The 139207-nt window shown below is 56.2% G+C and overlaps 4 protein-coding genes across 10 annotated transcripts; 2 read left to right on the forward strand and 2 right to left on the reverse strand.

Annotated features, from left to right (window-relative positions):
- The first annotated feature begins 4324 nt into the window (after window positions 1-4324).
- SYNPO (synaptopodin) lies at window positions 4325-56091 on the forward strand. Of its 3 annotated transcripts, XM_047779071.1 has the most exons (5): window positions 4325-4378; window positions 16241-16387; window positions 21178-21832; window positions 46096-48449; window positions 53464-56091. In XM_047779071.1, exons 3-5 carry the CDS (start codon window positions 21436-21438, stop codon window positions 54082-54084), a joined length of 3372 nt encoding a protein of 1123 aa, XP_047635027.1. In that variant the 5' UTR covers window positions 4325-4378; window positions 16241-16387; window positions 21178-21435; the 3' UTR covers window positions 54085-56091. The 3 variants fall into 3 exon arrangements, 2 of the variants coding, with proteins under 2 accessions (XP_047635027.1, XP_047635028.1); XM_047779072.1 differs by lacking the exons at window positions 4325-4378; window positions 16241-16387; window positions 21178-21832 and adding an exon at window positions 40488-40605; XR_007134665.1 differs by lacking the exons at window positions 4325-4378; window positions 16241-16387; window positions 21178-21832; window positions 53464-56091 and adding an exon at window positions 26921-27059 and having other exon boundaries at window positions 46096-46230.
- Window positions 56092-57893: 1802 nt separating this feature from the next.
- MYOZ3 (myozenin 3) lies at window positions 57894-72893 on the forward strand. Of its 3 annotated transcripts, none has more exons than XM_047779073.1 (7): window positions 57894-58133; window positions 59719-59780; window positions 67669-67823; window positions 68701-68754; window positions 68857-68992; window positions 69355-69517; window positions 72278-72893. In XM_047779073.1, exons 2-7 carry the CDS (start codon window positions 59720-59722, stop codon window positions 72444-72446), a joined length of 738 nt encoding a protein of 245 aa, XP_047635029.1. In that variant the 5' UTR covers window positions 57894-58133; window position 59719; the 3' UTR covers window positions 72447-72893. The 3 variants fall into 3 exon arrangements, with proteins under 3 accessions (XP_047635029.1, XP_047635030.1, XP_047635031.1); XM_047779074.1 differs by lacking the exon at window positions 57894-58133 and adding an exon at window positions 58279-58462; XM_047779075.1 differs by lacking the exon at window positions 57894-58133 and adding an exon at window positions 59115-59176.
- A 12755-nt stretch (window positions 72894-85648) lies between these two features.
- RBM22 (RNA binding motif protein 22) lies at window positions 85649-94712 on the reverse strand. Of its 3 annotated transcripts, XM_047779078.1 has the most exons (11): window positions 94556-94712; window positions 94080-94133; window positions 93215-93244; window positions 92280-92412; window positions 91187-91287; window positions 90911-91083; window positions 90306-90506; window positions 89022-89186; window positions 88112-88200; window positions 87791-87922; window positions 85649-86777 (listed from the first exon to the last, which is right to left on the reverse strand). In XM_047779078.1, the coding sequence occupies exons 1-11, from the start codon at window positions 94607-94609 to the stop codon at window positions 86647-86649; spliced, it is 1263 nt and encodes a 420-aa protein (XP_047635034.1). In that variant the 5' UTR covers window positions 94610-94712; the 3' UTR covers window positions 85649-86646. The 3 variants fall into 3 exon arrangements, with proteins under 3 accessions (XP_047635034.1, XP_047635032.1, XP_047635035.1); XM_047779076.1 differs by having other exon boundaries at window positions 86558-87922; XM_047779079.1 differs by lacking the exon at window positions 94080-94133 and having other exon boundaries at window positions 86558-87922.
- A 9128-nt stretch (window positions 94713-103840) lies between these two features.
- On the reverse strand, window positions 103841-137578 carry DCTN4 (dynactin subunit 4). Its single transcript, XM_047779080.1, has 13 exons — window positions 137411-137578; window positions 134533-134603; window positions 131214-131392; window positions 124982-125025; window positions 122405-122512; window positions 120513-120586; window positions 119329-119441; window positions 118928-119037; window positions 115745-115818; window positions 112895-112949; window positions 111898-112005; window positions 109236-109333; window positions 103841-106296 (listed from the first exon to the last, which is right to left on the reverse strand). Exons 1-13 carry the CDS (start codon window positions 137543-137545, stop codon window positions 106083-106085), a joined length of 1383 nt encoding a protein of 460 aa, XP_047635036.1. The 5' UTR covers window positions 137546-137578; the 3' UTR covers window positions 103841-106082.
- Between the last annotated feature and the right edge of the window lie 1629 nt (window positions 137579-139207).

Genomic DNA, 139207 nt, shown 5'->3' on the forward strand with positions numbered 1-139207 from the left:
CCTCTCATTCTCTCCAAGTTCTCATGCCCCCCCGCCCCGCCCCCACCCGCTCGGCTGGCTGGTCCCTTCCTGCCTTCCAGTAAGTGGCCTGCAGGAGCCAGGAAGCTGCGCGGCCCAGGGGAGGTCAAAGGAGAGAAGCGTGAGGGGCCCCCTGGGAAAAGGAGCCCGGGCCGCAGGCTCGCCCGCAACTCGCGGGTCGGGGGCGGCCTGCCTGGAGCTTCCCCCTCCAAGCTGAGCAGATGGAGCACAGACCTCTCTGTGGCTGTGGCTTAAGCTGGAGGTGATTAGAGCAGGTCCCCTAACCCCGAGGCCCCTTCTGACCTCCTAATTCAGGGGCGGGTGGCGATTTCTGGGGAAGGGGCTACCCTGCCTGCTTCCCCCCCAAAGCCCCAGACTGAAGACATCTGGGCCCCCCAGTCACGGCCTGACCAGCCCCTTCTGCTCTCAAGCTGTCCCGGCCTCAGCTCCCATCTGCCCCTGCAGGGAGCTGAATGCTGACATCCTGGCCTTACTTCTGGCTTTTTCAGAAGACACTGTTTGAGCCCAGGCCTCCCGGACACTGGCAAGTTGGCGGCCTGGCCCCCGTGGATCGGTACCCGCCCCTGCTCTGCTCAGGAAGCCACCCCACCCTCCACATCTGGATGGAATTTACCCCCCAAAGCAGCTCAATTACCGGTGATGTGCTCGGGACCGCTCATGTGTCAGAGGGGGCCCTGGTGAAGGCCACTCTGCCAGAGACGAGGGTTCCCGGGCCTGTGGGCCACCCCCCTCTCGGCTCTGGGGAGACGGGCCTGCTGAGCAGTGTCCTCCTGGGCAGGGGCTCAGATGGCTGGCCCCTTCCTGCTCGGTTCCAGGCCCCCATTCGTTCACGCCCCCAATCAGCGCAGAGAGGCTGGGGGCTGAAGGAGGGTGGCCCATGATCCCTGCACCATCGGGTCTGGTCAAGGGCCCACTAGGGGCACCTGTGAGGTGGCGACACCTCGTGGTTCCTCTTCGCAGTCTGACCACTAGTGGGGCGGCCGGAGGTAAAGGCTGGCGCCCACTTAGGGGCTATGACAGTGAGGGTTCGTGATCCGCAATCTGTGGTGTGCCCTCCTGGGGCAATCAGGCTCACCCCTGCCGTCTTCTCGTGGTTTCTGCTGCGCTCGTGAATGGGGGACCGGGGGATCGTGGCTTCATGTGCACCCACCACTCAAGAACTGTCTTCCTAGACCAGAGGCTCCCCACCCTCCCCACCCACGCACACAGGAGGGTCATGGAGCCCTCCTGGGCTCCAGGCTGCACCCATCCGTACAGTGACCTCCCGGGAGCAGGGGCCGCCAGGATACACCGAAGGAGAGGTAAACTGGCTGGGACTGAACACACTGCGGGTCAAATCCCTCCTGCTCCTGAGCAGGGGGTCACGTGAGCATCCACCGCTCTCCAGGGGACACACCACCATCACGGCGCTGCCGGGCAGGGCTTGCCAGGCGGGAGGAGCCGTGCACCTGCGCGTACAGGCCGACCACCTCCCTCCATCAAAGAAGGGCACCAGGATCGGGCCAGGGTCCACGCAGCCAAATGCACTGAGCGCGGCTCCACGGTGGGGACGATGGGGTCTGAGGCTGAACCCAGTCCTCCAGGGGCTCCCACCTCAGTGGGATGAAAACCGTGACCTAAAAGCCAGGAGGAGCCCGTGCCAGTGCCACCATGTGGGGGGGGCCGTCCCTCCCTCCCGGCCTCTTGGGCTCCTCAGGTGATCAGGAGCCAGCAGACAATGCATTTGAAGCGCTAGCACAGTGCCTGGCTCAGAGCACGTGGTCCGACAATGGCTGTTTAATTATCATCTGAAATAACGGGCATCAGAGAATCATTTTTCCCTCGCCTGCCTTGCAGAACTCAGCCAAGAACTCATGAGAAGCCCCTCTGAAAAGGCCCCTGAGCCACGTCACCAGCAAAGAGTGGCAAGTTTGCGCCCTGAGGCTCGCGGAGCTTCCTCTCAAGAAGCTGATGATGGAAGTGGGAACGACGGGCGGGTGAGGGTGGTGTTGGATCAGCTCACTCGGAGGCAGGGAGGCCCCAGGAGGCCACGGCAGGAAGGAGCGGCTTCAGGTGGGGCCAGGTTCCCAGGGGCTTAACTGCCCCTCTAACTCGCCGGCTGCCATGGGGCGGTGGGAGCTGCCGTGGGGTCGCTGTGGAGGGGGACAGGCGCAGGGGCTTCTTCGCGAAGCTGACTCTGGGGGCTGATGCGGTTAGAGCGAGGGGCACAGGCTGGCAAGGAGGCCAGTCAGGGCCTGTTGGGGCCTAGACAGGACTTAATGCCAGGATGCATCTGCAAGGGGAAGTTCCAGACAGAGAAATGACCACGTCCATGGCCGAGCTCCCCGCACATCCCTCTCGTGCACGACCTGCGTCCTTAGCGGAACGGTTATCTCCAGGTGACAGGGGAGAAGAGCTGTGTCCTTGGCACAGGGACCCCACACAGCTGTTAGAGGCAGGGCGAGGCCAGGGACCCAGGTCTCCAGCTCCTGCAGCAGTGCCTTCTCTTCGTGGAGGGTTTAGGGGGCTCTCTGCCTGCTCTTATTAAGAAGCGAGACATTCAAGGGAGTTCCCACTGTGGCTCAGCAGGTTAAAAACCCCACACAGTGCCCATGAGGATGTGGGTTCCATCTCTGGCTCCGCTCAGTGGGTTAAGGATCCGGCGCTGCCGTGAGCTGTGGGGTGGGTCGCAGACGCGGCTCGGGTCTGGCCTGGCCGTGGCTCTGGTGCCGGCCGGCAGCTGCAGCTCCGCTTCGACCCCTGGCCTGGGCCCCTCCATATGCCGCAGGTGCGGCCCTAAAAAGCAAAAAGCAAAAAAACAGAGACATTCTGGAGGAACATGGTGCTGGGCAGTCCTGGGACCCGGGCGGGTGGGCGCCCAGGGCGGAGTGCCCCCTCGAGGGATACAAGCGAAACTCCATGTGGGAAATCCTGGCCGGAGCCCCGCCCCAGCACCCAGCCCCGAGAAGCCCCGAACCTCTCAGAGCCTCCGTTTCCCGCCGCTGGGAGATGCCCACAGAGCAGGCTCTGTCTCTCCCTCGAGCCCTGGGGAGAGGGTGCGGGCACCTCCGGCACCTGGTGCGGGGCTTGGTACAGGGGAGAAGCTCGGTCAACGTCATGAGAGTACACCGTTCACGTTCACGAGGGCGCCTACCCTGTGCCAGCGCTGTGCTGATTACTCAACCAAACCGACAGCTAGAAAGTGGTGAGAAGGGACCAGGCTCTGACATTAGCGGGGGACCCACAGACCAGGAAGAAGGGGCTTGGCCCGGAGGGGCTGGGAACAGCTCACCAGCAAAGCCCGCCCGCACACCCGGGGTCTGAAGACGTGGGTTCAGTCTTCCACTCTGCCATCACCTTGCTGTGTGACTTTGGCCAAGGCCTGGCCCTCTCTGGGCCCGTGTTTCTCCTCACAGGGGAGAGCTGGGAGGCCAGGGAGGGAGGCTCCCTCCTCCGAGGCCTCCAGGCCTGTTGGGATCTGCCAGCCGAAGGGGATTTCCTGGGGCCGGCGCTTCCAGCCCTGCTGATGCTTTTCCCTGGACGGGCGCCCGGAGCAGCTACGGAAAGGCGGGCGGGCCTCCCCAGCCCTGCCTCAGCCCTCCCCCGGGCCCGGGGTCTCCCCAACCCCGTGACGGGGCGGGGGAGGGGGGAAGGCGCGGGATCCCTCCTGTCAAGAGAAGAAGGCACTGCCCCTTGGCACAAGCTCCTGATTTGCTGTGTGACCTCAGGCAAGTCCCTGCCCCTTTCTGGGCCTTGGACCCCTGTGTCTGAAAGGGGCAAAGATTTCCAAGCTCTTCGGGCGACTCCGACAGGCTGGGGCCCCGCTGGGGTTTGGGGGGCCTGGGAAAGAGGACTGGGGTGGGAGCTGGACTCCAGGGCCTCCCTCCTCCTGCTGGGGAGTGGGGCCGGCGGGCGGCGGGGGGGGGGGGTGCAGCAGAGAAAGGAGCCCCGAGGCCTCCACGCCAGCCGCAGTTTTAGAAACATATTTATTTGAAAGCATCCGGTGTCACTGGGGGCGTTCTCTCCGAGTTTTGAAACGCTCCAGAAGTCAGCATGTGCACGTCTGCCGAGCAGAAGACGGCTGGATTTATTCCTCCTTTAGCCCGAGCCCTTGAAAACATAGACGGCTAATGTCTTCAGTATGGATGAAATATCCCATATGCTCGGAAACAAAGGGGCTCTGTTATGAGGGTTCCGTCTCCGCACGCCCCCTCCCTCCCCCGCCCGCCCCGACACCCTGCCCTCCTCGCGGCCGCCCCGCAGCTCCAGACAGAGGCGCGCGCAGGCAGGGCGGGCAGCCGAGCTGGAGGCCCGGGCACGGCGGCCCCGCACTCACCCGTGGGTGCGAGTCTGGCTCCAGGTGAGGGGGAGAGCGCGGAGGGCGAGAGCGGGGTCGTGCAGGGCCGGGGCCCCGGGGCGCCGGCCGGGCCAGCGGAGGGGGGGGGGCCGCCGTGGCCCTTCTTGCGGGCGCCTGTGGGGCCGGGGCCCTGGCAGGGCCCGGCTGTCTGGGACGGAAATGCCCGCTCCACTGCTAACTGAAACCACATGTGTGTCCCAGGCGGCGGGACAGAGACAGCGCCAGGTCTGGGGGCTCAGGGGCGGGGGGGGGGTGAGGACGCAGGCTCGCCCCCACCGTGTGCTCAGGGCCGCTGGGGGCAGCGAGGGTCCATGTGCACATGGAAGGGGGGGGGGTCGGTGCGCGAGGTCTGTGTGCGCGATGCTGCACGGGTGGGTGTGCACGCGTGTGAGCGTGTCTGCAGGTCCATGGGGTGTCCCTGCTCACGGCGTCGAGTGGGCCGCCCCGGGCCTCCTGCAGCCGGAGTGCAGGGCTGCCTCCTGGGGGGATCCCGTGGGGTGAGGAGACCTGTGCGGATATGGTGGCAGCGTCCGCCTGTGCGGGACTGCCCTGTGGCCAGTGTCCTCTCCCGCGTGGCCTCACCCATTTCCCAGATGGAAAGGCCAAGGCCCAGAGCAGGGGCGGTTGAGAGCACGCTCTCCTCCCACGCGCTGCCCGTGTTTCAGAGCCCTTGCCTCCAGGAGCCCGGCTTCCTCACCGCAGCCCGGAAGGGAGCCGGGGCTCGGGGATTCCTGGGACAAGCGCTCCTTGGTAAAGGCCGCACTCAGATTCCGCAGCCAACATGGGCTCTGTCCTCCTGAGCGGCCCTGGGACCTGAGTCCTGGGTCTTCTCTCCTACTGAGCAGCCTTGCCGGAAGCGGGCTCCGGGTTCTGGGGCGGCTCTGGACGTTGCCCGGGTCTCCTGACTCCAGGCCTCAGCTTCCCCATCCCCACAGCGGCAAGTCTAGGCCAGGAGAGTGGTTTCCAAAGGGGGTGCCCACAGTGCGGGCAGTGCGGGCAGTGCGGCCTCGGCTCATCTTAACGTGGGCTGCGTTGGAGCTCCCTCGTGGGGCATCGGGTTAAGGATCTGTTGTCGGCATTGCAGCGGCTCAGGTCGCTGGTGTGGTGTGGGTTCGATCCCTGGCCTGGGAACGTCTGCGTGCTGCCGGTGCAGCCAAATAACAAGGGTTGCGTGTTCTTTTCATGGCTGCGTGGGGGGATGCATAAAAGTACACCAAACCAGAGAGTAGATTTAAATAAAAATATGAACCGTCCAAATGAATGGGACTGGGGACAGCTGGGGGTCCCTAGGGTCCAGCCTAGTCTGTCCACAGGCTCTCTTTATGCTGCTCCCATTTTAAACCCACAGGGGAGAGCTGGCTCTGCCTATCAGGACCCAAGCTGGCTCTGCCATGTAGATCACTTTGTGGCCTCCATGAATTAGCCATCCTTTGACAGGGCAAACAGTCCAATCGTCACGTTGGAGGGACAGTGTGTGTGAGAGGGTGTGAGTGTGAGAGAGAGAGAGGGTGTGTGTGCGCGAGTAGGGACCGGCGGCGGCGGCGGCGGAATGGGCAGAGCTGGGTAAAGGTCAGCCCCCCACCCCTGGTGGCGGCCGAGTGCCCAAGGTCAGAGGCGGAGCCGGGGAAAGAGATTGTTCCCTGACTGACATTTTCAAGGGCTGTGTCCGGCCTCCGCCTTGTCCTGGATCGCGGGCTGGGTGGGGAGGCGGGGGCCCGCCCCAGCTTCAGCTTTTCCTGCCGTTCAGCTCTGGCTCCCTGGCCCCTTGGCTGCATTTTCTGCGTCAAGCCAGGTGGCCCAGGAAAGGCGCCCTGGGAGGACCAAGGGGTGTGGGAGCCGCTTGGCGGAGCGGCGCCCCCTCCCCCGCAGGCCGGGCTCGCGGAGGAGGAGGACGGAGGAGGACAAGCTCCGTGGTGGCTCCGCCCCCGCCCCACGCGCGCTCCCGGCCGCCGTCACTCAGGACGATGCTCTTTTCCTGGGGAAGCGCTGGGGAGCCGTCGCATCACCGGCTCTCCGGGCAAGCACGGCCCTGCCCTGAGCAGGAAATGCACCTCCCAGACCGTCTGTCTGGTCTCCTCCGGGAGTGGAGGGGCATCCAGAGGGCTGGAGGATGTGGCCGGCATCCTTGGCGGGGACGCAGGCACGGCCCCTTCCTGGGGAGGCAGCAGGTGCCGGGCAAGGGGCCCAGGGCAGCCTCCTTGGCCTTTTGGGGTCTCAGTGTCTCTACCGGCCCCAGGAGACCTGGTCCTGGGTGAGGCTGAGGTGGTTTTCTGGCTTTGCCCTAGGACGGCGCGACATCTGTTTGCCTCTAGAGGGCTCTTACTCCTCTAGAGGAGGGCGGCTTCCCGGGAAGGGGTGCCAACCTTGTGAGTTTGGGGCTGGGCTCACCTGGAGCAAGGATGGGCCAGATGGAGTCACCCACCCTCCCTTGGGGGCAAGACTGGCTGTTTCAAACTCTGGGGAGGCAGCTGGCCAGGGTCAAGGCCAAAGTCCCTGCTTGCAGGACGTATCCCATTCCAACTGGCTTTCGGTGGCCTTGTGGGGCTTGCGGACCTATCAGCAGCTCCACCCAAGGCCAAGGGCACACAGAGACGTGGGCAACTTTATGGGCATCGATACAGAGAGATGAGCCTGGCCAGGGAGCGGGGAGCGGCCCCGCTTGCTGGGAGGGCGTGGGCTTCACCAGACCCTCTGCCCTGAGAAACGCTGGCGGTTGGAACCTGTTCAAACGACCCTGGTCTCTGCCTCATTACGCCCCCCTTGGGGGCTCAGCCACGGCTCAGAGGGATAAAGAGGATTCTGGTTACCTCAGCTTTTCTGCCCCAGGGAGGCTGGGGCTCTGCTTCCTCAGATGTCCCCTCGATGCCTTTGGCCTGGGCTGCTGCCGGCTCAGGGTGGACTGGCCACAAGGCCGTTCCCTTAGAGCCGCACCCAGAGCTCCCGCCGCCCCGGGCACAGGCAGAGGAGAGCTGAGGCTTGCTCTTGGGTTCGGAAAAGAGAAAAGGCAAGGAGCCCACGCCTGCGCTCGGCTCGTCTGGGACCGCAGGTCTCTGCCTCTCTCCCAGCGCGACTTTCCTGACCTGTCAAGTGGGTGAGTCGGGAGAGGAGGATGGTACAGAAGGCCTGGCAGACGCCGCGCTGCCACTCCGACCGGGGAGGAGACAAGGAGCTCGGGGCCCTGAGGGGAGGGAGGAGCCCGGCACCTCCCAGGCCTGGGGCCCTGGTTCTGTCCCTTCAGGCAGGTGCCTTCGCCTCTGTCTGCTTCCTCAGCTGCTGGGCCCGGGCACCACCACAGACCCCGCTGCGCCAACCTAGAACTCCCGGCACTTAGTAGGTGCTCAGGGAACACGACTCTAGCTGAGGGGCAGCCTGGGGGCCCCAGGCCTGGCCCTGGGCTGAGCTCGGGGGCCCCCAAAGCGCTCGCTTCAAACGGTCCCACTCGTCGCCAGTCGGGCCGCGTCTGCAGAGCCAGTGGCTCCTCCGTCTCAGGGCAGTTCTCGCGCTGGTGGCTGCTGGGGGCTGCCTTCGGGTCTGGCCTCAAACACAACCGAACACACCTCCTAGAGGGGTGCTCTGCCCCGGCCCAGCCCTGTCCCCATCCTGTCCGTGTCCTGGTCCCCGGGCAGGAACAGGGCTCCCCACGACCACTGCTCCCAGGGGTGGGACGGCTTCCTCCCCGAAGGTGGTTTTGAGAGAAAGGAGGGAACCGGGACGAGGCTGGGGGAGGGGAGGGGCCCGCGTGGGGTCCACGCGGGGGTGCGGCGAGAGGGGAAGCTGGCGGGGAGAGGGGAGGGGGGCCCAGGGCCTCTTCCAGCTCCGCTCCCTGGAAGCGGGAGCCGGCTGAGGGGACCGGAAGGGAGAGAAAGAAAGAGCCGACAGTCAGAGGGAGGCCTGGAGCTCGGCGCGCCGGGCTTGTTGGGTCTGGCAGGGCCGCCTCCCGGCCGCTCCCAGCAGCTCTGCAGACAGACGCCAGCAGCCCCCGTGACGTGGGGGCCTGTGCACACGCACACACAGAGTCACACTCGCAGCCACACACAGACCCTCACAGACACACACACACGCACACGCACACGCACACACACGCACGCACATGGTGCAGATGCTTCGATCTGGAGGGCGGGTGCTGGGAGGGTTTCTGTAGCTCCTCCGGCTTAACCAGCGTGCTCCCCTCGCCCCCCCACAACCCACAGCGGCTCAGCCCCTCGCGGCGAGGACAGTAACACCCGCCACACCCTAACTGCTGAGCTCTGAGCTCTTCTGTCGGCTGAACGTGCTGAAGCCTCACAACAACCCCACGAAGCGGACATGGTAATTAGCCCGGTTTGCAGATGCGCGAGCAGGCTCAGCAGCGCGCGGCCCGGCCCCCCGCTGTCAGGGAGGGCACCAGGCCCTATGCCAAAGCCTGGGGTCCGCACGTTCACCCCCACTGTCCACGCCACATGACCAGCAACACAGCCGGCCCTTTTCTCAGGCCAGGGAGGCAAGTCCCAGAGAGTGGAGGCGGCGGGGCCGGCCTCTCTGCACGGGCTGAGCCAAGGCTTCAGTGCAGAGGAGAGGCCGCGCGGGGGTCGGATAAAGGCTGGCAACACACTGAGGCGCGGCGCCCTCGCCCTGCTCGTCTGGCCTCTCTGCCCCAGCACCCTTCCGCCACCTGCGGCCCCTCAGACCCACCTCTATCCCCCAGACCTCAGGGCCCAGCACCTCCCACCCTCACACTAGTTTAGCGATGGCCTCCGCAAGTGTGTCCTGAGCCGCCTCCGCAGTGTATTTGGATACTGTTGACAGGACGCGTTTCCCTCCCGTTATTTCATTTCATCTGTCTGTGTGCGTCAGGGTGGGAGTGCGTATTATTTTACTTTGGCTCCACCATCACGAGCAGCCTTTCCAGTCATGGGCTGAGTGGACTCACACACATCAGAGTCCTCCGCTCGGCTCGAAATGCCAGCCATACGGTACAGGGTGTGGGAGGTGTGGCAGAAAAGTAGCAGTGGTGTCGTGATGTCTTTTGAAATATAAAGACAACATAAAGACAATATAGGAGCGATGTAGTGGTTGAAAGGGGTGAAAAGCTAATCTGATATTAGGTTGCATTAATAAAGACAGAGTGCCCAGAATGAGGGAGGTGATGGTTTTGCCCTGGTCTGTGCTGGTTTGATTTTCCTGGATTATGGTGTGGGTTCCGAGAGTCTGACAGACTGGGCTGACAAGGGGGGAAGCGGTCAGAAAGGCCTCCCCTGCATGGAATAGCTGAAGGGCTGAGGCTTACCTGGAGGGACAGAACAGACAGACACGACTCAGAGGGTGGGACTAAGGTCAGTGGGGCAGAGTGGGGGAGCTTTTGCCTCTCCAGAAAAGATATGCTAAAGGTGGGATGAATGAGTGGCTTCCGGGGAGTGGAAGGCTCCTGGCAGCACAGATGGACGAGCTCAGGTCGGAGCTTTTGTCCCCGCCAGGCTCCGCACTGGGCCTCTCTGAGTCCGACTTGCCCTGCAGGCGGTGCTGAGCTGAGGGAGAGGCCTGGGCAGCCCTCTGGCCAGCTGCGTGGCCTCCACTCCCGCCCGCACCCCATGGCCCGCCAGGACCAAGACAGCGCCTTGGGCAGGGCGACCCAAGCCTTCCTTGGGAACACTGTGTCTCACCCTGCACGCGACCGGGGGGTGAACCGAGGCCAGAGAGGAGAAAGGCATGGCCCGGTGTCAGGGAACACGATGGTAGGTCAACTCCAGCCTGAACCCAGCTCTTCAAGCCCGGGCGGCTGCTCCCCTGGTTGCCAGGCCATTCATTGGTGCTGACTCTCTGGACCCCCAATCAGGGAAGGCTGCCCAGCTGAATCGGCCCCCCTCTTTCCACACCCCATAGAGCTTCCCCCTGGGGACCCGCTCAGCACACGGCATGGAGACCCACGGGTCCCAGCCTCACACCAGCTCTCACGGTTGTGACGGCGGCCAACCTGGGGTCGGGCCCACTGCCCTCCAGTCACCTTCAGAGCAGGGCTCATTTTTGAAATTACCCGGTTCACTCATTCGTCTAACGACTTTCTGTCTGCCTGCTCTGCCCCCTCTCCACATACCCAAGTCCGCACTGTGCTCCCAGCTCCCGAGCAGCCCGGGCTCACAGGATGTGTTTCCAAACTGCTTTTCGCCCAGCCAATGACCGGTAAGCGGAGTGACGCAACGCTGGCGCTGGGGCAGCCGGAGCAGGGGCCAGGGCGTGTGCCAAACCCAGCCGCGCCCATGCCATCCTCCAGCAGGGCTGTCGTCGGCCCCCTTGCACGGGTGGGGAGTGAGGCCCAGAGAGGCTGTGCAGCTCCTTATGGCCCATGTCACCTCCCACCCCGTACTGCAGGGGTTCAAGCCCCTGTCTCAGGCCCCAGAGCCCAGGCTGGTCTCACCTCCTTTCCCTCTGCCCTGCCCAGTGTCCTGCGCGGCGCCCGGGAGCGTTTATCCCACTCAGCGGGGCTGCACGAAGCTTGGGAAAGGAACGGAGGCCACGGCGAGGAGGAGGTGAGCAGGACAGACGGGCGCAGAGCCAGATTCAAGACCATTTCACCCAGGGCCTCCCGCACCCACTTCAGCTCTGGGACTCCCTCGAGCGCAGCCTGCTGGGGAGATTCCCAGACTCTGCTTGTTCACCGCCAGCGACAGGGAGCTCACTACCTACGGAGGCACAGGAGGGTCCGAGGATCTCACTTAGCCCAGGGCCAGGGGGTTCCCTGACAGCTGATGGTCCCCGAGTGCGTCCTCTCCGCCAGGCACATGAAAGCCACATGCGTAGGTACCATTACTGCCCTAGTTGACAGATGAGGAAACCGAGGCACGGGGAGGAAAGCAACCTGCCCAAGGTCTCAGGCTGGCACATGGCACAATACAGGACACAAGCCGAAGCCCGGGAGAGTGGCCCTCGAGAGCTGCCCTCCCGACCGCCACGCCGGCGCCACCACTGAAATAAACGCAAACACGTGTGTAATCCTACACCTTCTAAGAGTCACACTACACAAGTAAAAGAAACAGGTGGAAAAAAGGAACTTGAGAAACTTGTTTTAATAACACATTCATCTAAATCCAAAATGGAAGCATTTATCGTGGACCAAATCTTACACCTTTATGGTCTTTGGGGTCTAAGTCTTGGGAATCTGGCGTGTAGTCCAGCGCATCTCAGTCTGAACTCAGCAGCTCTCAGATGCTGGGGGCTGGTGGCCCCCGTGCCGGACGGGGCCGTTCTGTACCGGTCGGCCTCCCGGGGTGCTTGCTGAGCGCTGTGTCCTCGTGCGTCGGAAGAATCCAGCAAACGTCAGGCGCCGTTGGGACGATTTTCATCACCCGTTACTGCTGGTGGTGGTCCAGGGAGAAGCTGGCATGAGCACCGATGTTTCTACTCTTGATCTGATTCCTCCAAGCCAGCGGCTCGATGTCTCCCCATCCGAGTCAAGCTTGGGGAGCCCTGGGCCTGTGGGTCTGCAAGAGCCAGCCTAACTCTCTCTGGGAGGGGAGGCGAGACCAGGCTGCGGCTCCACCGCCCCACCGGCCAGCTGAGGACCGCAGGAACTGAGGCCTCCTTGGGGTTCACAAGCGCATCTGCTCTGGCGCGAGGGTGGCCGGGCGCACATCTGGCAGGGAGGGGGCAAAGGCCCGCCTTCCGTGGTGCTTGCACGCAGCACCTCCTGCTTTCGGCCCCTACACAGAACAAAGACACGAAGCCCCACCACTTTTAAAAATATTCATGTATTTTTCACAAAACCCCGAGAGTTAAATGGAGCAGGACGGGGGCTGGCGTGGGTTACCCCCCCTGCCCCCCGCTGTTCCTGGACAGCCGCTGGCTACGCTCTGAAATGCTTCGTGGCTGGCTCTTGGGGGTCGGGGGAGGGGAGCCCTGATCGGCAGCATTTGCCCGAATCTGTGGTGTGGCAGCTCCCATCGTGGCTGACCTCAAGCTACCAAAGTGAGGTACCACGCCGAGCTGGGAAGCGGCTCCCACGGCGGCTGTTGGGTCAGCGCCTGGGGCTCCAGCACGTGGCTGGGCCGCCCTGCACGAGGAAGAGGGTGAGGAAGAGGGGGTCCTGCCGAGTGGGAAGCAGATGTGGCTGGTAATTTGCGACCTTTTAGCCACAGGGCACTTTCTGAAACAAAAAAGGTGAAAGACCCGGTATTTCTGACAGATACAAAGCAGGATGTTGTCACCAGAGGTTTATTTTGTAACCTAAATTGTAATAGCTGGCTTTGTGAAAAGGGACAGGCCTCCAGGCAGGGGGCTTGCCTCAGTGGGTGGAGGGGTGGAGGGCAACCTCTACTTAGAAGCGGGAGCCTGCTGGTCCAGGCTCACCTCTGGCCTCACGGCCTGCGTGGCCTTGGGCAAGTCCCTGCCCCTCCGAGCCCAGGAGGCGATGCGACGGCTTGCAGGCCCAAGGGGCATGGTCGTCCAGGCTGACACTGGCCCTGCGGCACCCGCTGCCCAACCCCAGCCTTGGCCCTGTATTTATAGCCATGACTTCAGTCTCTCCAGTTCTGCTGAAGCTAGTTCCCTGTCCACATATTTATAAACCCAGCAGGGCAGAAATAGATGTGACGTGCGGGGAACTTGGCGGGTTTTGTGAGCAGGCTGGATGCGCTGTGTCCACCTAGAACGGGCTTGAGCCCCCAGCATCCTGGGTGCTGGGATCATGGGCAACCCGGAGCTGGAAGAGGGCTTGGAGACCCCAAGCCCAGCCCTATGTTTGTGTGGCTGGGGGTCGCGACGGCCCGGGAGCGGAGGGATGTGTCCAGGGTTGCAGAGGGGAGGCCAGATCGAGGCCCAGAAGGGTTTTTGGTGCTGTGCAAAACAGCTCCCCCCACCCCCGGACCGTTGGAGAACCCCCCAGGGACAGGGCAGGCATCCGTCAGGTCCCCGCCTGCTCTGGAACCGTGGGCAGAGTCCGCCCTCCCTCGGCCTCTGTCCCCTCTCTGTCAAATGGGAACAGCAGTGGGCACGTGTCTTGTACGAGAGTCAGCAAGATCCCAGAGTCGCCCTCGTGCCCCAGGATGGAGCCCAGTGCGGTCGGCAATCGCCGCTGGTGGAGTCTGTTCTGGCCACATCCGCAGTCGCCCCTTCACAAGAATAAGCGGTGGAAAGACACCAGCCACATCCCCTCGGCACTGAGGCAATTCCGAGCGAGCACGTTGCCTCATTCAACCCTCCCCTGACCGAGGACGGCGTCGTTACTCTCCGCAGACTCTTTGGACAGTGCGTGTGTTATATCAGGGAGACTCCCTATCCAGTGCACTTGGGAAAGAATGTTCTTATTTTTATACGCTGGGCCAGAAAAAATACTCGATCCTAAATGGAAGACGGGTTCACAGTGGACCATGAAGCTTCTCAGACGGTGAATGGTCGACTCGCCAGAATGTCCACATACGACGTCTCCCAGGGGCTGCCAGGGCTTCCTGAGTTTGCCACCTAACATTGATTTTATGTAGTTTTAATTGCCTCTGAGAAGTTAACATGGTAATGAACTTGAAACACACACACCGTACAAAGCAAAAGAGCATCCTATTAACACCACCGGTTGTTTTGGGGGTTTGGTTTTTTTTTGTCTTTTGTCTTTTTTTAGGGCCGCCCCCACACCCGTGGCATATGGAGGTTCCCAGGCTAGGGGTCTGACTGGAGCTGCAGCGGCTGGCCTACACCACAGCCACAGCCACGCTGGATCCTTAACCCACTGAGCGAGGCCAGGCATCGAACCCGTGTTCTCGTGGATGCCAGTCAGGTTTGTTAACCGTTGACCCACGATGGGAACTCCAGCACTGGTTTTTTCCTGTCTTTACGATACACGCAGTCTCCGGTCCCCTTTCCTGCTGAATGATTTTTCCACCCCACTTACAATATCTGACATAGTTTCTTATTTATCCATCATCCATCCATGCCAGCTGACACGTGAGCTTTACGTGGGCAGGACCTCTCTGTCTTTTGCTCGCCGTGTGCTGCCAGGGCTTAAAATAGCCAACGGCACAGGGCAGGCATTCGGTGGGTGTGTCAAGTGAACGAATGCTAAGCGGAAGCGCGTGTCCACCCCACCACAGAGGCGCTCGGACACGAGCGGCTGGTCCAAGGGCACCGGCTATCGTGAGGCTGAAGCGAGACCCGGCTGATGCTCAGGCCTCCCGAGCCCGCGGGTGCAGCGGGTCCAGCTCAGGGGTTCTTCCCAGCTCCTCACGGCCACCCCTGGACAAGGCACGGTTTGCGGACGCTGCCAGAGCCCTCGCAGCGTCACGCGATGCCCACCCAAGGCCGGCCCTGTCCCGGGGGAGGAGAACGGAGGGAAAGGAGGGACGTGCCGAGGGAGGAACGGCAGTCGGGCTGGGGGGCCACAACAGTCAGTCTTCCCGCACGTCTGAAGGGAGGCCACGATCGCGCATCCCTCAGGGACGGCCTCTGCCCACTGGACAATGCCAGGATGGGGCGAGAGGCCAGGGAGGGATCAGGGATACCTGCCCGGCGCTGCTTCCACGCCCCCAGCTGCCCTGCCCGAGGCCCCTGTCAGCCGGGGAAGCTGAGGCCCCCTGCAAAGAAGTGACTCCCCCGGAACACAGAGCAAGACAACCCCAAACGCGGGGCTTCCGCCTCCTCACCAGTCCTGGAAGGTGCAGGGCTTGAGATCTCCGTTTGGAGCCAGAGGGGCGAGACCCCCACGCTGGCCCCCATCCTGCCCCTGAGAGAAAAGCGCTCAGGCAGGAACATTCTCTCGGCGCAGGTTAAGGAGGATAACGACATCTCTCTTCCAAGGGGCAGGGGGACCTCAGCTCTGGGTGGTCCAGGCACCACCTCCCACCCCCTCCTGATGCCGAGGCGCCGCCAGGCAAGGTGCCCCTGAGCCACCTGGAGCGGCTCTGCATCCCTGCTCTCCCCAGGGCGCCTCTGTCTCTGCCCCGCAGCTACGTACAGAGTCAGGGCCTCCGTCCTCCCACGTTCTTTTTCCACGCGAAAAACACTTCTCAAGTGACAACCAGGCGCCGGGCAGCGCGCGCGGCTCTGAGGGTCGTCTCCCCGTCTCGCGTGCCCCTCCCCATCTTCGCTGCTTTCTCCCCTCGCTCCGTGGCCGCCGAAACCACGGAGGCAGAAGAGCCTTACGGAGGAGAGCGATGTTCAGAGCCAGACGGTCAGGATGTGACCCCGGCCTCAGCCACTCCTCGCTGTGTGAACTTGGCAAGTCGCACGAGCTCAAAGGCCTTATCTGTAAACTGGGATATAACAACAGCATCTTCCTTCTAGGACCGCGAGGAGGATCGGATGAGCTAGTGCCCCCTAAGGGTCTGGAACAACACCTGCCGTTGTGATGCTTCTTGACTGCAGCTAGTGTCACGGTCACTGTCAGGACGGCGCCTGGCACCGGGCCGGGTGCTGAGGAAGTGACTCCAACACGCTCCTCGCCCAGGCGGCCTGCGCGCCAGCCGCCTCCAGCCTCCACCCTCCGCTCCGGACTTTCTGCCTCCAGCTCCGGCCCCAGAGCCGGGCCTTGCAGGGGCTCCCCTGTCCTGCAGGCCTAGCGTCTATATCAGCTCTGGAGCCAGCAGGTGGGAGGCGGCCAGGCAACTGAAGCCTGTCCCCACGTGGTCACCTTGCCTCCCTCTGTCCTGCCACACGCGCCCAGAGCCTGTCCAGGCCCTTGTGGCCCTGCAGAGTCACCCCTAAATGGTCCTGCCTCTGGGCCTCCCGTGGGCCTTGATGGATGGGGTACCCGCCCTTGGGCAGAATGCCAAGCTCTTCCTGCCCAAGTCCTTCAAACCCAATGGAAACATCATCCACCATCCCAGGAAGCCCTCCCCTCAACCAAGAATCGGGAGATGCCTTTGAATCTGCATTTCCCTTTGTTTGAAACTTTTTTTTTAATTCCAGGAGCGGCGGGGAGCCATGGAGTGTTCCTGAGCAAGTGAGTGCCACTCAAGAGCTGCTTGAGAACTTTAGAAGAATGGACCAGATCTTATAGAGGATGCAGCCAGGGGAGCTGGCCAGGAAGGAGCCAGATTTGGAGTCCTTCGGAGGGTAAGGGTTTAATCTTCCCGAGTGGCTACCCCCCCTGTGCCTGCTCCCCCTCCCCAGCCCTCCCCCCAAAATCAGATCCTGCAATTTTCCCAGCGCCGACTCCGTAAGGCAGGGATCCTGCCTGAGCCCGCAGTGCATCTACTTAAGCGCTGAGCCTCAGCGGCCCTCAGTCCCTTTCCGCCCGCTGCAGTCACCGCAGGTGACGAGGAGGCAGGGGAGGCCAGACTGTGTTTTACATTCACCCCCAGAGCCCCCCAGGCCAGCCGTGCACAGCCCTGCTCCCTCAGGCCCTGCTGAGGGGGGATAAGCCTGTGTTTCTCAACGAATCCTCCCAACAGCCACATGAGGTTAACTGGTCCCGTTCTGCCCGTTGTATAAACAAGGAAACCCAGCTCCCAAAGATGGAGGCTGGCCCAGAGTCAGGCAGTCGCTGACGGGGGGAGTCAGGACGGGAACCCACGTCTGAGTCCAGAGCCAGCGCCCTTCCCCCACCACCTAGGGGGCAGCAGAAGGGCCACCAGCTCCCAAGGCCACGTCCCCTGGGCCCACGCCCAGCAGCAGCCGGCCAGGGAAGGAGTCCTCGGAGCTGCTCAGACAGGGACTGCGGACCGTCGGACGCTCAGCTTGGCCTCCGGTCCTGGGGCCCTGCTTGGGCTCACAGAGGTCCAGGGAGGGAAGAGGGGAGGCTGGCCGCTCAGGAGGGCGCAGGGAGTGTGTGAGGGGCTGGAGGTGGGTGTCTCCGCCCGGGCTCAGCGCCAGGCCTGCCTCTCACTTTCCGTACAACCTGGGTGAGCCCTTCCCCGCTCTGGGCTCAGAGCTCCCCTCTCTGAGATGCTCGCGCTTGGCTGCATTCAGTCAGCCCTGTGTCTGCGGAGGCTGGATGTCCTGGAACCTTTGGCCTGTGTCCAGAGGAGGGCTGTGAGTGTGCGGGGCTGCTGGCATGAGCGGCGCCCTCTCCCGTGTCTGCTGAGGCTGTGGCAGGCCCTCTCCTGCGCACGGGGGAGCCGTGCCCACGCGGATGGGTGCGCCCGTCTGGGCTGTGTGGGGTCCCGGAGTCAGGTCTGCAGCCGCTGACTCGGCGTGCAGACGTGGCCGCTGCGGGCCTCAGTTTCCTCGCGTGCAGACAGCGCTCACGTGGCTGCCCCACCGCACCGTTTGCTCAAAGCCGAGGCCGAGCACTCGCGGGGGCTCCGTGAGCAGCAGCCACCACTGCGGTTCCAGTCCTGACACCCCCGCCCCTGCCCCGGGCTCCTGCACGGGTGGGTGTCCCAGAGCTTGGGTGCAGGGCCTGCCCGGACCCCCCAGTGGGTGGGGAGGCTTCCTCCTTGGGAGGGAGCCTTGACTTCGAATGCTCCTGCCAACGCCTCCCTCCCCGCTTGGCAGCGTGAAGACAACGCCGGCCAAAAATATTTGTGTGGGTGGCGGAAAGTTAACTTTTCCGCCTCTCTCTTCTTTCCTGGAAACCGTGGCCACCGTCAAATACAGCAAAACAGAAGCAGGCACAGAGCAAGGCGCGGCCCCGCGGGGCCTCGGAGGCAGCCCCGCACCCCACGCCCACTCCTGCCTCCCGCCACCCGGCTCCGGGGTGGGCCGAGGGCCGGCGGCTGTGGGAAGCTCCCGACGCTGAGCATCGCGGCCTCCGCAGTGCCAAGGGCTGGGGGGGACCCCCGCACCCCCCGGCTCAAGCCCGCCTCAGCGCACACGGACTGCAGAGCGCGGCTGGCAAGGGCCAAGGTCGCGCCGCCCCGCCGGGCCTCCTGTCTATCTTGCCGGCCCTTCAGGAGGGTCTGGGAGTCTCTGAAGCGCTAATGGCAGGAGTCTGGCAGCAGCCGACGGGCGGGGAGGGCTTAGGAGAGGAAAGAGGCCCCGGCGCCCCTCTTCTACGTCTCTCTGTCCACCGCCACGGTCAAGGTGCCCCAGCTGGGCTCGGAGCCCGGCCCCAGGCCCCCTCCTGTGTGACTTAGGCGACAAGTCACCTGGCCTCTCTGACCCTCGACCTCCGCGCCTCTGAAATGGGTCATCGCAGCGGCGCCTTTCTGGAGTCTTTCCGAGGGTTTCTGTCCCTCACCTGACTGAATAACCCAGCGTGGAGGTCTTCCATACCGTGAGCGCCCAGCCTCCTCGGAGCCAAAGGCTGGCTCTTTGGCACAGGGGTCCCTGTCACTGGGACTGCTGTGACAGGTGTCTGTTATCTTCCCTTCTCCGGGCTTGTTTGCCATCGCCTGCCTGGCACGGACTGGCCCGGGGCCTGGTAACAGCTTATCTTGCCTCTGGCCTCCCAGACTCTCCTGGCACCACTCCCGCCAGAAGCCAGGGCCTTGACCCAGCCTGCTGGGGCTGGGATGGGGGGCTGACCCTGCCTGGGGCAGAGGTGTGGCCTCCAGGTCAGATGCCACCAGAGCAGCAGGGGTCGGGCCGGGCCCCAAGGCTGCTGACGTCACAGCCTTTCACAAGTCTCAGGATTCTCTCTGTCTGAGGGGGGGGGGGCGGGGGGCCGGGGTTCTTCTCTCCCCGTTTTGCAACCAGATAAGCGAGATTCAGAGTTCAGAAGCTCCAGAGTTCACACAGCCAAGATCTGCTAACCAGCCAGCAACTCTAAGCGCCAAGGATTCCTCCCAAGTGCAAATGGCCACTGGCGGGTTTTCAAGCCGAGCCCGCCCACCGAGGGCACGGGGCCCACCCCCGCGGGGACCGCCGCCAGGCATTTTCAGATCTTCGTCCCCAAGCCGGACGCCTCTCCCTGCACTTCAGGCCTCCGTGTGGAGCGGACTGTGCTCCTCTCCCCCGGAAAACCCACATCCAGCTCATCTCCTGCTCCCCCGACACCTGCTCCTCCCCGTTTCTTCCTGAACTCTATTAATGAAACCACGCTGTCACCGGAGTGACAGGCTGGCCGCGGCCCAGCCTCCTCCCGCTTCCTCCCCACCCACCCGCCATCTGCCGCCCAGCCCAGCCAGTTCTCCCGCCCAGGTTTCCCGCCACCCATGCCACCTCCCGTCCCTGGAAGGAGCCGCGGCCCTCGCGCCTGGAGGATCACCACTTCCAAGGTCTCTCAATGCCCCCGCGGCCATCGCGCGTCCCCCCCGCTGTCATCCACAGCTCCCCCCACCAGAGGGGAAGCCTTCCCGGGCCGGAGTCACCACCTTCCTCGAACCCACGGCGGCCCCAGGACTTTTGAGGGAATCTGAAAGAAAATAGGAGCTGAAACGTGTGGTTCGTGGAAGGAAAGCGTAGGCAACATGTATGAAGTCATGTCACAGAAACGGTCCTGAATCCTGTATCACTTTCTCACGGGAGCCTCACTGCAGCCCCAGGACGGAAACGCTACGGCTCCCGTTTTACCATAGAAGGGGGAAGCTAAAGGTGGAAAGGTCATGTGACTTGCCGCCCAGCACACAGGCGGTGGCGGTGAGGTTCGAGCTCACGCCCGGGGGAGGGGGGGGGCGCCGGGGGAGGCCCCCCCCCACCTCCTCGGCGCCCGGCCTCCTCAGGGGTCCTGGCCCCGGTCTCGCGCACTCCGCACCACCACTCCTCTCGCCGTTGCGGCACACGTAGCTTCGGTGACACCCGAGAACATTTTTTTCTAGGAGGGTCCCAGCTAAGTATTTTTATTTTTTTAAATTGTTTTAATGATTTTTATTTTTTCCATTATACGTGGTTTACAGTGTTCTGTCCATTTCTACTGCACAGCGAGGTGACCCCGTCTCACACACACACACACAGTGTTTCTCACGTTGTCCTCCGTCGCGTTCCAGCACAAGGGACTAGATACAGGTCCCTGGGCCACGCAGCAGAACGTCGTGGCCCGTGCACTGCAGACGCAGCAGTCTGCACCTCTGAACCCCAGACTCCCCGTCCCTCGCCCTTGGCAACCACACGTCTGTTCTCCAAGTCCATGAGTTTCTTTTCTGTGGGAAGGTTCGTCTGGGCCGTGTATTCGAGTCCAGACAGAAGGGAGATCATATGGTGTTTGTCTTTCTCCTTCTGACCCACTTCACTCAGCACGAGAGTCTCTCGTTCCATTCATGCTGCTGCAAATGGCATCATTTTGTTCTTTTTTATGGCTGAGTAGTATTCCATTTGGATATGTACCACATCCTCTTAATCCATTCATCTGTCGGTGGACATTTAGGTTGTTTCCATGCCTTGACTATGGTGAATAGTGCCAGACAGTATTTTTAAATAACTAGATATGGAGTTTCCATTGTGGCTTAGCAGGTTAAGAACCTGAGTAGTGCCCCCATGAGGACGCAGGTTCGATCCCTGGCCTCACTCAGTGGGTTAAGGATCCGGGGCTGCCGCGAGCTGTGGTATAGGTCGTAGAGGAGGCTTGGATCTGGCATTGCTGTGGCTGTGACGTAGGCCAGCAATGCAGCTCTGATTGACCCCTAGCCTGGGAACTTCTACGTGCTGCAGGTGCGGCCCTTAAAAGAATAAAGAAAGAAAAAACTAGATGTTTATTTAATGTGTATTGGGGGGTAAATGACTTAAGCGCAACATACTTGTGGTTTTTCTGCAATTATTGCTTAAGATAGTCTAAAGTAAGAGGAGAAAGTTATTTAAAGTGGCTTTATGGGACGATACTAAGCAAATAAAGCGGCAGGTGGCATAAGGACATGACAAGAACTGGGGATGTTGAATGACTGAAGCTTGGGACTTTCCTGTGGACACATGAGACCAGTACCCCAAACTCCAGTCAGTTCTCGGGGTTCCCCTAAAGCAGTCCCAGAAATTCAGCCTAGAACACCCAGTGAGCTGGCTCATGCGCTGTCTCTTTTCTCCTTCTGCAGATAGACCATCTCGAAAGAGAGGCCTGACAGACGAGAGACGGGGTGAGGAAGAGGGCTTGGGGGTCCCCCACCCTGCCCAGCCCAGGAAGTCTTGGCCTTAGGAGCCGCCCCAGCTCTGTGAGCTGGCTGAGGAAGGCAGGGCTGCAGAGAGCCAAAGACGGCCCCGAGCAGAGCAGAGACCAGGGCGCACTCGGGCAGCTCCAGCCCCGCCCCAGCCCCGGCACCAGCTTCTCTGCGTCCCTGAGCAGCGGCAGCACCATGCTGGGCCCCCACCTCCCCTCTCCACCCCTGGGGCCCAGCGAAGGCACGTCTACCCCCTGCGCCTTCGCGATCCCTGATGGGAGCTACAGGTGCCTGGCCTTGGAGACCGAGGAGAGCGGTGGCGAGGAGGGCCTGCAGGGAGAGGCGGGGCTCACGGACCTGGAGGAAGATGGGGTGGCCAGCAGGAGTGGGGACAACGCTGGCAGAGCCACCCAAGGGGCACCACAGCTTCCCAGAGCCCTGGGCATTCAGCCTCCCAGCTGCTCCAGGGAGGCACGAGGGGGCTCCCAGCATGACGACAGAGCCAGCCAGGACTGGGACACGGCGAAAGCCCGGAAGGGGAGGACGGCCAGCCTCAGCCCCAGCCCTGGGCCCAGGGCTGCCTGGAAACCAGGTAAGTTCATGGCCCTTTTCGCCCGGACTGCCGGAGCCGCAGGGGACCCCACAAACCCTTAACACGGGGGCTCCTGACCTTATGTTCCCATGACACACGGCGGTCCACCAGAGTCCCTGGGCTGTGCCCAGACTGGTGGCTGTGGGGACAGGAGCGAGGTTGAGCCACGCATGTGGTTCCAGCTGTACCACATCTGAGGGCACTCCTTCCTCTGCCAATGCGGGCACGTGAGGAGGCAGCAAGGGAAACCACGTCCCCGTTCGTGCCAGGTTAGAAAACCTCCCCCTCACTCTGATCCGCCCTTTAATCATCATGGTGACAAAAGAGACCTTGGAGCCGAGCAACTGATGAGGCGGGCCACCTCGCGGAAGGCCCTGGGAGCCAGCGGCTCAGGGCACCGGGGAAGCGGCACCGGGGAGGCGGGTGCGGCCCCTGCCCTCGCGGCGCTGTTCAGGCGGAGACGGAGGCTTCGGTCCAATCCGACCTGCGAGGTCTACAGGTGGAAAAGCTGAGGCCCGGGGTGAGAAGGAGACGCCTCAGGCCACTCGGCCACTCGGGGGCTGAGCTGAGCCGTTCCCAACCCAGGCCCGGTTTCCCATCTGCTAGAGGTGACAGAGGCAGGACCCAGGTCACCTGGGCCACGGGGAGGACCGGTGACAGCGCGGAGGGGAAAGCGGGCGCTTCTGCGCTGAAGGAAGGGAGGGCCCAGCGGAGCAAGGGGGCAGGGAGGGCCCCCCAGAATCACCTCCAGCCCTGGGCCCATGGAAACGTTGAGGTGGGGCCGGGGGAGGACATGAGCGGGCGGGAGCTGCTGCCAGCAGATCCAGGGGCGCAGGGTGGGTGGTGGGCACGGGCCTGGGAGTGCTTGTACGTCCGGACGCTAAGGAGCCCTTCGTTCCTGTGCCACGTCGCTGTCGCCCCGCCCCCCTCACCAGCCCCCTGCCCCCCACCCCCACGCGCTTCTCTGGCTGTCGCTCTCCAGGCTCTGACCAGCCCCCACGCCCAGCCAGGCCTAGGTCACACAGGGGGCCGGGTGGGAGCCAGGAGGGACCTTCAGGGCCTCTGCGGCCGGCAGGAGCCGGCAGGAGAAGGATCCCAGGAAGGTCCAGCAGCCTTGAACCTGGAGACAGGCCTTCACCCAGAGTCCAGCCCAGATCCCCGGAGCGCGAAGCCTCACAGCCATGGTGAGGCTGCAGAGGACTCGAGACAAGCATTAGGGATTTGATGCCCAGCCACCGTCAGCAGCTCAACGACGGCTCTTGTTGGTTAGGCTCTTGGTGCCAAGTCCCTGTGTCGCTTCATTTAATCTCCTAACAGTCCCCGTAAGGGACAAACTTATTATCTCCACCACACGGGTGAGGACTCCGAGGCTCAGAGAATATAATCGACGTGTCCCGGACCCAAGGCCAGCAAGCGGCAAAGTCATGGTTCAATCACAGTTTGGCAGGCAGGGCTCTGCTCCTGGCCGCCGCTGGGTTCCGGATTGATATGGGACCCCTGGCCAGGCAGAGACTCAGTGTGGAGAGGCGGGAGAAGGGACCTACCACGAGCGACGCCTGTTGGCTTCCCGCAGGGGGCTGGCCCATTTCATGTGTCTCATCTTTGCGGATCTTGCTCTGGCCTTCAAGGCAGGAATCATGCTGCCCACTGCACAGCTGAGGCAGCTGAGGCCCCGAGACCCACGCTCCCTGCCCCAGGTCACAGTCAGCCTCGCAGCTGCCACGCGGTCTGGTTCTTCTTGCCTCCCGGTCTGCTTCATTCCCCCCTTTAGCATCCAGCAGGTGGTTACCGCGTTCTGTCCGGAACACCCGTAGGGCCAGAGGAGGCAGGAGCGACCTCGGGAGGACGATGGGCAGGGAACGCCTCTCAGAGGTGGAGGCAGGAGGGACTCTGGGCTTGCAGGAGAGGAGGAATCCGGCTGGTGTGGGGCCAGAGCCCACCCTGGCCTTTCTGCTCGCTTGGGAAAGGGAGTGGCCAGAGTCCCTTGTCTGCACCCGCCCGGAGACCTGGAGGGAAGAGGCCTCGGAGCTGCAGGTTCTAAGTGCATTAGGGCTTCCTTTCAAAGCTTCCTCCCATGACCGCCAGAGGATAGAAGCATCTTCAGACAATTACAGCCACCCAACTACAGAGGCAATTATACCCGCCTCTCCCGAGTGTTCCCAGGCAGTTTTAAGGATGGGTCACAGCAGTTTCCGCAGGGGGCATCCACCACCTGGCGCAGGTGAGCCCTGAGTACAAGCTGAGCAGGACAGTACGGGGTCCTTGACAGGCTGGAGGGTCTGGGGAGGTGAGGTGGCAATGGCCTGCTGCTGGACTTCCCTGTCGCCAGCTGCTGCCAAGTTGAGGGAAGACCCGTCAGAAGCCGAGTGTCACGTGGGCTCCTCCTCGGCGCTTTTGTCCAGAGAGGCCTTGCCACCAAGTCTCAGCTGGTCCTACTGGCAGGGCTTATTGAGATTATCTGCAGATAATCTTGTGGCAGCCTAAAGGCCAGAGATGGCAAGTGACTCACCCAGGGTCACAGAGTAAGTTGGGGGCAAAGCTGGAGCTGGAAGCCAGGGTTTCTGCCTCCTAGTGCAGCGGCCAGGCCCTGTGCTAAATGCTTTGTAGGAGTTATTTCGCTTCATCCTCCAGACGGCCCCCTGTGAAGGTCACACTTTTCCCACCTCTGTTTCACAGATGAGGAAACTGAGGCACAACAAGTTTAAATGACTTGTCAGTCTCAGGCCTGTGGGTGGAGGAGCTGAGGTTTGAACCCTGGGAGGTCTGGCCCTCGCTTTCTGCTACCCTCCGTGCTGCCTTGTCTCCATGGAGACCAGGCGGCAGGCTGTGTTCTTCCACCCACCTGGGGCTGGGGAGAGGCCGCTCGGGCTCTGAGGGACGGCGGAGGCCTCTGCCAAGCCATTTCCCCTCCCCCTTGGAGATGCTGGCAGAGACCTGGCATCTGGGGCCCATCCAGCCCCTCCCCCGCCCGTGGCTTTGCCCTTGGCTGCCCGCGGTGTTCTGGATTTATGCGGGAGAGTGCCCTCTGCTACAACAGGGCATTTGTTTGGGGGGTCCTGGGGTCTGGAAGATAGGAAACCTTTCTAACTCTAGCGGACACTGCTCTGAGCCTCTGGGATGGGGACAGGGCGTGGGTATGGATTGTCAGAGGAGCCCTGCCCTTGACTGTGGCTACCTCGTTGATGCAGAGGAATCAGGACCTGTGAGAAGAGCCGACTGTGGTCACTGGGCCAAGAACAAGTCCCCTGCTTTCCACGTCCGTAGAAAACCAGGCAGACAGAGAAGCTGCGCCCTCTTCCCTCCCCTCCCGGCCCCCCAGTGACTTTAATAGTAGGTGATGGCCCAGGAGCAGGTCTCACAGGTTCACGGACACCTCACAGGACACCCACATGTACACGCTCACCACCCACAAACACGTGTACATGCACACATGAGTCTACACGCCACGTCTCTATGCCCTCATGTGCATATTGCCACACATGCACACGTGTGCACACATGCATGCTCTCAGACACGGTGCACCCATGCATGGAGCACAATTGGGCACACACCCTCCCACAGACCCCCCCCCAGAATGCACGCCTAACTTTCCCGTGTGGACACAAGTATCAGAGCAGCACACAGAGCAGTCCCAGCGGAAAACGCACCAACGCCCCTCCCTCCCTCAGATTCAGGTTAGAAGCATGTTCTTTTCTCCATTTTCTTTCGCTCACACACCCACACTGTGCAGTCTCTCTTGCACGCACACTCGCTCTCCCGCAGGCATATGCACGCTGCACACCCACTGTCACGCGCCCACGTGCAGACCCAACCCCTTTCTGTCCTTGTCCCTCCCCCATCTCTTTCACTTTCACACCTGCCCACACTGTGAGCCCAGCCTCTCCTCTCTCTCTGTCTCCCACACGCTGTGCTTCCTGGCTTCTCACACGCTGGGCTGCGGCACATGCGCTCGCAAAGCAGCCAAGACCCTGCCGAAGGCCAGGGCCCAGGCCCCCTTCGTGCCTGCCCCCCACTGTCCCCCCGGGCAGCCTTGGCGCAAGATCAGCTGCCAGGTCAGAGGCATTCTCCACTGCCATTCTCCATTGCCATGAAGCCAAGCAGGGGGGCAGGAGCAGCCAGGGAGGGTCTGTCCCCTCTGTCACCTGACCCACGCGTGGGGACCTCTCAAACCAGGCAGCTCGCGTTTCACAGAACCCGTGTTCCATCAGCCCGTTTCCAACTTGCTTTAGCAGAAACCCAGACACAGAACCTTGACATAAATGGCCCAAAAGTGGAAGCACTCTGCTTAAAGGGGTGGGGGACTCGGTGCCCAGGGAAAGTTCGGTGAAAACCCAGGATTGCCTTCCAAGTGCGGTTTTGTTTCAGAATTGTTGGGAGTGGGAAGGGTGCTTGCTGTCAGCCCAGTTTCCAAGCCCACCGCCAGCCCCTCCACAGGGAGGGGGCCCCTGATTGTGGCGATGTCGCCTTTTCACAGCATCCCCATATGACCCCGACGCACAGCTGCCATGGGGCTCTGAGCTCTCGGCCCTCGCTGCTGCTGCTGGCCCCCCCAGTTAAGTCAGGGGGTGGGCCCAGCCTGCCAGGGCGGTGAGCCCCTTTTTCAGTTCCACTTGCCTAAGTCCCACCAAGGCAGACAGCTCTTCCAGTTACTGGGGCTGAGGTGGGAGGAGGACCTCGAGGTGGGGGGAGGCCCGTGAGGAGGGGGGAGGAGGGGCCGAGGGGAAACAGGCTGGGAGAAGGGGAAGGGGTGTCGGTGATGGGGCCAGAGCCACAGTGACAGATTTAAAACGGCGTTGGAGGGAAGGACAGAGACGAGGGGGGTGCGAGCTAGATGCGGAGACACACAAGAAACTGCGTGAAACAGAACGCGGGGTTTAGGTTCACACCTAGAGAGGCAGAAACTGAGGAGGAAGCAGAGACACTGGGGCAGCGGCGAGGGAGCCAGAGGGGCCCGGGGAAGAGGGCGGCGGGCGCACCTCCGAGGGCGGGGCGGCCAGCCGGGCGGCGCTAGGGCCCCGGGGAGCCGAGCGGGCGGCAGGAGCGCGGCCCGCCCGCCCCGCCCTCGCGCTCGGTCCCGAGCGGCCCGCTGGGCGGTGGAGGGGCCGCGGCGGCGGCGGCGGCGGCGCCGAGGGGGCGGCCAGCGCGGGCGGGGGTGGCGGGGGTCTCGGGGCGCGGCACGCGGACGGCCGGGGCCGGGGGCGCGAGGTGGACCGCGCGGAGGCTTGAGGTGAGTCGGGAGCTCCGGGCGGGCAGGGGTGCGGGCCTCGCCCCTTCCCACCTGTGCGGGTCCCGGCGCCACCCGGGGGAGGTGGCACATCTGGGCTCCGGGCCCCGCACGCAGGGTGACCTCGGCCCAGTCGCTGCTACACTCTGGGCCTCAGTTTCCCCGTCTGCGCAGTCGGGGGGAGGCGGCGGCGGCGGCGGGGGGACCGCGGAGCCCCGCGGCAGCTCCGCGGCGGGTCCCCGGGGGCGCGGAGGTGCCCGGACCCCCACCGCCCGCGGCTCGCGGCCGGAAAGAGCCGGCGTCCGCGCCCCCGGCCCGCTCCGGGGAGGCGGGCATGGCTGGCGCTGCCCGGGGTGAGCAGCCTGGGCGCCTGCGGGCCGCGGGCACGGCGTGCGCTGGGCCGGCGGGCGGGGCGCGCGGGGCGCGGAACCTTTGGGCCGCAGGGAACACGGACGCGGGCCCCATCGGGGAAGTCGAGGCCTTTCCTGATCGCTTAGGGGGAGACGGGGAACCGTCCTAAGCGCTCGGCGTGAAATTCTCACCACCTGCCCCTTATGCCAGGGCGAGCGCCGAGGCCCCGGGGGTGAAGGGAGCGGAGACTGGGGCTCCTTTCCAACCACCACCCCGTGGAATCTGGGGGCTCCCTCCACCGCCCTGACAAGACCTCTCTGAGGACTCAGGAGAAAAGGTCTCCCTTCCTCCCCACCCCCACCCCTGTTACGGGCTAATTCTGGATGAGGACGGGGTTCTCCGTGTCTGTGTCTGGGTTGTTCACAAGGGACAGGAGCCAGTGGAGCCGCTGCTGCTCCCGGGCTCCCCCTACTCCCCACCCTACTCGAGCGGCAGGTGACCCTGGAATAGGCCAACTTGCTCTGTGACCTCAGGGAAAACCTCCTTCCTCTCTGGTTCTGGGGGGAAGCTGCAGGGAGGCCCCCGAGAGGCTAGCTGCATTGGGGACGCCGGCACCGGTGGCGGCTGTAGGGACAGTGGAAGGTGCACCTTGCCCCTGGCATGTTGCAAGACAGTGTAGGACGAGATAGGATGCTGATCAGAGGAACTGGGGGACCCTGGAGCGAGGGGCCAGAAGCCTTGCTGGTGCCAGCCTGCCTGTCACCAGCCCCAGGCCTGGCCCCCCTTCTGGCCCCCCGCCTGTCACCGGGCCCCCCCAGGCCTGGCTGCGGGTGGGGCAACGCCGCAAGCAAACTATGACCTCTTCCTCCCCCCTGTACTTGCAATGGGATGGGACCCTCAAGCTAGGTAAAAGCGCCTAGTTTGCCTGGGCAGGGGGTGGGTCCCCGTCTCTGGTCCTCAGTTTCCGTGTCTGTACAAAGGAACCGCCTGGGATCGCTCTGGTGCGACATCCAGACAACTTCCCAAAAGTGAATTGTTTGCTACTGTGCCGCCCGGCTCCACTGGCCACTCTGCAGGCCCTGGGCCAGCTCCCCCCCCACCCCCCGCCTCAGAATCAGCATTTACACGGTTAAAATAAGGCCTTTAACTCTTTCCCTCCCTTGTTAGTTGTTACCTTTCCCCTAAGTTGAAAGCAAGAAAGAAGGAAGAGCAACACAGTAAAACAAAACAAAACCCCTCTGTAGCCTGCACGTGCCTGGCTCCCAGCAGATCCCTAGCCTGTGAGGTCAGCCTTTTATCTAATCTCCCCATTTCAGAGCTGGGAGGACTGAGGCCCCCGGGGTGGGGGCAGAGGAAGAGATTTGCCCAGCGTGTGATTCTGTGAGAAGGCAGCAGAGCCCTTTCCCTGGGAGAGGGCAGCTCCTCGACAAGTGGGAGGGGGCGGCATGGCAGAGGGGCATCTGGAGCGATGGGCGAGGCCCAGGACCAGCCTCCTCGCTGTCTCCTCTCTGCCCCTCATTGTGTCCCATCTCCCTGGGGAACGTGTGTGTCCCCGAGCCCACGGCACAGCCCTGGGGGCTGGGCTGGGCAGGGGTCCGCACGCTCTTTCCACCTGCCCGGCTGCCAGCCCACAGGCTGAACACACCCCCAGGCCCAGGGACCCAGCCTGAGAGGTGCCTTTTCCTTCAGGGCAGCTCCCAGGCTTCCAGACATGAGCTCATCCAGCTGCTCGTGCCAGAAAGGGAGGGACTGAGGGGGAGGCAGGCCAGGCGGCCCAGACTGGGCACCAAAGGCCCCTGGGGCAGTGGAGGGGCACTGCTGCTGAGGACTTGGGTGGGACAGGCCAGCGGAGGGTCAGCTAGGGTGGGGTGGAGACGGGCCCCGTGCCCTGGGCCCTGGTGCAGAGTCGCAGGTGCTGGGCCAACCTCGGTCACTTGCCTGCTGGGTGACTTTGGGCAAATCCCTTGCCCTGGACGGCCTTCAGGTCCCTGACTAGCAGTGGGTGCCTGGGTCCTCGGCACTGACAGGACCCTGAATAAGATAGACATTCCCCACCCCGAGTGAGACTGGTTTATTTATGTGTTTCTTGGCCATGCCCGCGGCATGTGGAAGTTCCCTGGCCGGGGATCAGACCCGAGCCGCAGGAGCAGCCCAAGCCGCTGCAGTGACAATACCAGATCTTTAACCCACGGCGCCATGAGAGAACTCCAGAGAGATGGTGGTTTTAATTGGGGAGCTAGACATGAAAAAGGGAAGCAAAGAAATCAGCGAGACCATTTCGCGTAGATAAGTAAGAGGAGCATGAAAACCCAAGGAAAGCCCTGCTGCGACGATGAAGGCGCCTGGAGGGACTGCCTGGTGTTGGTGGTTAGGGAAGGCCTCTCTTAGGAGGGGACACTGGAACCAAGACCCAAATGGCATTTACAGGCGTGGCTTGGTGGAACTGACAAGTCTAGAACTTGGGTCTAGAGGAACGGGCGGGACTGGGTTGGGGAGAAGCGCGTTTCAGGGGATGGTACACGGTCTGAACTAGGAGCCGGGGGCAGGCGCGGGGGGCATCGGCTCTGGGTTATGAACATGCCTTCATCTCTGTCCACCCAGAGCAACCCAGGACCTGCGTCTGTCTGGTCACGGGGCAGCCAGGCTCTGCCGCGTCAGGGCCATGCGTGGGTGAGCTCAGAGTCTTTTGCGAACCGTCCCTGGACACGGTGGCTCCGTCCCGACCCGGTGCGGCCAGACGAGGCGTCCATGTGGGGAGGCCTCCTGGCCCTGGGATTCCAGAGGCTGCCCAAAGCCCTCGCTCTCGGAGCGAGATCTTTCCCACGGGCCGCTGCCTGAAATTCCACCTTCCTGGCTTCCTCTTCTCCGCTCGGGGCAGGGCTGCGCCGGCCCTGCCTGGCCTCCCAGGGCTGCAGTCGGCTGCCGTGCTGGCCGGAGCCCTGCGTGGCTAACACACGGATCCTGCGGCTGGAGCCCTGGCTTCTCTTCCCGGCTCGCCGGGATCCTGAGCGTGTTATATAACCTCTCCCCGCTTTTGCTTCCCCACCTTTGAAAATCGAAACAATACCAGACCCTATCTTATTACACTTGTTCTGAAATTTAAATGAGATGATAAAAAATAACTACTACGTGCTAAATAATACGATCATGTGTGGATCCCTGTTCAAACAGCGAAGCCCTGCAGAAAACTCAGGCCTCCGATCTCCGTTCGTTGCTGCGGGGTGTTTCGGGTAGGAGGGGGGCCCGCGCTTCAGGCACGGACACTTCCACCGCCACGCTTAGCTACCGGGCCGGTGGTCTTGGACAGGTCATTGGCTTCCTCCTGGGCTGGGGCTGCGTCCTGAGCTGCTGGGAAATGGACCTGGGAGGATATGAGGCGATCGTGGTGTGAGAGAGCTCCAAGGACCCCAAACCACGGGGCTGGCCCGAGGGGCGGCCACCAGGGTGGGGCAGGAAGGGCGGGCCGCGTGAGGCCCGGACAGGCGAGCGGGCGGGCCTGAGACTCTGGAGTGTAACCCTCTGGGGTAAAGTCTCCTGGAGACTGAAGGATTTGAGAGATGAGAGCCAGCGTTCTGAAAAAATAGCCAGTCTTCACGGTTACTTGTGATGAGCCAGCAGGTTCTTTAATTTCTCACCCCTCTCCGAAGTCAGCCCTGGTATTAGCACCATTTTACCGGTGGGGCCAGAGAGGCACGGAGAGGTTCAGTGAGCTTCCCAAGGTCACACAGCTGGTAACTGGCCAGGTTCCAATCCAGGCCGTCGGGCCCGAAGCCCGTGTGCTTCACTCTGCTTGGCACACTCTCCCTGCTGTAGGTGAGTGCCCGGGGCCCAGAAGGCCACGCCGCCTGCTCCGGACCCTCCTGTTCCTCTCTGCTCCCCATCGTCTCTGCCCTCGGGGCAGGAAGGAGCCTCAGTGGGCCTGGGGTCTGAGGCTGACCCTGGAGTGATATCGACCTCTGGTCCTCGCCTCCATTGTTGTCAGGGAGGGTCAGCGGGCGGTGCTGCGGGCCCAGGAGGCTCTCCCAGGGCCTGACGGGGGGGGGGCGTCATTGGTATCGTGAAGCTGGAGTGGATGCCAAGAGCCTGAGCTGTACTGAGCTCAGTGGAGGGGGCATGAGTCCATCACCATACCCGTGGGGGATGCCCAGGTCACAGGGCCCAGGGACAGGCCAAGGTCACACAGGCTCCCTGCCTTCTGGGCTGCTCGGGAAGACAGGGGCTTCCTGAAACTCTGGGCCTTGGGGACCCACCCCCCGATCCCCAAGGTGGCCGGCCACTGGTCTCAGCTGGGACGTGATTCCTGATATGGGGCCCTTCGGGAGGGCACATGAAATCGGGGGATGGGGAGGGTGCTGATTGAAAAATAGCCTGTCACGCGCATGGCGAGCAGGCCTGCCACCACCCAGCTCGCGCCAGTTGGCTCCCCCGTGCCCAGCTGCCGGTCCCCGCCCACCGCAACCCTGGCTCCAGGCCTGAGGCTAGATGCTCGCAGCCGCCTCTCCTCTGCCCCCCACCCCCACCCGGCCTCCGGCAGATGGTGCCCCCACGGGGCCTGGGTGGGCCTGTCGGCTTTAGGCTGTGCGGAGGGTCTGGCGTCACCACGCACTGGCTGTGTGGCCTCCAATGAGGCCCTCTGCCTCTCTGGGCCTCACACAGAGAGCAGGGCTGCCGTTAAAGCTCTCTCCTGCTTTCAGAACCTTTCCCGGTTCCGCCTCATTTAGGCCCGACAGACAGTGTGGAGACCCGGCCGGAGAAGCGGGGCGGCCTGTGAGGGCCTTTCAGCTGGGGTGGCGCAGAGCCGAGGGCGAGACCCAGAGGGTTTGCGAGCCCGGGGCCTGCCCACCTTCTCCCGGGGGCCGCGGAGGTGGATGTGAGCCGCGTTTTCAAGTGTTTCTTCCCTCCTTCCGTCAGCAGGTGTTTACCGAGCCTGGCTACGGCCTAGGCGCGGGGCCGGCGCGCAGCAGAGAGGGAGAGCCAAGGTGCCTGCGCTGGGGGAGGGGAGGGCAGCCCGGCCTAAAACAAACAGTGACGGCATCACAAGCTGATGAGAGTTTGCAGGGAGGTGGCGGGGCCGCGGCGGAGGAATGAGGCCTCGAGGACAGGCGCCCGCCCTGAGACCCATCAGCGGACCTGGAGGACGAGAAGTGTGGGCAGAAAGGGACACCCGAGGGCTGTGCAGGAAAGGAGTCTCGCAAGGCAGCAGCCGGTGCAAAGGCCCCACGGCGAGGGCTTGGCTCGTGTCTGAGAACCTGCAGGGGCCGTGAGGCAACCACCGTGAGGGCAGTGAGGGCCGGAGCCTGCAGAGGGGCTTGAGGCAGAGCCCAGGAGGGAGGCTGCTCTCGCCCTCTCTGTCCTGCTTTCCCTCCGATGCCCATCCTGGCGGCGCGGCCCACGGGCCCCCCACCCCCAGCTGCTCCGCAGGAGAGTTCAGGCCTCACCTGCCTCCCCCTGGTCGGGTGTGCATTTTCCTGGCCCCCCGTCGCACCCTGCCTTCCAGGAGAGTCCCCCTGCCCCACGCGAGCTGGTGAGGGCATGACCGTGGGCAGAGGACCCTGGCCGCTGGAGCTGAGTGCCTCTGTTCGGGTAGATTCTTATTTCCCTGGACCCCGGGAGGCTCAGCTTTTGGCCCAATGAAGGCCTGGCCCTGGATGGCCTCCCTGAAACGCTGGCGGTGCCCTCTTCCACCCCCAGCACCCCCCAACCCCAGAGCCCCTCGGGACCGTCCCTGGCAGGAGCTCCACCGGGCGCGTCGGGCCGGCCCCTTTCCTTTCCGGGCCTCAGTTCCTCCATCTGTTTTCAGGGAAGGATGCTCAGTTTTCTGTCCTGATCGCAGGGCAACCGTGGATGCAGGATCAGCACTACCCAGAAGCTTCTTAGAAACACAGACACGGAGGCCCCACCCCAGCCCCGAATCAGAATCTGCAGTTTAACAACCTCCCTGAGTAATTGCTATGCACATTCACGTAAGAGAAGCATTGTTCTAAGACAGTCATTTTTAAACTTAAAAACAAGTTTTTAATTAAAACGATGGAATCCTCCTCTCGCTCCAGAGTTTTCCAGATGAAACACCCAAGAGGGGAGCCAGCTACCCTGTATTTATTCACCGTGAAGAGGGAACGGGAGGCGGGTGGAGTGGCCTGGGCGCCGGCTTTAAGGAGCCCGGCACCAGGACCGAGGAGGAAGGCAGCAGTTCTGGGGGCAGGGCTGGTCCGAGAGGTCTCCTCGGGCCTGTCGTGACCAGGCGCCCCTAAGAGCCCTTTCGGCGCTGCCCTGCAGGGTCCTGTCTGGCGGGTGAGGAGAGTCGGGCCTGAGGGGAGGGCGCCTGACGGTCCACGCAGCGCCGTCCTTTCCTGCTTGTCCCCATCTGGCTGTCCTGCTCTCTCCCCTGGGAAATCCCTGAAAGGGGAGCCGCGCTATTCTTAGCCACAGGACAGGACGCGAGGGGCGATCATGCCGGCGCGTGATTTATGCCTCCGCGTCAACTGGATCACCCTCGGGTCTCCCGGAGCTCGGCCCCCGCGGCCTTCCTCACTGCCTTCCCAGCGCCCCGACGGGTCCCCGCCCCGTGCCTCCAGCGCCCACCCTGAAACGCAGCCGTGACCCGGGGCCAGGAAGGCCGGGCAGTGACCGAACGTCACGTCTCATTCGCTCGGCACCTGTTAACCAGGCGGCGGACACACGGCAGGTGTGGACGCCCTGCGGGCGGAGACGGGGTCTCCGGCTTCCGGGAGCTGGCACTGAGCCTACGCGTTCACGGTGACCCCTCGTCTCAGTACTTAACGCACAAGCCCTGGTCTGCACGGTCACCCTGCAGGGACTCCAGAAGGAGACCCCTTCACGGAGGAGGAAGCAGGCAGTGATCTGCTCAGCAGGGATCTGAATGTGGCGGAGCTGGAACAGAAAGACACTGCAGATCAGAGGGTGGCATGGCGCCTCAGGGCTCTGGGGACCCTGCACCACCCGGTGGAAGGGCCTTCCGGCTGGAAGGAACCCAACAGGCTGAGGTTGTCCCCAGGTGATCGGAGAAGCGGCGCAGCTGGCGCAGGAGGACCGTGTCCCCTGTGTACCCGGTGCTCACTGAGGCTGGAGGGCGCAGCCTCACGGGGGGAGAGGACCAGGCCCCGAGCGGGCACATCTCAGCAGGCTGAGCCAACGACTCTGGCCCGGAACCCGGGGTCTACGCTCCACGCGAGCCCGGCCAGCACCCTCGGCCTTCCTAGGCTGTAAGACAGCGTCTCGGTCGCTTCTCTGCTGCTCTCTCTGCTGGGCGTGAAGGGGCTGGGAAGTGATGAAAGTGTGGGCAGTTGAAGGGCTGGAATATGGGTACCGCGTATAATTACTTATATAAATACATTTGCTCAAGGGTACTTTTTTGTTGGCATGGGGTCTGTTCACCAGGTGCTCTAAGCGTTTCCCTGGAGGTTAACGTTACTTTTCAAACACATGCGTAAAACCCTGAGGCGAAAGCCCGGTGGGTCCCCCAACCCGGCTGAGCTTTAGAACCCCTCAGGCAGACGGCTGATGTGCTGTCCGTGGGCCTGGGTCTGGAGAGGAGCCCAGGAATCAGCATTTCGGAACCCTCCCGGAGACACTGGGCAGCACTCAGCTCTCCGGTCTGTGCCAGAGAGGGGGCGGGACTTGCCTGAGGCCGCACAAGGGGTCGGAGACCAGGCTGAGACTGAAACCCGGGCCTCCAGCTCCCAGAGTCTTGGCCCCTCCCATGTCCTTGTCACTTGCACCCCTCCCCACAGTGCCCGGAAGGGATGGAGCCGGCGGTACCGATGCCTGTGATGCGCCACGGTGCTGGTGGAGGCTGGGACCGCTGCCGGCGCTGGGCCGGGCATTTCACATGCCGTTCCGTTTGCTTGCCGCAGGGGTGGGAAAGGGGGTGCTCTCCAGGCAACACGATCCCTTGGGACATTTGAGTGTCAGGTGGCCGATTTTAATGTAGCCCTGGAAATGGGAAACCATGACTGAGGTGCAGAGATGTGGGGAAGTGAACTTGAAACCACACCTCGGGACACTTTGCATTGTGTGTGTGTGTGTGTGTGTGTGTGTGCGCGCGTCTCCAAGAGGGGTCTGGTAACTGGATTACTGGGGGGCCGGCAGGGGGAGCCCCACATGCCCGCCCACCAGGTGGGTCCTGCGGCACGTGCCTCTGTGCCCATCTGCCACCCGAGGGCCTGCGTGTCTCCACAGGTGCTCCATGGGCACCCCGCCCCCTCCGTGGGTGCTCCTCTGTGTGCAGCCTGTGTGCAGAAGGGGTTGCCGCTGCTGGCCAGGCTCTCCCAGCTTCAGGAAGCTCCCGTGAATGTGCATGCTGCAGGGTGTGGGCGTGTGCACAAAGGGCTGTAATTGGGGGGCCCCTGAGGTCTTGAGGGCCTGCTCCCACCTTCACCGCCACTTCCTCAGGGAGGCCTGCTGGGATGAGCCAGCTTCCCCCTCGCACCCCGGCCCACCCCGCACAGTCTGGGGAGCTCCCTGCCCTCCTCTCCTCTGTGGAATTGACCCGCCGCGCTGGCCATATCGTTTCTCATCCCTTTACTGTTTGGCTCCCCTCCTGGAGCGCAAGCGGGGGTGTCTCTCTTCTTCTCCGAGGCTGTGACCAGTGCCCGGCCCTTAGCAGATGTGCAGTAAGTAGCAGCTGAATGAACTAGTTCATGCACCCCCCGTACCTAATCCGTTCTCTTTGAGCTCTGACGCCTGCCACTGCAGTACCACCTTTACCTCGCCCGAGGCAGCAGGAACCCTTGGGGGGCTCACCACACTCCTTTTCCAATACACCGTGAAACATCCGTCACCAGTAAGACGCACATATCGGGGTGCCACTTAAATCCTTTTGCTCCCACGAGAGGCATGGGGGTGCCCCACTCCGGGAATCCCTGGTCCTGTCCGATCCCCAGTCCCTTCTCTGGAACACATGGAAACTGAAGCCCAAAGAGGATCAGCAACTGGTCCAGCCCCTCGCCCACCCTGTGACAGAACAAGTCCTGGAAACACATGTCCTGACCTCGGGTCAAGGGGACATGGGGACAAGGGGAGGGTGGAGCTGGATGGTTTGGCCTCTCCTCCTGCAGGAGGGGAGCCAGAACGCCTGGTGACTGGGGAGTGGCACGGGGGCGGGGCAGGTAACCCCTGCGGGATAGGGCCACAGTGCCCTCGTGGCTGCAGGACCGCGTGCTGTGTGGTGGAAGCCAGCCTCGGCTACCCCTTCCCTCCCAGGAGGCTTGGGCCTGGGGGCCGCTCCGAGGGGGCCTGGACACTCACATCTAGCACGACGCAGTCCTGGGGGTCACACCTGGCCCTCTTTGCTATGGCACATTAGCTAGCTGTTGACACTGGGGTCCCCCGGCAGAGAGGATGCTGGGGGGTGGGAGCGCAAGGAGGAGGGGCAGCTCGGGCTGTGTTTGTGAGCCGAAGAGCCAGATGCAGAGAGGGCTGGAGAGGGACACCTCAGACAGCGCCCTGGCCTGGGAGGGCTCTGCCGAGGCGGGTTTGTGCAGAAGGCTGAAGGCAGCTCCCCTCAGGAGTGTGCACCGCGTTTGATGCTATGGAATCGTCTCTGCATCTCATTTACTCAGCAGCCACTGCAGAGTGGTTGTAATCATTCCTGGTTTACGGATGAGGAGGCTGAGACTCAGAGGTGAGGTGATTTACTAAAGGCACCCCCCCCCCCATTTGCACAAGATGCTCTGTGGAGCCGGACGTGGGACGGGATCGGGCCGCAGCTCTGGGGGGATTCGGTAAAGGAAGGGGGCGCAGGCGGGCTGACGGTAGGGAGCGAGAGGCAGGAGAGGACTTGTACTCACTGGCGTAATGACCTTGGCGGTCACAAAGCCTGTCTGAGCCCCAGTTTCCTCATCTGTAAAATGGGTCTAACAGTTTGTCCAGTTCAGAGCTTGCAAATATTAAAGAATGACAGTGCTGCCTGGACCATAAGAGGCTTGCCCCCAGCCTCTGCCAAGCCTGGCCATGGCAGTCACCTTCTTCACCAGATGAGAGTGAGCCCGAGGCCCAGAAAGGGTCAGCTGGCCTGGGGGCGCCTTGTGGGAGGGGCGGCGGCATCACCCTCCCGGGTCGCCCAGCTCTGCTCTGGGGGCTGCAGCGCCGGCCGTGTCATTATCATTCCTGCAGCGCTTTTTCTCCCGGGTTATTTATTTTCCTGTGGGGAAGGAATGTGGGGAATTTACCGCAGGGCGCTGGCCTTCCCTTGATCGGGGAGCGGAGAGCGGGGAAGCTGCCGAGACAGATGGCTGGGGAGGCGGAGGCGGAGGAATTACAAACCCACCCGGAGGCCTGGGGCAGACACTGCGGTGCTCCTGGGCGCTGGGACCTCTGCCTGGACCACCGCGTTCACCCTCACAAGCCTGGCGGCCAGGCATCTTCCTCCACCCCAGGGGCTTTTTTTTTTTTTTTTTCCTGTGCCACGGCCTGTGGAAGTTCCTGGGCCAGGGATCCAACCTGCAGCACAGCAGCCACCCGAGCCGCTATAGTAACAACACCAAATCCTGAACCTGCTGAACCACGAGGGAACTCCCTCCGTCTCCAGCTGTCTTGATCGGGGGTGAGAGCGGAGTGGGGGTGAGAGCAGGGGTGGGGATCACCCTTCCAGCCTCCACTGGGCTGTCCTCTTGCTTGGACGGCTTCCACAGCTCCATCTTTCAAGACCCAGGGCATGTGCCACCTCCGCCAGGAAGCCTCCCCAGATTGCTTCGTCCTCATCCATCCATCTCTCCCTAGGCCCTGCTCCCCTGGCCCTTGGTGGCAGAGTCTGCCTCTCAGACCTGTGCCGCCGTTTGAGGCTTCATCCCCTCTTCCCCGAGCGCCTTGCGGCTCCTGCCCTCCTTCCTGTCCTCCCCTTCCTCCAGGAACCACCACCGTTCTAGATCGCTGCCTTGAAATCTCGATGAATTTGGGATCCAGACTCATGCAGAACCCGCCTCCAGGATGCGTGGCGGAGTAAAGCGTGCAGGGGCTTTGAACTGTGGGGGTGCTCACCCTTCAGTCACTTAGGCCCCACTTGGTGAACCCCTCGGGGCAACGGCCTTTGCTGAGTCGGAGGGGCCCCTGGCTGCCACGGGGCCAGGAGGAAGGCCTGCATCTCTGCAGAGTGCGCTGGGGTCCCTGAGCCCCCGCAGAGGCCCAGTCTCGGGGAAATTCTGTCTCCCCTGCCCTGGCTCGACACCTTTTTGTCTCTTGGATTAAGTGCTTTCTCTGGAAGGGGAGGGCATGGCGGCCCCAGGAGGGCGTGTTCTCAGGGCTCCCAGGGCTGGAAGGAGGGGGGCTGATGCGGCAGGAGAGGGCTTGGGGGAGCCGGGGGCGGGCCTGCCTCACCAGGGCTGGACGGAGTGAGAACCTGGGTCTAAGCTGGGCTCCCGGTGAACCAGGCCTTCCAGGTGTGCTGTGAGCCCGCCTGTCTGGGTCACACTTCCAATCCCTGCAAGGCGGACTGCAGATTGGTGTTAGGCCAGGAGAGCAGGACAGGGCAGAGATGCTGGCACCCCGCCTATGCAGAGGACCCCAGAGCAGAGCCTCGCCAGCCAGCAGTGAGCAGTGCCTGTGGCCCACAGGGGCAGCCTCGAGCCCAGGCACCAGAGCCCTTGCCTCGGCTTCCCCCCAGACCCCCCCCCCATCCTGCCTGCCCCCCTGGTCCCGACCCCCTGCCAGTAGGGAGATACTGGGAGCTGGGCCAGTCCCAGCCTCCTTGCCCTTGGGCCTTGGCTCCTGAGCTTTCTCAACCTGTGTTTCCTCTGAGGCCCCCTCCTGCTCCAAGGCCTCTGGGCCAGGTGGGGAAGGGGCACTGATCCAGGAGTCCGGGGATTGGTGAGATCTTCCGGGCAGGGGCGGGGGCAGTTAGGCTGGGACAGCAGTGGGGGGAGAGCAGGTGCTTTGCAGGCAGAGCCCTTTTTTGGGCGGGGCCGTGCCTGTGGCACGTGGAAGTTCCCAGGCCAGGGATTGAACCTGCGGCACAGCAGCAACCCAAGCTGCTGCTGAGACAACGCCAGATCCTTGACGTGCTGTGGCACGGCACCGCTCCAGGGCAGAGCTCTTGAGAAGGAGGCGCCTGGGCCCGGGAGCAGTCAGACCTCTGGCTCTGGCTCTGGCTCTGCTCTCCGTTGCTCTCCCGCCTCTGCAAAGAGGTGAGGGTCCTCCGCGCGAGTCGCTGAGGATTCGGGGAGAAAGTACACACTCAGCCCTTAGCCAGGCAGCGTCTTAGCCATCGGCACCCCCATCCACGCCGTCGTCTCGGCAAGTCCCCCGGGAACATGTGGGGACACGGCGCCTGCCCTGAGGCTCTTACAGTCTCGGGGGGTAATGAGCCCCAGACCCCAACTGCTACAAGGCAAGACGTCGGGAGGAGGCAGCGTGGCGCAGGTGGCAGGTGCGGGGCCACCCTGGGTGCGAATCCAACTCTGCCTCTGATGAGCTGGACCACCTTGAGCGGGCACCTCACCCACTCTGCCTGTTTCTTCTCCCACACGGACCCGAGGGGACCGCTGCCCTCAGGGCTGTGTAAATGCAGCGTGTGCCCTGTGCCACGTGGGGAGCACACCTGGAGGGAAACCCTTGCTAAAACGAACACGATGCAAAGTGATGAGGTTATTAGCTGGTGCGGATACAATACTGGAGGTCTGGGGGAGCTTGCTGGAGGGGGTGGTGCTACTTGCGTTAGAGGGGTGGCTGGGGGATGGGCACGCGGAAAGGATGGGAGACAGGAAGAGGTGCCAGGCCGAGGGGTCTGTGCAGACCCACAGCGGAGGTGGGAAGTCACGGCGCAGGTGTGGGGCCAGGCCCGGGGACTCCCTCTGGCCACTGCTGAGGGCGCAGAGGGCAGAAGCGCCTGCTCTCAGACAGGCCCTCAGAGGACTCGCCGCTTGATGCCCCCACAGCCGGAGAGGCAGGCGAGTGGAGCCGGGGGGAGGAAGATGAATCTGGCAGCGTGGGGCGGGTAGATTGGCGGGGGAGACACTGGGGGCGGAGAGGCCACTTAAAAGGCTGTTGCAAAATCGGTTTTCCTGATAAAGAGCTAGGCTGAGTCATCTGTGGAGGAGAGAAGTCACATCCAGCTCCTCCGCGTTGCCTTTTCCATGTGGGATTTTCCTCTCTGTCAGCGAGGCTGCCTTTCTCGGAGGCTTTGAGAAGCGCGCGGCCGGCTCCACATCCAGGGGGAAGCTGGGCTGCAGGAGGATCCAGCGGAGTGAGTAGTGCGAGTGCCCAAAGGGGCCTCTGGTGTTTGGAGCGTGTGACTTGGGGCCTGCGGCATCCCCCTCTGGTCTCAGTTCCCCCTGGGCGTCAAGGGAGGGACATGCGATGACTTGGGCCAGCCTGCTGGTGGCCAGGCGGGAGCTGGGTCAGGGGTCCTCCATGCCCCCCTGGCACTCCTGCCCACCTCTGAGGAATCGGTCTCCTCTGAGAGGAGGCCTGGCCGCCTGTGGGGACCCCGTCAGGCTGCCCTCCCGGGACTCTGGTGTGGAGGGAGATGGCCCTGGGAAAGGAGCCTGGCTCATTTCCTCCCTTCAGCAGGCAGGATGTGGGGCAGGGACTGGCAAGGTAGCCAGGCCATTACTCAGGCCCAGGTCATCTTCCTGCCCGGCCGAGGCCGAGGTTGTGCAGTGGCCAGGCCCTGGTTCCTTCCGGACCCTCCAGGGGGGCAGTGTACCCAGCCTGTTTACCTGTCCCGTTGCCAAGACTCCCAGGCAGCCGCAATAGGAATGGAGTCCAGCCAGAATCTGTTCCCACCTCGTCCCCCCCCATCCCCTCCCCCCTGCCCTCCAACAACCCTACTGACGACAGCGGCGGCAGCAGCCGTGGGAAGAAGCATTTCCCTGCATTCTCTCCCTGTCCCGACCTGGAGCTCCGGCCTCCGTCCCCTGCCCCGCCTGCTGCTTCTTGGATCCTCGGTCCCAAAGGCCCGACGGCCAGCAGGGCTCGTCTCTGCCTGAGCACAACGTGAACCCAGGTCTCGGGACCCCCATGGAGCTCCTTCCCCTCGGGCGGTTTTTATGATGTCCCAGCAGTCGTTTCTGCCTGAGGAAGGGTCTGTTTATCAGCTGGCCTCCCAAGAGGAAGACGCATCAGAAGCGAGTTGCTCTGGGGGCTGGGTGTGCAGAGGACAGGGCGCCGCCGGGGGAGCGGACCAGGAGGTGCTGCCAATTCGGGGGTCTGCAGGCCAGCATCCGGCAGCACGCGGGCGCCTCCCACCAGGTCAGGGCGCAGAAGCCAGGTGGTGAGGAGACAGGACGCAGCAAAAAGACAGGGATTCGCATCCCAGCTCTGCGCCTTACAAGCCTATGGCCCAGGGGCCGGACTTTCTGAGCTCTGCTTTCAGCTGCAAACTGGGAAGAGCAGTGGTCTTATCTCCGGGGCGGCCGTGGGGAGGATGCAGCGAGGGGATGGGTGGGAGTGCACAGCACTGTGCACGGGGGCTGTGGTGAGGGCTCCACCCTGCCAGCAGCCAGACCCTCGCTCTAAAGGCTGTGGGCGGCCTCTAGTCCCCACCCCCATCCCCCGCCCCCCACAGGGTCCCGCAGGCAGACCCAGGGCTCCTGCCCCCAGGCAGCTCTTCCCTGAGGCTCCCCTCGCGCCTTCATCTCCTGAAGGCCCATCTTCAGAGCCCCTCACCCGCTGTCTGGGGAGGGTCTTTCAAGGGCCAGCACCCCAACCTGGCCCTCAAGAGGCTTAGAGAAGGGGGGTGTCAGGATGTGTACAGTGCAGGCGAGCCAGGCAGATTGGGGGCCCAGCAAGGGACCGGTCCCCTGCGGCCCCCAGCCACCTTTATCCCCCTGACACCAGGGACTGCAGTCTTGGACCGAGCTGGCTGGGGCATCCCCAGGGCTGGCAGTTCCTTCGTCCGGGGAATTGGGGATGGAGCTGCCTCCCTTGGGGTGCCCGGAGTTGGCCCGGGCCCCCGTCCCCTCAGCTGTGTTTGCGCAGGGTGGCAAAAGTCCTCTGGACTGCTGGCTGGGCCTGGTCCACGCCTCCTGCCGAATTCCTTTTCCATGGAATCACTGCGGGCTGGGATGGGGGCGCGGGAGCTCCTTCAGAGGCAGGCTCTGTCACCCCCTGGCCGTCTCTGCTATGTCCCTCTTGTCCCAGAGCAGCAGGTGGGAGGGTGGTTCCTGGCCTGGCTGAGGTCAGCAGACTCGGTCCTGGCTCGTGGCCTCCTCCTCGGTGACCCTTTTCCTCCCTAAAGCCCCCAGGCCAGCGGACTCCCGGGGGCCCTTCAGGCTCGAACAATGGGGCATTTTCTAGCCCCGTGGCATTTGGAACCAGTCTTGGGCGGGGCTGGGGCCGGGGCCTCGAAGTGAAGAGAAGGGACAGAGAAGGGCAGGGACGGGGGCGCCTGCGTCACGCGAACCCCGAAGCCCTGAGGAGCCGGTGCCTGGGAGCCGACGGCCTCGGGACTCCAAGCGGGGGGTGACCCGGCCTGTTCCCTTCTGGCTCCGCGACCCTGGGCAGCTCCTAGCATCGCTGCGTCTTAGTTTTCCCATCACTGCAGAGCCGATAACAGTAACGGGGGCTTCGTGGAACTGCGGTGGGAGGGGAGGCAGATCGCCGGTGCAAAGCGCCCGTCTGGGTCCGCGGTACGAGCCCCGCCTCTGAGCCGCCACTGCCGCCACCACTGGGCCACCAGAAACGCTGGCGGGACTAGGCACGTGTATCCTGACCGTACCTCGTGCACGGGGCCGTGACTTGTGATGGGTTCTCTGCAGGGCTGTCTCGTGGCGGAGGGGAGGCTCTTTTTCTGCAGGGCTGGGGGGCCGAGCCTTGTGGAGGGGCAGGGGTTGCGGAAGGAGCCCCTCTGCGGCTCAGGAATGCGTCAGTGGAAGGCACCGCCTCAGGGAAGTGAGCTCCCTGTCGGCTGGGTGTGTAGAGGCTTGTACACACAGGGGTGCGGTTTTAGGGACACAGGAATTGGGGGGGGGGGATGGAGCCGGGTGACAGCCATCTCTGAGGTCCTGAGATTCTGTGATTTGAAGCAATGATCCCTGCCTCCCAAAAACCCTGGAATCTCCTCTGTGTGACCTGGAGAGGGTCACAACCCTTCTCAGGACCGCGATCCGGTGAATGAAGTTCCTTTGCTAAAGTAGCACTGACCCCTTCCAGGGGGGTCTCACGGGGACCCCAACTGCCAGCACAGCGCAGGGAAGCACGAGCCCCCATCCTGCCTACTCTGTCTACTCAGGCTCGGTGACTGCGCGGCCCGTGGGACCTCATGCTCGCCTCGCAGCCTAACGTCAGTGCCTTGAGCACCGTCTGCTCAGTTCAGGAAACTTGACTCAGGAGTGGCAGGAACTTGCCACGGTCACACGGCCAGCAAACAGCAGAGCCTGGACTTGGGCTGAAGGCCTGGCTTCTAAGCAGGGACACTGCATGAGCCCAGCCACCTCTCAGGGCCCTGCTGGGGGTCTGGCCCCTCCCTAAGAGCCCCCCCAGGGGAGCAGCCTGGCCCAGTCCCCAGAGTCTTCATCTTTTACAGATGGGGTGAGCCAGACGAGAGGGGCGCCCCACCAGGAGGAAGCAGGTGTCAGGGCGCATGGGGGCACAGGTGGGCAGAGGGGTGAGTGGGGAGCGTCAGGTCTTGATGGGAGGAAGGAAGAAGGAGGTTGGGGCCTTTGGCTCCTGGGCCTGGTCCCAGCGAAGCAGCCATCCGCAGCCCCGCCCCGGGCTCTGTGGGGACCTCTCTGCTGCCCCCAGCGTGTGCTCTGTCCTGCACCACTCCTCGGACCTCAGTTTCTTCATCTGTAAAATGGGGGTGGTAGGAAATAGCTCCTCTCTAAGGGCCCTTCCAGCTCAGGGAGCCCACGAGTTCTGAGCCTTGCTGGCAAGATGCCCAGGAGAACCGTCCCCGGGGGCCCCCTCAGCACGTCACGGCCGCGCTGATGGGGGGCAAGGAGGCGGGCGGGCAGGACCACGTCCCGCCAGAACTAATGAGCTTCCCTCGGCGGGGGAGGGGTGACGGCCACAGACCGTCCCAGCGTCCACAGGTCCCCTTAGTCATGCATCCACCTCGTCACTCCCTACCCAGTATATGCACGAGTGAGCACAGACCGCGTGCCGGCTGGGCGGTGGGGGAGCACGGAGACACGGTGGCCTGTGACGAGGGTACGGATGGAGAGGGGCCCACGCCGGGCTGATCCCTGACCCCGGGCCCCAGACTCCAGTCCCAGACTGAAACCCCACTTCCGAGCGACCTTTGGGACAAGCAGGCAGCTTGAGCATGTGCTGCGGCTCTCGAGGGGACCCTGCCCTCTTCGCTGTGAGATCCAAGTCTCTGGGCCTCATTTTCACTTCTGTAAAGTGGCCCAGTGAGGCCCACGTCCCGTGTTCCCGTGCGGACGAGGCGACGCCGAGCAATGCGCAGCACAGTCACTCCTGAATAGAGCCCGGTTTAGCACTTTCATAATGTTAAAAGTATGAGCATTTTTAAGTAATTATTTTCACGAAAATGGGAGGAAATTCTGCAAGGGCTTTGAAGACACTAGTAACAGCTGTTACCTGACTTGTGTGGCGCGCTCAGAGGTGGAAGGACATTTGTCACTGGGCACCTTTTTTTTCTTTGTCTTTTTAAGGCCGCACCCGCGGCACATGGAGGTTCCCAGGCTAGGGGTCGGATCGGAGCTGCAGCTCCACCACAGCCACAGCAATGCTGGATCCGAGCCATGTGTGTGACCTGCACTACAGCTTGTGGCAACACCGGATCTTTAGCCCACTGAGCCAGGCCAGAGATCGAACCTGCCTCCTCATGGATCCTAGCTGGGTTCTTAACCTGCTGAGCCACAAGGGGAACTCCTCGCTGTACACCTTTTGATGTGTTAACGTTTTTAAAGATCCATAGACCCTGTCAATGGATTACCTCTTCTCGAAAGAGGAAGCGCTTCGTGTTGACAGCTGAGTTTGAGACCACGTTCGTGTTGGCGTGAGTGTGAACGTGTAAAGGGCCCTAAAAAGGCACGTGGGCAATGTCCTGCTGGTCCTTTCATGCACGGATGCTCCCGTGCCGCTTTCTGCCAGACGCTATTCTAGGGGCCAAGGTTAGAGGGCGGAACGGGTCAGGCAAGGTCTCTGCCCCTTCCGAGCTTATGCCCCAGGTGGGGGACAGATGACAGACAAGGCGACGTGCAAAGAGGGTCATGTAGCATTGCGCCGGACGCTGTGCCGAGAACAAGACAAAGGGACGGGTGGGGGCGAGGGGGGCCGATTAGAGAGGAGGGCCCCTCCGGAGACGTGACCCTCACCCGAGTCCCAGGCGGAAAGAGCAGGTCCCCCGGGAGAGGTCACCCCACGCAGAGGGAACCGCGGGTGCAAAGGCCCCAGGGCAGCACCCAGTTGGCATTTCCGAGGAGTGGAAAGCCGGTGAGCGAGGTGAAGGTGGCACGAGGTGACTGGGGGATCAGCTGTGAGGTGGTCCTGCTGAGTTGGGTAAAGTGCCTCATCAACGCCCTTCGCACGGTTCGTCCAGAGAGGGTGAAATCAGGAGGGTTTTCATGAGTCCTGGCATCTGCGTCAGGCCACGCTCGCTGCCTGGGTCTTTATGAGCAGAGGAGATGCTGGGAAACGGATCAAATTCCAGGGGAAACAGCCATCTGGAGGAGGGGCGCAGGGGACCCTCTGGCCGGCTGTCTGCGTGGGTGCCCCTGTGGCTCTGCAATGCCCGCCTGCTAACCGGCCTCTGTCCCTCCCGCAGAATTGGGCCGGAGCCCTAGCCTGACCGAGAAGGACCTCAAAGAGGCCAAGGCGAGGAGCCGGCAGATCGCAGCCCAGCTCACCACCCCCCCGAGCTCCAGCTCCCGGGGCGTCCAGCTCTTCAACAGGCGCCGGGAGAGGGTGAACGAGTTCACCTTGGAAAGCCACGGCCGGAGGGGGCGGGAGCCCTCGGGAGTGCCCCCTGCCAGCCCCGCAGGCCATGCCCCGGGGCTCAGCCTGACTCCCCGCTTGCCCCCTGAGCCGGGCCCTCCCAGACACCCCGCCTGCCAGAGTGCTGACGTCATCGGAGGCCCTGGCCACAGCATGGAGGGCTGCTCGGAGGAAGCCGGCCTGCTGCGGCACCTGGAGAAGATGGCCAGCGAGGAGGAGGAGGTGCCGCTGGTGGTTTATCTGAAGGAGAACGCAGCCCTGCTGACGGCTAATGGGCTCCACCTGTCCCAGAACCGAGAGGCCCAGCAGACCCCACCAACCCCTCCCCCGGCGGAGGCCGACAGCCCAGAGGCAGATGTCAACCAAAACCTTCCCTCACCCAGCACCACGCTCATCACGCCAGCTTCTAACGGCCACCACAACCTGCCAGTCACAGACGTCAATGAGAACCTAGCGGCACCTGTCACCCCCCAGAGCCTGCCACTTTCTAGCATCCAACAGGATTCCGCAGAGGCACCGCTCCCGCCAAGTGGCACAGTGCCAGATTTCCAGCCCAGTACCCCGGGCGCTAGCGGGCCACCCCAGGAGGCAGCTGCGGAGGTGAGGTCCAGCACACTCCGAATTGACAAGGTTTCAGCCCCTCCTACCACCACCAGCACCTTCTCCCGAGAAGTCACCTCCATCTCCGGCTCTGGGCCCCCAGCCCCAGACTTCAAGTCCAGCTCCCTGCTCATCGATGTCCAGCACGGCGCCCCCGTGGTGTCACCAGAACCAGAGACGTCCGCGCGGGCAGCCGCCACCACGCCCACCAAGCTGTACAGCGAGGTCCACCTCACGCTGGCCAAGCCCCAGTCCGTGGTCAACAGGACGGCCAGGCCCTTTGGGGTCCAGGCGCCAGGGAGCACCAGCCAGGTGGAGCGGAGCCCCCTGGTAGGGAGACGACATCCGGCGGGGAAGACCCCCGCTCCCCAGGCCCCCAGCACGGCAGACAGGAGCCCGCGGCCGCAGAGACACCTGGTGTCCCACAGCCCCGTGCTGGAGAGGAGGCCCCTGGTGGCACAGCGGAGCCCCGCCCTGGAGAGACGCCCCTTGGGGAACTTCGCCCCACCCCCCACCTACGCGGAGACCTTGTCCGCCGCGCCCCCGGCCTCCCGGGTTCGGTCTCCGCCGTCGTACTCCGCCCTCTACCCCGGCGCCGACCCCCAGCCTTCCCATCTGAAGGGCCAGGCGGGGCCGGCCAGCAAGACGGGCATCCTGGAGGAGTCGATGGCCCGCAGGGGCAGCCGCAAGTCCATGTTCACCTTCGTGGAGAAGCCGAAGGTGACCCCCAACCCAGACCTGCTGGACCTGGTCCAGACGGCCGACGAGAAGCGGAGGCAGCGGGACCAGGGGGAGGCGGCCGCGGAGGAGGAGCCCTTCGCGCTGGGGGCCGAGGCCTCCAACTTCCAGCAGGAGCCCGCGCCCCGGGACAGGGCCAGCCCTGCGGCCCACGAGGAGCTTCTCCCCGAGTGGGCCTCCTGCCTCAAGTCGCCGCGCATCCAGGCCAAGCCCAAGCCCAAGCCCAACCAGAACCTCTCCGAGGCCTCGGGGAAGGGCGCCGAGCTCTACGCGCGCCGCCAATCGCGGATGGAGAAGTACGTCATCGAGTCCGCCGGCCACCACGACCTGGCGCGCTGCCCCTCGCCCACCATGTCCCTGCCGTCCTCCTGGAAGTACTCGGCCAGCGCGCCCGGCGCCTTCCGCGTGGCGTCGCGGAGCCCCGCGCGGACCCCGCCGGCCTCGCTCTACCACGGCTTCCTGCCCGAGAACGGGGTTCTGCGCCCCGAGCCCACCAAGCAGCCGCCCTACCAGCTGCGGCCCTCGCTCTTCGTGCTCTCGCCCATCAAGGAGCCGCCCAAGGCCGCGCCCCGAGCCGCCGCCGCGCCGGCCAAGCCCAGCTCCCTGGACCTGGGCCCCGCGCTGCCCAAGGCGGCCTTCCCGCCGTCGCCCGCGCTGCCTCGGCCCCCGCGCTCCTCTCCCGGCCTCCACGCCTCCCCGGGCCAGGACGGCCTCCAGCCCGCCGCCGTGAGCCCCCCCTACGGCAGTGACGTCTCGCCTGTGTCTCCCTCCAGGGCGTGGTCTCCCCGAGCCAAGCAGGCCCCCAGGCCCTCCTTCTCCACGCGCAACGCCGGCATCGAGGCCCAGGTGTGGAAGCCTTCCTTCTGCTTCAAGTAGCGGCCCCGCGGGGGCCCCACTGCCCGTCAGAGCCCCGGCCCGAGGGTTGGACGGAGGGCAGGCGTGGCAGGCAGCGGCCCAGGGCCGCGGCGGGCGAGTCGCGGCTCGTCGCTCAAGGGCGGATGCCGCAGCGGCTAGCTCTGTGACCTTGGGCAAGCCACCTCCCGGCTGCCCCTCCCCGACCACCAGGCGGCTGGACCCCGCGCCTGAGGGGTCTGAGGTCTGCTCCTGGGTGGGGAGGAGGGGCCCAGAGCCAGCGGCACGCTCTGGGCAGGCCCGCGTGAGGCGGGGGCTTGCCCTGGCCCTCGGGAGCTGTCCGGATGCCAGCGACTTGCTGAGGAGAGGCCTAGAGGGGACCCGCCAGGGCTTCTGCAGCAAACAGAGCCTGCCCGCGCCGGAGGAGCCAGCCAGCCGAGGGTCTGCCTCCTCGGCCGCCTCCGTGTCCCTCTGCCTGCTGCTGGCTTCTCCCCTCACGGGTCTGTCTCTCCCTCCTCTGCCTTCCGGAGCCTGTTTGCTCTCTGCCGCTTCAGAGACCTTTGGCTCGGCCTCCACATTTTCTTCTCTCCTGGGTTCTGCTGGATGAGGACTCAGCCCACCACTGCTGCCTGCTGCTCCTCTTCCCACCCCTCTGCTCAGCTGCCTTTCCTGCCTCCGCAAACGTCCGCCCCCACTTAGGAGAGAACTCTGGCAGTTCAGCCCAGACCCCCGCCCTGGGCCCACCGGGCTTGCCCTCGCTCTTCCGGGGTGTGGGAGGTGCCGGGGACGCCCGAGACAGAGAGCCCTGGACGAGGATGGGCGGGTGCGTGTGCAGCTAGGAGACAGGCCCTTAGCAGTGCGTCCACCCGCTGTTTGGGTTTCCCCACAGCCTAGGTCTGCCCGACTGAAAGCAGCCTCTTGGTGTCTGTGTGTTGTGGAAGGGGCCGCAGGGAGAGAGGCAGAAGAGGAGGGTCCCATCTCAGCCTCCTGTATGCTGTGTGACTTTGGCCAAGTCACTTTCCCTTTCTGGGCCCTCCTAGCTGTGACAGTCTGTGAGCATTGAGAGAAAGGCCGGTGCTTTGGAAGAAAGCCCTTGTGAGTAATAAGGCAGGCCCCTGGGAGGAGAGGGGCTGCCTGGGGAGGGTGTGGCTGGCAGGAGAGGCCAGGAGATGGGACATTCAGGCAAGGACTGTGCAGGCTCAGGACCCCGCGACAGTGGGGGCGTGGCCAGGCCTGGGGTAGGCGCCCAGCCGCCAGGGGGACAGAGGAGGCCTTAAGGGTCTGAAGGAGAGGCTGGGACTCAGGAGATCCTGGTCTCAAACCGGTCTCCACGTGGGTCTTTGGGTCTCGGTTTCCCCGTTCGCACTGGGAGGGTTTCGAGTCCTCCGGCGGGCTGCAGTTCTCAGGGCCTCTGACACCCTCGGGCGCTGCAGCATCCCCGAGCCGGGCCCTGTCGGGGGTGTGAGAGAACAGAGCCGCAGGAGGCCGCATTCAGATGGAAGCGTCCCAAGATACAACCCCCTCTCCTCCACGGCCCTATTTCTGGGCTCGCAGGGCGAGGGGTGTGGAGGCGGCACCCGCGCTGGGCTGAGCTTTCTCGTCTCCATGGCAACAGGGGCTGCCTTCTCAGCGGCTCCGCATTCCGTCCAGAATAGGGGGGCATGCGTGGGGTGTCATGAGTGGGCCCAGCTCCTCCCTGCCGAGCCCCTCCCAGGACGGAGTGACGCCCGCGACACCAACCGGCTCCCTTCACCCCTGGGGCCACCGCAGGGCCAGAGCCGCCCTCCACCCCGCGGCTCCTGCTCTTCCTCAGCCTCCTTTCTCTCCTGTTCTCAATACACTGCCTCCAACCTGTCTCGCTTCTTTCTTTCTTCGCGCTCGCTGGCTGGCGGTCAGGCCCCTCTCCCGCCTCGCGGGTTCTGGCCGGGGGCGGGGGCTGGGACTGGGACTGGGCGATTGCTGTGGGCGAGCCCGGGTGCCCCCGCGTGCTGCCTGCCCGGTCTGCCGAGTGTCTGCATCTGCCCTGGGCACAGACGTGTGCTGCCTGGGAAGTGAGGGCCGCCCTCCCCGTCCCCGGGGTCAGCGCTCAGGGAGCCAGAATCCCTGAAGTCGCGTCGTTTTCTCCTTCCTTTGGACTTTGGCCAAAAAGCGTGTAGAGGGTGGGGGAACCCACGCCCCTTACACTCCGGGTTTGTTTGAATTCTTGGAAAGTGGAACTTAAGTGCCTGCGGCCAGGGCATATGTATTTTCTGGTTCCCTTTTGGCTTCCCCCACCCCGGCAATGATGGATCTCTGACCATCACTGCCTGGTTCCTGAAAACAGTGAACTTCTGCCCCTGGAGGAGTGGAACAAACTGCCAGTCAAGAGCCAGAAAAATAGGTTCTAGTGCTGGATCTGCACCTGACTCCTTGTGTGACCTTAGACAGCCCCGTCCAGCTCTGGGCCTCAGTGTCCCCTTGCACGCAATGACAGGGTCGCGGAGGCTGCTGCCGATTCGTGTCCTTGCTCTGGTAGCTCTATGGACTGTCCGCTCCGGCCTTCACCCCACACACGTGCCCTGCTTTGGGGCTGGGGCTGGGTTAAGTGGGTGCCCCCTTTTGAATTATCACCCATGTGCATCTCCGGGGAGTTCCAGTGTACACGACACATTGACATCTTTGTCAGAAAGTGAATTGTTCTGATTCCCTGCAGCTTTTTGTGTTATATCCTCCCCCCCCCTCAACACACATATACATGCACCGAGTCAGTACCCAGACCTGGCAGTTCTGATGAGGTCAGGCCCTGGCCCACCTCCAGAAGATGACGAGCTGCTCCCCGCGGCCCCCAGCATCCCAACCAAGGCGTCCTGAGAAGTCAATGCTACCACTCCTTCCGCTTGCTGGCCCTCGCCTTCCCCTGTGGCCACCAAAGGTGAAGACACCCTTGGAGATTTCAGACAGTTACCGCAGCTCCTCCTTGCCCCAGCCTGCTCCTCTCCTGGCTGAGAACCCTGGCCCCTCTGCCTCAGGGCTTGCTGATGGGCTCGGCTCATGATTCTTGGCCCCACTTGCCGGCCAGGCTGCTGAAAGATTCCTGAAATGGCTCACAGACAGCAGCTCGCAGTGTCTCTGGTTCACGTGTAGGCAGCTCTGACACTGGGAGTCAAGGAATGGAGCCCAGGCTGAGCTTTAACTTTCCTACTTGATGACTGGGGCCTTGGAGGGGGTCCCTAACGTGACCATCCCATGAAAACCTCCCGTTCAGACTAGGTCAAAGGACTCACTCCACTCCTGAGTCTGGGCTCAGCCAGTAGCTGCTGCGTTGTTTGGGAAGAGAGTCTATGGCCTCCTTTTGATGGGCGAAATTAGATGCTGATTGGAGGAGAGGCTGATGGCTTGGCTGTGGCTGGTTACTGATTGGATGAGAGAATGGATCTTATGAATGGTTCTAGATTTTTTTTTTTTTTTTTTTGGTCTTTTTGCCATTTCTTGGGCCGCTCCTGCAGCATATGGAGGTTTCCAGGCTAGGGGTCTAATTGGAGCTGTAGCTGCCAGCCTACGCCAGAGCCACAGCAACGCAGGATCCGAGCCGCGTCTGCAACCCACACCACAGCTCACGGCAACGCCGGATCGTTAACCCACTGAGCAAGGTCAGGGATCAAACCCGCAACCTCATGGTTCCTAGTCGGACTCGTTAACCACTGCGCCACGACGGGAACTCCCTGGTTCTAGATTTTGATTGGGTAGGGGACACTGAAGGGAGTGACTGCTGATGAATAGGGATTAGACTGAGGACAGAGAGGACTGGCTTATTGCTGGTATATGATTGGCTGAACAGGTGGATGGTTTAGCAGATACATGCTGAGCACGGATCCCCAGGCCCTGCACTTTCAAAGCCGTTCAAACTGCGTGTCAGCCTGCCTGCCGCCTCTGAGCAGCACCCAGGCACACGCACGTTTCCTGGTGGGGCAGCACGCACTGGGTGTAGCTGACTACACGTCCGAACTCCTTCTTCTTCACGGTAACCTGAGTGTGATTAGGCCAGCTGTGTCCCCAGGCTACTCTGAGGAGCCAGTGAGAGAGTAAGAATGGGCGCAGACTCTGCAGACTGCGAAGTCCCTAAGGAGGTGGAAGCAGGAGTGATGTGTATAGCAGAGCAGTGCTTCCTGACCTCAAAGAAGTCACCAATTTGAGCTCACAGAACCCCCACGCCCACAGCATGCTGGCAAGAACCCCCGTGAGGGGAGGGTGCTCCCCATGGAGGAACCACCCAGCTTCCTTCTGCATTTGCATGTCAGTGGGCACGTCCTCTCTGCTCCAGGCATCCAGGAGGCAATTAGGAGGAGAGCATGGCGACACAGCAGGGGACTGAGGGGGTCTTTCCCCAGGTCCAACCTTAATAGCAATGATCAATAGTTCTAATCTTTGAATAGATAATATATCCATACGGTTCAAAACAAACTTACGTAAGAAGTAACACATTACAAGCCTTATTCCCACCCCTGTGGGTGTGAATTCTGCCCTTTTCGGCCCATTTCCTAGCAGGGAACCAGTCTGGTTAGTTTCCCCTGATCCTTCCAGCATGTCTATGACAGCTGACCTCTGTGCCACACTTGACTCTTCCAGGCGATCCCCCAATACTGTGATATTCTTTTCCCCCAGTTAGCTCACTTACTCCTCACAACAACCCTGTGGGGTCCACGCTTATATTATAGCCCCGTGTCACGGAGGAGGAAACTGAAGTCCAGGGGCTTCGAGTGGCTTCTGTTGCTGAAGCAACTTGCCTAAGTTCATTCAGTAGTAAAGGCTTCTTAAACCGCTAGTCGTCGGCCTAGGGGCAGGCAGTGTGGGCTCTTTCTAGCCCCTGAGACGTGAAAAGCTGGGACACCTGTCTTTTCCTGCAGGCACGACCCGACTCTGGCCGCTGGCCTTCCGACTCCCAGTGGACACTGGCGACTCGGTCCCTTCCGACCGAGTACCGCCGAGCTCAGCACTAACGCCGGCCCCACCCTCTCTGCTCTCTCCCCAGGACCGCCGGGAGAGCCTGCCCACCTCCCCGCCCTGGACGCCGGCAGCATCTCGGCCCCCCAGCAGCCTGGACGGCTGGGTGAGCCCGGGGCCGTGGGAGCCGGGCCGTGGGAGCCGCATGAGCAGCCCCCCGCCGCCGCCGCCGCCGCCGCCGCCGCCCATGTCCCCCTCGTGGAGCGAGCGCTCTGTGTCCCCGCTGCGGCCCGAGCCCGAGGCGCGGCCCCCCAGCCGCCAGCTGCAGGCGCTCCTGGCGCGAAACATCATCAACGCGGCCCGGCGCAAGAGCGCCTCCCCGCGGCCGGCGGGCGCCGAACGCCTGCGGCCCCTCCCCCCGCCCGGCGCGCCGCCGCCGCCGCCGCCGCGCATGCGCTCGCCGCTGCCCGCCCGGCCCAGCCCCGCCGCGGCCACCTTCGCTCCCATCCCTCGGAGCCCGCTGCCCGCGCCGCGCAGGCCCCTCCCCTACCGCCGCTCGCCCACGGACTCCGACGTGTCCCTCGACTCCGAGGACTCCGGGGCTAAGTCGCCCGGCATCCTCGGCTACAACATCTGTCCCCGAGGGTGGAACGGCAGCCTGAGGCTCAAGCGCGGCAGCCTCCCCAGCGAGGCCTCCTGCACCACCTAAAGCCTCCCCGCCCACGGCCCATCCCCGCCCCGGGAGGGCTGAACTGAAAGACGAGTCATCGGGTTGGGAGACCCCAGCACCACGACCCCGAGGGGTCCGGCCTCTTAGATAAGGGGTGCAGGCCTCGGGGGGGGGGGCGGAGGGGGCGCGGCGGTCCGAGCTGGGGTCCCAGCCCTGGCTCTGTCATTCAGTCATTGTGGGAAAGACCCTTCCTCCGCTCCTCAGCTTTCCCATCCGTCTAATAGAGCTTTGGCCGAAGCGATCTGCAAACGTCCAGATCCCCCTCCGTCAGCAGACACGCCAGTGCCTTGGCCTTGGAAGAGGCCGGATCTTGTACGTATGGAGCCTAGACTTGCTACTTTGAAGGGCTCCTTCCGCCTCCCTCCCTTCCTGGCCCTGCTCTCTGGAGCCTGGCACTGGACGGGTGTGTTCAGAGGATCCTAGGTTGCCTGGCCAGGCCCTGGCAACAGGTCCCAGGCAGGAGCAGCTGTTTTCCACCCCTCCCTGACAAGCTCTATTTTTACCTCGGTGACCTTTAGAGAGGGTCTCCCAGGCCGGCTCAAGGTGCCCTGCCTGCCTCTCTGGAGAGAAGAGGTGGGAAGATCCCTCCCTGCGCAGGCTGCCCAGGGTGTTGCAGCCAGAGACAGGCCCATCCTAAGGCGAGTGTCTCCCCTTGGCCTGGTGCTTGGCCTCCGGGAGTGATGCGGGTGCTGCCCCCCCACCCCCACCTGGGCCTTCCAGGCAGTCGGGGCAGGCTGTGGGCTCACGGCTGAGCTGCGGAGGGAAGAGTTGGCGGGGCTCTCTGCTGTCCTCTGGCTGTATCCTCTGCGGCCCATTTGGAGAGAGAGAGCCCAAAGTTTCCTTGTTAGGGAAGTATGCCAGCAGTGGCCAGGATGCATAGCAGAGATTCTAGCAGGGGTTGGACTGGCTCGGAAGACGGCCGAGGGCTTGCCCAGTCCTGAAGGCACCCCATGGCATTAGGAAGGGGGGAGCGTGGCCGGAGGACCGGCTGGGCAGGTGAGCTCGGGCGGGTGAGTGAGGGGTTAGACCAGAGTCTACCTGCGTTTCTGGTCCCTTAGGAAGCACCTGAGTGTTTAGTTCCAGGCCACAGCGTCCCCATCGTGACCAGATGAGCGGGCACTGTTCCCCCTCATCTCTTTCCAGTTGCACTCTGGCCTCGCCAGTGTCTATGCCCGTGACCTTGGGGCGCCTGGCTGCAGGCCCTGGCCTGCCCTTTAAGCCATAATGACTGATGCCAGTTCCTAGGAAGGACACGGGGAGGAACATGCCCCAGGGCCATAGTGTCCAGAATTGGCTGGTGGTGCCCTCTGGAGGCTCAGAATCTCAGCTTCAGGATACTAAGTGTGGGTAGGGGTGGGTGGGGCGGGTGGGGGTGGGGTGGGCTGGAACTGGCTGAGGGTCAAAGCCATGGGTGTAGGTGAAAGGACACCAGGATGTCGCTAAAGGTGAGGGACAGAGGGTGACCTTGGGTTAGCAGTTAGCCTCACACACCCCTCAGGGGGATGCGAGCGAGGCTAGGACCAGCTGGGGTCGGACGGGAGAGAGTTGGGGTCAGGGTGGGCCACTCTGGAGTGAGGACGGATCCCAGAGGATTCCTAGGGCCTGAGGGTGGGGACACAGGCCTTGCTGGTAGGAAGATGAGATGGTGCCGCAGCTTGTCCATCACGAGCGATCACACTGCTAAAGTCCCCACCTGCTTCAGGGACTCTGGTAGCATGAGGGGCTGGGGCTAGGGGCCTCCTTCAGAGAAAAACCACCCTCAGGTCACTGGGTGATGCAGCGGCCGAGAAAAATCCACTTCCACCTGCATTTCTCCCAAAGGGCCAGCAGGAGGCAGCCTTGGGGAGCTGCTGGTCAGTCTGGCTGTTCTTCCCGGTCCCCGCCTTCTTCTCCCCAGTCCCCTCATCTAACGCTAGAGATTGACTGTGTCCTGCCTTCGCCTCCTGTAGAGTTCGGCTCTGGCTCTCAATAAATGCTTCCTGCATCTTTCTGCCTCCTGTGTCATCTTCCACCGTGTTAAAGCCGTTTCCACAGCCACGGAACAGCCTGTGGGACTCCAGGTGGATGGGAATGTTTGCTACGTGTGGGATGGGAGCCTTGGAAGCCGCGCCCATGAGGAGAGACGGGGAACGATGAGAGCACTCGGGGCCCTAGAAGAAGTCCCCAGGCTGGAGTCCTGTCCTGTCCTCTGCTAGCTGCGTGACCCCCAGCGACCGCCCCCTTCTCTGGGCCTCAGCTTCCCTGTCCGCGTAACGCGGGAGCCAGGCAAGGTGACGTCTCGAGGTGGCACTGCCCAGGCCCCGACACGGGGCACTGTCCCTGGAGTGGGCCAGTTAAGCTGTGTCACGGCCCAGTGCTCTGGGGCTGCTCCTTGACAGCAGGTGGGGGCTGCGGGGAGGAGGAGGCGCTCCTGTGAGATGTAACGTCAGGATCCAGGCAACCCTAGTGAGCTCAGGCTCCAGACCATCAGAAGTGCTGCCCTCCTGATGGGGGCATCTTTGCCCAGAGATAGGGACTGAGGCCTCACCGGGGAGCACCCCTCACCTTCCTCTCTGGGAAGCTGAAGTCAGGTGGTGCGAAGCGGAGTCTAGGCTTCCTCTTAAGAGGGCATGAGACACAGGCCCTGGGACTGTCCATCCTCCCACAGGGACAGGTGCTCCCCGCCTCCGGTGCAGCCCTGCTGGAAGGGGTTAATGCACCTCTGACCCAACCTCTTTTTTTAAGGGCCGCAATTTTGGCACATGGAGGTTCCCGGGCTAGGGGTTTCATCGGAGCTGCAGCTGCCGGCCTACAGCACAGCCACAGCCACGCCAGATCCGAGCCACATCTTCGACCTACACCATGGTTCATGGCAACACCGGATCCTTAACCCACTGATCGAAGCCAGGGATTGAACCCACATCCTCATGGGTACCATTCGGTTTTCTAAACCGCTGAGCCACAATGGGAACTCCAAGGGACTAGAACTCTTCTTGTGCCTTTTTACATAGCCTTGACTTTTTGTTTTGTTGGGGTTTTGTTCACCCATCTTCCTCCTCAGCAGGAACCTCTTCTGAGCACAGAACCCCTTCCTGTAGTTGTCCCTGGTGTCCAGACACCTGCAGACAAGTTCATCCCAAAGCGACCTTGGGATCCGTGCCCCTAACCATCTCAGCCCGTCCGCCCGCCACTGTGACTTTTCCTTAGTCATTCAAGCCAGAAAAGGGAGGGGCCCCTCCCTCCGCCCTGGCCACCGGTCACTCTCTCACCAGGACCTGATGAGTCTGCAAATGCCCTCAAGGCCCTCTTCTCCTCTCCGTGCCCTGTGTCACTGCCCCAGGCCAGCCACCGCCAGCTCTCACCTGACCACGGCGAGGTCCCCCTGCCTGCCGTCTCGCTCCCACCAACCCACTTGCCGCCGGGCAGCCAGAGACAGCTTTAGAAAATGCCCTCTGACTGCTCCGTTCCACTGCTTTAAACTCCAACAGCCCTTTTTTAAAAAGTTCCTTCTGAAAAGCCTGCCGTCATCTGGTGCCCGCCCACCTGTCCAGCCTCATCTCTCAGCAGCACCGCAGCCCGCAGCTTCACGCTGCTCACAGACCCCAGCATCCTCCCACGGCCTGCAGCCCGGGCGCCGCTCTGCCCCCGGAAATCCCACCCAGCCCTCAAGGCGCAGCTCGCACGTCCCCCCCATCCCCCCACCGGCCAAGGGGACGAGCATTTTCCATGACGCGGCGCAGGGGCTGCTGCCGGGCAGGACACGGGCCTGGCTGAGCTCCTTGAGGACAGAGCCCTGACTTAGCTATTTTCAGTCCGTGGCAAGAGGCTCCGGGAATGTGAGAAGGTGAAGGGGAGGGAGAGAGGGAGGCAAGCAAGGAGGGAGCGGACCAGAGCCTCTGGGGGCCAGTCCTTCCTTCAGCCCACTGACCCGCCCGCTCATCCGTTCGCTCAGTCCACGAGGATGTGAGTTCCTCTCAGGCCCCACGCGAGGCACTGAGGATCCGCTCAGAGAGCTCAGGTGGCCGGCGAAGCACTGGCGGCATTTCCAGGTGACTTCGGGGTGTGCGTGTGTGCCCGTGTTGTGCGGGCGTGTGCAAGGCCTCCCACTTGCAAGGGCCTCCTGCTGGGGCACCTGTCTTCCCTGGGGCCTGGGGCCGTGAGCATCTGTCCCTGGATCCTGTTGCAGCCCGAAATAAGGCTGTGAGCCGCGACGAGGCAGGGACGGCTCTGGTCAGCTGAGGCCAGAGCTGGGCGCAGGGCACACCCGGCCCGCCGACCGCCTGCCCAGACAGCGACCACTCGACTCGCGGCTTCCCGACAGAGGTGTCAGGTTCGAGGGTCTGACACACCCTCCTGCCGCTGAGGTTCCATCTCTCAGGTGCCAAGACCCAAGGGGAGCCGGCGGGACTGTGGGGAGTGGGCGGAGATGAGCCGATTCCCAGAGCCGCCCCTGCAGAAGGGATTCAGGGAGTGTGGGGTCTCGGGAGCCTGACCCTGAGCGAGGGAGTCTCCGCTCTGGGTTTCTCTGGTTAAAGGGGAGGAACAGTTCATGCCTCTTTTCAGGACTCCAAGACCTGAAGGCAGGAGAGGGAAGCAGGGCCCTGTCTGTCCAATAAGGGTCCTCCCCAGTGCCTGTGAGTTTCTGTAAGGAGGGTGTTTGCCAAGAAATATCCCGGGACCGTGGAATCCTAAGTGGCCACGGGACTCGCCACTGGCCCCCTTCTCACGGCCCTCAGCCCAAAAGCATGCGGGTGTGCTCACATCTGCGTGCGGTTTTAGGGGTGTGGACGGACTCAAGCCCCTCCAGGGACACCCCCCCCCCCGCCCCCAGCCGAGCCCAACCTCCTTGCGTTACCCGGGGGGATGGTGGGGGGAGACAGAGGCAGAGCCGCTCGCTCACGGCTCCTGAGGGCAGCAGGGACGGCGATCAGAATCAGGTTGCCCAGCTCAGTGCCCACTGACCAGGGGCTGAGCGTGCGGGCACGGGGACAGAGGGAGGCGGTGGCTTTTCTAAAGGAAGGAAGCCAAGCAGAGTGGCTGGGAGTGAACGAGGCGGTCAGGAGGCTCCAGGGCTCTGCCTTCTCTACCGCAGGCAAGTTGCCGAGTCTGGATGGGGGCTTTGGCCCTCATGTCACGTGTGAATCACCTCCAAGAGCCCCGGAGGTGCCAGCAGGGGAGAGAGGAGTGGCAGCTACGTCTGCCGCGGGGTGGGGGCGGGGGGCAGTCAGGCCCTCAAGCCTCGGAGCTGAGGACCCGAGGGAGCCCAGCCTCTCGGACCAGGCGCAGCCCCAGCCGAACCACCCACGCGCCCCTCCCCGGCTGCAACCCCCAGCCTCTTTCAGCCTCTGCGGAGAGTGCACCGGAGCCTGTGAACGACAGCCCGAGACCCCCGCCCCTCCGAACACCCCAGAAACTCTCCCGACGAGACAGTGCTCCCCTAGCAGGCGCAGCAGATTTGGGTGACCTTGAGCTGGTCTCCAGTCCTTCACGGGCCTCAGCCTCCTCTTTCCAGCTCACACAGCCCCTGCTTGAGACTCTGGGGTGGGCCAAGGCTGTTCAGGGCCGGGGCCGGGCGGACCGCGGATGGGGGCACAGGGGCAGCCTGGCCCATCTGCGGGCGTCTCTCTTCCACAGGATGATCCCCAAGGAGCAGAAGGGACCAGTGGTCACCGCCATGGGGGACCTCACCGAACCAGGTAAGGTTGGCCCCGCCCTCGTGCGGCCCCCAACCCCCGTCCTTTCGGTCCCAGAGGGCAGCCGCTCAGGCCTCCCGGCCCCAGGCCTGGACAAACAGGTGTGAGTTCCAGGCCAGCCTGTGGAATCTGCCAGCGAGGCTGGGAAGCTGCCCGAAGCATTGGGAGGGGCCTGGCCCTGATGTCCGCACACCCACGGGCTGAGGCTGCGAGCCCTGGATGGGGCCGTGGCCCCAGCCGAATCCTCACTTCAGCCCCGAATTGAGCTCTGAGGGCTCCGGGCCCAGATCCAACCCTAACGAAGGCACAAGCTCCCTGCATACTCGCCCTCACTTATTCTAACTGGGGGTCCCGGGGAGCCCCCACAGCAAGAGACAAGGCGTCGGGGAAGCAGGGCAGGGGGTGAGAGCAGGCTGCCCCGTCTGACTCAGACTGTTTCATTTACAAGCCGATTCACACAGTGGATAAATCATCCAAAACACATGTTTATCAACTTGATAGGACCTCTTCCTGCATTCTCGGCATAATATTAGAGTCTATTTGGCCTACTTTAGAGCATTTCAAGTATTTTAAAAATAAATTCAACTAAGCCAGGACTCTCAAACCAGTGTGAATCACGGTGACATGGCATTGTTGATTAAAAAATGCAAATTCCCGGCACCCACCTCCAAGCATGCTGCTCGGGGGGGCGGGGGGGGGGGGTCCCGGGAAGAAGCCACACTTTAGCCTTTGAGACAAGGGCCCAGGTGGGCGGCGAGCCAAGCTCTGGAGCGCTCCCGGCTGAGGGCACTGCTGCGGTTTTGCTCTGCAGAGGCCTAAGAAATATTTAGTCACATGGTGTGACTTGATCTGCGTCGTGTGTTCCCTCTGTGTGTTCTTGTCTCCTTTTGCTGGTGTTGGGTTTTTCATTTTCCGACTTTTCTGTGCTGAGACACTTGGGCTTTGTGAAGTACTGATGCCCTAACTCGAAGGACCGGAAAGGACGTCTTCCTCTATCGAAGTGACTGATTAGCCACAGACTCCGCCCCCACATGGACACATCAGTGACGCCAAATGCCAACTGTTGACCATTGTGAGGATATTAACTAAGGACAACTTTGAGAATCAAGAAAAGTAGAAAGAAAACACTCGCGGCCTCACCAGCAAGAGACAGCCATTGTAAAATAATCATAATAAATCACTTACCGTTACTGTGTCCTCCTCGTGTGTCCGGCGCTGTGCCACGAGCGCTTACACTTTATGTCACCCACGCGCAACCCTCACAACAGCTCTGTTGGACATGGTTCAGCCCATTTCGCCAATGGGAACACTGAGGCTCCAACACTTAGGGGCGCCCATATTTAGAAGGTGCTCGAGCTGAGGTTTGACCCCAGATCTCTTTGCCACCAAAGCAGCTCCTTTACCAGACAGCTGTATAAGTAAACCCTTCATATAAACCCTTTTATAAAGTATTCAGACAAAACGAACGTGGATGACTCTGAAAGTGAACGTGCCTCCCAGCAGAACCATCTGGAGATAACCACTGTTAACGGCTTTGGGTAAACGCTTCTCAGTTCATGTACAAACATCTTCACACGCACGCGGGGACCGAACACCATACCTGGTGCTCGGCATCAGTGCTCGTCCCTTGGCAGCTGCACAGCCTTCCCGCCGGCCTAGTGGGACCGATCGCAGCCCTGCCCTGCCCCGGCGCCCCCAGCACAGAACGTGCCACACACATGCACGCGCACTCAGCCGAAGGGAGCACGAAGCCTCGCCCCACGTCGGGGCCCTTAGGAGTCGAGCCTGAGGAGTCCCAGACTAGGGACCTCTGGAGGTCCTGCTCCCAGGAGAAAGGAAGTGACGGAAGCGAGGGCGGGGAGGAGAGGGCTAAGCAAGGAACGCGCTGCCCTGCAGACGCCGGCCCGGGCTCCGCAGGCGGCCGGGCCTCCACTCACCGGGCAGGTCTCCGCAGAGGGTACGGCTGGGAGCTGTCAGTCACGGACGAGGCCTCCGGGCAGCCTCCGCACAAGACCGAGCCCGGTGTCCACGATCTGGAAGCTGCTGCAGTGGACATCCCTGAGGCTCTATCTTCGGACCATGTCCATTCAACTTCTCTCCCGACGAGGACGGGAGCCTGGAAGGAGACGGGCTCGGTCAAATGGCTTTCGTATTTACAGCCTTTTGTTTTTTGAATATTGAGCTCAGTTTATCGGAATAGCATTTGAGAATATGATGCCAGGGGATTTTTATTATGTATTTTTTTTTCTATTTCACAATCTCATTAAGGATACCACATGACATAGAAATGTCTTATCTCCTGAGGCTCCTCTTAGCTTTTTTTTCTTTTTTGTCTTTTTGCCATTTCTTGGGCCGCTCCCGCGGCATATGGAGGTTCCCAGGCTAGGGGTTGAATCAGAGCTACAGCCGCCGGCCTACGCCAGAGCCACAGCAATGCGGGATCCGAGCCGCGTCTGCAACCTACACCACAGCTCACGGCAACGCCGGGTCCTTAACCCACTGAGCAAGGGCAGGGATCGAACCCGCAACCTCATGGTTCCTAGTTGGATTCGTTAACCCCTGCACCACGACGGGAACGCCACGTAAATATATACTTTAAATAACGTGAGTAGGATCTTGGAATGAAGATTCTTTTGCCACTGACTCTCCCCCTTAACCCACAGCGGATTCATTCTAATGCTACCTGTGGAAGGTGCTCTCTATTTGTTGAAAAATGGGGAAAAAAACTCAATCTCCTTTTTTGTTTTTTTTATTTTTGTTTTCATTTTCTTTTTTTGGCTGCACTCAGGCATATGGAAGTTTCTGGGTCGGGGATCGAATGAATCCAAGCTGCAGCTGCAGCCCACATGACAGCTGCAGGAACACGGGACCCTTGACCCGCTGGTCCAGCGAGAACTCCAGCCTCCTGCAAAGGCTGTTGAGGAGCCCAGGGAATGGAAGCGCCACAGCCCCTGCAGGGCCCTCAGTGCAGCCTGGCAACCGCATCCCGCGCCCTCTGCGCCCCGCCGCTGCTGCCGGGGCTCCGGCAGCCCCCTTCTCGACCCTCAGTCTCTCCTCCCTCCTTCATTCTCAGCCCAGGACTTGCTTCTACCTTCACTGAGACGAGTAAAGTGGCCAAAAGAGAACTTCCAAGGCTTCGGCCTCCATCGGTGTCCCTGCTCTTGGTCTTCCTTTCTGATGGGACAGGGGCGCTGGCCTTGCGCGCAGTGGAAGCCAGCGCTTCCCGCTCTCCTGCTCAAGGACATTCCTTCAGGAATCTCCCCGCTCTGCTGCATTGTCAGATTTCCTCCTCAGCTAACACCATGCTATGATTTTTCCTTCTTTAAAGACAAGCAAACGAGGAGTTCCCTTGTGGCACAGCTGGTTAAGGATCCAGCATTTTCACTGCAGTGGCTCAGGTCACTGCTGTGGCCTAGCTTCAATCACCGGCCCAGGAACTTCCACACACTGTGGCCGTGGCCAAAAAAAAAAAAAAAAAACAAGCCGACCAACAGCCCAACTCCTCTCTGCTCCGGAGCAGCTGCCTCCAGCTGGCTCCTTCAGAGCACAGGGCCTCAAAGCAGCTGCAGGGCCGCCCTCCCCGCTTCTCTCTTTTAACTTTGACTAAACCTCTTCTGCACAGACGGCAAATCCCCACAGCTGCCCTTTTACTCCTGGAGTCCAGAGCGAATCCCAAAGGGCGTGTCATTCCAGCCCGCAATGCTTCCCGAGGCATCGCAAGGTAATAAAAGGGACAGCTCCTTACATGTCACGAAGGTACTGACACGCTGAACAAAATCAGCAACACTGATCTCATCCTATGTAATGACACAGACAACGTCCTCCGGGTTCTAGCGTCACTGGGGAGCGGAAGGACCCGAGGTCACACTGGGCGAGAACATGACCCAGCTGCACGCGCACAGCAGCGCTGCTACGTCCAGACGCGCCGCAGCCCGTCCCCACCACAAGTTCAAGTTCGGGTTCCTTTGCCCATTTCCTCTAGTAACCACGCCTCTGCTCTCTGTATGGATGTGTCTGTGTACGCTTGCTAAGGTCTGATCATGTATTTTGGTTCTTTGTTTTTGGTTTTTGTCTTTTTGTCTTTTTAGGGCCACACCTGAGGCATATGGAGGTTCCCAGGCGAGGGGTCAAATCGGAGCTGTAGCCACTGGCCTACACCACAGCCACAGCCACAGCCACGTGGGATCTGAGCGGCACAGACAACCCACACCACAGCTCACAGCAATGCTGGATCCTCAACCCACTGAGCAAGGCCAGGGATCGAACCCGCAACCTCAGGGTTCCTAGTTGGATTCGTTAACCACTGCGCCACGACAGGAACTCCTATTTGGTTTTGTTCCTTTGTTCGGCTGCACCTGTGGCATGTAGACATTCCCAGGCCAGGCACCAAACCCAAGCCATAGCAGTGACAACACCAAATTCTTAACTGCTAGGCCACCAGGGACTCTCAGTTTTATAGTTCACATTTAAGTGAAATCATTTGGCGTTTGTCTTTATCTAACTTACTTCACTCGGTGTAATACGCTCAAGCACCACCGTCTTTACTTGGCAGCTGTGTCTCTCGGGTCTCCTTTTAGCTAAAATACTGCCCCCTTTTCTTCCATGTCTTTCACTCCTTTGAAGAAACCAGGGCAGCTGCCCTGCAGAATGTCCTGCGTCCTAGATTTGGCTCATCGCTTCCCTGTAATGTGGTTAAACTCGTCCTCTGTCCCTTTGTCCTTGAACCTTTTCCAGTAACGCTTTCACACCCAAAACACTCCACAGGAACTGCTCTCGTGGAGGCTACCAGTAGTCACACCTGGGACTAGATGCCGCGTCACCTTTCAGCCCTCATTGTCCTTGGCACATCGGCAACTCCTGACTCTCGAGCAGGCCGTCACCCCGACACGCTTTTGTCATTGTTTCTAGGACGCTGCATCTTCAGCTTTCCTCCAGCCTTGCGGGGAGCTTCTTCCCAGGCTCCAGGGCTGGGTTTCACATCCTCAGTCTAAATGCCGGAGGCCCTGGGCTCAGCCTTTGGTCTCTCATCCATATCCTGGCTGCTGTCCCCCAGGCTCCGGGCGCAAGGTGCCGTTTGCAGGGCTGGAACATGAACCTCATGTATCAAGCTGTAGAGACGACACCTCTGCGCTGCCCATGCGGGTCCCTCTCCTCGCCATCCCGCCCTCCTTTCTTCCAAAAGACGCCCCTTGTTGGGCCAGCGGGAAAGTCGCATTTTGCTGGCGAGGAAGGCACAAAGGACATGGATGGAGACCCAGGCGACCAAAGAGAGTCGTTGGCTCTGGAATCCCTCCGCGGCCGTGACGACTGGTCGTAAAACCATGAGAAAAGAGACACATTGAACAGCCTTCACTTAAGAACAATAGTAAATACCGTTTGTACGTTCCTGATGCCCCAATTTTTATGTTTGGGTCCGTTTTCTCCTGTGAACACAGCCTCATATATCCAGCTTCCTCCTCAGCATCTCCACTGACATGCCCACCAGGCTCTGCAAACTTCACGCCCAGTTGTGCAGAAGAACGAAACAGACATTTCTCCAAGAAGACATATGGGTGGCCAGTAGGCACATGAAAAGATGCTCAACATCACCAATCGCTAGAGAAACGCAAAGCAAAACTGCAGTGAGGGACCGCCTCACACCCATCAGAACGGCCATCGTCAATGATTCTACAAGTAACAAGTGCTGGAGAGAAGGGAACCCGCCTGCACTGCTGGTGGGAATGTAAACTGGTACAAACACTGCGGACAACAGTAGGGAGGCACCTCGGAAAACGAAATACAGAACGACCATATGATCCAGCAACCTCACTCCTGGGAATATATCTCGACGAAACTATAACTCAGCGATGCATATGGAGTTCCTGTTGTGGCTCAGTGGGTTACACATTTGACTGGTATCCATGAAGATGCAGGTTCCATCCCTGGCCTCACTCAGTGGGTTAAGGATCTGGCGTTACTGTAGCTGTGGTGTAGGCCGGCAGCTACAGCTCTGATTCAATCCCTACCCTGGTAACTTTCATATGCTGCAGGTGTGGCCCAAAAGGCAAAACAAACAAACAAAAACATAAAAAACCCCACACCTCTATGTTCATAGCAGCACTACTAATAATAACCAAGACATGGAAACAACCTAAATGCCCATGAACAGACGAATGGAATACTACTCAGCCATAAAAAAGGATAAACTAAAGCCATTTGCCGCAACATGATGCTCCTAGAAACGAACATACTGAGTGACATCAGAAAGGGGGCGAAACATCACACTAACACTTACACGTGGAATCGAAAAGACGGCACAATCGACTCTCCCTGCAAAACAGACACAGACACAGAGAGAACAGACGTATGGTGGCCAAGCAGGAGCATGGGAGGGAGAGGGGTGGATGGGGAGTGTGGGGTTAGCAGATGCAAACTCCAACATCCAGGATGGATAAACACCCAGGTCCTACCACACAGCACAGGGAACTGTCTCCCAACTCCTGGGACAGACCAGGATGGAAAAGAGTATTTTAAAAAAGTGTATATGTGCATCACTGAGTCACTGTGCTGTACAGAAGAAACTGGCACAACATCGTAAATCAACTATAATTTCTTTTATTTTATTATTTTTTTATTTTTGGCCTTTTTTTTTTTAGGGCTACACTCACAGCATCTGGAGGTTTCCAGGCCAGGGGTCAAATTGGAGCTACAGCTGCCAGCCTACACTACAGCCACAGCAACTCGGGATCTGAGCCGCGTCTGCAAACTACACCACAGCTCACAGCAACACCGGATCCTTAACCCACTGAGCAAGGTCAGGGATTGAACCCCCAACCTTATGGTTCCTAGTCAGATTTGTTTCCACTGCACCACAAAGGGAAATGCCTTAATTTAAAAACATTTTTAAAAACATGCCCAGTTTTAAGGATAGTTAAGGGAGGGAGTTCCTGCTGTGGTTCAGCGGAAACGAATCTGACTAGGAACCATGAGGTTGCAGGTTCGATCCCTGGCCTCGCTCAGCATTGCCGTGAGCTGTGGTGGAGGCTGGCAGCTGTGGCTCCGATTTGACCCCTAGCCTGGGAACCTCCATATGCCGCGGGTGGGTCCCCCCCCCCAAAAATAGAAAATCAGTTAAGGGATTCTGACTACGGACTAGGCATTAACTAAAACAAAAGTTCATTCCCTTGAGAAGGTGGAGATCTTTAACTGATAAACACAAGCTACAAGCAGCTACGCTATACTTTCATTTCCGCTGAAAGAACACATTAATATGGAGTCAGTGAAAATGACAGGAAAGGATACCCAGACACCAACAGCGGGGGGGGGGGGGGAGGAGAAAATGGATCTTTCTTTTCTTGTTCTCATGTCTATTTTTCTAGCTTTCTTCAACGCATACATACGCTGTTTTTACAATAATAAAGGGCTGTTTTGAAACTCGAGGACCAAACAGCGGTCTTTCCCGAGGCCCCCGCCTCCTCCAGCCTCCCCAGCGCAGGGAGCGGCTGCTCCATCCTCGCAGCGGCTCAGGCCGGGAGCCCTGCCCCGTCCTCCAGTCCTCCCCCCTTCACGTCCCACGCCCAGGGCCCGCCTTCATAAGACGTCTAGAATCCCATCGTTTCTCACCCCCCTGGACCCGTGCGGGCGAAGAGCTGCATGGGAAACACCCGGAATGAATACACCTGGCCAAGAACATCCGAAACGAGGCTCTTTCCACTCAAATCATCAAGCTCATGCACATTAAACTCAGGGGAGTCATTTCTGCACCGTGGGCGGCCACAGATTCCACAGGATAACGACGCCCAGGGCCAGCCCGGGCGGGGAGACGCCGCGGACGCGGACGGGGCTGGGAGGGACCCCTAGCGCGGCGCCCAGGAGGACGGGTGCTGAGCGCTCGCCCCGGCCTCTCCCACAGTCCCCCTGCTGGATCTGGGCAAGAAGCTGAGCGTGCCTCAGGACCTGATGGTGGAGGAGCTGTCGCTGCCCAACAACCGAGGCTCCCTCCTCTTCCAGGAGAGACAGCGCCGCGTGCAGAAGTTCACCTTTGAGTTTACGGCCAGCCAGCGGGCGGTGAGTAAGCCCTCGGACGCGCAGGAAACCCGGGCCCAGAGAGGGCCCGTTGCTGGCCTAAACCAGACCAGGAGCCTGGGGAGACCCCCTGGCCCCCATGGAGTCGGCGGGGGGAGAGGGGGTCAGGTTCCAGCTGCGGAGGCTGTGCTGGTGCCATCAGATAGACCCCTGTCCTGCGTGGGATCCTAGAAAGGGGTCGGCCCTTCCAGCATGTTCCCCAGGAAGAGCCGTGGAGGGAGAGGACCCCGGCTCCTATAAAGAGGACACGGGGAGTCAGGTGCTCTGGGCTGAACGGGCAGCAAGCGGGATTTAGATTAGACCTGAGCGAAGATGGAAGAGCAGAGCTGCGCTCCGCCCAGAGAAGGAAAAAGGCCAAGGCCACCAGGCAGTCTGCAGGCGGAGGGGGAGGCAAGAAGGGCTTGTCCTCAGGCTTCAAAAAGGCGGCAGCTTCAGGCACTTCTCACACATTTTCGTTGGAGTCCACCCCCTGCTGGGTGAGACGGGAGGTGACGAGAGGGGACAGGACAGGACAGTAAGACGACACAACCCTAACTTCTGCCACGTGTCCACGACCAGTGGGAGCCAAGCCGGCTCGTCGCCTCCCGCTTGGTGATCAGGGAGTGACGTTATTACAGCCTCGTTACGGAGAAGGAGACGGAGGCTCAGAGAGGCTGAGCGTGCCCAAGGCTGACAGCAGCTAACACTCGAGCCTGTGTCTCCGTTCCAGGCACTGGGCTAGGCAGTCTACACTGTAAACTCAGGAGAGGGCTCAGGTTCATTCCCCCCCCCCCCCCCGCCTTCTTACCCAGTGGAGGGAGAAGCCTGGTTCTTGTCCTGCTGAGCCTACCAGCTAAGGGATTCGTTTGTCCCCTGACAGAGTGCGGCAGCAAGTGCCAAGGGGACGGTGACAGCAACGGCGGCGCCTGGGAGGGTGAGTGTGGACAGGGACCTCCGGGGGGGTCGGGGGGTGGGAAGGGGTCAGGCAGTTTGGGTTCCCGGTCCACTGCCTCTGAGCTCCTGCCCCTGTGCCCAGGCTGCCAACAGCCCCGAGGGGCAGAACTACAGCTCCGAGCTCCATGTCTCCCTGGCGTCGCCGGGAGGCCCTGAGGACGTGCAGCCGGCAGCCCCCCGGGCCGTGAGTGCCCCCAGCCCCAGCGCCCTGGCCCCTGGTAAGTGGCCTCCCCACATCCCGGGACCAGGGCACGCTCCGTGGGGGTGAGGAGGGGACACCCCAGAGCATCAGGCCCCTTCCTTCCCAACATACACCCTCTGCGGACCCAACATGGGCCCAGAGAGGCACAGCGACATGCGGAGGTCACGGAGCAAGTCTGTGGCCCAGCCCGCGAGGCTGTGCCTCACCCTCCCTGTTTCCAGGGCAGAGGAGTCCTCTCTGGCACCACGACACCCCCCACCCCCACCCCGCCGCCTCCCCTCTCCCAGCCCCTCTCTTCCCTCGTCTCCAGTGTCCGTGGGGGGGCGTGGGACGAGGGCCGAGGCAGAAAGGAGCCCAGGCATCCTGCTCCGCCCCTAGGCTATGCCGAGCCACTGAAGGGCATCCCTCCGGAGAAGTTCAACCACACCGCCATCCCCAAGGGCTACTGCTGCCCCTGGCAGGAGTTCGTCAGCTACCGGGACTACCTGGGCGAGGGCCGAAGTCACACCCCCAGCCTGGCGGATTATCGCAATTTCAACAAGTAAGGCGAGGCGGGCTGCTCAGGGCGAGACTGGAGGGAGGATGTGCCAGGAGCCAGGGGTCCCCACAGCTCGGCTGCGCTTCCCCAGCACGTGCCACAGGCCGATCGCCAGCCCAGTGCTTTACATGCATCTATGGAGCTCTTTCTAGAACCCAGGACAACGCTCGCCTTAGCACACAGCGGGCGCCCAACACATGCACAGAATGGATGGGGGCGTGCGGCGCGCATCGTGTTGGACCCTCCTCCGCCACAGGGCGGGGCGGGTGCCACAGTTTCTCCTATTCTTCTGGTGACAAGCCTGTCAACCATCTGCCCAAAGTGACAAAGCAAGGGGGGTGGCAGGGCTGGGGTCCAAGACGGACTCCAGAGCCCAGTCCCATGCCCGCTATGTGCGGCCTCCTCCATCACATGACAGAGCGAGACCTCCCCCGGGCTCGCCAGTCCCAGGCCAGCTCTCCCTTGGCTCCCTTTCACCAGCGGTCGGGAAGAGGCCTCGGAAGTAACCTGGAGGCTGAACCACTGCGGGAGCGACAGTGAAATTCTGGACACCAAAGTGAGAGCCACAGAGGAGAGGCTCGTGGTGTGTAGACTGCGGGGCCTCCAAAGGGCTCAGTGTCATCTCCACGCCTGGCTGCGTGACCGCGGCCCAGTGACTGAACCTCTCTGGGCCTCTGTCTCGCCACCTGTAAGAACACCTACTTCGAAAGCTGGCTGTGGCAGTGGCGTGAGAGGCTATAGGCAAAGTGCCTGGCAAGTGACACACTCTTGATAAGTGGTGGCTGCCGTAATACTTATCGTTCTCCTTACTGTCATGCACAAGTTGAAATGATGGCTGGAAGAGTCAACAGAGGCGAACTGGAGAGGGAGAAACTTAACATTCTGCCCTGGCGACCTGGGAACACCCCGCAGCGGTCAGGACAGGGGCTTGGCGCTGGAGGAAGGCCTTGGGCGGGGGTACGTCGCGGCAGGAAGTGGCTTCCTCGGCCCAATGCTCTCTCTGAGAACCGCTCCTCCGGCCCGGGCTCATTCATGAGAAAGAGGAGGGTCCGGGGAGGCCACAGTCCAGCTCTTCTCAGCTCAGACCACACGGGGAGACCATGTCCGTCTAACAGGCGCAGACAGATGGGCTGCCGGAGCCGGGGGGGCTGGGCCCCAAGATGAGACTGCTCAGGAGGGAGGTCGCTGTCCACGAACGGCTGACAGCCAGGGAGAACCAGGACGAGAACCGGGCCCGACTGGGCACCATGTAAACCGCAAGCCACTGGCAGAGGTTTTGGGGTGTCCTGGCAGGCAGGGCTGTGCTGTCACTCCTCCTGCGGCCCTCAGATCCTGCCCGTCCAGCTATTTAAAAGCCTCAGCAGACATTCCGTGCCTGCGGCCAGCTTCCAGGCCGGCCAGGGCAGGTTGCAGCCCCGTCCACAACTGGCTGAGGCGTGTTCCCACCAAAAGAAGGAGGGTCTTCGGGGCCCTGAGCCCAGATCCCCGAGTGAGGCAGGGAGACAAGGAACAGCAGCACTGGTGGCCAAGCTGTGCTCAGGACCAGGGCTCTGGGCTCCCCATCAAGGGCCTGGCCGTGAGGCGTGCAACTTGGAAACGGCCCAGCCTGCTCCCGCGGGGCCCGGCTGCTGCCACCACAGCCTGGGTGGTCCGAGCAGAAACGCTGTCCTGGTTGGAACCGGGGCCCTGGCCCAGGGGTTGCCTTTTCACGCCAGAGCAGGCATTCCCCTGCTCCTGCCGGTCCCGGGCTGCAGGAAAACACTGCACAAGCAAAGCTTTTTATTTTCCAAAAATTAAACAATAGTTTGAAAACATGTACTTACGTTATCTTAAAAAAACAAAAAACAAAAAACCCTAGGCAACGACAGATAAAAGCAGGGCCCCTTTGTGGACCATCCCCCAGTTGCCCAGGGTCCCGCCCCTGCCCCGAAGGCCACACTGCCGTGGACAGGTCTCAGGACTTCGCCAGGAGCAGCCGCATCCCTGGGGGCGGCCGTGTCTCCCGCACGTGTCTGTGTTTGATCCTGCGCTTTGCACCCAATGCCATGCTTCTGAAACCTTCCTTTTGAGTGCCTACCACTCGCATTCCTTTCAAGCTGCCATATTGCCCTCGGCCGTGTGAATGCACCGCATCTGCCCCAGCCGGGCCTCTGCCATGGACACCTGGCTCGCCCCGGCCCGTCCTCATCGCGCTCCTGTCTGCCCCTCTGCGCTGCCCCAAGCCATAGGCTCACAGGCGGAGCTGCCGGCTGACAGCGTTTGCACATTCTCAGGTTTAAAAGATCGTTGCCAGACTGTCCTCCAAGGTAGGAGCACCGGTTTACCCTCCAACCAGCTGTACCCGCCTGAGACCCGGCCGTGACCATGCGGCTCCCTTGCCGTCGTCCAGGGAGAAGCGGCCTGTCTCCGCCGGGATGGCATCCCTGCCTCTGCTGCTCTTTCTAACCCGCTTTCGCTTTCCCGTTGGCGCTGTGCTGCCCTAAGGGGGTGACAGGAGGAGGAAAACCCATCCCAATTCCACTTCCTCTGGGCCTCACCTCAGGGGAGCCCAGAGCTCTGCCAGGACCACCAAGTCGACCTCTGAAAACTGCCCTCCTGTTTCCGAGCCACAAGCCACCCCAACCCGGGGCCGACCGGGGGCCGGGGGGAGCTGGAGGAGCCTGTTAGGGAGCAGAAACCCTGCTGCAGGGGAGGCGAGGCCCAGAGAGAGGTGGGGAGGCTCAGGGGACCCACACGACTGTCCTGCTGCTCTTCTCTCCCCAGGACCCCCGTGCCCTTTGGAGGACCGCTGGCAGGGGAGACCCTTCCGAGGGCAGGCACCCCGTCTGTCCCGGAGCTCAGCAGCGGCTTGGAACTCCTCCGCCTCAGACCCAGCTTCAACAGGGTGGCCCAGGGCTGGGTCCGCAACCTCCCCGAGTCTGAGGAGCTGTAGCCCAGCCTAACCCTCCCAACCCCCACCTCTGGGTTCGGGCACCATCTGGAGACAGCCCACGTGGACGACACTCCAGTCAGCAAAGGGCTGTCGCACGCAAAAATCTTACTGCAAATGGCCTCAACGGTCACCAAGTTCAGCAGTCCCCAGATGTGGTGGGCGTCCAAATTACCTGGGGCCGGGGTTATTTCTAGGACCGATCTCCGGCCGGTCCGGACTGCGGCGTCAGCATCTCCTGAATGGGGCCTCTGATAGTAGCTAGCACTCTAGCTGCCCCCAGGAGCACGTGTCCCTGGCGTGTGCCTTCCCAAACCACCAAGACCTTCACAGCCGTGCCTCCGCTCTTTCTGCTCCGGTGCTCTAGCTTATACCCTCCACCGACAGGGAGCTCACTAGCCACCTGTTCACCTGTGACTCACTCAGATAATTAGATTCTCCTCTTACTGAGCACAGATGGTCTTTATTTATGCTGTTAACATCCTCTAGGCACCTACGGTGAGCTAGCCACGGTGCCTGCTCCGGGCGAGTGTGTGGTGCATAGGCCCAGCCCCAGCCTTGGGAGCAAAAGGCAGTCGGGAAGGCAGACCTGTGAGCCGTTAAGTGGTCTGAACTTCCCTAAAGCACACTGATTGACCACCACGGAACACAGGGCCTCAAACAGTCTGGCCCTGAGCGTGGGGCGGACTGTGGGAAGCGTCCTGGAGGACTGGAGTGGGACCTGGAAGGGGAGAGTCCATCGGGGAAGAGGGCATGAAGGGAGGGCACTCCTGGCAAGCGGACAGAGTCTGCAAAGGTGGGAACGGCGGCGTGCAGGTGTCCTGGAGAAGGGGGAGGGGGCCAGGACTCCTGAGAGGGCCAGAGTGGGGGGGCTGCGCCAAGGAAATCGAGGTTCTTAGGCAGGGGAGTGAGGGGTCCTTCTGGTCTCTGTGCGGGGCACGGACTGGAGAGGGCTGAGGCCGGAAGCCAGGAGTCCTTCAAGCAACACGGCCTGGACGAGGGAGGCCGCTTTGGGGTGGAAACAAGGGGTACGCCGGGCCCCTTGCGGGCAGGGGCAGAGCGGGGCGCTGACAGAGACGGCTCCGCTCCAGGCCGCTCCACTCACCTTTTGGAGCAGGCTCCGCCGCAGCTCTTGGCCTGGTCTGCAGCCGCCGCGGCCTCTCCTCCGGCGCATCAGGGAAAGGGGAAGGCAGGTCCCCCCCCCTGCCGCAGGTGGCGGTGGCGGTGCCTCGTTGCTCGGGCTGGGAGCTGGTTCTCCACAGATCCCATTTCTAAGTTTCAGTACAACTTTGAGACGAAAGTATTGTCCCATTTGACAGACGTGGATATCCAGGCTGAGAGGGGGAAGTGACTTGTCCAGGCACAGAGCCAAAGTGGGTCCCTTTCCAGCGGAGTTTCTCGCCCCCCGCCCCAGCCACGCTGTGTGGTCGAGCCAGTGCCCATTGGCTCTGCGATCACCCAATCAGCTTTAGGTTTAGAGGCGAAGGGGCAGGGTCAGGGAGGGTCTAACCCCCACGCGAGTTCTGAGACCTCACGCCGGCCTCACGGTCCAGCTGTGAGCGGAGGCGAACCGGAGGCCCTGCACAGAGATTGGTGGGCATAACTCGTACATAATAAGCCCTCAGCCATCAGATTTCAGGCAGCTCCTGCTCTGAGCTGGATAAGCTGTCCTTGCAGGGAATATGCAGCTTGAGAAGCGGCCTCCTGGAAATGTCACTGGGGAAGCTGAAACCTGAAGGAAAGCCTCTGATGGCTGGAGGCCTCCCGCTGGACATGACCTCCCGCCTTCCCCGCTGCCTCCCTCTGCCTCCTCGCCGACTCCCTCTCCTAGGGAGACCAGAAGGCCAGGAATCCAGCTGGTTCCCAGGTGCACGACAGTGGTCGCATATGCCTTTTGCTCTGGAGTTTCCCTGGGCCTGAGTCTTGGATTTGTTTGCAATTGACGTGTTGTCTTGAATTTGGGGGCTGCCATCTGACGTCACCTTTCCATGAGCTGAAAGCCGACCATTAAAGCGTCTGTAACACACACGAGAGAACTGGGGCTGCCTTGGATGGCTCTGTTGTCCTCTGGAGGTAATGGCAGCAGTCAGGTACAGAAGAGGGGGGCCTGGTGGGGAGCCTGCCACACCCCAAAGTAAATTCTCATTCATTTTTTCCTCTGATGTGACTTTTGCTGATGTTGTTTTTAAAAAAGAAAAATAATGGCATTCCTGTTGTGGAGCAGTAGAAATGAATCCACCTAGGAACCATGAGGTTGTGGGTTTGATCCCTGGCATTGCTCAGTGGGTTAAGGATCCGGCATTGTCATGAGCTGTGGTGTAGGTAGCAGACGCAGCTCGGATCCCGCGTTGCTGTGGCTGTGGTGTAGGCCGGAGGCTACAGCTCCGATTCGACCCCTAGCCTGGGAACCTCCATATGCCACTAGTGCAGCCCTAGAAAAAAGACAAAAGACAAAAAAAAGAAAAATATTGTAAAAATAAATAAACGAAGAGGGAAAAGATGAAGGTATCTGCCCACAGAATTCCTCCCATGCGCGCCCCGAGGCCTTCCCACCCTGCCTTCTGCCCCATTGCCACGCAGCACAGGCAACCACTGGGAAGAGTCTGGTCCCTTTGGCATTCCGGACTTACCTGAATGAATACGTGCATGGATGTTCATACCTAAGTACCAAGATATGTCTTTTAATGGGATCATACAATATTTGGTATTCTGTGTTTTGCTTCCCTATCTGTTTTTTGTTTTTCAGCTGCAAGTGCAGCATATGGAAGTTCCCTGGCCAGGGACTGAAATCTGAGCCACAGCCATGACCTAGGCCACAGCTGTGGCACTGGATCCGTCAACCACTGCACTGGGCTGGGGATCAAACCCGCGCCTCTGCAGCGACTTGAGCTCCTGCAGTAGGGCCCTTAACCCACTGTGGCACAGCAGCAACTCTTTTATGTTGCTTCTTTATTCAACAAGTAAAATTTGGATCCTGAAAAAGCAGGTCGTTAACCTTTCATGTAACTGGGGGCTGAGTGAGCCCTTCATATAAACTCTAGTTTTTCCTGTTTTCATCTTTTTTTCTTTTTCTTTTTACAGCCGCACCTGTGGCACGTGTAAGTTCCTGGGCCAGGGGTCGAATTGGAGCTGCAGCTGCAGCCTACACCACAGCCACGCAACACTGGATCTGAGCCACGTCTGCGACCCATGCGGCAGCTTGTGGCAACATCGGCGCCTTAACTCACTGATGGAGACGCGGAACAGATCCTGCATCCTCACAGGGGCAACTTCGGGCCCTTAAGCCGCTGAGCCACAACCTTGTTTTTGCTCTTTTCATGAACAAAATCAAACAGTGACACAGAAGTGACAAGGGCAGAGAGTAGCTCAAACACGGGAAACCAGACCTGAGACAGAGCAGCAGCGGCTGCACGTGACCTGCAGTTACACACGTGCCAGGGCAGGCTCTCAGCCACAAAGTGGTCGGGAAAGGAGGCAGAGGGGCCAGCGGGTCACTGATACAAGGGGCTGCTTAATACGAAAGTCAGCAGAGGGGAAACTGAGGAGGAAAGGCCTGGGATGGTGAAGAAACACGATAAAACGCTTCGGGGAAAGCTGGGCGATTTCCACTGCTGGTTCTGGGTGACTGGTTACACAGACACTCCCTCTGAATATTTAATTTAATTGTCCATTTGTGTTTGTGCACTTTTTCTCTACATCCATTTTACCAAAATTATCTCTTTTAAAAAGTTAGTGGACAGATTAATAGAAGATCAGATGTACGTGAGGAGAGAATTAGTGACCTGGGGAGCCCACGATGCCTCACAAAGAGAGAACGAGAAGGACAGTAGGAGAGAGAGATGGAGAGATACAAGAGGCCGAAGCCGAGCACAACATCCCGTCGTAGCAACAGGAGTTCCAGCTGGCATTTACCGCGACTCGGGAGTCTCCAGAGCTGATGAAAGACACAAACTCACACAACCCTCACCCATCAGGAGAAGGACAAATTAAAGCCGTATTTAAGAACCACTGTAGTGAAACGGCCAAACTTCAAAGTCACAGATAGACTTCACAGGCATCCAGACAAAAGAGTGAGATTACCTGCAAAGGACAACACTTTAGAATGACAGCAATAATGGAAACATGCCTTCAGGAAGTGAGAGCAAAATAAATTAATTTTCAGACAAATAAATATGAAGAGTTTTCACTAACCCCTCAAAGAACTACAAAAGAAAATGCTTTGGGCAAGGTCCATTAAGAATATAATCCATCGTGGTGCAGTGGTTAACGAATCCAGATGAGGAACCATGAGGTTGCGCATTCGATCCCTGGCCTTGCTCAGTGGGTTAATGATCCGGCGTTGCCGTGAGCTGTGGTGTAGGTCTCAGACGCGGCTCGGATCCTGTGTTGCTGTGGCTGTGGGGTAGGCCTGTGGCTACAGCTCCGATTCGACCCCTAGCCTGGGAACCTCCATATGCCTCGGGAGCGGCCCAAGAAATAGCAAAAAGACAAAAAAAAAAAAAAGAATATATAGCATCTGAGAAGCAATGGTGAGCAGAGAAATCAATTCAACAGACAGCAGGAAGGACTTTTACAAAGCAAGCAAAGGGAAGTAAGAGAGAGGGGCAAAAACATTTAAATACATATTATCACAATAATGGCAAATGGATAAGACCCATTGGCTTAAAGAATAGAAACTTACAGGTTGGATACAAAGTTATTCCAGCTCTATGCTGTTCACAGAGCAGCTCTTCTGAAAACAGGACACAAAAGTAAAACAAAGAAATGGAAGAGGATAAACCAGTTACACACTATCCCAAAGAAGGGTGTTCTAGCCATGCTAACATCAGGTACAGGAGACTTCCTGGCAAAAAGAGCATTATTGTGATAAATATCTTTATATAATGATGATTCCATAATCACAGAAGATTTAACAGTTTTTCCCAGTGTTGATTGGTTGTCAGACAAATAATGGATATGAACGTAAAAAAACTTGAACAATAAAATGGAGCTGTAGAATGTAGAATGGGGGGGACTCTCTCCAAGCTCTTGAGACAGAGCATCACAGGAGAGCAGCGAGGGAAGACGAGAAGGAGACAGTACGTATATGTGCGACTGCGTTGCTGGCTCTACAGCAGAAATTAATGTAGGAGAAACTGTCCCAATAAAATGTAGAAAGGAGAGACCCCAGCCATGATGACTAAGCAAAGTCTAGCCAGCTGCCCCAGCCAGTCCTCCCCCATGCATCTGCTTCTGTAAATTTGTTTCCGCATCTACTCCCTTGCCTGGCGTCACTCCAGTCCAACCAGCCAAGCTTGGACCCGGAAGACGTAGCCCATAAAAGCCTCGGGAAACCCTTCTTCCGGGCTCAGACTCTGGAGAGCGATCTCCTCTGAGCCCGCCGGCAAAATAAACCTGAGTTCTCCACCTCTCCGCGTGCTCGCTTGGTTTCTCGCCGGGTAAAAGAGCTGATCCACTGCAGCCACAAAGCTGCCGGAGCTGGTACACTACAGCCACCGGGCTGTCGCCAGAGCTGATACGCTGCAGCACAGGGCTGCTGGGTATCTGCTGTAACATTGACACATCACTTTATTTTTATTTATTTTGTGTGTGTGTGTCTTTCTGCCATTTCTTTGGGCCACTCCCTCGGCATATGGAGGTTCCCAGGCTAGGGGTCGAATCGGAGCTGTAGCCACCGGCCTACGCCAGAGCCACAGCAACGCAGGATCCGAGCCGTGTCTGCAACCTACACCGCAGCTCACGGCAACGCCGGATCGTTAACCCGCTGAGCAAGGGCAGGGACCGAACCCGCAACCTCATGGTTCCTAGTTGGATTCGTTAACCACTGCGCCACGACGGGAACTCCGACACATCACTTTAAATCAAACGTACTTCATACTCATTATTTTCAGCTATGAAACCTTAAAAAAATGAATACACAGAATTAAAAATTTTGCGCATCAGAAACTACTGTCAAGAGAGTGGAAAGACAATCCACAGAAGAGGTGATTATAACTCCGAGTAAAGTAAATACTCATGAATTCAGTGACCTAAATCAATGACTGAACAGACAACTGAATGCTGGGGAAGGACCAATCTTCCTCCTGGGGGAAGACTTGCAAGTAACACCCGTGGGTGCCGCCCCTCTCGGGAGGTACAGCCTCACTCCCCTCCTGCTGCCTATAGACGGGACTTGCGGCGACTGTCGCTGAGGAGCGCAGCGCAGGAAGGAAAACCAGCGCTTTACGCAGACACCACCTTGCAATTCCCTTGTGGCGCGGTGGGTTAAAGACCTGGTGGTGTCACTGCAGTGGCTCAGGTTGCTGCTGTGGGGCGGTTCGATCCCTGGCTGGGGACTTTCACATGCCGGGGGTGTGGCAAAAAAAAACCAAAACAAAAAACCCAAAGGCACCCCCTTAACCATATGGTCGACATTCAGTCATCAGTGATACATTCCCGATATAAAGAGATGAAAAGGGCACTTCCTCTCGTGACAATTCCCCCGAGTCCCTAGTTCTTTGGATGGAAAGAAATGATGCATTTCTCCTGAATCATAATCCCTAGTTCTTTGCAGGCTAGACATCATACAAATACGAACTGAGTGACAGTCTGCAAAATGAGCTGCCCTGTCTTCATTAAACCGATCAAGATCAGGGGAGCTCCCTTTGTGGCTCAGCGGTTAACAAATCGGACTACGATCCATGAGGACTTGGGTTCGACCCCTGGCCTTGCTCAGGATCCGGCGTTGCCGTGAGCTGTGGTGTAGGTTGCAGACGTGGCTCGGATCCCGCGTTGCTGTGGCTGTGCTGTAGGCTGGCAGCTGTGGCTCCAGTTCAACTCCTAGCCCGGGAACCTCCACATGCCATGAGTGCAGCCCTAAAAAGCCAAACAAACCAAACCAAACCACCAACAACCAAAAAACCCCAAACCCTATCAAGAGCAGGAAAAACATGGAAAAGGGGAGAACTTGTCACCGGTTGGAGGAGGTGAAGGAGACAGAACAGCTGAATGTCACGGGGTGGCCCGGAGGGAGGTCAGGAGGGAAAGGGCGGAACCCCCATCGAGACGCCCTTCCCTTCACACCCAACACCGGCACACCCAACACCCGCGTTACTTCTCAGCCTTGACAAACGGGCTGGACCTCGGAAGACGGTAACCTCAGGGGCAGCTGAGGGAAGAGGACTCGACGACTCCCTATTGCCTCGGCAGCTTGTCTCTACATCTGAAGGGGGTTTTGTTTGTTTTTTTAAGTTTTAAAAATAGAGGGAGGAGTTCCTGCCATGGCCCAGGGGAAACAAACCTGACCAGCATCCACGAGGACGCAGGTTTGATCCCTGGCCTTGCGCAGTGGGTTAAGGGTCCGGCGCTGCCCTGAGGTGTAGTGTAGGCCACCGATGCAGCTCAGATCCCGCGCGGCTGTGGCTGTGGCTGTGGTGTAGGCGGGCAGCTACAACGCTGATTCTACCACTAGCTTGGGAACCTCCATATGTCATGGGTGTGGCCCTAAAAAGACAAAAATCAATCAATCAATAAAACTAAATGGGAAAAGAAATCCCATAAACAAAACCCCAGGACCAGATGGCTTCACTGGTGAACTGTATCAAACGTTTAAGGAAAAAGTAATAGCAACATTACACAAACTCTTTCAGAATATCATCCAGAGGAAGAGAAATACATTTGGAAAAACATATTTCCAAGTATATATTTCTACATTTTTTTTTGCTGCACCCACAGCATGTGGACATTCCCAGGCCAGGGATCAAACCTGTGCCACAGCAGTGACCTGAGCCACTGCAGTGACAATGCCGGATCTTGAACCTGCTGCACCACAAGGGAACTCCTCCAAACCGTATCTTAAAAGGCTGGAAGCAATCTGACAAAGATGTTACAGAAAAGAAAATTTCAGACCAATATCTGATATGAACACAGACACAAAAAACAAGTTACACCTGTATATTAATTTATAAATACATCAATATATGATGTACAAATCAGTATATGACTGGGGTCACAGGGTCAAAGGTACAAAAGTCTCGTTAAAGATAAGGAAGTTCTGGGGGTTTAATGCAGCTGCAGCCCAGCGACCAGAGTTAACGGCACTGTGCTGTATGTGAGAACGCATACAGAGTAGATCTTAAAAGTTCTCAACCAAAAAAAAAAAAAAAATTCCGTGTGAGGTGATAGATGTTAATTAAACATATTTTGGTAAATCGTCACGCTGTATGCCTTAAACTAACACGATGTCATGTGTCAATACTATCTCAATAAAACTGGAAACCAGAACCTTAAAAAATTGAAATAAATGAAAATAAAACACACTGTGACTAAGTTGGGTATATCCTAGGAATACAAGCTTGGTTTCACATTTAAAAATCAATCATTGTGATTCACCACGTTAACAGAGTGAAAAAGAAAACCATATGATACAGAAAAAGCACCGACACAATTCAACCCAAATTTTGGTGAAAATTCTCAGATAATTTGGAAGGTGACTTCTGTCTGATAAAAGGCAGCTACAAAAAAAATCTATACCTAAATCACACTTAATGGTGAAATCCTAAATACTGTCGTGTGAGGACTGGAAAGAAAAGGTGGCCACTCTCACCAGCTCTGTTTAGTAATTTACTCAAGGGCCTGGCCAGCTCAGTGAGACCAGGACGAGAGAGAAAAGGTACGAGACTGGAAAAAAATAAGTACAATGGCCTCCACCCCCCAGCGGCATTGTTTGCATAGCTGGTCACGGGAATCCGCAAGAGAACCCGTGACTGACAGGGTCACAGGACAGGGGTGAGAGACAAAAACCCAAGGGAGATTAGCTGCCACAGCTGGAAACAAATCTTTCTAAAATTCCATTTACAGTAGCAACGAGTCACAAATTGTTTAGTCTTAAGTGTTATAAAGATCATGCAAACCCTGAACCCCGAAAGTACAAGAGAACAATTAAATACACCCCATTCCTGGACTGGAAGACTCAATATTCTTCCCAAGCCAATTTATAGAGTCAAAATAACCCCAATCATAGTTCCATATTTTGGTAGAAATTGAGTGATTAAAAATTTTATATGAAAATGCAAAAGACCTCAAAAAGGGAAAACCTTTTCAGCAAACCCTAACTGAAGTCATTAGGGTAGATCGTAATCCACCATGACTGGTGTCCTTTAAAAAGGGGACGTTCACAGGAGTTCCTGTTGTGGCTCAGTGGTTAAGGAATCCGACTAGGAACCATGAGGTCGCGGGTTTGATCCCTGGCCTCGCTTGGTGGGTTAAGGATCTGGCATTGCCGTGAGCTGTGGTGTAGGTCACAGACGCGGCCCGGATCCCGCGTTGCCGTGAGCCGTGGTGTAGGCCAGAGGCTACTGCTCCAATTCGACCCCTAGCCTGGGACCCTCCATATGCCGTGGGAGCAGCCCAAAAAATGGTAAAAAGACCAAAAAAAAAAAAGGGGGGGGGGACGTGGACAGAGTTAGCACAGAGGGGAGAACCGTGCGAAGATGAAGACAAAGGCAGAGATCAGGGTGACATTTCTACGAGCCAAGGAGCAGCCACAGCGGCCGCCAACGCCAGGATCTATGGGAGAGAAGAAAGCAGCCGATTCTCACAGCCTTACAAAGAATCGACCCTGCCAACACTTTGACCTTGGATGTCAGCCTCCAGAGGGTAAATCATGTCTGTTGTGTGACCCACCAGCTTGCGACACTCAGTTATGGCAGCTCTGGTAAATGAATTTGGATTTTGGTATATTAGACAATAAACCAGAATTATTTAAAATGAAAAACCTCTGTTCTTACAGTTCCGGCTGTGGTGCAGTGGGTTAAGAATCTGACTGCGTGGCTCGGGTCACTGCAGACGCTCGGGTTCCATCCTCAACCCAGCACGGAGGGTTACGGATCCAGCATTGCCACAGCTGCCGTGTGGGTCACAGCTCTGGCTTGGATTTGACCTCCTTTGCTGGGGACTTCCAGATGCTGTGGGTGTGGCCACGACAACCAACCAACCTCTGCTCTTCAAAAGACATCATCCGGGAAAGCCAATAGGCAAGCCACAGACTCAGCACAAATACTTGCAAACGTATCTCGGACAAAGGACTAATATCTAGGAGAGAGGTATATCTGTTTAATAAAGATAGATACCTAATAAAAATGGCCAAAATATTCAAGCCAATACTTCACCAAAGGCAAATAAATGACCCATAAGCACTAGAAAAGGCACCCCACTTACTGTCACGGTGGAAATGCAAATTAGCATCACTGCAGACACAACAGACCCCTGCTGTCTCCTCGGCAGAATGGCCGAGATTCCTAAGACCCGTCAGCACCACATCTGGGGGGCGCTGCAGAGGGACCCAGCTTTCAAACCCTGCTGGTGGGGGTACAAAACGGCACAGCCTCTCCCAAAAAAGACCCGTTTCTGTTAAAACTAAACAGGCAGCTGTCCTGGGGCCCAGGAACTCCATTCCGAAATATTTATTCAAGAGAAATAAAAACACATCCTCACAGAAACACGTGTACCAGGATTCACAGCAGCTTTAACTCCTACCAGCAAAAAGGGGACGGACAGACACGGGAGGCACACGAAGGAACACTCGCTCAACAGTTCAAAGCAAGAAATCACCCTCTTAACAGCAGGGATGATCCTTTAAAACATCATAACGTTGGAAAGAAGCCGGACACGCAGCATTCAAACGGCACGATTCCGTTTATATAGTGTTTAAGTAAAATGACGTGTGGTGAAAATATCAGACCAGAAGTTGCCTCTGGATATTGGCGGGAAGTGGGTATCAACTGGGAAGCTCGGGGAGTTTCCTCGGGAAGGGTCACCTTCCACACCTTGACAGGTCTTTGGGTCAAACAGGTGCATGTATTTGTCACATGTCTTGAACAGCACACTCAAGACCTGTGCATTTCAAGCTTTGTAAATTTTACCTGAAATTCATAAACAAACACTGAGTCCTAGTTAATTGCACACTGATGCATTTGAAGGTGGAGTGTGCTGAGGTCACGTTACTCTCAAGTGCATAAAAACAGACGGACAAATGCATGGAGGAAGGAATGGAAAGACACTGCGAAGAAGCAAATACGGCAAAATGTTAACTGCGGGGCTCGTTTGTGGGTATGATTTTTCACAGTAAAAAGCTTTTCTGTCTGTTGGGGAAGTTTTATGATAAAATGTCAGGGAGGAAGACGGCAGGATCTCTGGGGAGGGCAGCATTTCCTGTCTTAGAGGTGGTCTCTCCTGCACTAGTGATGCGCAAAGGGCGGTCTTCGCCTCGGCGACACCAGACACCTCGGAACTTGCTCAGAGCCCCTGAAGTTGAGGACCTCGTATGTCCCTATCCTGGAGGATCTCATTCCACACCCAGGGCTTCGGATGCCACCACTTCGCTGCCGGCTTCCAAACCCTGGCCTCTCTTAGCTCCAGTTCCCTCGGGCTGATCATCTCCGCCGGTCTGTCCTCGGCCCCCCAGATGCCCCATCAGACTCACCTTCCTACCACCCCTGCTTCCCAAGCTCGCTGTGCTCCCCCAGCACCCTCTATCTCAGAAGGCACCCTTCCACCCAGTGGACCCAGCCAGACACAGGGCGGGGCGGGGGGGACACGCTACACTCCTCCCTTTTCATCTCCATTCATTTCAGGTCACGGCGCGTCAGGGATTTGATTTCCAAAACATGTTCCGGTGCGCTCTGCACGGCGGGCCAGCACTGCCTTTGACCAGCCATCGCCAGGGAGGCAGGGGCGGGAGGAGCTCAAAATATCAGCAGCAGGCAGAAGGGTTAGGAGGAGAGGCCTTCGGTCATTAGACAGGGGTTAAGCCGTGCCAAGGTCACGCTGCGGGGGGGCGCCAGAGGGAGGAGCTGAACTGGGGTAACCTGGCCTCCAGGTCTGTTTAAATCAGCATTACTCTGTGTAAACAAATACAGGTTTCTCTTTGTGATCAGATCAGACGACAGCTACTGTTAGAGCAACACTGGCTGCTGTTGCAGACACATCCCCAGGCCTCAAGGGCTTACTGCTAACAGTTTTCCTTATCACAACGCTCTCCTTGAAAGAGTGAGAACCCAGGCTCCTTCCACCATGAGACTCTGCCATCTTCCCGGGATCGGCCTCCTGTGCGTGCAGCCAGCAGATGGGGAAAGAGCTCCCAGGACCAGGTGGCCGAGCCGGTTTTACAGACGAGGCCCGGGCACGGAGCAAAGCCTTTTCGCCTAAGCCCTAGCTGTGCGTCCTGGAGGAAAAGGAAACGGAGCGCCGTGAGCACCTGAGCTGCTGCCAAATCGAGTCACTCATAATTGCGATTTATGTTAAGAAAGATTAAGCATCTGTTCTACACCTTGTCGTCTTCGGCTTTTAAAAAAACACGTATCCGTAGCCCACAACATTTGTAATTGCCTCAAAAACGCAAGAACATGCAACTTGGTAAGACATATTTACACGTATATCTGTCAATCTGGCAACTGTTAAACACCATGTATCACACTACTATCCCCTACAAACTGGCTAAACCCTCTTACACGCTTAAAAGGAGCCCCACCATGAAAAACCCAAAAGGGCGTCAAAATATCTGGAAGCACCCCTGCTTTGCTTCACACCTGTATTACCAGAAATAAAATCAAGTTCTCTAAGTAATTCTAGATAAATTTTAAATCCTTAAAAAAAAAAAAAAAAAAGGCAAGCTGCTGCCCTCCAGAGAAAAACAACAAGAGATTTCTGAGAGAAGCTCAAGTAGGGTAATACGGGGTATATCCATCCCTAACTATGATTTTGGACAAAAGTGACATGGGCATTGGCTTCTGCAAAAATGCACTTGTAGATAAGTTTTCCTGTTTCCTTTCAAAATGACTTATATACGGAGTCCCCATTGTGGCTCAGAGGAAACAGGCGTAGGCCAGCAGCTGCAGTTCCAATTTGACCCCTAGCCTGGCAACTTCCATATGCTGGTGTGGCCCTAAAAAAAGCAATAAATCAATCAACATCCCTGAGACTTGTCAAAGCTATCACGTGTCAACCACCACATGGCAGGCTCCATGGTGGTGTCTTCTGGGCATTATGTCACTTTGACCCCAACTCACCTTTGCAGGAAGGCCTGGGTCTTTCAGAATGGAGATCAGAATCACAAGAGTCCTAGAGCAAAAACCGATTTCTGTATACTCTGCTCCTAGCTTCCGCTGAGCTCAAATTCAACTACCAAGGATAAAGAAGAGAAATGCAGAAATAAACCTATGACGACGCCATTTGGAAAATTGACCCGTTTTAATTTTTTAAAAACACAACCACAACACCACATCCGCTTTTTGCTTGTTTGTTTGCCTTCTACAATTCAATCACACCCGAATGAATATTCTAAGACCACACAGAGTTCGCTGCCTGAAGCAGGGAACCAAGAGGAGAGGCTGAAGACCCCCCACAGGCGAGGCACGGGCTCCAGCTGCAGGTCCCAAGTCTTCTTTTCAGACACAAAATGCTTTTCCTTTCAGTGTGCTACACGTTTTACCTAAGATATTTAAAATAATTTCACCCCAGGAAACAACACTTTCCTCAGTGACACGCAGCCCCGACACTGGTTTCCATCCGATTGGCAGGAGTAAGAAGGAATCTTTATGTTTGTCTTTTCTGGTGGCATCAAAAAGGAAAACGCTCAGCCAGATTCCTCTGGTAACAAATGAGCAAAGGAGGGCGAGAAAAGAACTGAGCTGTGCTGGGTGCCACTTCCACTTGTCTCTCTGAGAGGGTGGCTGCAGAAGCACTGGATCCCACTCAGGCCACTACAACCCACGGTGAGTACTAGGCATCTTCTTCCAGATGATAAAAAGGAAAATACTCGATGCACATAAAAGTGGTCAGAATTTGTTCGTTTTCTTTACTGCAGGTCAATTTTCTCCCGCCCCCCAACCCCGAGATACAAAATGAACATATAATCAAGATGCTAAGTCCGGAGGACACTCCAATCCACCCAGCGGCTTGTCCCCGGCACAGGAGGAAGAGGCATTAAGTTTTACTAGCAACGTTACAGCGGTGACCAGACGGGTTAACGGCAGCTTATTGCAGGTCCATCAATCCTTCGAACACACGCGGGAAAGCATGGCTGTTGCTCTCCGACTGCCCACGTCTGAATACATTCAGCTACCTTGGAAACTACGAAGGGAGGAAAACTATATTTATTCCAAGATTCATTTGCTGGGGTTTCAAGCGCTCTCTCTTCCGCAGAGCCCCGAGCGGCGACACCGTGCTAGGGGCTGCCGTGCTTCCCGGCATGCGCTCCCATCCTCTGGGGGTCCTGAGAAGGGTAGTGGATTGGTCCTGGAGCCCTCATGAAGGGAGGGGGGGGTCCCATCGGGTGGAACATGTGTGGCCCAAAACCTACAGGGGGGAGAGAACACATCTGTTAGGCTTGCCCTTCTCCTAACAACCTCTGGGCCCCTGAATCTCACTAAGGGCCAAACCGCCCACACAGCAATCAAGCTGAGATGGGCCTCGGACGACAGCAGTGCACCGACTCGCGACTCGCGAGGAAGGTCTCCCGGTGGGACTTCCTTGGCTTTCGAAGCCCTTCCCTCATCTCGGGCAGCTTTCACTAAACCAACCGCTGCTCAAGTCTCGGGGTGTCAGAGGACGTCGCCTGGGCCTCTGCTCCCTCGCAAAACCGCCCAGCCTACCTGACGGGATTCCGTCGGGTCGGGAGGGGAGGGCCAGACCCCGCAATGGTTAACCTCGACGCTCGCCCCGAGTGCTCAGGAGCCAAGACCTGCCTCCGAGAGAGAGGAGCTCCGCCCGGGAGAAGCGGCCGCTGCTGCTCGCACGGGCACCGACAGTGCCAGAGGGGCCGCGCCTGCACAAAGCGCTCCTGCTCTGGCTGCTTCCTGCCGGCCCCGACACGATCGGGCCTCCGGATGCGACCAAACACACCTGCCAGTGCACCCGCCAGTCCTCTGGTGACGAGACTTTCTGAATGCTTTTACCTTCTGGCTCAAGCTCCTTGTCTTGCTATAGGCAGGTCGTAAATGCTTAATGGAATCACACACACCCACAGGCTACACTTTCAACGACAGCGCTGCAGGGCGCCCGTTAGGATTTAGCTTAGAACAGGGAACAAACTACGACCGCTGAGAGTAACCGAGTAACCGCAGCAAAACTCCCACTCTGATTATACACATACTCTGGCCTCTGGAAACTAGCCAATTTCCCCTCCGTAGCAACCCGTTAAAATAGAGAAAACCAGGAAGCCAACAAACTAGGTTTACAGGCAGATGTGGACAGGGCAGACCCGAAAGCCTCAGACACGTCAGAGAGGACGGGAGGTGGGAGGGCAGGATTCCGCAACCATCTCCCTGGGCCCAGGAAGCCCGGTTCCTCAGAGGGAAGCTGAGGTTTACCTGGGGGCGGCGGGGGCGCGATGCCAGGAGGAGGTGGCAGGGCAATGTTCACCACGGCCGGAGGACCACTCGGGGGCAGGTTGAAGTAGTTGGCAGAGGCCTCTTCCTCTGCGGCAGGGGGAGGAGGAAGAGCTGGAGACAGAAAGAGCTGGTGAGAGCAGCAGACGACTGTGCGACAGGGTTGCCACCGCCCTGAGATCCCGGGAGCTCCTGCTGGGAGAACGCCGAGCCCTGGCTCTCTGCTAACAGCCCAGGCACCTCGGGGCACTCTGAGCACCTGAAGCTGGTGAGCGGCCCGGCAGCCACCAAGTCTGCACTCACCTCCCGGGAGCCCTGGAACGGGCTCTAGCTTGATTCCAGAGTCTGTGGTTCCATCCTTCTCCTTTTCTTTCCCTCTGGCTGCTTGGGACCTGGGAGACACGGACACGCTGTCAGCACCTGCTCCCCCTTCCCTCACGCCTCTGCTCCTCACCTCCCCGGCCTGCGGAGTCCCTGCACTCCTGCTCCTCTTCAGCACACGCGCCCCATAGATGCCCCAGTGCAGAGCGGGTAAGAGCCAAGGATTTGAAGCTAGAAGGACCTGGGTTCGACATTCACCAGAATCGCTGCAGGGATGGAGGAGGTAACCCGCACGCATTCGGCACAGCACTCGGGAAGCGCCTGAGGGCCGTGGCTCTCAGACCTCCTCGTCAGCAGAGCCCCCCCCGAACCCCGGCTCCATCAGCAGATGCCCCCCAGCTCCAATATCAGACCTCCTCCGTCAGCAGACCCCAACCCCCAGTCCATCAGCAGAACCGCCGGCTCCAAGCCAGAAACATGGTCCACCTCGGAACATTCAGGGCGTTTCACCTGTGTCCCTCGTGGGCAGACATCACTTTCACACTTAAATCAGCTCTTCCTCTTCACTAGACAATCGGCCAGCAGAGGAGAGGCTCTAGGTCTAATTCACGTGGCAGCTCTCATGGTACCTTCCTGCCCCAGCAGTGCGGCTGGCCTCTGAGAGCGGGTCACAGAACACGTGAGCCTTCAAAGCACCGGATTACTACACCAAACCCCTGAAACAGTGTCCTGGTCCCTTCCTGGCAGCCACGGGAAGGCTGTTGGACAGGAGGAAAAACTCCTTCAGGCCCTGCCTATGTACGGCTGTTCACCAAAAGCTTCCACGCCCCCAGACGAGGAAGAGGCTTCTCGAAAACCTCGACGACGCATCTTCACACGGTCTGGTGCTCACCTGCCCCATTTCACGTTGAGTCTGCGGCCGTTGACAATCAACTTATTGAAGGACTTCTCGGCAGCCACCTCCGCGGCCTGCCGGGTGGCAAACTGGATGAACGCGCACTGCTGTCTCTGCACGACCGTGACCGTCCGGATCTCCCCAAACTGATAGAAGTGATTTCTGAAGGGACACAGGAGACAAAGAGGCGGTGACGACACAGCCAGCCCCGGGAGGCTGAACGAGGGCTGCAGTGGCCCAGGGTGACCTGCCGGTTACCTGCACGCGGCTTCCCCGACACCTTTCCCCCGAGTGGGGTGTGTGCACTGAGCGAGGGGAAAAGGCGATGCGGACGTGAAGGCCATACAGCAGCTCAGGGTTTTTCCAAGGAGGAAAGGGGGCTTTAGCAGGTTCCCTAAGGACCTTACACCCTAAGTAAAGGCTGGCAAACCACAGCCCACATGGCTCACGAGCCAAGAATATTCTAACAATTTTCTCTAAGGTTGCAAAAAAGAAGAGAAAGAGGACGTGGGAAAAAGTCTGCACCCCCAGGGAGCGTCCAGCCCGCTGAGATGGGGTTTGATGCAGATAGGCCACCAAGGGCAGGCTGGACACACCCGGCAAGTTCCTCTCCACTCCGTCTCTCTGCAAGAGGCCATTTCCATCACTTCCTTTCCAGGCGTCTCATCTAGCCAAGCAGCCTACGGATAACAGTGACACAGACTGACCAAATACCAATCTCTTTAAAAAGCCAAGTTAAACCATAAGTTTTCATAATTGCAGAGTTCTCCTCCCCTCTGAAATTAATCAAACTTGGATAAGTGACTTCTTTAAAAACTCCGCTGGCTATTAGGTCAAACAGAATCTCATCTAATCATTACCAATGCGAGCACGGGACAAGCACTGTTGAAGAGTATTATCTGGCATCACAAAGAACAACTTTATGGAGTTCCCATCGTGGCACAGTGGTTAACGAATCCGACTAGGAACCATGAGGTTGCGGGTTCGATCCCTGGCCTTGCCCAGTGGGTTAATGATCCAGCGTTACGGTGAGTTGTGGTGTAGGTCGCAGACGCGGCCCGGATCCCGCGTTGCTGTGGCTGTGGTGTGGGCCGGTGGCTACAGCTCTGATTCGACCCCTAGCCTGGGAACCTCCATATGGTGCAGGAGCAGCCCAAGAAATGGCAAAAAAAAGACAAAATGTACCTTGTACTGAATTATCACGTTTTCTCGTGTTTTGACAAAAAAAAATCTTCAGGGTAGTTGAAAGCCAAGATAACTCATAGAATTATATTCACAAACCTGAGATCCGTCTCGGCAATGGTGTCGCCCAGACCGCCAACATACAGTGTGGTGATAGTCTTGTCCTCCGGGGGGTCCAGACGAGGCATCGTGGAAGCCCGCTTGAGAAGCTTGTCGGCCACGGGGTCATTGATTCCGTAGTACCGGTCTTTAATGTTCTGATCAGCAAGTGGGTCATCCGGGTCCGTCGGCTTCTCATGCCTGCGGGTCGAGAAGGAGCAATGCACAAAGGTGAAGCAAGAGAAAAACGTGTAAGTACCACTCGCAACAGTGGCTACATACACCCCGACACCCCCCTCAGAGGCCTCTGCAGCTAGAAGCCATGGCCAGACCAAAACGTTCATCACTAAGACAGAGCCGACAGCAAAGCGGTTACTGCATCACACGCGGACTTGGCAGCTCCCTGCAAGCCACTGAGACGGGCCATCTAAGGCGGCAGTTTCCTCATGAAGACAGGTTTCTGGCTGTAAGGAAAAGCTCTAGTCCCAAGACACAAGATCGACGACACTGACACGACTGCGTACGCGTTCCCATTTTAAAGCAGCAGCAGTTTCAGATGACTCATCATCTGCGAGCAAACACTGAGAACGCAGCTCGGCTCTTGCCTGTATGGACACTCCTCTCCTCTCTTACACTCTCCTTTCACCCAGAAGGAACAGATGTGCGGCCGATTCCTCTTGTAGTAGGGCGTGGTCCGGGCCAGCTTGAGCAGCATGTCACTGGTGGACGTGGCCTTCCCCAACATGCCAACTGGCCGCGTCCCGTCCGAGTTGGAAATCTACACAGGACGACACAGTCAAAGGAGGAGTTACACGGACGGAGTGAGTCTCCTAGGCTCTGCTTCGTCACTAGAAAGGCACACCGAGCAAGCGGCAGCACACCTCTCTCTCCATGTTCTGCGTGTAGTACTCTTTGTTGACATCCGACTTTGGCATGTCATCCTTAAAAGACAGTCCTGCGTCTCGAACCTGGATGGGCAGGCCTAAGACAAGGAGAGGAGGAAAAGACCTCGAGATGTATTTAAGCCACATCCAAACAGAGGATGTGCACAGAACACGTCATGCTTCCTCTCGCCACTTTCTTTGAGCTCAAAATCTTTAGCACCATCAGGCCAATGCTGCTACAAAGCATTCTAAGATATTGTCCAAATTCTCGAGTTTCCATGAAATTGATGAAATGAATGTTTCGGAAGATATTTCAGATGAACAAACGTCACGTGTGGTCAGATTTGACTTGTGACTCATAATGCATCCATCTAGCTTTTACTAGTACATGATTTACTGAAACTAAATGCGAAAAGAGGATTATTCTTAGGTTTGTCCCGTAGATTCTCTGGATAGTCAGTCATGCGAAGGTCACTGTATTCCAGAACCAAACACAAAAACAGTTTTAAACAACAGTGACTAAGACTCTGATGAGCAGCATTGACTTTCTGAAGTTAACATGTACAAACTCCTATTTTCCTCTTTTATTATACAGTAGAAACAACTGTTGAAAAATATTTTTCTCACAAAGAAAGTCAGCTGTAGTTTAAAAAAAAACCCCTCCCCAAGGAAGTTACTCTGGAAGAGTAGAAACATAATGCCTTGGTCCTAACACACAATGGACACAAAATCTAAAGAACAGTGAGCCAGAGCTTCTGGTAGGGCTTGTGGACAAAAGCCTCTGGATCTTCCAAGAAGGCGCCGACATCCCCACCAGAGCACAACGCCCTTATCATACCTCAGCCACAAAGGCCTAGAGAGGGTGGGTGAGGCTGGTGCTAATTCATTCCCGCCCTTTCCTTGAGCACCTACTGTTTAGGAGAACTCTGGAATAACCTGCATTGTCCTGCTCTTCCCAGGAAAAGCAGAGCACGGCAGACGCCCTAAAGTGGGTGAGAACCGCGGAAGGGCTGCGAAGTGGGAGACAAGAGGACTGTTTGGTGTCTAGAGCAGCGGCACCATGTCCGGCCTATCGGACAGGCAAACACACCATACTCTAGGTCCAAGAGGCAGGTCTGGCAGACATTCTTCAATTTACTGCAGGTTTGGCACACTTCGGTCTTCTTGAACCTCATTCGGACGCCGGGGCACCAGCGAAACACTGTGAATGGCCTGGCACAGATCTGGAACACAAGAGAAAACCAGTGTTAACAATTCTGATCTGGAAAATCAATCCAGGAGATTTAATAACACGGGGGACCGAATCTAGGCTTCAGAAGAGCCCTCAGCGATCACCTATAAGTATCACCTGAGGCTTTAAACCTTGACACCTTTCCTCAGTAGTTAAAGAATCGTGCAAGTCCTCCCATCCTAGGGTCACCACCATCAACGTAGCCCTAACCCTTTAGGGGATGAGCCCAGAAGCGTCCTACACACCTCGGAGAACCTCAGGATGGCCACGCCTCTCTCAGGTGAAATGCCCGTGTGCAGTCAAGTGACACATGAGACATACAATCTCAGGGCGTTCAAAGCCCCACCGACGCCACGTGACAAATCCTTATAGTAAGCGGTTCATTTTCCTACCCTCACACTAAACAGTGAGCAGCCCATGAGTTTACACATGATATGTGAACGTCTGTGTGCCATTCACTTTTATAAAGGACGTCAAAGCTCATCAAATTGAAGAAAAAAGGAAAATAAAATTAGATCTTTACTCTTTTTTTTTTTTTTTGGTGCCTGTGGCATAAGGAGGTTCCCAGGCTAGGGGTCCAACTGGACCTGTAGCCACCGGCCTACGCCGCAGCCAAAACAATGCCAGATCTGAGCTGCATCTACAACCTACACCACAGCTCACGGCAATGCTGGATCCTTAACCCACTGAGCGAGGCCAGGGATCAAACCTGCGTCCTCATGGATACTAGTCAGATTCGTTTCCACTGAGCCACGACGGGAATTCCCCAAATCTTTATTCTTTAACATACTTACTTTGCATTCCTTCCCGTACTTTTCTTTGGTCTGAAACAGAGAAAAAAAGAATGAGTTACAGAAAGACAAAAAATCGATGTCTGCACCTTCCCCAGAGGGACTCCAAGAAATGTATCTGGAAATCTCTGGCATCTTAAAGGGAGAGATGGGGTGTGTGGGGGTGTCGTGGGTGCAGACCTAACCTAATCACCTACAAGTGAATCTCAAGATCTTATGGATCTACCACCAGCCTGCCACAACCACGACTCTTAGATTCACTTCCGGCTGCCAAGTTCTCTCCCAAGAACTCAGCCATGGCCAAGCCATTTTTACAAGTTCTGTCAGAAGGTAACTACTACTTATCCTGTGCTGATCCCTTGAATATAGTCAATCAATACCTTTGAGATTGAGCACAACACAGCCCTAATCTAATTATTAAATGTTAACTACTGCTAATTATACCCTTATTTACAGGGATAAAGGATACCTTACACTGAACAGATCACAAGGTGCAGTGACCAAAAGGCATTTGATTAGGAGTCAGGGAACCTCGATTTTAGTCCTGGTTCTCCTGTTAATTTGCTGAGGTTCCTAGAGTCAGGATATCTGAATTTACATCACAGCTCCACATCTTCCTTGTTTTACTGAAAAGACAGAATCGCTCTTTGCTTCTGGTTAACGAGGTAAATAAATGCTCAACCAGTATTAGTTACCATCACAGGACTGTCCTGAGTCCGAAGTTAGAGAACAAGCATGGCAGTCCTTTACCAGTCGCCCCCCACTCTGGGTCAGTAAAGCAGCATCATCACGTCTTGGCTGAGACAAACACACCACCGAAAGCGTGCAAGTGCCACAAAATGTATGTGTGCCACACGCCATCACTCACCATTCGGATGTATGGGTTTTCCCCAAGACAAGTCTGGCACAGAATAGGAAAGTCCTGGTGAAAAGGGGGAATCTGGTTGAAGGCCAGGCTCCGAAAACCCTGCCACCTCGGCCACAGCGGTGCGGCGGGAGGCCGGGCGAGGAGCGACGCGGGGGAGCAGGGCAGGAACCCGAGGTCCAGCGCGGGCCGGGCCGGGCCGGGCGGCGGGAGGGGCGCTGCCTGCACTTCCGGCGGGGCCAGGAGAAAGCACCCCTCGCCGAGAGTGGAACGGGCTGGTCCTGAAGCCTGGCCGAGCTCTCCCGGTCCAAACCGCAGAAGGGCGGCCCCCCGGCCTCCAGCCTCGGCCAAGCTAGGCCGCAGCGCGGCTTCTCCCTAAGGTTTCCCGGGCCGCGCCGCAGCCGCGTCCCCGCCCGCCCGCCTGCGGCCTGGCCCCGCCGCCTCCTTCCGCCTCCCTCCGGCAGAGCGGGAACGCTCACCGCATCCTCCCAGTTCTGCCTGTTGTAGGTGTTGGAGCCCAGGGACGTCGCCATCTTCACAGCGTCTGCAAAGGCAGCCGCAGTTCCGAGCTGGGAGCGCGGACCGCCACGATCCCGTCAGGCCCCGGGTGCCCCCGGCACGTCGACGTCTTATTTACGCGTCCTGCGCGCCTTGGGGGCGGGGGCCTGCGCGCCTTGGGGGCGGGGGCCTGCGCGCCTTGGGGGCGGGGGCCTGCGCGCCTTGGGGGCGGGGGCCTGCGCGCCTTGGGGGCGGGGGCCTGCGCGCCTGGGGGGCGGGGGCCTGCGCGCCTGGGGGGCGGGGCCTGCGTGCCTTGGGGGCGGGGCCTGCGCGCCTGGGGGCGGGGCCTGCGCGCCTTGGGGGCGGGGCCTGCGCGCCTTGGGGGCGGGGCTGCGCATCCAGACCGCGCCCGCGCGGAATTGCTTGCTTTGCAGTTGCCGTCCAGTTGCTTTCTTCAGGCTGGTTGCTCCCGGGGATGACGCTTCCCAAGTACAGTTGATTTATTTAAACATCGCGGGAAAGAATGAAGAAACACGTAGTGAATGAAGGGCCGGTGTTAAAACAGCGTTAGCCCCATAGAGCGCTTATGCCCCACGGTGGGGGAATGCCTTGCCTGGCAGTGTCCAAGTTAACACTTGGACATAATAACCCCTCTACAGGGTTGCCAGATTTAGCAAATAAAAGCCCAGTTACATTTTGTTTCCTTTTATTATTATTTTTTAATAGTCATTCCCCCAATACATTTTTTTTTGCTACTGGACAGCATGGTGACCCTGTTACACATACATGTACACATTCTTTTTTCTCACATTATTGTGCTCCATCCTAAGTGACTAGACACAGTTCCCAGTGCAGTTACATTTGAACTTCAGATAAACAGGGAGCTCTATTTTAGTATAAATATGTTCCAAACATAACTTACACTAAGTAATGACTCATTTATCTGAAAGTCAAATTTGGCCAGAGGCCCTTAATTTTATCTGACAACCTCTACCCTCTAGGCAAGTATGATTATACCTCTTTTATAGAAGGCACCTGAGGTTTAGTGAGATTAAGTAACTTGCTTCTGATCGTGTAGCTAAAAAATGGCTAAGTCACAAATCCAAACAATAGTATGGTTTTTCCAACTTCTGAAATGAAAAAGGTCTTACAGATCTACACATACTTTGTTATGTCGTTTTTGGAAAAACTCAACCACTCTGCCAATATTTTTATTAATTTCAAGCATTCTGGTACCACTTTCATAGTTTTGTCATATTGTATCTTCAAACTCATGTATTTGTCTCCACTTTTTTTTTAAAGTATAATCTGTGTAAATTTTTACCCATTTTACTTGTACAGTTATGAATTTTTACGTATATTCATTACAAATACAGAAGGATTCCATCTTCTGGAGGTTCTGTTGTGGCTCAGCAGGTCAAGGACCAGAAGTTGTCTCCGTGAGGATGTGGGTTCAATCCCTGGCCTCAAGCGGATTAAAGACCCAGTGCTGCCACAAGCTGTGGCATAGGTCACAGATGCAGCTCAGATCCGGTATTGTGATGGCTGTGGTGTAGGCCTGCAGCTGCAGCTCCAATCCAACCCCGAGTTTGGGAACCTCCATATGCCTCAGGAGCAGCTGTAAAAAGAAAAAATAGAATTACCTTATCCCAAAAAGTTCCCTTTGCTGAGTGAATCCACTTCTCTCCACACTCTGTCCATGGCAACCATCTGTGTTCTGTCCCTGTAGTTCTGCCACTTCCAGAATGTCATAAACGTAACTCTCCCCCACCCCCCATTTTTAGGGCCACATGTTCGGCATATAGAAGTGCCCAGGATATGGGTCGAATTGGAGCTGCAGCTTTTGGCCTACACCACAGCCACTGCAATGCCAGGTCTGAGCCTTGTCTGTGACTTACACCACAGCTCCCAGCAATGCTGGATCTTTAAGCCACTGAGCAAGGCCAGGGATGGAACACGCATCCTCATGGATACTAGTCGGATTCGTTTCTGCTGAGCAACAGTGGGAACTCCTAAACGGAATTCTACATAGCCTTTTCATCTGACTTGTTTCAATTGGCATATTGTATTTGGAATTCATCCATATTGTTAAATGTATTAATAATTTGTTCCTTCTTATTGCTGAGAATTCCACTGTATGGATGTACTCGGGGTTTTTTAAAAAAAACCCGCTTGCCAGTTTATGGATTTGAGTTGTCCCAGATTTCAGTAAATGTAAAGTCATTACACATATTCACACGCAGGTTGTTGTGTAAACACAGGTTTTATTTTGCACGTGTGTGTGAGCACCTAGGAGTGGGATTATTTGATCCTATGCTAAGTATATTTTTCCTATATAAGAAAGTGCTTGGGTTTATCTGAGCTTCATGCATCTGTGGTTTGTTGTCCTTCATTGTTTTTTTTTTTTTTTTTTTTTTTGCCATTTCTTGGGCCGCTCCCATGGCATATGGAGGTTCCCAGGCTAGGGGTTGAGTCAGAGCCGTAGCCACCGGCCCCAGCTGCAACGAGGGATCGGAGCCACGTCTGCAACCTACACCACAGGTCATGCCAACACTGGATCCTTAACCCACTGAGCAAGGCCAGGGATTGAACCCGCAACCTCATGGTTCCTAGTCGGATCTGTTAACCACTGCACCACGGTGGGAACTCCCTTCATCGTATTTTGAAAATTCTTAGGTGTCATCTCTTTAAATATTCTGCCCAGTTTCTCCTCCATCTGGGACTCTAATTACATTATTTTATATCATCCCAGAGACCTTTATACGCTGTTGTTATTTTTTTCCTGAGGGTGGGTTCAATTTGGATACTTTCTATTGACCCATTTCCAGGTTTCCTGATGATTTCCTCGGATATGACAAGGTGGTCTGATGAGCTTAGAGAAGACACCCTCCTCTTGTTTCACTGTCTCTTAGAGTTTCTACTTCTTGGCTGCAGTTTGCTCACGCGTATCATCCAGATTGTCAACTCGAGCTTCAGCGTGTTCATCAGGGTCTAAGTCCCAGCCAGTGGTTCCAACATCTGGGTTGTATTTATATATGATCTTGTTGTTTTAGCATAAATGGGCGATTTTTCTTGCTTCTTTGTGTATCTTACATCTTTTGAATTGAATGCCAGCCATTACTTACGTGACAGTGGGAACGGAAGTAAATAGCAGTAATGCTTGGAAGGAGGCGAGCCCCCTCTCTGTCAGGCCCTTGTTGGGGAGTTTGGTCTGTCTGGTCAGGAACTAAGCTACACTGGGGTCCGTTGGTCTGAGGGTGTTGCCAGCATACCATAGATTTCGTATCCACTAGGGCAATTTCGTGCTTCAGGTCAAGGGTGTGCTGGCTCTCGGCTGGCCTTCGTACCTGCCTGGTTGGGCTTCTCTGTGCCGCCACCCTTGCCCCCAGCAGCTGCTGTCTGCTAGGAGCTGCCGGCTAGGGTGGCACAGAGGAGTTGGGTTCTTTTCCGTCTCAGCCTCAGTCTTGAGCAGGTCCTCTGTGCCTGCGCCTGGGGAACGGGTCTTTTCTCAGCCTGCTTCCCTGTCCTCTCTGTGGCAGCCAAACCCTGACGTCCATCAGTGGTTGGCCTCGTGGGAAAGAGAGTCTTGTCCCTCTTGCGGGGGTTGGAAGTCTTTAATGGTGTTGGCATAAAATCATGGGGCTCAGGACTGAACCCTGACCCTCCCAAGGGTAGAGGCTTTTGCTTACTTCGCCCGAGCAGCAGTTTACCTGTGCCCTAGCGACACAGGGTTTTCTGCTCGGCCCCCAGTGTCTTAGGCCTTTTTGCTCCTGATGAGGGAGGGGCCTAGGCAGGCGACAAGGTGTCTTGCTGTCCTGTGCCCCCTTTCCATTGCATGCTCGCGCTCCAGCATGCCCACTCCCCAAGGGCCTCCTCAGGAGCCTCTGGGGAGGATTTGCAAAGAGCTGGTGAGACCATGCGGGGGGCTCCCAGGGGCTTCACACGGTTCTCTTAGCCCCACCTGGGCCTTGGGCAGTTCTGTGATATTTCAGGAGATTTCTTCTTGCCTGCTTGGATGGTCCCCAGCCCCTCCTCCCATGCTCCGCTACAGGGTAGGCAGTCTACGGTCACCTCTCCTTGGAGGGGGTCTGTCCACCCTTGAGATTCGGCTGTTTGCCTGCCACATTAGCTTTCTGACCAACCCAATAAAATGTATGAGTGTGTCACCTAACCACTTTTCCTCTGAGTCGGGGTGACATTCTTTTCATGTGGGGCACAAGTGGAACTCCTGAGTCTCCTCATTTTACTTAAATATATTTTAAGTGGAACTTTTTTTTAATCAACTTCTGTAAATGGGGAGTTCTCGTCGCGGCTCAGTGGCTTACGAGTCCGATGAGGAACCATGAAGTTGCGGGTTCGATCCCTGGCCTCCCTCAGTGGGTTAAGGATCTGGCGTTGCCATGACCTGTGGTGTAGGTTGAAGATGCGGCTCAGATCCTGAGCTGCTGTGGCTGTGGCGGAGGCCGGCAGCTGCAGCTCTGATTACACCCCTAGCCTGGGAACCTCCATGTGCTGTGGGTGGGGCCCTAAAAAAGACGACAAAAACAAAACCAAAACCCTTCTGTAAAAGGAAAATGAGTATCACACTGTGTAGATGTAGCCTTTAGTACAATGATAATGAAACACTATTTTTGAGTAAGTAGTTACTGTTGTCTGCCAAAGCTCTGCGCCAGAAATCTATATTTAAAAAGAAGTGTTACTTGACCTTTGATTTAATCAGAAGGATAGAGAGGGGGCGGGGCGGGGAATGAGACAACTTTGTTTGACTCCAGGCTATTTGTTACTTTCACCAACACTTAAGTCATTGTCTTGTGCGGGTGGCTCATCCTGTGAATACGTCACTGATATCTGTGACCACCAGAAAATGGGGATACATAAAATTAGCTACAGTTGACCCCTGAACAACACAGGTTTGACCTTGCAGGGTCCAGTTAAGCACGCTTCCCTGCCCTGAATACACACTAGAGGGCTACACGGCCCGCAGTCGGCTGTGTCTGCAGACGCAGAAGCTGGGGCGCAGAGGGCTGTCGAGTTACGCAGATCTTTGACAGCCCTGGGTGGGTGCCCATAACCCTGCATCGTTCAAGGGTCAAGTGAGTGAGGGACTTAGCTCTGCGTTTGAGCTGACCCTAGGCTCCCCCATATATATATATGGGGGATATATATATATATATATATATATTTATATATATATTTATATATATATATATATTTTTTTTTTGCTTTTTAGGGCTATGCCCACCACATACGGAGGTTCCCAGGCTAGGAGTCGAACTGGATCTACAGTCGCCAGCCTACAACACAGCTGCAGCAATGTGGGATCCGAGCCGCATCTTCGACCTACACCACAGATCCTTAACCCACTGAGTGAGGCCAGGGATCAACCTGTGTCCTCATGGACACTAGTCAGGTTTGTTACCACGGAGCCATGACGGGAATGCCCAGGCTCCCCTCTGAATGGGATATAACAGGAGAAATGGATGACAAAGAGGCCTGGATTCAGCTCTGTGGGTGTCTGCAACCCAGTAAAGGAGCTACACACACACGTAAAGCCCAACACTAGGAAGAGGCAGATACTACAGACCGAGACCAGACCGGGTGGGAGTCAGCGGGAGACGAGAGCACTACAGTGATTCTGGAGAAGGTGCAGAGAGAGGAGGGTATCCAAGGTGGAGACGAGGCCAGAACAAGAAAGCACAAGGTACGTAAAGTATCTGACTTTCAGCAAAAAGAGGCATGTGCATATTTTTGTTAGAAGAAAGATAACATCTCAATAGCTATATAAATAGGTTGTTAGAAAAAAGATAAAAACTCAACAGCTATATAAATAAGGAAAAGGAGAACGGTACTTAATTACATAACCATTACTGGTTGCCAGGCATTGCTCTAGGCTCTACAGATTCATCGATTTAAAAGAAAGGCAAGGAGCTCCTGCTGTGGCACAAGGGGACTGGCAACGTCCTGGGAGCGCTGGGACGTGGGTTTGATCCCCAGCCTGGCAGAGTGGGTTAAGGACCCAGTGTTGCTGCAGCTTTAGCTTAGGTTGAGACTGCAGCTTGGATTTGACCCCTGGCCCGGGAGCTCCATATGCTTCGAGGCAGCCAAAAATGGAAAAAAAAAAAAGGAAAAGACAAAACACCCAGTCCCGCGGCGCTTCCATTCTCAAATGCTGAATCGGAAAGTCAGCACAGTGCTGGACGGTGACCGGAGCCTCGGGCAACCCGGCAGAGGATGAGGCCAGTCTGGGGAGGGCAGCTGATGTCGTTAACGACGGAGGTCAGGGAGAACCGGGAAAGAAACACTCGCGCACAGCCTGCCTCGCAGGGGATTAAATTGTATGGAGGTGGAGTTCCCGTCGTGGCGCAGTGGTTAACGACTCCGACTAGGAACCATGAGGTTGCGGGTTCGGTCCCTGCCCTTGCTCAGCGGGTTAACGATCCGGCGTTGCCGTGAGCTGTGGTGTAGGTTGCAGAGGTCGCTCGGATCCCGCGTTGCTGTGGCTCTGGCGTAGGCCGGTGGCTACAGCTCCAATTCAACCCCTAGCCTGGGAACCTCCATATGCCGTGGGAGCGGCCCAAGAAATAGCAGCAACAACAACAACAACAACAACAACAACAAAGGACAAAAAAAAAAAATTGTATGGAGGATCTGGGAGAAGAGCTTCAAGCAGAGGGAACAGCCAGCGCAAAGGCCCTGAGAGGGTGCCTCCTGGGGTGACTCAGGAACAGCAGAGACCCGTGTCACTGCGGTGGAGTGTGGCGCAGGGAAGCAGGGTGGACGGGGGTTTCGGGTCACGTAGGACCCTCAGCTACTGTAAGGACTTGGGGTCTGTCTGGCTCTTGAGCGAGCTGAGGAGTACGGGCTTGAAGCAGATAAGTAACTTACTCACGCTGGCTGCTTTGTTGAAAACCTGACTAAAGCATGGGGCAGGGAGGCTTCAAGACCAGTTCAGATGCTCCTGTAATAATCACCCGGGGCTCTGCAGATGCTGGTGACATGGCCCAGGACAGCAACACCGCAGGGGCTGGGGGGTGGTCACAGTTCGCAGACAGAGCTGGAAGGGTTTGCTGACGTGCTGAATGTGGCACCTAAGAGGAATCGAGGGTGATGCCAAGACTTTCGTTGTGAGCAGCTGAAGGGATCCAACTGCCATCTAATCAGGGATGGATGCCAAAGCAGCAGTTGTGGCGAGAGAAAACCCAGAGACTAGAGTTAGGATATAAACTTGGGAGGTGGCCTGAAGACCAGGGGAGATCGCCTCGAGTAAGTAAAGACAAAAGCACTGTGAGAAAGGAGAAGGGGCAGTCTTCGAAGGCAAGAGAAATCAAAACAAAAACAAAAAATGGGACTGAAGCAAACCTACAAGCTTTGGCATAGCAAAGGAAACCATAAAAAAAAAAAAAAAAAAAGACAACCTACAGAGGAGGAGAGAGCTGTGAAGGACCAACAAGGGTTTAACCTCCAAACACACCAAACAGCTTGTAAAACTTGACAACAAAAACCAACCCAATCAAAAAATGGGCAAAAGAGCCAAAGAGACATTTCTGCAAAGAAGACACGCAGACGGCGAGTGGGCAGACGGCACCATGTTCGCCACCGCGAAGCCTCAGAGAAACGCACATCCAAGCTACAGTGAGCTGCTGCCTCCCACCAGTCAGAGCGGCCATCGCCAAAAAGCCTACAAGTATCGAATGCTGGAGAGGGTGCAGAGAAAGGGGAAGCCTCCTACACTGCGGACTGGCGTGTAAGGGAGCGCCACCACGATGGAAAACAGTGTGGAGGTTCCTCACAAAGCCAAAAATACGATTATCACATAATCTAGCAATCCCACCCCCGGGCACATATCCAGACACAACCGGAATTCAGAAAGATACACGAACCCCTTAAAGTTCAAATCAGCACTACTCACAACAGCCAAGACATGGCAACAACCTAACTGTCCGTCAACAGGCGAACAAAGAATGAAGATGTGGAACAATGGAATACGACTCAGCCATAAAAAAAGAATGAAAGAATGCCATTTGCAGCAACACGGATGCAGCCAGACATTCTCACATTACTCGAAGTCAGAGAAAGACAAATACCACCTGATACCACTTACATGTGGAATCTAAAACATGGCACAAGCGAATCTATGTGCAAAACAGACCACGGACCTGTGGAAAGGGTAACAGACTTGCGGCCAGCAGGGGTGAGGGAGAAGGATGGCCCGGGGGTTGGGGTCCGGCGACACAAAGGCTCCACTGCGCATGGGTAATAAACACGGAGGCCGTACTGGATGGAGGGCACAGCGAACTACAGCCACTCTCCCGAGAGAAACCGGACGGAAAGGGACACAGCAGCAAAGGATGTACGTGTTCGTGTAACTGAATCACTTTGGCGTGTAAGAAAAACTACCACGACACTGCAAATAAACTGTAATTTCTAAAAATAACTCATTAAAAAAAAAAGAAGTGTGACCTGGTACAGCGCGAGGTTGGGGGGACGGGAAAGAACCAGCGAAGGACACAGAAGACCGACCAGGGGAACCGAGCTCGGAACCAAGTGCGGTCTCCCTGCGGGGAGACAGCGGGCCTCGGACGCTACTCGGAGTCTAAGCAGACTCGGGCTGCGGGCTGTTCTGCTCAACGGTGTGGACTGCGGGGACCCGGCCAGGAAGAGCCGGTGACGTGGGAGGGGCAGCAGCCCAAATGGACCGGCTCGGGTGAGAGGGGGGCGGGGGGGGGGGGTCTTGCTTGTAAAGGAAAAGCGGGGTGGCAGCGGGAGGGGGGAGCTCCACTCCCGGGAGACAGGGGGAGGCCAGCTGCGGACGGGAAGGACGCGGGCGCCAGCGGGGAAAAGGGCCCAAGGGCCGTCCCTCTGCCGGAGGGCGAGGCCCCGGGGCTGCCTTTAGGCGGGAGGAGCACGAGCGAGGCGTCTGCGGGAAGAGGCGGGAAAGGCCGAGGATGGGTGAAAGCGGCTGGGGGGGGGGGCCCGGGAGGGGTGGGCCAGGTGGTGCACTGGCCGGTGTGGTTCTGGAAGGGACGACCCAGGACAAAAGCTGGTCCCGTAGCGGCCGGACAAGCTAACAGTTGTGAGAACACGTCCACAGGGAGCCGAAGCACCATCCGTCCCCACGACGTTCCGGTGAACCAGCCTGATGAGCCCGCAGCTTGATCGCTTCAAGACGAGGCAGAAGGGAGCAGGCCCCGCGCGCTCAGCTTAACCGCCGGCTCCAGCCCCGGCGGCTCGGCGGCTCTTCAGTGAAACCAGACCGCAGACACGCGCAAGCTTGGTCTGCTTTATTGAACGCTGTTAAGTTAAGCACTAAGGTAAGAGAGTACGTGTCACTAATCATCATCAAGAGGTGCCTCTCATCCCCAAAAGGGACCAAAAAGGATGTTTCTTCTGCAAATATGCGTGGCGCTTTGCTCATCATGCCCACAAGCACTGTGAACAAAAGAAAACTCCGGCGGGCTCATCGATCACAAATTCAGACTCACTTTGCCGCAAGTTCCCGACACGGTGGTTTCTAGAGCTAAGGGCAGCTAACTGGCCTGTGATGGTGCACAGCTATGCGGTAAAAATCTTGCACCTGACCTAAGATAAGAGGGAACAAATAAAATTCCCAGTTCACCAGCTGCAGGTGCAGAACCACTTCTACTGACACAAGGAATCACCGGCTTGCACTGAGAACTATCTTGAGGAAACACTAAATCAATGGCTCTGTGACCCTGCTGGTTAATTCGGCTTCTGAGGAAAAAGATCCTGTGATGAGCAGTCATTTTGTGTTTCTGAGTCACGCTACTACTTCTGGGAAGAAACACCAGCTACGTGCCACGCACGTGCACGTGTGCAGTCCACGCACGTGTGAGAACACAGGATGCTGTCCTCCCCTCGACACCCAGCTCCTCCACCGGCAAACGCGGAGGGACGGCCCCGGAGCAGGCTCGCGCGGGCAGTGAAATAAACCCTATTTTGACACTGTGGGCTCACGAAACGCTAAACTGCTTCTACGGTCTGCAAATTAGTCATTACACGACCCCTTGCCCCACATCCTAAGAGGCTAGACCTTATTACCGTCACACACTAGAGATCCCCATGTTTCTTTTCTTACACTGCAGCATATATATTACTCTGTGGGATACTGTACTGGCTTCGTCTTAAGAATCCTATTTAGGGTCACTGAAAGGCTTCCTAGAGATTTTTACCTTCCCAGGGGAGCGGACAAGTCAGCACGTCCCGTCTGTATTCTAGACCACTACATACACCGTAACTCTTTTAAGACTAAGGGCTTGAACTTAAAGACACAACCAGGGTAAACGGGAAACTTCTCCTTTCCCCAAACTTCGGTGGGCCACTTGCTAATACATTTACAGCAAAAGGAGTCAGCCGGTGGTCTGCTTTGTCAAGTCTCACGTTTAGGAAATACCACAGAAATTACGGTTAGCGATCCAACTCCAGGAAACCAAGTGAAAGCGGCAGGAGTGCTGTCAGGCAAGTACCCCAGGCGCCCTGCTGAACTAGTTTTCGCTTTATGGTTGTAACGACCTTAGCTGACACACCACAGGGCAGAAAGAAGTCTTACACTCGGGAAAGGGGCAAGGGTTTTTTCCCCCCTTGATGTCCTGTTTTGGATTCAAGAGACTGTAAATGTTCATTTTCCCTTTGAATCAATGCAAGAACACTCGTTCAGATCATGCTAAAAATCTAACCCCTGGCACGTCCTCTGCATCCCAGAAGTGAGCGTGTCCGCCGAGATTTCTCTGGGCTCTTTCCAGGGTCCCAAATCCTCAGCACGACTTAAAGAGGCGGAGCGGGGGAGAAGGGGGCAGTGGCAATCCCGGGCTGAGCAGAGTCTGCCACCCCCTTGACATGTCACCTAATTGCTTCTCAAGCTCTTCCTAAAAGTTCCATGTTCTATTGGGGGAAAAAACGCCATGAGCAACTCTACGTGCGTAGCCTATATTCGTCTAAATGAGGGCGCCTTGCCTATTTCACAGGGGTTCCTGTCATAACCAAATGCAGGACACCGGGCCAGGTCTACCTTCCTGGCGAACGGAAATGCAGGGCAGGACGGGAGCCAGGCTGGGCAGCGAAGGGCAGGTTCAGAGCGCTGGACTATATCGACTAGGATGCAAAAAGCCGCTGGTGTCCTGAGACCAGCACGGGGGGTCACCGAGGGCAGGTCTACCTTTCGGTTCTTCTACGTGTCACCTCACGGGGGTCAATCTAACGCCACGCCCCTTTCCCGGGCTGGGATCGGCGGCGGCGGTCGGCGTGCAGGGGGTTCAGAGCGGGAGACGCCGCCGCCGCCGCCGCGCGGGTGTCAGGCAGGAGGGGGCCGAGACCGGCAGGCGCCCCGCGTTCCCAACGCCCTGCCTCCGCCCGAGGCTCGCAGGAGCAGGATTCCGTCGTGCACGGGGACACATCAGGACGAACAAGGCCCGACGCAGCAGCGGCTTCCACATGGTGACGCGGGGCGTGGTGACATGGGCCTCGGGAGCTGCCCCCGCGGACCGGAGCGCGTCAAGGGAGAAGCGGCCCCAAGCTGAGTTCCACGTGCTGCGTGAGCCAGCTGACCTCCGCCCCCGGGTCAGCCTCCTCGACGGGGCGGATGGGCCCGGCCAGGTTTTTGAAATCGTGCTTCAGCTTGAAGCACACGGTCACGTCGCCCTCCTCACGTTGCGGGGTCACTTTGATGAAAACACCCACTTTGTTGGCCTTCCTGAAGGCCACCACGCTGCGGAAAGAAAGAAGCACAGCGTCAGGCAGGTCGCCAGTCAGCCAGGCCGGCGTGGCTCACTGTCCTTTTAGGGCCCAACAGGAAGTCTCTGGTCAGGAAATAACCACCTGTGTTTGTTTCTCCAGCAAAATGTTCATCTTTTTTTTTTTTTTTAATACTACAAAAGTAAAATAGAGGCATAAAAATGTGCATGGGAAGAAGTGTACTTTCCTCTTATTTTCTTCTCTAGCACAAAACACAGAAAAACCGTGACCGGCTGGGCTCTTAACCTCCCTACCAGATACTTTTCTGCCTTTTTTTTTTGTGGTCTTTTTGCCGTTTTCTTGGGCTGCTCCCGCGGCATTATGGAGGTTCCCAGGCTGGGGGTCGAATTGGAGCTGTAGCCTCCGGCCCACACCACAGCCACAGCCATGCGGGATCTGGGCCGCGTCTGCGACCTATGCCCCAGCTCACAGCAGCGCCGGATCCTTAACCCACTGAGCAAGGCCAGGGATTGAACCCGCAACCTCATGGTTCCTCGTCGGAGTTGTTCACCGCTGCGCCACGACGGGAACTCCCCTTTTCTGCCTCTTTAACCAACACCAACACCAGGGCACCCGATCCCGTCATTTGCTCTTCATCGTCTCTCTGTCTGCCACAGACACCTGTGCCCATCAGTACACCGAGCTCTGCCCGGTCTCGTCCTGCGTGCACAGCATCCTGCCATCTCAGGACCACAGCCTGCCCAGCCCTCCTCTGCGACCGTCATCTCCTCACAGCAACCTGTACACACACCGTAACAGTCCTACAGGATACAGACTGAGGCTACCTCAGAGTTTAAAGGAGTTTCTGGAATACCACAGATCCGTGTGTTTTGTCAATAACCTCTGTAATCTGGGAATTTTTAGAAGAAAATCTCTTTAGATGAAGTTTCAGTTCTCTGACAGGCACATGACGTTTCTATTTTACTTATTTTTTTGATTTTCTTGAAGTTTATGTTTTGATAGTTTAGCTTCTTAAAGTAACAAGGCAATGAAATAAACAGAACTTGATCTACTATTCAAATGATTTTCTTCACTCTAAGTTACTAAAACTGAACACTTACATTTGTCTGTATTATGTATTATTAATTCCCAGGTACCTGAAAGTCTTATAAAAATATAATAATGTGAAATACACTCCACCTTTCACTAATCTGTCCTGTATTCTGACTGGAATTGATCTCAGATGAGCTTTCCAGGAGTTTATCTGGGCTTAACAAAATTCTGTGCTTAATTAATGTAATTTAATTAAGAACCCATAAAAGCAAGGAAAACAGAGAATGCATTTTGGAGCAACTAAGCAAACCTTTGATTTGCATCAGATTCATTTTTCAAAAGTTCAGTTAAAAACAGTAAAAAAGAAAAAGTAAAAAGTACAGCTTTTTGGCCTTAATTTTCTAGGCAACAACTGATCTGGGAAGCTTTTTTTTTTTTTAAATTCATATTCCTGGCACCTAGCCCTTCTCTGGTATCTCTACACAGAGTCCTAGATAAGTGCTGGGGTCTAGGACTCTCTATATAGAAAAAAAAAAAAATGAAAACAAAACACCCCCCATGGGACTTTCTGCAGTTAGCAAGTCCCCATACTAAGCTCACCTTTGCCCTCTGCCCTCTCTGTTTTTCCAACTTATCTCATATTCATAATTCTTTTCAACCCGTGAAATTACCCAGTCAAGAAGTCTTTATATCAAGTTCTCTCTGGTCAAACAACTGACGCTATTTCTGTTTTTAGACTGGAACCGGCTGATATAGTCCTCATTAAGGAAAGGTCTGTTTCTTTACTTCTCGGTTATTAGGTGTGAGAGAACAAAATCTGTTAATTACTCTAAGGGGGAAAATCAGGCACTTGAGGAGTTCCTGCTGTAGCACAGTGGAAACGAATCCGACTAGGAACCAGGAGGTTTCGGATTTTATCCCTGCCCTTGCTGAGTGGGTTGAGTATCTGGCACTGCCATGAGATGTGACGTAGGCCGGCAGCTACAGCTCTGATTCGACCCCCAGCCTGGGAATCTCCATATGCCGCGGGTGCAGCCCTAAAAAGCAAAAAATGAAATAAAATCAGGCACTTGAAAAAAATTTTTTTTTTTTTTTTTCCTTTTCTAGGGCCGCCTCCTCGGCATATGGAGATTCCCAGGCTAGGGGTTTAATTGGAGCCGTAGCCACCGGCCTACGCCAGAACCACAGCAACACGGGATCCGAGCCACGTCTGCAACCTACACCACAGCTCACGGCAACGCCGGATCCTTCACCCACTGAGCAAGGGCAGGGATCGAACCCGCAACCTCATGGTTCCTAGTTGGATTCGTTAACCACTGTGCCACGACGGGAACTCCTTGAAAATTTTTTAACGTGGAAAACCCAAGTTAAAAAACTGTGCCTAGGAGTTCCCGTTGTGGCGCAGCGGTTAACGAATCCAACTAGGAACCATGAGGTTGCGGGTTCGATCCCTGCCCTTGCTCAGTGGGTGAAGGATCCGGCGTTGCCGTGAGTTGTGGTGTAGGTCGCAGACGCGGCTCGGATTCCGTGTTGCTGTGGCTGTGGTGTAGGCTGGTGGCTACGGCTCCGATTTGACCCCTAGCCTAGGAACCTCTATGTGCTGTGGGAGCGGCCGTAGAAAAGGCAAAGAGAGAAAAAACCAACCAACCAACCAAACCTATGCCCAAAGAATGGTCCCAATTAGGGAAATGTTAATGGTTCTTGTTTCTTGTGGTGACATTTTATTTTCTTCATTGTTTTATATAAACACACACACACACACATTCAACAAGCTTCCTTAAGTAATTACTTTTATAAAGAAGAAAAAATTACTTAAAATAACTCAAATGAGAAAACTGAGACCTATGAGTGGGCCTCCTGCATCAGCCACTGGTTGCGGGAGCGTGGCTGGTGCCAGGCGGCCGCAGGAAGCTCACTTACTCAGGATCGTCCGGAAAGTCCTGGGGCTCTGCCAACTCGTCGTACTCCGCTGCCGCGTCCTTGCCGGCGAGGACGAGCTCCATGGGGGGCACCGAGACCTGGAGAGCAACATGGAGAGGCCGGCCTCAGAAGGGGTTCATTCAACAGACCGCAGCCAAGCTCTGCACCACCCAGCCCGACACCGGCATCGGCAGGACGTTCAAGAAACATACACGAGACCTTTCTTTTTTCTGGCTGTGGTGGGCGGTGACTTGATGTGGGAGCTCAGTTCCCAGACCCACCACGGTGGGGAAAGTGCCAAATCCTAACGGACGAGCCCGCCAGGGAATTCCCAGGAACACAGACCTTTCTAATAAAAGTATAAGAACAACGAAAGAACGACAACATCGAGTGAGTGCTCCCTTACTGGGGCTGTAGGGGGGAGTTCACGTGGGGAGGCCATGCGGGCTTCAGCTGGGCCTTTTTCTTTTCTGGCGGAGCCTGTGGCATGCAGGAAGCTCCCGAGCCAGGGATCAAACTCGCACCATAACAGTGATCAGAGCCACAGCAATGGTAACACCAGGTCCTTAAGCCACTAGGCCACCAGGGAACTCCCAATTGTGTCTTTAATGTTTTATTTCTTAAGGGGATGGGGCACATTATTCTCCATTACTCTTACACTTTGTGGTGCTATATTATTCTTACTGCACCACCTAGACACACCAAAGTCAGCAGAACTATCATGTTTGCTACATTATTCTTATACTTTGTGGTTCTTTTTTTTTTTTAATTTAAAATTTTCTTTGTCTTTTCAGGGGCACACCCTCAGCATATGGAGGCTCCCAGGCTAGGGGTCTAACAGAGCTACAGCTGCCAGTCTACACCACAGCCACAGCAACGCCAGATCCGAGCCGTGTCTGTGACCTACACCACAGCCACAGCAACGCCAGATCCGAGCCGTGTCTGTGACCTACACCACAGCCACAGCAACGCCAGATCCGAGCCGTGTCTGTGACCTACAGCACAGCTCACGGCAACGCCGGATCCTGAACCCACTGAGTGAGGCCAAGGATGGAACCCGTGTCCTCATGGTTCCTAGTCAGATTCACTTCCACTGCGCCATGACCGGAACGCGTTTCTTTTTTTTAAAGGAAAAACAGTAGGTCCAACCTAGAGCCTGAAATGGGGATAAGGAGCACGTTTAGGGAAAACAGTTAAACACTCTTCAGACTAATCCTTACGCTGTCACTAGACTTCAACTCTGCTGGGTTGGAGGTTAGCGGATCAAGGCCACCGCATCTCTAATTCTGGACGCAAGTGCACTGGGGAAGAGACGGAAAACAGCCGGTTCATAAGCTGGGTATACGCTTCAGGCACTGATTTCTGCCTCGGTTCCCGTGGGCCAAGCTCATCGGTACCACTTTCAAAAGGAGCAAGGACGGATGAACGTCAGCTCCTCTGCAAGTGATGCCGGCAGAGGAGGCCACCACCAAGTAGGGGCAGAAGACACCAAGAGCTGTCCGACGAGGAAGCGCCACTTGGCCAACAGCTCATTAAAGGCACAGACACCCTTTCCGCCACCTTTTATTGGGGAACAGGCTCAACTTCGAGTCAGCAGCAGATGGTCCACAGAGAAAAGCTCTTGCCTGAAAACCCGAAGCACTAGATGAAGCACGAGCTAGCAAGATGCAGAAGGACCACACTTGGCTCATTAACCCGAGAGGCCACACCACCTATTTTCAGGGTGAGCTGGGGCCGGGTATGCCTTGCACAAGCAGGGGCGTCTGGGGGAGGCCCCGGAGCCACAAAGAGAAGCTGTTTCCTCTGCGTCTTCAAGAATCCGTGGGCCCTGGACAGAGGGAGGGGTGTGGGCCTGGCTGCGAGGGGAGCAGGGACTGGAAGGAGGAGTTGGAGATAAAACAAAGAGCACGGGCAATTCCCAGGAGGGTCTCACTGCATCTACTCGGACCCCAACCACTAACGAGAGAATGCTCGGTCTGGGGTCCCAGGGAAGACCCCCCGGAAGAAAAGAAAAGTGAGGACATCAGAGAGCTCTTTCTTTTTTCTTTTTAGGGCCGCACCGGTGACATATGGAGGTGCCCAGGCTGGGGGTCAAATCGGAGCTACAGCTGCGGGACTACACCACAGCCACAGCAATGCGGGATCCGAGCTGCGTCTGAGACCCACACCACAGCTCACGGCAATGCCGGACCCTGAACCGGGTGAGGCCAGGGATCGAACCCACGCCCTCATGGATACCTGTCAGATTCGTTTCTGCTGAGCCACGACAGGAATTCCTAAAGAGCTTTTAAGCTCTGCCAAGGAATCTGGACTTCAACCCAAAGTCAGAGGGACACCAAACCAGCAGCACACCAAGGTCAGATTTTATGACCAAGGTTAGCTTTTAAAAAGATCACCCTAGTGGCAAGACGGAAGATGGGCTGGCACAGAAGTGGGGTGAACTGAAACCAGTCAGGAAGCGACTGTCACAGTCCAGGTCAAAAACAGCGAGACCTCCCAAAAGGGCAGCGGCAGCGTGAAAAGTCAAGGGGTGAGATCCAAGGCAAGGCCCTGAGGACTGCCCGTGCCTGAGAATGAGACGGTGTGGCCCGGCCGGCCGGCCGGGTCAGACGGGGCACCGCAGGGAGTCGGGGCTGGTCCCGTGGAGACACAAGCCGCCTACCTTAGCGGTGCTGTTGGTGTCGTCGGGGTCCCCCTCCTCACACTCCAGCAGCGTCACATGGGTGAGGTTCTCCACCGGGTTCGTCAGAGTCAGGAGGACCTGGCTCTCCTGGGGACGAGAACAGGCGTCTCTCAGAAGGGGCCCGCGGCTGCCCCCAGGGCCACTTTCTCCGACGCTTGGCCCCAAGCCCATCACCCCCACCGCACCCTGCGCCTCTTCGGCAGTAACCCCCACAGGCACCTCTACAGGGCTGCCTTCTCGGAGCGTCACCAGCTCCCATGTCGCCCATGTTGGGCGACATGCGCACTGGGGCTGCTGCTTCACGGAGGAAACGGGACAGATCCCATAGAAACGGCCACTGACTGGACCCAGAAATTCCGAGGAATCTACTTCTAAGATTTCTTGAACACCTGTTTGGTATGCTCTTGAAACGAGGAAAAAAATCTTGGAAGTGAACAAGGACTGTAACAGCGAGCAGCACGAGAGAACGGAAGTGGCTGCGGCAGAACCTTCTGCCATTCGCTGGGGTGTCTGCCATTCGCTGGGGTGTCCGTGTGGGAGGCAAGGGCCTCAGAGAAGGGAGGGGCTGCGTGGCAAAGCAGCAGCCCGGCGGACGCCTCACACAGACGCGCACACGCGCGCTGCTGGAGAAGCTCCTGGCTGGACGAGGGCTCCGGGGTCCAACAGCTCTGCCCAGGCCCCGGTGATGCCAGCGCTGCGGCCGGCAGGCCCGGCCTCTCCTCGGACACCCCGAGGGCGCTCTGGTCAAGAACCCCGCTTAGAGACACTTAAAACCGCAATCCCTTATTGTCTCAAACTTCCCTTCTGCTTCCCTGGCTACTGCCTCCTAGACGCCCAATACGCGCAGCCGCCACACACACACACACACACACACACACACACACACACACACACGCACGCGTGCACATATGGGACGCACGCGCGCTTGCGTCTCTGACCGATTCTCTCCCTTCCTGTTCCAAAGCGTGGTACTGACCTTCATGTAGCGGAGGTTGGGGATGGACATGATTCTCACTTCTGGGATGTAGTTGCTACGGCGTGAATAAAACAACGCGTTAATGCGCACTGGAGTCTCTTAAGTTAGCACCTTTTTAAAGCTAGTGAAGCAAAGAAAGGATGTCTCCATGTCAATTAGACCCGTCAGAGAAAAAGACTTTTATTTTTCGTCCTTTTAGGGCCGCACCTGCGGCACATGGAGGTTCCCAGGCGAGGGGTCGAATCGGAGCTGTGGCTGCCCGCCTACACCACAGCCACAGCCACAGCGGATCCGAGCCACATCTGTGACCTACCCCACAGCTCACGGCAATGCCGGATCCTCAACCCACTGAGCGAGGCCAGGGATCAAACCTGTGTCCTCACGGCTACTAGTCAGGTTCGTTACTGCGGAGCCACAGTGGGGACTCCAGGCAACGTTTTCAGTCAGTTACCAGCACTGACCGTGTAATCGTCACCGCAACGGTTCCGACAGAACGTTACCCCCGTGACAAAGACGAAGAAACCAGCGAGGGAGGGGAAGTGGCCAAGATTCCAACCTAGGCCATCTGGCTCCCAGGTCCCACTCCCAACCCCTCGTCACGCTGCCTCTCTAAATAAGACAAAAAACCCCTGAGGGTTTTGGTTCCGGACTCAAGACTGCCCGGGTTCAAATCCCAGCTCAGCGTTTCTATCCCGAGATGCCTCTTGTAAAGAGCAGCATGAGGTATTTACCTCTTTGTGTCCCGCTTTCCTCATTATAAAATGAGGCCCATGAACACACCTGTATCCTGAGGGTCCTGTTAAGAACGAGTAACACGTGCCCGCGACGAAAGCACACGGAGACGTTATCCTGCGCACGTGAACGGGGCGGGCTGGGGAGGCGCACATCGGAGCACCACGGCAGTGAGCCACCGAACTTCAGACCAGACATCCTTACGGGTGCTCAGTCACCCGAGTAACTTCACATGCACACAAAGTCAAGGGTGCCAGCACTGAGGATTTGCAGGTGGCTGCTCTGATGTGCGGCCAGAGCCCACACAGTAAGGTTCCCAGGTGACTCTGCCGCGATGCAGGAAGTGAAAGCCCTGGTTTCGATGCAAGCTTAGGAAATGGATGTGAGGGAGTTCCCGCTGTGGCTCAGTGGTTAATGAATCCGACTAGGAACCATGAGGCTGCAGGTTCGATCCCCGGCATTGTTCAGTGGGTTAAGGATCCGGCGTTGCCCTGAGCTGTAGTGTAGGTCACAGGTGTGGCTCAGATCCTGAGTTGCTGTGGCTCTGGCGTAGGCCAGTGGCTACGGCTACGGCTCTGATTAGACCTCTAGCCTGGGAACCTCCATGTGCCGTGGGAGCGCCCCTAGAAAAGATAGGAGAAAAAAAAAAAAAGAAATGGATGTGAGGCTCATCCTGCCACTCGGGTGTCAGCAATGAATGGAATTCTTAATCAACTTCATGAACCATTTTTGTAGCCCTAACCAGTCATGCATTAAATAACAGGAAAACAGAACATACTGTACGGTGATTGACAGTTACAAAGCCTTTGTGAATCTAACAGCTCATCTGGTCATTCTCCACCACGGCGAGACAGACTGGTGCTATTTTCACTTGAGAGATGAAGGAGATACGTGTAGACAAATTCTGGAAGTGACAGAGCCTACAACTGGCACCCTCGTTCCTTCCTCCCAAGCCACAGACCAGCTTCTCTCTACCATTTTGACTGCCAATGACTTCTTTTTCATTGCTGCATAATATTCCAAACATGTGTATCTCAATTTAACAAATTATTTCTTTGTTAATGGTTCATCAACTTGACATTAAAGTTATTTCCAGCTCTCTTCCATTAAAATGTTACAACATACATCCTTACAAATGCATTTTTATACATTGGTCTTTACATACTGCTTCTGTTTCTGCAGCACAGATTCCTGAGAGAGTGCTACCGGTTCAAAGGTCTACATCACTTTGTCTTGACAGCCCAGACCACTCTCCAAAAAAAAGCCTCAAGCAATTCACAGCCTACCAACAATGCATACAGATACACTTCGCCACATTCTCATGAGCATGCAGTATTATTTATTATTTTTTTTCCTATCAGGCTCAGCCTATTTCCACGTATTTACTGGCCATATGGAGTTTCTCTTCTGTTCAAATCCTTTGCCTTCTCCTCTTCCCTGCCCGTTTCAGGGATGTTACATTTTTATTTACTAGGAGTAGCAAATATTCTTTCTTGCTCTAGTGACTCAGGTCTCTGTTACTGATTTGGTTTTTTACAACTCCTATTTTTTTGCCAAGGTCACAGCTGGCTATTTTCCTTTCTGCCTCACTTAGGAAAGGGCTCTCTCACCCTCAAGTCCAGACAACAATTTCCTATTTTTTCTTGCTTGACAGGTGATTTTCATACACAAAATGCCCTTTTACTGACAAGCCCCAGTGAGTTAACACTAATTTAATCACTCCATCCCCCTCGACAAACTGTTACCAGAACACCGTTCAGTAAAATGAACAGGGATATCCTTTAATTGGCTACGCTTTTTCACTTTCAAAATTTAAAGCTCATTCCCAAACTTAGGTACTGCACCATTTGCACTGAATGACTAGTGGCTGTCCATCTAGTAACACACGCCACCCTATCACACGTCTCCGACAGAAACACCCTGGAGTCTATGCCTCCAGAACTGCCTTAAACTCCCTGGTGTGTATTTCAGAACTGAAACAGGAAAAGAAGAGCAAAATTATTTTGATGCAGCTTCTTTTTTAAGCCAAGAGTAAGCAAACTTCACATTGGAAAAAAAAAAAAAAAACCCAGAAAAAAATCAGTAACCCCAAACACTAAAACATCCCCAAATACTCACACAGCAACCAGCTGGATTTTGAATTTGATAGATGTTGGATTAAATTCTGGCTTGCTCAAATTATGTTCACATTGCTAAAAAGAAAAACACAGCGTGTTATCAGGAGAGACTAAGGACGCCCTCTGCTGACTGAGGGCTGCCAAACCCAGGAGGAAAACGCTTAGGCCACCCCCGTTTGGTTTGGTCTGACTCTGCTCCAAGACCCCGGGGTTCTGAAATAATGCACTACTGACAACCAGGGCAGACAAGGGATGGTCCGGACTTCTGGAAGTCACCAACCGCAACACCAGGTATCACAGCCTTGCAGAGCTTCAAGCTACCACCAGAACCAGAACCACCACACAGGGCGTGCTGACCGTGTGCGAACAACGTGGCGTCGGCCGAGTTCTCCCCTCCTGCTTCCTAGCACCTGCTTTAGCGCAGGGGTGCACGCTTTCCCGCCACCTGTCAAGTACAGACCGTTTTCCTTTCTAGTCTGTCTGACGCAGCGACTCCGCCCTCACCCAGAGGTCAGATACTCTCTCCATCTCCTTCTACGAGTCCTGCTCTTCAGATTTACGCTTTGAAGGTTCCAACGTTCCTGAAGCTGACTTGTGTGTGTGATGTGACGCAGAGACCCAATTCCGTTTCTCTCGTAAAATCTTTGGACCTAACACACCAGTCTTTCCCAAAGAGCTGCAATGTCGTATTTAGTACAATCAAGTTTCCTCACATGCAGGACTCTGTTTCTACTTTCTCTATTTTGTTCCAACAGCCTACAATGTGACACATGCAAATATTTTTTACGTTCATAGATACATTTATTGTCTCTCTTTTCTTCATAAAAAGTTACATGCCTGCTATGCACCCTGCTTTTTGCATTTAAATGCACACCCTACATCGGTACATTCTCTTGAGACAGGCTCTCAGTACTCAGTGTGCAGAAGCACCCGGACCTCTCCATCTGCTGGCCTGCATTTTCCGCACAGACTCCTCCACGTGAGCTTGATGGGTCCACATGACACGGGTTTTCTGCCTGCTGGATCTGCCCATTTCTGAGAGGGTGTCAAAGTCCCCGACTATCGACTATCGTGGTGGAGTCCTCCTCGCAGTTCTGACGGTCCTGGCCTCCGGCTTCCACCCCAACGGACTCTGAGGCTCCACTGTCAGGCACTCCCAGGCTAAGGGCTGCCTCCGCTTCCAGGAGAACTCACCCCCACCTTCGTCCGAAACCCGCGGCTTCACTTCACGCCCGCAGCTGCACTTCCTCGGATGGGCATCTGCTCCGAGACTGAAACGGCCACGGCGGCTTCCTTGAGACGAGGACTCCATTCCCTTTCAGTCCGTCTTCACACTTAAAATGGGTGTTCTCTCTCTCTCGAAACAGGCTTCTCGTTACAGAAATGTCCTAAAACCACGGAGTGGCACTGCAGCCCCTGGGCACCCTCACCCAGCGCTGACAATTAGCAACCTGTTCGCAACAACAGCCGGTCTCGTCTCATCGACATTCTTGCCCTTCCCCTGCAGGACTATTCCCAAACAAGCACCGGACAGCACTTGGCGCTTCATCCTTCGTGGTTTCAGTACTGACCTCTAAAGCACAGTTTTTAACACAACAATACGCTATCACCCCTACAGAAAGGAGTAAATCTTTCAATGGCATAAAAAAATCCAGTGAGCACTGAAACTTCCCCGAACGTTCCACGCATTTTGCGTTGCCTTCTCACTCTCCCTCTTCTTCTCTTCCTCCCTTCTCCCCTGGTCCCTTTCTCTCTGGGTTCTGTTTGGATCAGGAACTGAAGTCTACACACTGTGTGTGGCCGCCAATGCCTCTTCAGTCTCTCCCAGCCTAGGGCTGGGGTAGGGGACAACAGCAGCCACCAGTCACTTGAAGTTACTCAAACGAATGTCATCGGAGAAGGATTCGGGACCTCAGCGTGCACTACGGCACCTCGACTGCTCGGCAGCCCCATGCGGGTGGCGGCGACCACGCAGGACGGCGCGTCATACAAACACTCCCATTGTTGCGGCAAGTCCTGCCGGAAGGCACGGCCCTCAGCGAAAAGGCGTCCTAGCTTGCTTTCTTTTTCTCTCACCATTTAATTATTGAAGAAACTCTGCTCTTTCTTCCATAGACTCCCAGAGCCTGGATTTTGCCGATTATCTTTCTTCCTTTCTTTGATTCTCCCTTTGTTTTTGGCCACCTCACGGCACATGGAGTTCCCAGGCGGGGGATCAGATGGGAGCTGCAGTTGCAACCGAAGCCACAGCTGCGGCAATGCCGGGTCCTTTAACCCGCTGCACCAGGCTCAGATCAAACCTGCGTCCTCAGGCTGCAGAGATGCTGCCGAACCTGTTGTGCCACAGCGGGAACTCCTCTTGCTTTATTTTAAACTGATTAATATTCTTTTGATTTAAATTTATGTATTTATTAGTGTTGTGCCAATTTCTGCTGTACGGCCAGCACAGGGACCCAGTTGTGCATATACATACGTTCTTTTCCTCATGCTATTTTCCATCATGCTCTACCCCAAGAGACTGGATAAAGTTCTCTGTGCTGTACCGTAGGGGCTCCATCGCTTACCCACTTTGAACATAATAGTTTACACTAACCCCACACTGCCAGTTAAAGTGATTATTTTTTATGAGTCCTTTTTGGTTCATCTCTACTAGCCTAAAAGCCTTATATTCTTCAATTACTCGCTTAGGGCTTAGCAGTATAAATTTAACCTTTAGAAACCAGTTTCCACATCTGTAAAACAAGGTAACCACAGTACGAACCTCGCAGAACTAACTAAGAGGATTAAGTTTATCCCGAAAGCCTGCAAACAGTGCCTGGACACTAGCACATTATGAGCATTTTCTGTTTTTTGTTTTTTAGGGCCACGCCTGCGGCATATGGAGGTTCCCAGGCTAGGGGTCACATTGGCGCTACAGCTGCCGGCCTGCACCACAGCCACAGCAACGTAGGATCTGAGCCACATCTGTGACCTACACCTCAGCTCACGGATCCTTAACCCACTGAGCAAGGCCAAGGCTCAAACCCTCAGCCCCATGGATCCTAGTCGGGTTCGTTAACTGCTGAACCGTTTTCTCTATTTGCTGCATTCCAGAGGCTTTGATATGGGCAAGCTACAATCCCGTTTACTTTTCCCGCTGCTTTTCTCTCACACCAAAGGCAACTCTACAGAAAGTGGTACTTACCCTGCAGCGCAGGGACCGTTTGATCAGAAGATGCTTGTGCCGAGGATAGAGCTGGGAGGCACAGATGGGCTGGAAGTCAGGCTGCAAGAGGCGCTGCTGAAGGGTGGTCACTAGCATGTAAGGCAGAAACCAAGCTTAGTTTACGTGACTTGCTCAAAATCAGGCACATATGACGTAACTACATGACGTAACACTGCCTTCCTGAACAGTGTTTCGAAAACTACAACATAGAAATTTAGCAGACATTTTAAAATTTTTCAAGTGATTACATCTATTTTATTTTCTACAGGGTTCGTTTTACCGCAAACAACCATGCCATTAAAAATCTCAAATCACGAAGCGTAAGTAATAAAAGCAGCAGTACATGTACAATAAAACCACAGAATCGCATATAACATTACCCTCTGTTAGGTTGACAGGTCTCGTGTAATAGTCTTCAGGCAGAGGTTCCACTTCCTCCACAGCCTGAGCTGGCTCAATCTTGATCTCTTTCTGGTCCTCTCCTTCTTTAAGGCTAAGGCAGAAAAACGGCAACCTCTTAGCAGTCCTCCTGACGGGCGCCAGAGTCCATGGCGTCAGCGGCTGGAGTCTTCCTCTACTGCAGAATGCTCCTCCCGCTTAGGTCTTTTCTGAGTGTCTTCCTCCCCACTGGCCCCTATTATTCACTTTAAAACCATGTTCTTTCAATAGTCACTTTTCAAATTTTATTTTCTTTTTTTGGCCACACCCACAACATATGAAGTCCCAGGCCAGGGATCAAACCCCTGCTAAAGCAATGACTCAGGCTGCTGTACTGACAACGCTGGATCCACAACCTGCTGTGCCACAAGGGAATTTTTCAATATTGATTATAATACCTGCTTTTTCCTTTTTTTGCCGGGGGGAGGTAGCGAAAAAAAATTTTTTTTATTGAGGTATAGATAATTTATAATTTTCCTTTAATTTCTGCTATACAGCAAAGTGACCCAGTCATACACACACACACACACTTTTTTTCATGCTATTTTCCATCATGGTCTATTCCAAGAGATTGGATACAGTTCCCTGTGCTGTACAGTAGGACCCCGCTGCTCATCCATCCTAAACACAAGAGTTTGCATCCACCAACCCCAAGCTCCCTGTCCACCCACTCCCTCCCCTTCCCCGGCAACCACAAGTCTGCGCTCCATGTCCATGATCTGCTTCTGTCTTCTAAATAGGATCATTTGTGCCATATTTAATTTTATTTATTTATTTTTATTTTTTATTTTTTTGGTCTTTTTGCCATTTCTTGGGCCACTCCCACGGCATATGGAGGTTCCCAGGCTAGGGGTCAAATCGGAGCCGTAGCCACTGGCCGACGCCAGAGCCACAGCAACGTGGGATCCGCGCCGTGTCTGCAACCTACACCACAGCTCACGGCAACGCCAGGTCCTTAACCCCGAGTGAGGCCAGGGATCGAACCTGCAACCTCATGGTTCCTAGTCGGATTGGTTAACCAATGCGCCATGATGGGAACTCCCTACGCCATTATTTTTGATCCTACATATAGGTGATGTCACATGAATACGTTTTTTCCTCAAAGTCATTTAATGTTCAAACTTACGAAAGTCCGGCAAGGGCAGTGATGGTTGTGCCAGCTCGTGGTCGCTGAAGTCTGGTTCCAAGACCGTATTTGTCCTAAACAGAGGTCAGAAATTCCTATTAGAAACTCCAGTTTTATACATCCTAGTTATCCAAACAAATAATTTTGGGAGCGACAGCATGAGAAGCTCAGGGAATAAGCGGAAAAAAATTAAAAAAAAAGCTAATTTGAAAGCTTCTTTTTGTAGCCCCGTATCATCTTATCCTGAAAATAATAACAAAAGCACTACACATACATATTAAAACTACCTACAGTGAAAATGAGTAAAATGTGACTTTTAACCTAAAACTGTTTTACGCTAAGGCTTAGACCAGAACTAAGTGGAGTCTCTAAGACAGATGACGAATGTCTTCTCGGAACGCAAGCGATCCCGCGCTAACTTCCTGAGGGTTAGCAAGAACCAGAGAAGAGAACTTACCACTACATGAATAGTATGTTGCTGTAGGCCCCCAAATAGCAGCAGGTTGCAACAGAGACAAAAAAATGCAGCATAAGATAGAAGCAAACTCATACAGCAGGCAGGTTATAGGGGAGAGTTGGAGGAATAACACATGTAACTCAAATTCCCTTCCTAATTACACGAGTGCATGTACTAATCATACCCTTGGATTATTCCAAAAATGCATCAGGACTTCATTAAAATCATTGGCAAATGTGGGTGTTTTGCAAGTTGTAATGTTTTATTAAATTCTAAACTAGACACTTTCATGTGGATCTTACCAATTTTGGGGGGTTTAATGGCGTAACTAATTCTCATGCATGGGGCAGTACTGACAAGTTACTTAACCTCAAGAGTAAAATGGGGATATACCAGCTATTCCACAGGATTGTTGTGAGGACTGAACAAAAAAAAAAATGTGTAAAGTGCTCCTTCAGCACAGAGCCTGACACATAAATGGTACTCGTTAAATGCCAACCTGCTTGGCTCCAAGTAATCATACAGAAGATAAATTGTTCTGTGAGAATAAATAACTCGTGGGACAACAGCAAAAGCTCCAAATCCAAATTTCTTTGTTATTTTTTGCTTTTGAGGGTCACACCTGCGGCATACAGAGGTTCCTAGGCTAGGGGTTAAATCGGAGCTGTAGGCGCCAGCCTACACCACAACCACAGCAACGCGGGATCCAAGCCACGTCTGTGACCTACCCCACAGCTCATGGCAACACTGGATCATTACTGGCGGAGCACGGCCAGGAACGAACCCGTGTCCTCACGGGTGCTAGTCAGGGTCTTTAGCACTGAGCCACCACGGGAACCCTCCAAATCCTAATTTTTTGCTTGTGACTGGCGGTATGCAAACAGTCGAGAGTGGCTTTCATAAATAATTCCTATTTAAAACTATACTTCCATATACTCCTGCTTATTTAACCACAAAATGCTCTGTATACAAGTGTGTTTCTTACTGGAGAAACACTGGAAGGTGCCAATAAATTCTGAAATCTGAAGCTGGGAAACCACTGTTACTAGGATGCCAAAGATGGGCCAGCTGTTACATGGGTAATACGGATAAAACCTACCACTTGCCCACATTCCTCTGATTTGCTGTAAATACCCCAAAGCTGTAAATCTGGGTGCCTAGAGAGTTAAACAGGAGCCTCCTGAGGAACAGTCAGAAGAGAAGGGGAGTGACGGAAAAGGAGGCACCCATGTCCTTGAACTCAGGTGCCTCAAACAGAACCGCTGACACGGCAAAGGCCTCACTCCCGGACCCAGACACCATCACCTGGGGCCCTTCCCTGCCGGCCGTCATCCGGGAGTCCGGGGACAACAGCCATTCTCTGAAACGCTCACTGTTCCCTCTCCACACTGGTCTCGATCAATCAACGGCAAACTCCTTTTGCACAGGTCCTCACCGAGAAAGCCAAAGGCATGTAGTTTCTACGCCGCGCCAGCTTCTTGCGATCTCGTTCAACCTTCTCCTTCTGAGCAAGCTGCTGGTAATATTCAATCAGTTTGTTCATCTGCAAGAAAGCAAAGACTCAGGCTCTGTTTCATGAAAAAGCTCACAAGAAGCATACACAATTACTCAACCACACCGACTAGACACATAATGAGCAGAAAACACGAAATTATTAAGGTGGGCAAGTCGACCCTTCTCTTCACAAAGAACGTCACTGCATGCTCTATTTTCAGAATCGAAACGGAACCCTTCAGTTCAACAAACAGAAGAAAAGGCCTGAAAACTTCCTGTTCTCTTCTCACTGCTCTTTAACCGCACTGCCTGCTTCCGCTTTCCACTGCTCCTGTTTCTCTGCATGGCCACAGAACCATCTATTTCTACGGATGTGACATTTTATCCTCTATTTTCTACCCCATTCTGTCACATATTTTCATTTTTGAAATACGTTTTAATCATAAAAGCAATATATGGTACCTGTGAGAAGTGCAAACAAGACACACACAAAGAATAAAAAGTGAAACTTCTCATTTCTCTCCTGTGCCCAAGTCCACCCTCCCTCTCACCAGAGGAATCCACTATCATAGCTTAGATATGCTTCTTACACAGTCTGATACTATATCCTGCACGCGCTAAAAAATCTGTGTAGACGTAAGGCTTTCGTATGTATAAAAATACAGGTCTCACTATTTTTCCTATCAGGGAAAAAGAATCACTATTTTAAAATTTTATACTAAGAGTATTATGACCTTTCCATCCAGTACAAGTATTTCTACATCATTGTGATTTTTTTTTTTTTTTTTTTTTGCTTTTTCGGCCGCCCCACGGCAGATGGAGTTCCTGGGCCAGGGATCAGATCTGAGCCACAGCTGCAGCAACATGGGACCCCAAGCCCACTGCGCTGGGCCACCCATCCCGTTGTGCCTCACTGTTTTGAAAGGCTGCATCTTATTACACAGCCCAGACGTCCCACAAGGTATCCAACGACTTCCTCTGAGCAGACTGAAATGGGTGCCTGGCACCTGGCTCCTTCCTCTCAATTCAGCGGGAATTATTTCTTAGTAACACTAATTGGAGCCTGTCAGCTCTTCTGCTTTGAAGGCCTCTCGCACTCCTGACCTCGGTCCCACATGGTGCTGCATGGTCTGCCCGCAACCCTGCTGCCCATTCGGCTATGGCAGGTGCCTGGAGAAAGGGCATGAGGACTGTGTCCCACTCCAGCACATGCGCCTTCTCATCCACGAGCTGCTTTGCTGCTGCTGCTGCTTGCGAGCTCTATGCGTGCACTGATGCCCCGGCCCCCAGCCCGAATTCTCTCTGTGCCTGTCATCCTCGGATCCGGCTGGATCCTCAGACTGGGCCCAACCAGCTCAACTGCGCACATGCACAATTCCTCTCTCCTCCACGTTACTCAGAGTTCTCCCTTTATCTGGAGGTGATCGGACTGATTTCTGTTTTCCCATCAGCCTTCAGCTCTACGAGGGTAAGAATCAAGTATTCTGACTATTCAGCAACTCCTGGCACACAGCATGGAGGACATGCTCGATAAATGCTTGATGAACGAATATACACATTTCTGTGCATGAGTGTAAGTGCAGCTGAGAGCCCAGGTACACACGGCTGAGAGCGCGAGAAACCCGCACTAATTTACGCTCACGATACGACACGTGAAAAGTTCCCTAACTCCTATCCGGGATATTTACACTGTTTCTAGTTTTTGCAGAATGTCACAGGTGAATAATTATAACTTATTGTTTTCTTTTTTTCTTTTTTTAGGGCCGAACCTGCAGCATATGGAGGTTCCCAGGCCAGGGATCTAATTGGAGCTGTAGCCACCAGCCTCCACCCCAGCCACAGCAACGCAGGATCCGAGCTGCGTCTGCGACCTACACCCCAGCTCACAGCAACGCCAGATCCTTCACCCATTGGTGAGGCCAGGGGTCGAACCAGCATCCTCATGGAGAGCACTCAGATTCACTTCCGCTGAGCCACAAAGGGAACTCTCCGCAACCTCTTTTTGACAGCATTTCTTCACCTTTTCCGTATTCTACTTCCGGGGCAACAACGTCAGCTTTAATGACGAGTACGGAGATCAAGTCACTGAGAGCTCGAATTAAAGGATGTGTAAGCCACGACTCCATAAGCGACCACGACGGGTCCGAGGGCATCTCCTGGACTAATGGTGTCTCCAGGACTTCAGCCGTCTACACGCTGAGAACAGTTCCAAGAATATCTGAGAACTCATGGAACCTTAACTTGGTTGGTAGGTATGTGAAAAACAGAAACATATCACTTCCTTTCTCCAATGCACACCTTGAGGACAGAAGTAAAATATTCCTCGGTTCTTCTGTTAAGTCAGACTAGAAAACACTGCCATTCTGACTGAACATCGTACAACGAGAAGCCTTTTTACGTGTCGAGGACACGCAATGTGCACATCGCGGGTGTGCCGGCCTAAGCCCAACCCACGGAGAAGCCCGGCTCTGCCCCGTCTTGGCGTGTGCCCCACCCTCCCTGAGGACGCTTCACTTACCCGCTGCGTGTGAGGATGGTCAGGTTCCTGCCAACCACCACTAGCTGCAAAATAGAGGGTCAGTGTTAAACAAGACCTTCATAATGTGAGGATTTTGTTTTCATACAAACAGGTCATCTACAGGCCACAAGACAAAACTTAAACACGTACAATCACAGAACGGCCAAGAAATGCGTCCTAGGATTTATACAGACTAGGGTGCTCGGAAGGGAACTTTTTCTTCAAGTATAAAGACGGTGCTAGGAGTTCCCATTGTGGCTCAGTGGTTAACGAATCCGACCAGGAACCATGAGGTTGCGGGTTCGAGTGAGTTAAGGACCTGGCGTTGCAGTGAGCTGTCGTGAGGTCGCAGACACGGCCCGGATTCCGGCGGGGCTGTGGCTGTGGTGTAGGCCGGTGGCTGCAGCTCCAATTAGACCCCCAGCCTGGGAACCTCCATATGCCACGGGAGCGGCCCTAAAAAGACACACACACACACAAAAAGGCGAACTAAAGACGGCGATAAGAACAACCACTACCATGACCAACAACGGCCGAAAGTTCTGTGCCAGGAACCGAAGGGCCGTACGCTATATTTTAGCCTCACAATACCTCTCTGAGGAAGGGACTCTTATTATTAGTGTCGTTTTACAAAAGAGGAAATTGAGGCTCAGCAAGTTCAACAACTTGCCCAGAGTCACGAAGACGGTACGTGGTCAAGCCAGGATTCAAACGCAGGCGATCCGACTCCAGACCAGCTGCTCTCACCGGCCACACTGTGCGACCTCTACGTCCTATGACCTACTTTACAGAAGAATTTCTCACACCAGAAAAGAAAGACACATCCTAGAGGAAAAGATCATTCCAGAAAAAGCGAAAGCAAACCATAACGAGCACCTCCGACAAACGGGGCTCTAACAACTGGATACCACATGCCAGCCTCTCCTCACACCAGGGACAAAACCCACCCCGGAACGTGCAGAGGCGGACGGACGTGGGAGAGGTGAGACCGTGACATTTCCGGAAAGCAAAAGCGAAGCGCTTCGTGACCCTGAGTTAGGCTAAAGCGCCTTTACTAGGACACAAGAGGCACAAACCATAACATCAAACCCTGATAAGCTGCATCTCATCCACATCAGCAACATGTGTTCCCAGCAGACACTGTGGACAAATACAAGGGAAAGCGCAGACTGGAGAAGACGATTTCACAGCACGTATCCAACAGAGGACTTTACCCAGAATACAGAACTCCCACAGCTCACCAAAAAGACAAAAAGTCCAGTTTAAAAAGAGGCAAAAGGTTTGTACAAACACTTCACCAAAGAAGATACATGGACAGTAAATAAAAACATCGAGAAAGTACGAATTAACACCAGAGTAAGCCATTACCACACATTACCACACAGCTACCACAACGGCTCCAACCCCCAAGGGCTGCTGAGGATCGGGAACCCGCCTGCCTTGCCGGCAGGACCCACGTGGCGCGGGCACTCCGGGAGAGAGGCGGGCAGTTTCAAGTTTCAAGTTCCCCACACACGCGACCTAGGACCCAGCAATCCCACTCTTAGGGAATTACCTTAACAAAAATAAACACCCACACCCACACTAGGACCTGCAGGCAGGCGTCCATTCAGCAGCTTTAGTAACAGAAGCTGCACCTGGAGAAACTTCACCGTCCAGCAAATGGGGACCGAAGAAACCACTTACGGTGTATCCGCACAGCAGAATACCACTCAAAAGCAGAAAGCAAAAGCACAAACCAACCTCAGAAGCGTGATGCAAACAAAGCCAAAGGCGACAGACACAAGAGACGACAGCACGCCACTTACATAAACTCCAGCAGAAGCGCGTCTGAAAGGGAAGGCACGCACCTGGGGGGTGGCGGGGGAGGCAGGGGCCGGGGGCACTGACGGCAAAGAGGAGGTGATGCAGATGTTTCATCATCGTAAGTGAGGAGGCGGCCAAAATGCTACACTCTTTTGTCAGAACCCAAAGAATCCCACACTTGCAGGTGGTGAGCGTCGTTACATGCAAATCCTATCTCCATAAAGCGAACCAGAAAGAGGGAAAAACGCAACGATGAACCACCAGGTGGGAAAACGTGAAAGAGGTCCGACAACACTCAGAGCGACGGGGAATTACCCCCAAACATCAAGAGTGGGAGCCAAGCGTGGTAAACCCACTTGTGAGAGCTAAGGGTGCACACATCCGAAAATTACCAATATTAGTTTTGGTTACGCAGAGAAACGCTGGCTCTTGTGATGGGAAATACATACAAGATTGTTTTTCTCTCTTTTTTTAAGGGCCACACCCTCAGCATACGTTCCCAGGCTAGGGCTTGAGTCAGAGCTACAGCTGCCGGCCTGCACCGCAGCCACAGCAACGAGGGATCCAAGCTGTGTCTGCGACCTACACCACGGATCACGGCAATGCCGGAGCCTTAATCCACCAAGCAAGGCCAGGGACTGAACCTACATCCTCATGGATACCAGTTGGGTTCGTTACCTCTGAGCCACACTGGGAACTCCAAGAATGTTTCTTTTTTGGGGACCACACCTGCAGCACATGGAGGTTCCCACGCTAGGGGTCGAACTGGAGCTGCAGCTGAGACCTACCCCACACCCGTGGCACCGCCAGATACAAGCTGCATCTGCAACCTATGCCACAGCTTGCACCACCACCAGACCCTTAACCTGCTGAGTGAGGCCAGGGATCAGACCCATCCTCACAGAGACAGCATCAGGTCCTTAACCTACGGAGCCACAATGGAAACTCCCTACACAAGAATGTTTCTAAAAGCACTGTCGTCAAGAGCAAAAAATTGAAAACAAGCTACGTGTCCATCCGGAGGAGGGTGAGGAAGTGAACTGGGGTAAGGCAGGCCTGAACCGACTGCCGTCTGAACAAACCGACAGAGAAAAGCTGGAGCAGAGAAGCAGGAGATTGAACTAAGAGACAAAACTCGCCCTTGTCTGAAAAAGCAGCTGCTGCCCTTTTAGTTCTGCTGCCTCCTACCATCCTTCCTGTAATTACAGGCCAACTACGTGCCCTACGTCCAGGTCAGCGGCCTTGCTAAGCGTGCCCGAGCCCTACTGATCGGCTTTGCTTCTGTAACCTTCATGCTCAGTTTCTTAGGCAGGAACACGGGCTGCTCCAGGAAGGGGGGTCCGGGCTGCTTACATGGCAAAAACAAGACCCTGCATAAAAGGGTTGCTGGTATAAAAGCTGCTGAGAACAAAGACCTGGCGCTCAGACTCTGGAGGTGGCTGCTCTGAGCCCGCACCGGTGCAGAATAAACCTTGCTGTTTGTCTCCTTCAGCTGCCACGGTTTCTGCCGCTTTTGCAAGAGCAGGGTGCATGCAGCCAGGTCCTATTTGGTTGAAGGTGAGGAACACGATCTGCCAGCAGCTACACACAGGTGAGGAGACGGGCAGAAACGCACTCGGCCCCTGATGAAGGACCGCGCTCAGGAGCCTGCTCAGCCCTCTGGCCAGGCGGCAGAGGCGGGCGGAGGGGGGCGGAGGCGGGCGCGGGGAGGCGGGGCCGGCAGGCTGGACGCAGGCGGAAACCCCGAGGATTGCGCGGAACTTCTTAAGCCGGACGACAAGGTCCTGCAGGTACATCCTTAATTAAAAACTAACTTCGACACAAAAAGGACACACATGTTGAAGGCGATGCGATAAGCCTTGTAAGAAACGGCAGCCGAAACGGCCTTCAGTGCAATATCCACACTGTCTTACTTCCGACCATCATGAAAACTAACTGTGCGAAGGAAACACCTTAGCAATACTTTACCAAACGCTGCTCCCGGGACATTCGACTGTGTGCCCTAACTGCATCTTTAGAACTGGTGATTTCACCTAAATACAGATTTGAGGGCTACACCGTCTCACTGTGCGTTTCCTCACAGGGACACAACAGCTTACTTATGAGTCACCCAAAAGCCCGGAGCCAAGTGGCTTCACGCTTCTCACCCACCGACGACCTCATGGAGAAAATGAAATTCTCAGCACCACTTCAGAGCTCCTAGCATTCAACTGCCTCTATCGAGACTCTCTGGAGGAGCGACGTCTCCAGAAACAAGCACGGGCTTTAAGCTCCAGAAAATGACTTCTCCACTCTTAATGGCTTATGGTCCAAAAAGCATCACAAAGGCACTTACATGCAACAAACTGAGAAATCTATTCGGATTTCTAGGCTTTGTTTCTTTGATTTCATAAAAAGAAACAAAATACAAACATGGAAAAAAAATACATTTTAGCTCACTGAAGTGAGTGCCAATTTGAGGTTTCTTTACATTTAAATTCACAAATTCAAACACTTTAGTTGCTACATGGACATTCAAACACACATATATACAAATATTTGCTGACGATCTAAAAAGGTGCTACAGAAACTTTTTTTTAATTACTAAGTGAAATTATGCTTTATTAGGGAGGCTCAATATCTTTTTTTTCCTTCAGAAACTTTCTAATAAAAATCACATTTCAGGAAATATCTACCCACCCAGCGTGTGCAAGGAACTTGCTTTTCAGTTCACTTTTTGTTTTTGAAGAAACAAAAAGTTTTATTTTTATCAACATGATGTACAAAGTTACAACAGCCAAGAGCTCAAGCATTCTAGACCAAAGGGCAAAACCAACAGAATCAACAATTAGGTTTTCAGAACAGAGTTCAATCTAAAGAAACTTCACCTGTGTTTACTTTCAACTGCGTAAGAATCTTCAGAAAATTTTTAGCCAAAGTCTATCTTCTCTTTAGTTATACCAAATGATATGAGCCTTTTTCACTGGCTTCCTTGTACATTAGCAAGTAAGCTGATTTTTTTGTTTGTTTGTTTTCTTGTTGTTGTTGTTGTTGTTGCTATTTCTTGGGCCGCTCCCGTGGCATATGGAGGTTCCCAGGCTAGGGGTCGAATCAGAGCTGTAGCCACCGGCCTACGCCAGAGCCACAGCAACTCGGGATCCGAGCCGCGCCTGCAACCTACACCACAGCTCACGGCAACGCCGGATCATTAACCCACTGAGCAAGGGCAGGGACCGAACCCGCAACCTCATGGTTCCTAGTCGGATTTGTTAACCACTGCGCCACGACGGGAACTCCAATAAGCTGATATTTTTAATGAAAATCCAAAAATGGGAATTAACTTTAACGACTCCAGAGAGTTTTCAGAAAAGTTAAAGCATGTAAATTCAGAGAGAAAAAAAATAATGGGTAGTTAGTGGTGTTACTGTTTATATAAAAAAATAAGCAGCAACTCAAGATTCTGAGCTGGCTGTAATGAACAGTGTTTCCAGTCTCTGATACGACCTGTGTTGACCAGGAAATGAGAGGTGAGGGTGAGCGCAAGCTCCGCTTGAAATGCTCACCGGCTGGAGAGGTAATTAACACCTTAGGACGTCTTCAGGTCCAAACAGACACAGCTTTTCTGTTTCACTGAGAATACCGACACATTTATTTTTGAGCATGTGTTTGAACGCTCCAGGGTACAAACGTGGACATGGAATTGCAGGGTAAAAGAATAAGAGGAATTAAAAAATTCAGTAAATGTTGTCCAGCTGCTCTCTGAGGTGGGAGCAGAAAAAAGAACTCTTTTCCATATTCCTGTCAACACATATTACCAGATTTTTAAAAATCTGTCAAATCAATGGAAGAAATTTTAATTTGCATTTTCCTGATTACTAGCAAAACTGAACATACCTTTTCGCATATTTATCGACCTAAAAAAATCACCTAAGTTGTATTCGAAAAAAAAATCCAATGACCTGCACACATTTTGGTTATGAGCGTTTTTATTTCCATTTCCAAGAGCTGCTATTCACATACTTTGATAATTTTTTTGTGTAAGGGTGGCTTTCTTATTGATGCATAAGGGCTCCTTTTTGGGTTCCTCGTCTTTAGTTTGTTGGAGATGATCCGAGCTTTGCCGCTTCTGTCTCCTTGTTTTGTTCAGGACGTACTTCACCAGCGGGAGGGTTTAGGAGCGTTTATTTTATGAAGAACATTAATCTTTCCGTTTTAAGAATGAATCAGGTTTACCCATGTTATTTTACCAACATTAAGAAAACGGAATGGTTTACCCAGTCTCTGGAGTGTCACGGTCCATACATGTGCGAACTTGGGAGGAGAGAAGAGTTAATGACAAAACACTCAGAATTTAGCTCCTGCCTCCCAACAAGTAACAGAAATAAGAATTTGTGTGCAATTACAGCACTGCCAATAAAAACCTCGTACTGAGGTCCGCCTCACTCACCCACAGATTTGTCTGCCATGCCCACATCTCTGGATGTCCAGCGACAGAATCCACAGGCCAGATAATAGGCTTTCTTGACGGCAGTCTTGGCCGGGTCATCTGGGAGCTGGGTGGAGATGCTCGTTGCCCGCGTGGAGAGGGTGTGCATGCAGCCGGGACAGTCGAAGCAGTTGGCGCACCTATGACCCAACAACCAACCGTTCACTCATTCAACAAATATTTACCAAGCACCTACCCCACGCCGGGCATCATTGTATGTGACAGGAATTCAAGGAAGAGCTGCAAGGGAAGGGCGCCTCTCAAGCAAAAAGAAATTAAGAAGCACTCCAAAGAGACTTTGTTTTAAAACTTCAAAAGTATTATATATTATTTTTTTAATGCAATCATCACCAAAGTTCCTCAAGAATGAGAGCTTGACTCAATCACTCCACAGAAGGTATCGCTGTCAACGGTCTGGAGTTACCGTGCACGTTTCATGCTTGCACTGACCACAAAGATTTCCATGGGACAGAAATGTCACAGTTTATGACTCGGGAGAGGATACAACAATTGCACAATGGAAAACTAAGAGGCAACAATACCATAATCTGTGGAATTGGGTTTGGAAAACAACTGCTTATTTGCTACACCAGAAGTTGAAACGGATACCAAACGACGCTGCCAAGATGGAGCGGTTCAGAAGCCGCACATTCTCAGCGCTTCCTGCTCTCATCAGACACTCCTCTTCCTGGCGAACCAGCCAACTTTTCCCTACAGGGCCCCTGTGGCTTGTTGTTTTTAACTCTCCCACCACCCGAGATTAGTAAGATTTCACCTCCAGTCCTGCACTTGGCCTCAAGTTCGATTCCTCAACTGCAATTATCTGTGATATTTTGCTACTGGATAATATCCTCAGATAAGGCTAATAACAGCACCTTCCTCACAAGGATATTTTGAGGATTAAATGATAAAAATGACGCTGTGGACAGCATACAAAACAGGTTTATGAGGACAGGAAAGACAAGTACGAGTGGTTCCTAGCCACGGAGGTAAGAGGCGAACGGTCACGAAGGACTCTGACGCCGCCAGCAGCAAGCGCACCCACTCCCCACATGCAGGTTTGCGTTGCCACTCTCCAGTAAAGGCCCCAGGGCTCCTGGGAGAAATGGCCAATTTCAGGGCTGGGGCAGAAAATGTACAGGATGAGCCTGGAGCATCCTGTAGCACCAGAAATTAAGAACGTTCTCAAACTACTGAACCACCCTCCCCTCCCCTCCCCCTGTGCAATGTGAAAGACGGGTGTGGGGTTCCCCTTTCAGCTCAGCAGTAAAGAACCCCATTAGTATCCATGAGGACGCAGGTTCGATCCCTGACCCTGCTCAGTGGGTTAAGGATCTGGCATTGCTGCGAGCTGTGGTGCAGGTCACAGATGCAGCTCGGATCTGGCGTTGCTGTAGCAGTGGTGTATGGTGACCCCTAGCCTGGAAATTTCCATGTGCTGCAGATGGGGCTCTAAAAAGACAAAAAAAAAAAAAAAAAGGGATGGGTGTATGTCAAAGGGAGATGGGAGTTCAAAGGAGCTCCCAATGGGGGAAGCTGGAATAACCTGAGTGAAAAGAAAATGCAGTATTGGATTATAACCTAAAATAAATAAATATTCATGAGCCATACTGCTTTAAGTCAATGATTAAATAAGTAAATTGGGGAGAAGAGAAAAATATTCCATGCAAAAGAATTCCAAGTAGGAGTTCCCGTCGTGGCGCAGAGGTTAACGAATCCAACTAGGAACCATGAGGTTGCGGGTTCGGTCCCTGCCCTTGCTCAGTGGGTTAACGATCCGGCGTTGCAGTGAGCTGTGGTGTAGGTTGCAGACGCAGCTCGGATCCCGCGTTGCTGTGGCTCTGGCGTAGGCCGGTGGCTACAGCTCCGATTCAACCCCTAGCCTGGGAACCTCCATATGCCACGGGAGCGGCCCAAGAAATAGCAACAACAACAAAGACAAAAAGCCAAAAAAAAAGGAAAAAGAGATGGGTGTATGTCAAAGGAAGATGGGAGTTCAAGGGAGCTCCCAATGGGGGAAGCTGGAATAACCTGAGTGAAAAGAAAATGCAGTATTGGCTTATAACCTAAAATAAATAAATATTCATGAGCCATACTGCTTTAAGTCAATGATTAAATAAGCAAATTGGGGAGAAGAGAAAAATATTCCATGCAAAAGAATTCCAAGTAATTCATGGAGACAGCCCTCAAGAAGAGAAGCCTAACTCCCCACTATTGACTGATTGATTGTCTTTTTTTGGGGGGCTGTACCTGTGGCATAGGGAGGTTCCCAGGCTAAGGGGGGTTGAATCAGAGCTACAGCTGCCAGCCTACACCAAAGCCACAGCAATGTGGGATCCGAGCCACAGCAATGTGGGACCTACACCCCAGCTCACAGCAACACCAGATCCTTAACCCCCTGAGCAAGGCCAGGGATCAAACCCCCATCCTCAAGGATACTAGTTGGTTCGTTGACCACTGAGTCGCGACAGGAACTCCTCCCCACTATTTAAATGTGGGCTGTAAGAGCGCATTTCCTCCCAAAGAGTACAATATGGAAAAGGACAAGGGAAAAAAAAAGATTAACTTTACATCAGAGAAAGTTGACAAACACTAGCTCAAGCGGGGTCATCGAGTTGAGCCTCAGCGGTGGTAAGTCACACTGGTGGTACACAGACATGTACCCTTGAGACGGTGCCAGGAGACACACACCCTAACTGTGCGGTCCCCTCCCCATGACATACTCCTCCAGCTGCTGAGAAAAACGGACAATTTCCAATTCAGCGACGTCCTACAGAATATCTTACCAGCACGCCTCAGAATTCCTAAGATCATCAAAACTAAGTAAGGTCAAAGAAAATGTCACAGGAAGAGGACCCTAGAGAGACGTGACTATTAAATATAACGTGGGTATCCTGAACAGGACCGTAGAACAGAAAAAGGAAATTTGGGAAAAACTGAGGCAATCTAAATAAAATATGGGCTCTATTTAATAATAATGCTATCAAGACAGTTCATCAATTGAGACAAACAGACCACACTAAGGGAGACATTAACAGCAGCGGAGACTGGACACGGGCAAAGCAAAGTCCTCTCTCACCTTCACAGCAACTCCTAAGTCTACGACTGGTCTAAAATACAGAGTTCATTTATTTTTTGATGAAAGGACACTTGATCTTTGGCAAAAGTGATGCTAAAAATGAGTAACAGCTTGTTAAAAATGAGTTAATTCCATGTGTTTTCTTACCAGCTATTAAAAAAAATAGTTGAAGGAAATAGAAAAAATGGATTCCAGTCTTACCTATTTTTTTTTAGTTTGGCTTCAGCCGATGGCATATTTTCTAAACAACTGGGACAATAATGAGAGTCCACCTAAAAAGAAATAAGAAATTAAAAAATCAGAGGAAAAACATTCAGCTTGGCTTGTGTATGTGTCTGTGCTTAATAGCTATTTTTAAAATACATTATTCTGCAGCAGGTGAGAAACTGCTGATCTGGCAAAGAACCTGAAATGTCTTTTGGCTTAGGGTGCTTCAATCACTCATTTTCTTCTTAACCTCTAGATTTCCTGAAATCCTTCTGTTCTTCCTTTTTGATCGCTCCCATTCCCCTTCTTCAGGGTTTTATGTCCCAGAGGTGCTGTAACATGTTTATGTGAAAGAAGATCTCTATTATAATCTAAACAGACTGACAAAAGAATCCAATTTATGAAGCTGTGATCAAATATCCTACCTAGGTTAGCTTTATTGCACTACAGTAACTTGACCGCACTTAAATTGTTGGGTTTTTTTTGGTCTTTTTGCCTTTTCTAGGGCCACTCTTGCGGCATGCGGAGGTTCCCAGGCTAGGGGTCGAATCGGAGCTGTAGCTGCTGGCCTATGCCAGAGCCACAGCAATGAGGGATCCGAGCCGCATCTGCAACCTACACCACAGCTCACAGCAACGCCGGATCCTTAACCCACTGAGCAAGGCCAGGGATTGAACCCGCAACCTCATGGTTCCTAGTCGGATTCGTTAACCACTGCGCCACGAAGGGAACTCCCACACTTAAATTGTTAAGAGAAATTTAAAAAATTTTCTCATCTCAGAGGTATTACATAGTCACTGAAAAACAGCATAAATTAACACATAAAATCAGCGGTGGTCAACCAACTAGATATTTTTAAATGGAAAATTAAACTACTAGGTTAACAAGACAGTCTTATTGTATTTAACTGGAAAACATAGCATAAGAATTAGGAATTCCCTGGTGGCTCAGTGGGTTAAGGGTCTGGCACTGTCACTGCTGTGGCAAGGGTTCCATCCCTGGCCCAGGAATTTCTGCATGCCACAGGCACAGTCAAAAAAAAAAAAAAAATTAAATTCATTGTATTTTTTTAAGGAGTAATTATTTTAAGGCAGGGTACATCCTATTTGATAATTCTAGAACTTTAGTGCCCTGCAGATGAAAGGACAGATTCACTTGAACATAAATACTACAATAAACACTGGTTTCTTTTTTCATTATCTGCTTATAAGCAGAACCACCTTTGAAAAGATAAAGTTGCTGCTCAAATAGTCTCTAGGAACATAAAATGCAGTTCTGTTAATTTCTGTTTGCACTTACTCATCTTTAAAGGCAAAATATAATTCATTCCTTCTTGTCCCCTTTCCAAATTATGCTTGTCCCCTCAAGTGCAGCTCCAATACTCAGTTCACCCTTAGAACTTTCTGGACTGCTTCAGCCCTCACTCTTGTCATCCTTCCCCAAACCCTAATGGCCTCCATTTCACGCAGGCACACCAGTCAGTAAAAGATGCAGGAACAGACTGAATGTTCCAGCTGAAGAGATCCTTAGAGATTGTGGGGACTGAGCTCAATGACCACCAGTGAGAATCTAACTGTGGAGGTGGAGCTGGAATAGGGAAGCATCCTAAAGAAAAACGATCTGCCAAAGACATAAGCACCAAGGTGCTAATGGAAGAAAAAAACAGGTATATAATATGGCGTTGATTTTTCTTTTATTTAACTGCATTTTCTATTGTTAATATTACAAAAAATATTCCCAGCGAAATTATTACTACTAACGTGTAAAATGGCCTATAATATAGGACATATTCTTCTATGTATTTTTAACAGTCCAAGAATCTTCACTGAAGTCCTCTGAATCAGGCTGCTTGGTTTTAAATCCTGGTCCTCCTCTCACCTCCAAATTTCTGGCCTAATGCGAACATTACGTGTCTTGTTTCTTTTAAATACAATTTTTTAAAAAAACAGTATCCATCCTATTGGTTTGTACAATGATTAAAGGAGATTATCTAAAGCACAAAGCATACAGAAGGTACTGACTAAGCAGTAGCTATGTATTATTACTAATCAGCTTTTCCTTCACGAGACTCCAAGTTACTCAACAGCGGGATTTATGTCTTAACGCGTCTTTTAATCCCCAAAGCTTCATTAATGAACAAGATGTGCCTAGTGCTGCGAAATTTGGGGATTTTGCTTTGCGGTGATTTTTTTTTAGGGGGTGGGGTCTTTCACGTTCTGAGCAATGCCACCTCCAATGCCCACTTGTGCCCGTGAAGGCCAGAACTGTACGCTCAGCGGAAGTGCTATAAATATAACACTATGATCTTCTTACAAGACAGACAATATTCTACGCCTTTCACTCAGCTCACCTCATCCCAACCTCTTTTCGGCTGCAGGCCTGGGCCAGGAAACCGAGCAAGGCTGTCGGATGAGGGCCCAGTTTCTGCTAAAGCAGGGGCAGAACTTCCAGGATGGGAGGGGCATGGGTGAAAATGCCCAAGGCCCTCCGCATCCCTTCAATCAATCCTGGAAGGAGGATATCTCGCCTAAAGAGAACTGAACTAAGCAGCTTTTCCCCCTGCAACCCACCCAAGGACCACCCCCCCCTCCGGAGGCCAGGGTCCCCAAAGCCGAGTTTGTCCAATCAGAGGGCGCTCACGAACCAGAAGGGCCGCTCGGCCCCACCCAAGACCGCTCCTCCTTTTCAAGCGACAAACTGTGTGCAAATTAAATCACAGGCAACTCTGAGTGACGGAAGGCAAAACCAATCAGCACGCTAAGAAAATGACTACCCGCCTCCAACCGGCGGAACGTCCCCGGCGGTCGCGGTGACTAGGAGGAATGCCTTCCCCTCCCCCAACACACACCCCCTGATGGGGCGACGGCATTACCTCGTGAGACACACATTCCAGCGACCGCAGCTCGCTGCAATAGCGACAGAAGTAAAGCTGCGAGAGCGGGGCCCGAACCTTCTTTTCTCCCTGGACTAGGTAGAGAACCCGCTCCGACTGCAGCAGGGACGCCATCTTGGAGAGGGAGGAGCCTACGACGCCGCGCCGCGTCACGTGACCCGAGAGCCAGCGTTTCCCCGGCGTCCCTCCCTACGTAGACTTTGACGTAAGGTTTCCGGGACCGCTGGGCTCGGCGCCGGGCGAAAGTGCGCATGCGCAGCCGGGGTCCCGGGTTTCTCGGGTGTAGGGCGAGCGTCCCAGGGCTTTGTGAGCCCCAGCGGCTGATGCCGAGCTCAGACCTTTCACTCGCTGGTACAGAGTCGCAGGTCGCATCTAGTCACATCCAGCGATCTCCTTTCCGTTGTTTCTAACGGAAAGGAAGCTGCCCTTTCGTTTTACTTAACACCGCCTCTCCCACCCTCCCCTTCCAAACATCGAGGAGTTAGACGGAGAGTTCATGGGACCTGAAAAAGTAGGGTCCACACTAGCACTTTCTCTGCACATATTGCCACTGAACTGTAGGAAACTTTCACAGACGTTTCGTCGTTTGAAGTTCCCTGACGGTTCCACGCAGAAGCCCTATCTCATTCATTTTGTCTACTTAGCGTTAAGATTAAGCCTATATTGTTGGGAGTATTCAATTAACTATTGCTTACTGAACGAATGGGGGTGTTCCGTCGTGGCTCAGCGGAAACGAATCTGATAAGCATCCATAAGGACGAAGGTTCGATTCCTGGCTTTGCTCAGTGGATTAAGGGTTAAGCATAGAGCGTTGCAGGTGAGCCCTGGTGTAGGTGGCAGAGACACTCGGATGCCGCGTTCCTGTGGTTGTGGTGGAGGCCGGCAGTTACAGCTCCGATTAGACCCCTAGCCTGGAACCTCCGATAAATAAATGAATAAATACATATAAATACAAAGTTCCCCAAGAGATTCTGATGTGCAGCTGGAGTTGAGAACTGCTGTAGAGACTAACCTGGAAACAACACAGGGATCCTGCTTCTGTGTTTGCCTCCAGAAAGTGGATAGGATGGGAGTTTCCGTCGTGGCTCAGGGGTTAAAGAATCTGACTAGCATGCATGAGGATGCAGGTGTTCCATCCCTGGCCTTACTCAGTGGGTTAACGATCCCGCATTGCCGGGAGCTGTAATGTAGGTCGCAGACAAGGTGTGGGTCCTGCGTTGCTGTGGCTGTGGTGTAGGCGGGCAGCTGCAGCTGCGATTTGACCTCTAACCTGGGAACCTCCATATGCCACAGGCCTGGCCCTAAAAAGAGAAAAAAAAAAAGGAATGGAACCAATGAATGAACAGTGTTGCTAGGTGTCCTTTACTTTTTTTCTAGCTCATATTCTAAGGCTTAGTTGGTCACAGCGTATGATCCTTTTAAAGTGCTCTTGAATTTGGCTTGTAAGTATTTTATTGAGGATTTTTGTATCCATGTTCATTAGGGATATTGTTCCATAGTTTTCTTTTTTTGTGATGCCTTCGTTGGGTTTTGGTGTCAGGATGATGCTGGCCTTATGAACGAGTTTGGAGGTGGTCCCTCTTCTATTTTTAAAACAATTTAAGAAAGATTGGTATTGTCTTTGAATGTTTGGTAGAATTCACGAATGAAGCCATCTGGTCCTGGGATTTTTTTTGGTGGGAAGCTCTGATTACTGATTCAGTCTCCTTAGTTGTTATTGGTCTGTTCAGGCTTGCTATTTCTTACAATATTAGTAGCTTATATGTTTCTCAAAAT

Source organism: Phacochoerus africanus, chromosome 4 (assembly GCF_016906955.1).
Source record: "Phacochoerus africanus isolate WHEZ1 chromosome 4, ROS_Pafr_v1, whole genome shotgun sequence".
Lineage (NCBI taxonomy): Eukaryota > Metazoa > Chordata > Mammalia > Artiodactyla > Suidae > Phacochoerus > Phacochoerus africanus.

Excerpts from the sequence above, each read along its gene's own strand:
- MYOZ3 (XM_047779073.1), top strand. The coding sequence starts at position 59,720 with ATGATCCCCAAGGAGCAGAAGGGACCAGTGGTCACCGCCATGGGGGAC. Across the intron at positions 68,755-68,856 it reads CAACGGCGGCGCCTGGGAGG|GCTGCCAACAGCCCCGAGGG; the intron begins GTGAGTGTGGAC and ends CCCTGTGCCCAG. Across the intron at positions 68,993-69,354 it reads CCCCAGCGCCCTGGCCCCTG|GCTATGCCGAGCCACTGAAG; the intron begins GTAAGTGGCCTC and ends CTCCGCCCCTAG.
- RBM22 (XM_047779076.1), bottom strand. The coding sequence starts at position 94,609 with ATGGCGACGTCCCTGGGCTCCAACACCTACAACAGGCAGAACTGGGAG. Across the intron at positions 91,084-91,186 it reads CGCAGAACATGGAGAGAGAG|ATTTCCAACTCGGACGGGAC; the intron begins GTGTGCTGCCGC and ends CGTCCTGTGTAG. Across the intron at positions 87,923-88,111 it reads CGTTCCAGGGCTCCCGGGAG|CTCTTCCTCCTCCCCCTGCC; the intron begins GTGAGTGCAGAC and ends TTCTGTCTCCAG.
- SYNPO (XM_047779071.1), top strand. The coding sequence starts at position 21,436 with ATGCTGGGCCCCCACCTCCCCTCTCCACCCCTGGGGCCCAGCGAAGGC. Across the intron at positions 21,833-46,095 it reads CAGGGCTGCCTGGAAACCAG|AATTGGGCCGGAGCCCTAGC; the intron begins GTAAGTTCATGG and ends TCCCTCCCGCAG. Across the intron at positions 48,450-53,463 it reads ACGCCGGCATCGAGGCCCAG|GACCGCCGGGAGAGCCTGCC; the intron begins GTGTGGAAGCCT and ends CTCTCTCCCCAG.
- DCTN4 (XM_047779080.1), bottom strand. The coding sequence starts at position 137,545 with ATGGCGTCCCTGCTGCAGTCGGAGCGGGTTCTCTACCTAGTCCAGGGA. Across the intron at positions 115,819-118,927 it reads AACGGTCCCTGCGCTGCAGG|CAATGTGAACATAATTTGAG; the intron begins GTAAGTACCACT and ends TTTTCTTTTTAG. Across the intron at positions 106,297-109,235 it reads GACTTTCCGGACGATCCTGA|CGTGGTGGCCTTCAGGAAGG; the intron begins GTAAGTGAGCTT and ends TTCTTTCCGCAG.